This window comes from Mobula birostris, chromosome 15, assembly GCF_030028105.1.
Source record: "Mobula birostris isolate sMobBir1 chromosome 15, sMobBir1.hap1, whole genome shotgun sequence".
NCBI lineage: Eukaryota > Metazoa > Chordata > Chondrichthyes > Myliobatiformes > Myliobatidae > Mobula > Mobula birostris.
This window is the reverse complement of record NC_092384.1, coordinates 26,077,530-26,221,708: the sequence shown is the minus strand read 5'-3', so window position 1 is coordinate 26,221,708 and position 144,179 is coordinate 26,077,530. Positions and strand designations below refer to the sequence as shown.

At 43.2% G+C, this 144,179-nt stretch overlaps 2 protein-coding genes across 2 annotated transcripts; one reads left to right on the top strand and one right to left on the bottom strand.

Annotated features, from left to right (window-relative positions):
- Window positions 1-12,200: 12,200 nt before the first annotated feature.
- LOC140210266 (agouti-related protein-like) lies at window positions 12,201-14,924 on the bottom strand. Its single transcript, XM_072279141.1, has 4 exons — window positions 14,834-14,924; window positions 14,500-14,661; window positions 13,707-13,774; window positions 12,201-12,929 (listed from the first exon to the last, which is right to left on the bottom strand). Exons 2-4 carry the CDS (start codon window positions 14,654-14,656, stop codon window positions 12,741-12,743), a joined length of 414 nt encoding a protein of 137 aa, XP_072135242.1. The 5' UTR covers window positions 14,657-14,661; window positions 14,834-14,924; the 3' UTR covers window positions 12,201-12,740.
- A 64,168-nt stretch (window positions 14,925-79,092) lies between these two features.
- On the top strand, window positions 79,093-140,616 carry LOC140210493 (V-type proton ATPase subunit d 1). Its single transcript, XM_072279486.1, has 8 exons — window positions 79,093-79,308; window positions 125,291-125,462; window positions 130,115-130,293; window positions 132,336-132,415; window positions 132,861-132,938; window positions 136,252-136,428; window positions 136,834-136,911; window positions 139,384-140,616. Exons 1-8 carry the CDS (start codon window positions 79,179-79,181, stop codon window positions 139,543-139,545), a joined length of 1,056 nt encoding a protein of 351 aa, XP_072135587.1. The 5' UTR covers window positions 79,093-79,178; the 3' UTR covers window positions 139,546-140,616.
- The last annotated feature ends 3,563 nt before the right edge of the window (window positions 140,617-144,179 follow it).

The following is a 144,179-nucleotide window of genomic DNA, read 5'->3' as shown; positions in this document are numbered from 1 at the left end:
TTTAAAACGGAGTTTTACATTCCATTATAAGGTACAATAGTGCTGGTTGGCAGTTTACTCTTTTTGCCAGGTTTGTTGATGTACCTTTTCAGTAGTATTGGAGAGTGAAGACTTTATCGAAGTATAGGATTGAAGGATTAAGAGAAGTTGGTGTCGTTCAGCAGTTTAATAAAGGATCAACCTTATTGAGTCTTTGTTGAAGAAGTAGCGACCTGCATCGAGGATAACTCTTGCCAAAAGAACAAGGTAGTTCATGCAGAATTTGCTCTCTAGAAATTAAGGTCAGTTGTTTTAAGCTGTTTATTTCCTTCCTCGTGAATCCTTTGGACAGAACCAGCAGGGAAGTCGTGTCTGTGAAGAAATTCTTCTCCAGAGAAGTCTCTCCCAATTGAATGTATAAATCTGTTGGACTTTCAAATTTACCATTTTAAGAACTGTGTTTGACTTTACCGCTTTAAGAACTGTTTTCGCATTTATTGCTTTAAGAACCAGCCTTGTTTATAAAACAGAAATGCACAGAACACAAAGGAGCACAAAGGATGGGTAAGACATTGGTTAAATGGCAGAAAACAAAGATGTTGATTTTTGGGTTTAAATGATAGTGTTGTCCCCTTTGCTGTCTCTTTCTCGGTCCTTTATGCCTGCAGGCATTCTGTCAAATAGCACTAGACAGAAACTGTAGTTCCTTTCTTTTTATCCATACTTTTAACCGGAGTACCAAGTGAGATTCAGAAACTGAAGGAAACAAATTTACTTTCACAAGTTTTGTTGTGGACCAGAAATTCTATAGAACTTTCTCAGGGGAGTGACCATAAACCCATAAGACACAGGAGCAGAATTAGGCTAATTCAGCCCAAATGGTCAGCTCCACCAGTCCATCATGGCTGATTTCATATCCCTTTCAACCCAGGAATTCTGCCAGTTTTCCACAGCAGACCTAAGGAAAACTCACATATGTACTGCATCAACTAATGTACACTATGGAAGTGTAAAAATACTGTCTCATTATTTGTCTTTAAATAATCAAAATATATAAGAAAAGAAGCAGATTAGCAACCTTCTGTTCGGAAAGGAACGACACTGTTCGTTAACAGCACAAGAGATTCAGTATCGTAGGTTATCAAATAGCTGCAGAGAGAAAGCTTCCAACAGGTAACTGGATACACGTGACCTTGTCTTATGTAAATCACCAGTTTCTTGCACAACAATTCAGCGAAGTGGAAAATAGGAAACTCTATTCTATTTGCTTCAGCAGAGCCCAACTCAGGTTTTCCTCTAATTATTAGAAGTTTTAAACAGCAACTTCCCTTCAACCATTCAGTTCTGGAACCAACCCATACAACCCTAATCACTACCACAGCAGAGAAATGCTAGCTATGACCACTTTGACCTGCAATTGCATTTTTGTTGTAGTTGTGATCTTTCCTGTATCATTTACGTTTTTCTTGTGAATGTTGTGTATGTCTCGCCTTGTCCCTTTGCTACCGTTGCAACCAAGTTTTCCATTGCACCTATGTTTGGTTTTTATTGAGAGACACAGCACGGTAACAGGTCCTTCTTGCGCTGCCCAACTGCACCCATGTGACCTGTTGAGCTAATGAACTGAATGTTGGAACGTGGGAGGAAATCAGAGCACCCAGAGGAAAGCCAAGCGGTGACGGGAAGAACATGCGAACTCCTTACAGACAGTGAGAGGAACATGCCCCGTATACATGCACTTGGGCATAAACTTAACTTCGACTTAGACCCACGTTAACTTACTTCAAGCGGCACACATCAAAGTTGCTGGTGATCGCAGCAGGCCAGGCAGCATCTCTAGGAAGAGGGACAGTCTACGTTTCAGGCTGAGACCCTTCGTCAGGAACTTACTTCATGTCATGAAGTAATCTCTGGACTGAAGAAGGATTTGAATAAAAACCGAACATGCTGGAATCTTGGGAAGTCAGGCCCCTTCCATGGAAAGGGGAACAGCTCACTCTCCATGGGTTTTTCCAACATTTTCCGCAATGATTTTGCCTTTCTATCTTCTGCAGTTCTTTTGATTTTCATCAAGCATTGGAATATATGCCTGTTTAAGTGCTGATGATAAAGCTACCAATAAGTGGGGTTGCTAATTAATAATTTTAATCAAATAGTGCATGAAGTAGAAATTCTGCTCTGTCAATAGCAGAAGGCAAACTGATTCACACACCATTGTTCTGGAATTCTGCAGCCCTTTTCAGATACCCACTCCACTGTTCAGCTGTGTGACGGCTGCATATGAAATAAGATAGTGGCTTCATTTCTAGTTTGCTTTTATTGACATTAGCCCAGGATTTTAGTTGGGCCTACACTCATCACCCCCTGCATTGGGGAGATTTGCTGTTTTCGACTGCAGGAATTCCGAAGCTCTGTTGCTAATCCCATGCCCTGTAGGCAGTAGAATAAAGTAAACTTCAAATCATTCAGTTGCTCTGAACTGAAATATTGCTTCCATCCGTTGGAGATAGAAGCAGGCATGGGTACTGTATGCACTTATTTTGGGAATTGCTCATGAAGCAGTGGAGGGGAGGAGAGGTGTTACAGCCCGGATCAGAAGTGTTTGGGATTTTCCAGTGCCTCTTTCAGTGCCTCGCTTCCCCAGAGCAGGACAAACCAGTAGCCTGGGCCTCCCTCAGTTTATCAAAGTTTATTTCTTTCAATATTCAAGATTGTTTATCGCCATTCTTTGGTACAAGTGTAAAGAAGAACAAGGTGATCTGGATCCAATACAGCTTTAAAAAGTACAGGAAGCATAAAGAACACAATAAAAACAAAAATAATCGCAATGTGTTATTTATTGATTAGTAAATATAAAAGCAATCCGAAATCACAATGTGTGAGTAACTGTTTGAGTGTGACCAATATGTACAGAAGATTATCGTACTGTATACACCGCATGGATGGGGACTAGCTCACCGTATATACCATACATACAGGAGATTAGCTTACTGTATATACTGCACGGATGGGGATTAGTTTACTGTATATACCATATGTATAGATTAGTTTACCATATACACCATATGTACAGGGGATTAGCTTACTGTATATACCATATGTATAGGGGATTAGTTTATCATGTATACCGTATGGACAGGAGATTAGTTTACTGTATATACCATAGGTATAGGGGATTAATTTACTGTATATACAGAGACTGACCGTATGCACATAAAGTGTATACATTGCATTGAGTGGCTAATGGGAATGTAGTGGTGATGTGTGGGTTAGTGTGAATGTAGTGGTGATGAGTGGGTTAATGTGAATGTAGTGGTGATGAGTGGGTTAATGTGAATGTAGTGGTGATGGTGGGTTAATGTGGATGTAGTGGTGATGTGTGGGTTAATGTGAATGTAGTGGTGATGAGTGGGTTAATGTGAATGTAGTGGTGATGAGTGGGTTAACCTGGATGTAGTCTGATGGGTGATTTAATGGGCGGAGGTGTTGATCAGTCTGATGACTTTGGAAAGTAATAGCTTTTTTTAGTTTTGGACCTGGTGTAAATGCTGCATAGCCTATTCAAAAGGCATCAGAGACAGCAATTTCCTCTAGTTCTATGCTGGGCATAGTGAGTCACTGCCTTTCAATCCCAAATCATTGAGTGCAGGGGACCACTCCATCTGGCATCTGCCCTGATGCCACACGCAGACTGTCGGTTTCACAGCGCTGTTCGGACAGAGTAAAGCCGAGTGCATCCATTTTGAGAAGCAGGAATTGTGTGGGGGCTCTGATCAAACTGTATAGGAGAACATGCTCCTCCATCATAATCCACTGACTGTGTCCCCCTTCACAAAAATCACAGTGGCCACACTCTTGATCAATGAGAGGGCTGTAAAAATCCCAGAGAATTGCCTTCGCGTGTCATTTGTAGAGGTGTAGTTCATAAAACATCCAAACCACTATGAATGGGGAAAAAAGCAGAGGGATTTACAGCACAAGAAGAGACTGATGTCTCCAGTTACTTCTTTAAACATGAGGTGGCTTCAGGTAATAAGTTCCAGACCCCAACCTCACTTCTGGTTCAGAAATTTTTTCTCAACTGCCCCCAGTTGTTCTTGTTACTAAACTCTGTCAAGGGAAATAGGGTCCTCACTGTTTATTCAGCCTGGGCCCCTCAGAATTTTATACATGTCAATTAAATCTCCCCTGGTCTGGAAATATCCTTGTAAATCTCTTCCACCCACATTGAGTGCTATCACAGTGTGTCTGTAGTGTACCAACCAGAAATGCTGACAGGTTTGCCTCTGCCATCTTATTCAGCATCATCTCCCTGCTCTTGTTCTTAGAGAATCAGCAAGAATCCGAAATGCCTTTTTTAACCACTTGATCTACTTGTCTACTCACATCCAGGGATTCGTGATTCCATGCTTCTTCCACGTTCTTAGCATCAAACCATTTCTGGTGCACCAGCCTCCCCCCCGCCCATTCCTCCCCCTCCCACCTAAATGGGAGGGAGGGAGAGGGGGAGAGAGAGGGAGAGGGAGAGATTGTCTTTATTCCCTAGACTCTTAACCCTCTTAACCCTGTCAGAAAATTTCTCTTTTTTCCCAGTCTTTGTTTTCTCTTCCATCCAGTTCTTGCCCCATTCCTCCCAGGCTTCTATGTACTGGAGAGGACCGCATAAAAAGTATCGGTGTCTCCGAAAGTTGGTAAAGAAATTGAAGCAAAATACATGGTGATGAAGCAGGAGTGATAAATGTGGGACGTGTTACCTTAGAAATGCTTTGATATGCCACCTACTGGAAACTTTAATTAACTACCACAGCCTGAAATTTCTACTGCAAAATACGTTAACTTTCACCAGAACAAGCTGCATATTTGTTCTTGGTTTTCAGTGTATTTGACAGAGAAACACGCAGCGGCTTACACACACGGGTGCAATGATGACATAAATTACACAATTTTATGTATCCTCGATTGGGACTAGTTGTTAAGCCTCAGAGTCGGGTTTAATTGGAAGTTTAAGGCCAATTGGCCTTTGTTAATGAGGGTTGAGCCGTTGAGAATCAGACAGGACTGTTGAGTCAGACACAAAATGCTGGATGATCTCAGCAGGTCGGGCAGCATTCACACACAAAATGCTGGTGGAACGCAGCAGGCCAGGCAGCATCTATAGGAAGAAGTACAGTCGATGATACAGGCCAAGACCCTTCGTCAGGACTAACTGAAAGAAGAGATAGTAACAGATTTGACAGTGGGAAGGGGAGAGAGAGATCCAAAATGATAGGAGAAGACAGGAGAGAGAGGGATGAAGCTAAGAGCTGGAAAGTTGATTGGCAAAAGGGATACAGAGCTGGAGAAGGGAGAGGATCATGGGACGGGAGGCCTAGGGGGAAAGAAAGGGGGAGGGGAGCCTAGAGGAAAATGGAGAGCAGGCAAGGAGTGATTGTGAGAGGGACAGAGAGAGAAAAAAGACCCAACGCAGACTGGGAGACCGTTTTGCAGAACACCTACCCTCTGTCCGCCAAAGAGAGCAGGATCTCCCAGTGACCACATATTTTAATTCCATGTCCCATTCCCATTCTGATATGTCAATCCATGGCCTCCTGTACTGTCAAGGTGAAGCCACACTCAGGTTGGAGGAACAGCACCTTATATTCTGTTTGGGTAGCCTCCAACCTGATGGCATGAACATAGATTTCTGTAAATTCTGTTAATGCCCCTGTTCCCCTTCTTACCCCGCTCCTTATTTATTTATTTATTTATCTATCTATCTATCTATCTATCTATCTATCTATCTATCTATCTATCTATCTATCTATCTATTTATTTATCTATTTATTTATCTATCTATTTATTTATTTATTTATCTATCTGCGTATTTATTTATTTGTTTGTTTATTTATTTATTTATTTATTTATTATTTCTCTCTCTCTCTCTCTCTCTCTCTCTCTCTCTCTCTCTCCCTTCCCTTTTTCTCTCTCTGTTCTTCTCACAATCACTCCTTGCCTGCTCTCTATCTTCCTCTGGGCTCCCCTCTCCCTTTCTTTCCCCCAAGGCCTCCCGTCCCATGATCCTCTCCCTTCCCCAGCTCTGTATCCCTGTTGCCAATCAACTATCCAGCTCTTAGCTCCATCCCTTCCCCTCCTGTCTTCTCCTATTATTTCCGATCTCCCTCTCTCCCTCCCACTTTCAAATCTCTTACTATCTCTTCTTTCAGTTAGTCCTGACGAACGGTCTTGGCCCGAAACATCGACTGTACCTCTTCCTATAGATGCTGCCTGGCCTGCTGCGTTCACCAGCACTTTGTGTGTGTTGCTTGAATTTTCAGAATCTGCAGATTTCTTCGTGTTTGCGGGCAGCGTTCACGTTCACTTCCATGAATGCTGCTGAGTTTCGACTGAGTTCCTTCAGCATTTTGTCTGTGTTACTTTGGACTTTCAGTATCTAGAGAATTCGTTGAATTTGCCGCGCTGTTCCTTCTTTGGCGCTCGTTCCCTCTCTCCACATGCCGCCACTGATCGTGAGCAAAAACTCATTCACACCGCTGCAAAATGTACAATGCGATGTTAAAAATCAGCGTAATCTCGAGGCAGCAATTTTGTGTTTATATCTCGGAGTTTTAGGGCCTGCTGGGTTTTCTGATCTCCCTAAAACTTTTTTTTCCCCAGTGTAAATTCTCTGGAGCTGTTGCACTTTATTCTGCATTCTGTTATTGTTTTCCCTCACTGTATTGTGTAATGACTTGGTTGGTATGAACAGTAGGCAAGGCAGACTTTTCACTGTACCGAGGTACATAAGACGATGTTAAACTAATTCCAATTCCAGTTTATTTGCAGTGAAAATTTTATTCACTCTGTTACATAAACGACAACAATGAATATCAATCGAGACAGGTTATATAAAAACAACCAAACATTTATTAAACACGGCTAAACAATAAAAAACAAATGAACACCTTAACTGGAAGTTAACTGCTGTGCGGCCGTTCAACGAACCGTCACTCGGTACTGATTCTTAAAGCGATAAATTCGAAAACAGTTCTTAAAGCGGTAAAGTCAAACACAGTTCTTAAAATGGTAAATTCGAAAGTCCAACAGATTTACACATTCAATTGGGAGAGATTTCTCCAGAGAAGGATTTCTTCATAGACGCGACTTTTCTGCTGGTTCTGTCCAAAGGATTCACACTGAAGGAAATAAACGGCTTAAAGCAACTGACCTTAATTTCTTCTAGAGAGAAACTTGCATGAACTACCTTGCTCTTTCGGCAAGAGTTATCCTCGATGCAGGTCGCTACTTCTTCAACAAAGACTCAATAAGATTGATCCTTTATTAAACTGTCGAACATTCCCGACTTATTTTAATCCTTCATATCCTGTACTTCGATAAAGTCTTCACTCTTCAATACTGCTGGAAAAAGGTACATCAACACATCTAGCAAAAATTGCCAGTCCAGCACTATTGTACCTTGCAACAGAATGTAACACTCCATTTTAAAAATGAAACTGCTTCATAAAATAAGTACGCAACAGAAACGGAGACAGACTAACGTTCTAGCTGGAAAACTAAACACTAAAGACTAAATGTGTCATTTGAGGTCTTCCCTTATATACCTGTGGTAAGCATGTCATCACGTGACCTCACATCGGTGGGAAAATTATATCAGGTGACCTCCACCAGACCATTACATCATTCTCACAAGATATACTTGAGGAATGTAACAACACTGACACCCGTACAAAAGAAACAGGATAGACCTGAACCCGAGGGAGACCAATATATTCACTAGAAGTGTTGGGAAGGGTTTAAACTCTTTGGGTAGAGGATGGGAAACTGAGTGATAGGGCCGTTGGTATACAAGCAGAGGTAGTGCGTAGTGAAACTGTGACGAAAGACAGGCAGATGAAAGAGCAAAATAGCCGGCAGTTGGATGAGTTGCAGTGTAACAGGGGACAAGTGCAGGGCATCAGAGCATTGAGCTCTGAGGTTTCTAAGAGCAACTGAATTTGCTAATTGTTGTTTAACAACAGTTATTGATGGTTTAAGAGTTCCTTGTGTTTTTCCCGAGCGACTCGCACTTTGTAATGCAGTTTCCTGGTGCTTTCTGTTTAAGTTTGTTAAGTTTATTTTGATAGGCTGAGATTCTGTGTTAGTTTTATTCTTGAAGCAGATGCCCGATTAGCTCCAATTGGGATGTCCTAGTTTTGAGAACGATTTGTCTCACTTGGTCCAGCTACCTCTGTATAAGCTCTCATTTCTGTCTCTACATGGAAGTCTTTGCCTCCGATATTGGCAGTGCACACCACGGCATTTATCTACCAGCATCACTGAAGGACATCTTGAACAAATCCCTCATTCGGGACTTCCAGTGGACACAGATCTGTGGTGCCTAGGGAGGGGGACCTGTCACAATCACGGATTCGGCAGCGCAGCAGATACGGCAATTGAGCTCGTGAATATGCACGTCTCAGCTAATTATTATTTCACTGTAATAGTATTTAACTCCATTCGTTCTGTCGTAATATTTGTCGTGACTTGGACACAGCAACACTTCGTTGCTTGCATTCTGCCTTCCCTGAGGAAATTGGACTGTTGATCCAACTCACCCTGAAAACTATCGGTATTCATTTACTGTTTAGTTGTTCTTTTCCAGCTGCAGTGTAGGCTTTGTTTTCCATTTGAGAGTTTCAGTTAATGTCCTTGTTTGGCCTAGCATTTATTGTTCTCTTATCCCTTCAACATCATTCACATTAAAGTCTGTGAACTATTGACCTGTTTCAGTGTCCCTCACTCCACACTTGGGGCACATCTGAACTCAGTGACAACAAGACTGAAAAGGGTGATGAATACAGGACTGAAGATGTTGTATTTGGATGCACTCAGTATGCTTAATAAGGTAGATGATCGTGTAGCATGGTTAGAGTTTGGTGGGTATGACGTCGTGGGCATCACTGAGTTGTGTGTGGAAGATTATAGTTGAGAGCTTAACAACCAATGATACACATTTAATCAAAAGGACAGGCAGGTGTCCCCCCACCCCGTTTTATTAAAACAAATCAAATCCTTAGAGGTGACATGGGATTGGAAGATGTGGAATCGTTGTGGGTAGAATTATGGAATTGCAAGGGCAAGAAGTCCCATATCAGAGTTATATACAGGTCTTCAAACAGTAGCCAAGATGTGGGCTTAAAATAACAATGGGAGATAGAAAATGCATGCCAAAGGTAATGTTATGATGGTCATGAAGGATTTCAATATGCAAGTAGGTTGGGGAAAATCAAGTTGGTACTGAATTTGGATCTCAAGAGAGAATTTGTAGAATGCCTATGAGGTGGCCTTTTAGAACAGTTTGTGGTTGAACCCACTAGGGGATAAGTTATTCTGCATTTGATGTTTTGTAATGATCCGGATTGAATTATGAAGCTTAAGGTTAAGTAACCCTTAGGAGACAGTGACCATAATATGATAGAATTCACCCTGGAATGTGAGAGGGAGATTCTAAAGTCAGATGTTTCCATATTGCAGTGGAGTAAAGGCAATTACAGAGGCTTGAGAGAGAAGCTTGCCAAAATCACTTGGAGGAGAACACTAGCAGGGATGATGGAAGAGCAGCAATGACTGGAGTTTCTGGAAGCAATTCAGAAGGCAAGGATAGATACATCCCTAAGAAGTATTCTGAAGGCAGGATGACACCACCGTGGTTGACAAGGGAAGTCAAAGCCAACATAAAAGCCAAAGAGAGGACAGTGTAATAGAGTTAAAATTAGTGGGAGGTCAGAGGATTGGGAAGCTTTTAAAAACCAACAGAAGGCAACTAAAAAGCCATAAGGAGGGAAAAGATGAAATATGGCTCTGGGCCTATACTCACTGGAATTTAGAAGAATAAGAGGGGATCTCATTGAAATCCATTGGATGTTGAAAGGCCTGGATAGAATGAATATGGAAAGGATGTTTCCTATAGTGGGGGAGTTTAGGACCAGAAGACAAAACCTCATAATAGAGAGGCATTGATTTGCAATGGAGATGAGGAGGACTTTCTTCAGCCAGTGAGTGGTGAATCTGTGTAATATGTTGCCACAGGCAGCTGAGGAGGCCAAGTCATTGGGTATATTTAAAGCAAAGGTTGATAGGTTCTGATTAGTCGGGGTGTGAAAGGTTATGGGGAGAAGGCAGGACAATGGGTTTGAGAGGGAAATGGATCAGCCATGATCAAATGGTGGAGCAGACTCAATGAGCTGAATGGCCTAATTCTGTTCCTGTATCTTATGGTGTTCAAAATGACAATTTTTTCCTCCTCATTGAATAATATTCAAGATCCATTTTTCACCCTGACTGGAATATTGATCATCTTCAACCTTCAATACAACTTCATAGATTTGCCCTGACTGCTTTATCCATCCAGGGTTATCGCAACTCTGGACCATTCCAGTCTGCGGCTGCAGATCTCTGCAACTTCACACAGTGCTGTTCTCTGCTTGAACACGGAGATCACCCTAACGCCCAGCTCAGAGAAAGAGATTTCATCTGTTTTCCCTTCAGCTCCCAAGAGCAGGCAGAGTGGACACAGACATGGTCTTTCCCTCCACCCATCCTCTTTATTCCCTCACTTCCTTCACTCCTCCTGCTTTGTCTCCCTTTGCTTTGTTTTTTGCTCCCCCTGTCCTCCCTTCATCTCTCCCTTCCTTCCCTCCCCTCGTTCATTTCGGCTTAAAGCTTCAGTGTGGGCTGATAAAAATTGTTGAGTGTCAAAACATTTCCTAATTCTCATTGACAGCTGCACTAACCGGAGCACTCAGATTGAGTATTGAACATTTAGAAAACAAACATCTGCATCTTAATTGGACAACCTTAGATCTGTATTACCAGCTGCCATTGGAAATCTGAGGAGAATTATGTCATGAAGTCAGTTATAATGCTGTGTTGACCTGACCCCAACAACACAATTACTGCTGTCCAGTTGGATACGTGTTAAAGAGCCTGATTGAAGCACTCTCCACGATAACGAAAGGAATTTCTTGCAGGTTGCTTGTTTTTTCTGGTGCCTTTCGCTCTGCAGTTCACAGAGCCCTCAGCATTGTCAAGGACACCTCCCATTCGTCCCAAAACCTCCTTGACCTCCTACCATCACATAGGAGGTAGCACAGAATTAGAACAAGGAATGTTTTGCTGGATAACAGCTTCTTTCCCCTGGCTGTAAGACTTCTGAACACCCTGCTACCACCTAGGATACGTGATCTGTGACAGTGGCAGAAGCACTGTACTGTTGTACGTTTAACCATATGTCATATACGCTATCTGTTAATATCAACTTTTGTGATGTATGTGATATATGTACTGTCTTTGGCATCTTCGTTCCAGAAGGACATTGTTTCATTTAGCACTATACGTGTGTACATTTGAGCGACAATAAACTTGATATTGAACTTGAAGCTGTAACTGTTTAGTGCTTCCTGGAGTTGCTTTGAATGAAGCAGCCTGCAGAGAAAGGTGTGCAAGTTCTGAAGGGCTCTCATCGCGAGTCGCTTGTAGACCAGGCGCTGGGGGGACATTGAACGGAGGCTGAGAGAATGAGGAGGGGTGAGGGTGGGACAGGCTGCCTGAAGAATAGGGAAAAGGTGGGGCACTCCACAGAAAGACGGAGCATCTGGTGAGTGCTTACTCTACCGTCACTTGGCAAAGAATCTCAAGATACCCAGAGTTCCATGAGGACATGGAAAAATGCCCTTTGTAGGACTCCACGTGAGAATGAACTGGTAACAGAGAGATAAATGGGGGACTGCTCTGATGGGAGCATCAGGAGAGCTGCTGAAGACTTGATGAACCAAATGGCCTCCTTCAATAGTGTAAAGTTGTATGAAAATTAAATGTTAAGCTTTTGATAACTTAGGAACCTTTGAAAATTAAACGACTAATGCCACCACTTTCCCACGACCAAAGAAACTTCAGAGATCATGGAGGGGTTACACTGAACATCAGGGGAAAACTGGTAATGCCAAACCCATGAGATAATCAATCTCAGGTCCTAAATTTGTACCAGACTGAGATTCTAGAAGCAGCTTCCGCAAGCAGAAGTATATTTCAGCAACATGAGTGCCCTCTAGGTCATCGCTATCAACTAAGGATGAACAATATTTAAACTTTTAATTGGTAAGATATTGCAGAATTGAAATTACCTTTCTTTGTTCTGTTTATTTGAGTAGACATGGTTAAAGTTTCTCTTCAAAGTGCAAAGAAAGACACTTCTGTGTAATACATTTGTATTCTACAAAATGTAACAAAGCCCTCCCCCTCACCCCAAATAACTGGTAGCAAATTTAAAGAATTTTTTAATTGCCCTTATGGTAAAAACTGAGCTGTCAATTAGCCAAATAATTCACCAAATTCTCTCTGTCATTAAAAATTTTGGGGCATTTGTGACAAATTACTGGTAGATCCATTATTTCCTATCACAACAGGAGTTTAAGAAAAGTTTGGATATGTACGTGGATGAGAGGGGTATAGAGGGCTATGGTTTAGGGACTAGGCAGAAGACCAGTTTGGCATGGAGTAGATGGGCTGAAGGGCCTAGTTCTGTGCTGTAGTGCTCTATGACTCTCTCACACTAAATTAAGAGCTGAGCTGGGCTGCACTCCACTGCAAGTTTGTCCTTCACATCTAAGTAAAACGTTTATTTCAACTGCAAACTTACAAGTTGCACATGGAAAGCAACATAACATAATATAAATCTGTTTACATCTAAAACAGAAAAGTTGTCAACAGAGAGGACATGTAAAAAGCTAGTTCTTGCCCTTGTCACAGTCACTACCAATTTTCCTGCAGTAACAAATAGCATTAAAGAATCTGCAGTAACAAATGGCGCATGGATCACAGCAAGGCAGAGCATGGCCAAAGCAGGACTCTAGGTGTCGAACGCATCTCCTGGGCGAACGCTCTGATCTATCCATCTCGACTGCATCGAACATCAGCTGTAAGAGAAAATGTTAAAGTTTACAGAATATGAAATGTCACATACCATTTTCAATTTCTCCAAATTTGCAACGAGAATAACTAGTTGCATTTAACATTTAAGCATGGGCTACAGACTATATATACTGTGGGTCAAATGGTCACCTAGTTCTTTAAGGAGATATGATGCCGTAAACCTGGAACTATGTAAACCAGCATTGCCTCTTCCTTATATAAGTCAGGGAGTGGTTAAACCAACCTGGGCTAGACCGGGTAAGGAGGGTGTCTTGGCATTCAGCAGAGCTAAGCCTGTCAATAGGCAGATGCCTCCAGCTTACTCTGCTTTAAGAAACACAAGGCAACAGAATTGACCTCATACAGATTAGCTGAGGCTGAAAAATGCAGGTCTTGTTGGTGCTGGAGAGGACAGAACATAATTGCAGAAACACCTAAGGTACCCCAATATCACAGTGCCGTTGGGATTAAAAATTGTGTGAGACTATTTCCTCATTCATAATTTTCTTTTATTTTAGCTAAGAAACAATTTTATATTAAATAAGCACAATTCATATTAAAGAATCCTAAATATTAAATAGCAGATGATTGTGTACTAATGTTGGGCCAGAACAGTGAATAACAGAATTTAATTGAACTGCTGATGCCTCACCTTGAAATCGTATTATATTTTATGATTTTTGTCATAAAAAGTCAAATTTGAAATGTAATTAAAACTTAATCAGTTTACCGGAATCAGTCACTCTGCCTTTGGAATGATAATATATAAAAACTGGATTTACCTTAGGATTGAGCATCATCTTTTCTGACATTTGATGTTCTTTTTCCAATGTGGGTTTAGTCAGTGGACCTGAATTCACAACATTAACAGAATTCGTCAAATGTCTATCCTGTTGTTCATGCAAACATTAAATTTCAGTGCATGAAATGGTGACTTGGTAGATGGCAATAATATTGACCTAAAATAAAGGCTGCCGCACAAACCATTATCTACCTTTCTCAAAGGATTTGTGTTCTACTGCATTAACATTCCCCAGAAGTTTGGAGAAGAACCAAGAGAATTAAGTGAGTAGTGACAAACAAAACTGACAGAGTGAACTGTAAGAACAAAGAATAAGAGACAATAGAAAGGCACTCAATCTCCAACAGACTCTCAGCCATACAGGAGACTCACTCAATGGTAAAGTGAGGTTTAAGAGTAAATTATTTCTAAAGGTGACAGAGCACAACAAAAGTATGTTCTGGGGGTAATGTCAGGGATATCCAAAATGAGTTTTACACTGCTAATTAGAGACTACTCCAACAAACTACCTATGTACATTGAATGAGAGTATTGGCTTCACGGTTAACAAGAGCTGGTCACTCAATTTTCTTCCAGTGAAATATATTTTTGTAGGTTTCCTATGCGGAACCTGTACGACGCTCTCCCACTAGAGTCATAAATCCATTCAATATTCTTGGATAAAATGCAACAGTCAACTGTGACTGAAGCAGTAGGTAATTAGTCACGCTGAGAGCCTCAGACCAGGATTAATGCAGAGAGTGCAGAATTAAATGGAGATGGTTAATACCCACCTGCAGCAGAAAATAGGGTCTTGCCCCTGCTCAGGGATGTAAAGTCGGCATTTGTGGTCACATCTCTAATGGTGTTGGAATCCAGTTCAGCTCTGATGGCACCGAAGCAGAGAATGAGCTGTAGAGCACAGCAGTAGAGCAGCATGGCATTAACCATGATACCTGCAGGATAATGGCACAACACTCAGCAGGGCAGCAACACCCCACCACAAGAAAAATAATCTGTTTCTATTAATACACTGAGCAATAACCCTACTCTCTCTATCATCAGCGTATAACGCATCTGCTGAAGTTGGATCTCAGAAATCACTTTGATTTAATAATCTCCATTTACCTGCAAGGAACAGCTCATGAAGTGAAAGTGAACTTTTTCCTTCCCCAGTCGGTGGTTGCTGAGAGCTGCTATTCTTTTTTGAACTCCTGTGTTCACACTTCCTGGTTTATATCGACTGGATTTATTAACTTCAACGTCACACTGACGCCATCACTGAAATGGGATTTGGATCCACCTCTAGCAATGTTTCTTTAAAGTCACCTAATTTAGTTTCATGTTAGTCCTGACTGAGTGAATAGCATTCTCAGTCAGAAAGCTGTACATTTGAGTCCTACTGCAGAGATCTGAGCACAAAATCCAGCGTGCCACTTTAGTACAATGCTGAAGAGCAGTGAACTATTAGAAGTCTTTTCTTTCCATAAGGCATTGATTAAAATTCCATTTCAGGTCACAGGGCATTATCTGATGTGCCCTTCCCAGGCTCCTGGCAATTATTTATCCCTCAGCCATCAGTACTGAAACAAATCAGATAGAAATTTGTCCTCAATTGATTGTGAATTACGGCATCTGATCTGCTGAAATAGTGTTGCAGACTAAGGACAAAGCTCAGAACCAATATTATCTGGAAATTGACTTTAATTAAATTTCCATATAGATTAATGACATTTGGTATGGCCTATTTTTGACCAAAAATTCAGCAATTTGACTCTTTTTTCATTATTGTGTTATTCTGGTTTTTTGTGCTGCATTGGATCTGGAGCAGAAATTATTCTGTTCTCCTTTGCCCGTGTGTACTGGAAATGACATTAAACAATCTTGAATCTTAAATGAGGCAGAACACTAACGTGCCTTTTCAACTTTACCCTCTGGTGCAATTCAAGGACCACCCACTTAATGAGTGTATATAATAAACCAGCCTCATTTTGTTTAACAATAGCTTGGGTTTTGTCTAATTCTTGATGTCTGCATGCAAGTTATTTGACAGTTAATTTATGATTTAGGAACCATCAGGTGATCTAATACCTTCCTGTTGGCTGGACAGGTAAAGCTTCTTTGCCATTTTAGAAACTTGTTATCCAGGAGAAAATTGTCCCCTTACCGGCAGCCATTAAATCAAATGGAACACGTGTGCTCTCACCAGCACCTACCGCTGGCTGAAGTTTGTGCCATCCACTGCGGTGTCCTTGACAGCTCCTTACAATACTGCAGTTTCCACCAACTACAATGATAAGGGTTTGGGACCACCCCAGTTCCAAAGCACAGTCTATTCTCACCAAGACAGGCTGATACATGGGGGTAATTTTGTAGAACACAGTGCTCTAAGAGAGCAAGTGCATGGTTCTCAGAGAGCGGGGTCACAGGCAGGCAAAACTGTGAAGATGGCTCTTTGCATGCTGGTCTTCATCATTCAGGGCACCGAGTGAAGAATTTGGGATGTTATGTCGCATTTGTACAAGATGTTTGTGATACCACTTTTGAAATATTGTAGTCATTTGTTTTGTTGTCCTTTTATAGGAAAGATGCTGTTAAGCTAGAAAGAGTACAGGGAAGATTTACAAGCATGTTGCCAAGGGACTGAGTTATGGAGGGAGGTTGAAAAGGTTGGGACTTTATTCACTGAAGCATAGAAGGATATGGGTTGATTTTATAGAGGTGTATAAAATAAGGGGGGGGGAGCATAGACAGGGTCAATAGTCATAGTCATACTTTATTGATCCCGGGGGAAATTGGTTTTCATTACAGTTGTGCCATAAATAATAAATAGTAATAAAACCATAAATAGTCAAATAGTAATATGTAAATTCTGCCAGTAAATTATGAAATAAGTCCAGGACCAGCCTATCGGCTCAGGGTGTCTGACCCTCCAAGGGAGGAGTTGTAAAGTTTGATGGTCACAGGCAGGAATGACTTCCTATGACGCTCAGTGTTGTATCTCGGTGGAATGAGTCTCTGGCTGAATGTAGTCCTGTGCCCACCCAGTACATTATGTAGTGGATGGGAGACATTGAACAAGATGGCATGCGTCTTAGACAGCACCCTCTTTTCAGACACCACCGTGAGAGAGCCCAGTTCCATCCCCACAACATCACTGGCCTTACGAATGATCCCCACAACATCACTGGCCTTACGAATGAACAATGAACAGTTCACCCCCCCCCCCCCACCGCCAAGGTTGGAGAATCAAGAACTAAAGACACAGTTTTAGAATGACAGGTGAGAACTTTAATAGGTAAATCAATCCTGAGGGGTAACTTTTTCGCCCCGGTGGAAGTCAGCACCTGGAATGAGCTGCTGAGGAAGTGGCCGAGGCAGGTACATTACCAACGCTTGGACAGGGAGAGGGATAGGAAGCATTTAGAGAAATGGGTGCCAAATGTAGGTAAATGGGACTGGCTTTGTCATGGTGTGCTCTCGGAGGACTGGACCCAGGTGCAGAGGAGTGGCAGGATCCCCAGGAAGAGACGGTTCAAGAGGTTAGACGTCAAAATACCGGCAGAGCCTTGGAGAGCTGCACCACAAGACAGTTCATTCTCTCTGACACAATGACCCCCACCCTCCCACAAGGCACTGAGAGTCCTCTTTAAATAATCATAGAAAGTGGGAAACATGCGCCAGCTGCAATGAACTTGACAAGACTAAACCAAAATCACCCGGGCTTAACAACTCTCGTTAAGATATTGATTAGTAAATATGGGTGCTCAAAAACCCTAGAAGCTCAACGTTCTACGGCAAGCCGCAGGGCTCATAGCAAGTTTAGATGTGAATCTTGGTTGGCATGGACCAACTGGGCCAAGGGATGTGTATCCCTGTTCTACTATTCTAGGTTAAAAATTAGCTTTATTTGTCACAAGTACATCAAAACGTACAGTGAAATGCATCACTTGTGCCAACGACCATCGCAGTCTGAGGATGTGCTGGGGGTAGTCCACAAATGTCGCCATGCTTCCGGCGCCAACGTAGCATGCCCACAAGTTATTGACCCTAACCTACATGTCATTGGACTGTGGGAGGAAACCGGAGCACCCAGAGGAAACCCACACACTCATGGAGAGAAGGTACAAATGACTTGTAGACAGTGACAGGAATTGGACCACGATGGCCGACCACTGGCCCTGCAAAGGATTGCACCAACCACTATGCCACCTTGCTGCCCCGAGACTCTATTGTAACCAATTATCAAAAGGACTTAATAGGCCAGGACAGATTTATTGCTCATGCTCGGCTGCGTTGCCACGTTGAGGTGACGGGGAGAGGAGTATCGCGTTCTGTGCGGTGAATGTAATCGTAACATCATTGGAGAAGAAGTTTTGTGACTCGCAATCCAGAATGCCTAGATGACCTGGCGAGGAATCCACATCCCACCCCAGAGGTGGAGACTTAAATTTAGTTAAATAAGCAAAAATGGAACAAGAAAGACCCAATTATACCAGAAACGTTGGTGATCAGGAAACTAGTGGATGATCAATAGAGCTCATATTGGTCATGAGTATGCTTTAGACAAGCAGATCTTCCAGTAGGTCATGCTGATTTAAACAAAAAGCCACAAATTCTCAGGAGATGACGACCTGAGTTATAGGGAAAGGTTGAATAGGTTAGGATTTTATTTCCCAGAGGTAGGATAACGAGGGGAGATTTGATAGAGGCAAACAAAGTTAAGAGGGGTATAGACAGGGTAAATGGAAGCAGGCTTTTCCCACTGAGGTTGGGTGAGACCAGAACTAGAGGTCATAGGTTAAGGGAGAAAGGTGAAATATTTAAGGGGAACATAAGGCGGCACTCTTTCGCACAGAGGGCGGTGAGAGTGTGGAATGAGCTGCCAGCGGGACTGGTGGATGCCGGTTTGATTTCAACACTTGAGAGAAATTTAGATAAGTACAGTACATGGATGGGGCTATGATTCAGGTGCACATCGATGGGCCTGGGGAGAATTATAGTTCATTATGGACTAGATGGTCTGCAAGGGCTGTTTCTGTGCTCTAGTGCTCTATAACTGCCCTTTGATCACTGGTGAGATCGCTCCGCTATGGATAGGGAGAATGTTGCCCAGATTTTCTGTGTTATGGATGTGGACTTGGACTATGGACTTTTTTTTCCAGGCTTACATTTTTTTTGTATTCTGTATTCTGTACTTTTCACCCGGTTTCTCTTCATTTTTTTGTGTGGGGGAGGGGGATTTGGAGGTCGATGTGCCTGTTCCATTTTTATTCATTTGCTTTGTACGGGGAGGAGGGATTTGGGGGTTGATGCTCGTGCTGCTTTCTTGGTTTTGTGGCTATCAGGAGAAGAAAGATTTCAGAGTTGTATACTTTGATAATAAATGAACCTTTGACTCTATGTCTCTAACAAGGAAGATAATCTAGACAATTTTATAGGCTGTAGTAGTCTGGGGCCACATGGAAGCTTAAAGGCATGTAAGGTCTTTCAAGGTAGAGGTGTTAAAACAGCATTCTCAGAACAAAAATCTGATATTATCTGAGCTCAGTATGAAAAGGGAAAGTGATCTAACAGTGGATGGCATCACATTTATTCATGTTACGCTGCAGGAGTTTAGAAGCTGTAATAGGTAGCCTAGATAGAATAGAATCCCTGGATGTAGTGTTCTTGGATTTTTGGAAGTCCTTGATAAAGTCATGCTTAAGGGCATCCCGATGGGTGGCATGACAGTGCAGCAGACAGAGCTGCCTCATACCTCCAGCGGCCCGGGACGGAGCTGCCTCATACCTCCAGCGACCCGGGACGGAGCTGCCTCATACCTCCAGCGACCCGGGACGGAGCTGCCTCATACCTCCAGCGACCCGGGACGGAGCTGCCTCATACCTCCAGCGACCCGGGACGGAGCTGCCTCATACCTCCAGCGACCCGGGACGGAGCTGCCTCATACCTCCAGCGACCCGGGACGGAGCTGCCTCATACCTCCAGCGACCCGGGACGGAGCTTCCTCATACCTCCAGCGACCCGGGACGGAGCTGCCTCATACCTCCAGCGACCCGGGACGGAGCTGCCTCATACCTCCAGCGACCCGGGACGGAGCTGCCTCATACCTCCAGCGACCCGGGACGGAGCTTCCTCATACCTCCAGCGACCCGGGACGGAGCTGCCTCATACCTCCAGCGACCCGGGACGGAGCTGCCTCATACCTCCAGCGACCCGGGACGGAGCTTCCTCATACCTCCAGCGACCCGGGACGGAGCTGCCTCATACCTCCAGCGACCCGGGACGGAGCTGCCTCATACCTCCAGCGACCCGGGACGGAGCTGCCTCATACCTCCAGCGACCCGGGACGGAGCTTCCTCATACCTCCAGCGACCCGGGACGGAGCTGCCTCATACCTCCAGCGACCTGGGACGGAGCTGCCTCATACCTCCAGCGACCCGGGACGGAGCTGCCTCATACCTCCAGCGACCCGGGACGGAGCTTCCTCATACCTCCAGCGACCCGGGACGGAGCTTCCTCATACCTCCAGCGACCCGGGACGGAGCTTCCTCATACCTCCAGCGACCCGGGACGGAGCTGCCTCATACCTCCAGCGACCCGGGATGGAGCTACCTGATGCCTCCAGCGACCCGGGACGGAGCTGCCTCATACCTCCAGCGACCCGGGATGGAGCTGCCTCATACCTCCAGCGACCCGGGACGGAGCTACCTGATGCCTCCAGCGACCCGGGACGGAGCTGCCTCATACCTCCAGCGACCCGGGACGGATCTTCCTCATGCCTCCAGCGACCCGGGACGGAGCTGCCTCATACCTCCAGTGACCCGGGACGGAGCTTCCTCATACCTCCAGCGACCCGGGATGGAGCTACCTGATGCCTCCAGCGACCCGGGACGGAGCTGCCTCATACCTCCAGCGACCCGGGACGGAGCTGCCTCATACCTCCAGCGACCCGGGACGGAGCTTCCTCATACCTCCAGCGACCCGGGACGGAGCTGCCTCATACCTCCAGCGACCCGGGTTCAATCCTGACTTTGGGTGGTGTTTATATGAAATCTGTACATTCTCTGTGTGACACCTACAACTATCTGTGCAAAACACTTGCCTCGTATATCTCCTTTCAGACTTTTCCTCTCTCAGCTTGCACTCAGTGTTTGACACTTCCACGTTATCATCTCATATCCCAAGGATATATTGGCTGGTATTGTGGCGACCCACTTACTAGCACACATGAACGGGTGCGCGCCGGCAGAGGGCCGGCCTCAAAAAGGGCGCCAGGCCATCTTCACCAGCAGGGGGAAAATCCTGCGCGCGGAAAGGGTCTGGGAATATGCATTCCCCACAGCAGTCCCACTCAGGGAGGGCGGGAACGGGAAGGTTTTAAAGCAGGCCGCGAAGTTTGAATAAATCTTTTTTATCGCAACTCCAACTCCCCGACTCCGTGTCGTTATTCTAGCGCTGTGTGTAGCACACCGCTACAATTGGTGACCCCGACGGCCCAAACGATATTTGGGCCAGAGATGACCGACGCCGCATCTGTTCACGAAGTTTCGTTGCAACTGCCAAGCTTTTGGCCGCTGATACCCCGTCTGTGGTTTGAACAGGCAGAAGCACAATTCCACATTTGGCAGATAACCTCGGAGTCCACTCGCTACTACTACGTGCTGAGCTCCCTCAACCAGGAGACTGCTGCACAAGTTGAGGAGTTTATACAGTCGCCCCCGGAGGATGGCAAATACACAGCATTCAAAGCCCTGCTCATAAGGACTTTCGGACTCTCACGGTGCGAACGAGCACGCCGCTTACTGCACCTGGATGGTTTGGGAGACAGGCCGCTGTCGGCATTAATGAACGAGATGCTGGCCCTGGCTGAAGGACACAAACCCTGCCTCATGTTTGAGCAGGCGTTCCTAGAGCAACTGCCCGAGGACATATGCCTGCTGCTGTCCGACGCAGATTTCAGCGATCCCCGGGAGGTGGCAGCCCAGGCAGATGCGTTGTGGAATGCCAGGAAGGAGAGAGGGGCATCCGTCGCCCAGTTCACCAAACCGTGTGCCCAATGGCAGACCAGACCAGGCCTGGCAGCAGAGCCAACAAAACCCAGCGATGGGAGTGAGGAGCCCAACGAACAATGGTGCTTCTACCACCAGCAGTGGGGCACAGAGGCCTGCCGCTGTAGACCGCCCTGCAAATTCCCGGGAAACGCCAGGGCCAGCCGCCACTAATCGCTACGGTGGCTGGCCATCAGGACAGCCTCCTGTACGTCTGGGACAAGCAGTCAGGACGCCGATTTTTGGTCGACACCGGAGCGGAGATCAGCGTTTTACCTCCAATGAGTTACGACACCCGCAACAGAGAACCCGGACCCACCCTGAGGGCTGCAAATGGCAGCACAATACGAACCTACGGCACCCGCACGGTGCGGCTACAGTTCAGCTCCAGCCAGTTCACGTGGGACTTCACACTGGCAGCCGTGGCCCAACTACTCCTGGGGGTGGATTTTCTGCGAGCCCACAGCCTGTTGGTCGACCTGCAAGGGAAGCGATTAGTCTATGCCAAGACTCTTCAAACGTTCTCCCTGGGTGAAGCACAGTTGCCAGCCCCAGACGCTGTCCGACGATGAATTCACCAGGGTCCTAGCGGATTTCCCATCAGTACTGACACCGCAGTTCACGGCAGCCATGCCCAGACACAGAGTACAGCACCACATCCCGACCCAGGGACCACCCCTCCACGTCCGTGCTCGAAGGCTTCCCCCGGACAAACTCCGACTGGCGAAGGAGGAGTTCAAGAAGATGGAGGAATTGGGGATCATACGACGGTCTGACAGCCCATCGGCCTCCCCACTGCACATGGTGCCCAAGGCAATGGGGGGGGGGGGCTGGAGACCATGCGGTGATTACCACAGACTGAACGAAGCTACAACACCAGACCGCTACCCTGTGCCGCACATTCAAGACTTTGCAGCAAACCTACACGGCGCAAGGATCTTTTCAAAGGTAGACCTCATCCGGACGACATCCCCAAAACAGCACTCATCACTTCGTTTGGACTTTTTGAATTCCTCCGAATGCCGTTCGGTCTAAAGAATGCCACACAGACGTTCCAGCGGCTAATGGGCGCAGTGGGACGCGACCTGGATTTTGCATTCGTCTATTTGGACGACATCCTCATAGCCAGCAGAAGTCCATTTCAAGCCCTATCTTCAGAATCTTTTCCATTTCACCCAAAATATCACTCCAGTTTGGGACAAGTCCAAAAACAATGGGTGAGAGTTCCAGCATTTACTTTACATTTAGAACGCTTTGGAGAAACCCCCGTCTCAAATTTCGAGAGACGATTTGGAGTCAGCTGGGCTCTATGCAGAATTTTGAGTTGCAATGCTTTAGTTCTATTACAGACTGAAATTTTCTTTGCATTATCACAGATGTCTTCCCATGTTTCAGCTGTAATTTCTACACCCAGCTCTTCCTCCCAGACCCTTCCCAGCTGCTCAGCCTCTCCACAAGAACATTCCCTCAGGATGCTGTAAAAAGTACTGATGGAAACTTCACCCTTAGAACAAAACACCCTCATTTCTATGTCAGAACTATAGAAATCAGTTAACAATGATGTTTTTTTCCTGTACATAATCTCTTACCTGAAAGAAACGAAAAAGAGCCTTGCTGGGTATGTTGAATTTCTGTACTATTTGACTAAAAGACATCATCATTCCCTCATCAAACAAATTTCCTAGATGGAAAATACCCTTAGAAATCCAAAGTTTCAATCCAGGATCCAGTATGCCTGCTGAAAATCTGGACTGCCGGTTACTGGAGTGAAGGGTGATATTTTTGCTGCGTTGCCGTCAATTTGTCGCACCACCCTCCAAGCCCTGACTGTATTCATTGTTATTGGATTGCAACAATGTTCCTTAACTAGTTTCATCTTATTGAGGAAAAGCAAATTAATAAGAGGGCATTTTGCTTGTGAAGCTTCAATGTCTAGCTAAATTGAGGAGGGGTCCCTGCAAACCCAGTCAACCACATAAGATAAAAAGGAACTTAATTGTTATTTTTTGATGTCTGGAAAATCCAGACCCCCTAGACTACTGGGAAGCTGTAACTTAGACATTTTAATACAGGGTCTTTTTTTGTTCCAAATGAAAGAAACAAACCAGCCATTTATTTTTTTAAGTGTTTGTTGGATAAAAATGACTGGAATCATTCATATTGGATAGAGCAGATGAGGAAGAATGGTCATTTTGAGCAAGGATATTCGGCCAAGCCAAGAAATGGGAAGAGCGCTCCATCGTTCAAGATCCTGTTTGATTTTGTCAAATAACTGTGTAAAGTTGGTTTTGAACAATTGATCAAATGTAGGTGTGATAAATATGCCTAAGTAAACAAAACCTGTCTGTGACCATTTAAAGGGGAAAAACACCCTGAGTGTCAGGTACCTGCTGCAGATTCCCCAGAGGCATAGCCTCTGATTTAGTGAAGTTGATTTTATAACCTGAAAAGGCACTAAATGAATTGATGCATTGGTAAGGTAGTGTACTGATATAGCAGGGTTTGATAAGAAAATTAGAATGTCATCCGCATACAATGTAGTTTTATGTGACTTTAATCCTATGTCTGGAGCAGATACTTTGGGGTCTTGCAGAACAGCCTTAGCCAGTGGCTTGATCAATCGTGTGAAAAGTAGTGGTGATAAAGGGCTGCCCCTCAGAATACTAAAATTATCCGACCTAATCCCATTAGTGAGATTCACAGCCAAAGGGTCATTATAAAGAACCTTCACCCACTTAATAAAATTATTGCCCAAACCAAATCGTTTTAAAGTGAAAAAAAGCTACAGCCATTTGACACGGTCAAAGGCCTTTTCTGCATCTAAGGAAACCACCAAGCCATCCACTGCCTGTTGCTGACACGCCTGAATCACATTAAGTAATCTTCTGATATTGTTAGATGATCTACGGCCTTTTACAAAACCCGTTTGATCCTCTTTTATGATAAAAGGTAACACAGTTTCTAATCCCAATGCTAACGTTTTAGATAAGATTTTAAAGTCAACATTTAACAATGAAATAGGCCTGAGGAGTGAAGCACCTTCAATAACTCCAAAAGACTGAGGTTTGCTAAAATACTGAAATGCTTTTATTCGCTGTACAATACGACCTCCACGGTGAGTATCTGCCCCCGGACTGAGGGGGAGGGGCAAGGCGAACACCTTTATACAGGACTCTGTGGGAGGAGCCACAGGGGCAGTCAGCAGAGGGGCGTTTCCAGACAGTTAACTCAGTTACAACATGGTTTACCACATTCACCCCTCCCTTTTTTAAAAAGAGTCCCGCAGGTGAAGTGACTGACAATATTTAAAACAAGTATATTTAAAGGTTAAGTCTATCAGGCGGTCGAGTCCGTCGCTGTGACCTACGTAGCACCGGCGATGGCGATTGTGCTGGCTCTGGCCTGACCTCAGTTGCCAGCATGTTAGGCATTGTTAATCCCTTGTGCGTGTGCACCACACCTGGTATGGGAGAGTTGTGTGGTGTCTGTGTAGGGTTTGGAGTGCGCGGTGTCTCATGGGTACATACATCAGTGGGTACGGGGTCAATAGTCACCACGGAGTGTTCAGGGTAGGGGCCCGGTGCTCCTGCGGGCGCCAGGTCACGGATGGAGACCGTGTCCTCCCGCCCATCAGGTAAAACCACATAGGCATGCTGAGGGTTCGCATGAAGTAAGTGAACCCTCTCCACCATCGGGGAGTATTTATTGCTCAGAGCAGCACTGGCCCCGGGAACGTCAGCCAAGTTCGTAGGGTGGTCCCAGTGGTCAACTTTCTGGGAAATGAAAAGAGCCACTCATGAGGGGTGGCATTGGTGGCCGTGCATAACAGGGAGCGGATGGAGTGGAGTGCCTCGGGAAGGACCTCCTGCCAGCGGGAGACCGGCAGTCCCTTTGACCTGAGGGCTAAGAGTGTGGCTTTCCACACCGTGGCATTCTCCTTCTCTACCTGTCCATTCCCCCGGGGATTACAGCTCGTGGTCCTACTAGTTGCAATTCCCCGAGCCAGCAGGTATTGGCACAGCTCGTCACTCATAAACGAGGACCCTCTGTCACTGTGAATATAGCATGGGTATCCGAACAGAGTGAAGAGCTTGCGCAGGGCTTTTATAACTGATGTGGTAGTGGTGTCGGGGCAGGGGATGGCGAAGGGGAACCGCGAGTACTCGTCAATTACGTTGCAGTAGGTGGAGGGAAGGGGGCCCTTAAAGTCAACACTCAGTCGCTCAAAGGGGCGGGTGGCCTTGATGAGTGGTGCCTTTTCGGGTCAGTCGATGTGCGGTTTGCACTCTGCGCAGACTTGGCAGTCCCTGGTCATCGTCCTGATCTCCTCAAGGGAGTAAGGCAGGTTCCGGGCTTTCACAAAGTGGAAAGCCGGGTGACCCCCAGGTGGCAAAAGTCTACATGTAGGGCGTACAGCCGGTCGATCTGCGCGCTGGCGCACGTTCCCCGGGATAGGGCATCGGAGGACTCGTTGAGCTTCCCAGGCCTGTACATGATGTCATAGTTGTAGGTGGAGAGTTCGATTCTCCACCTCAGAATTTTATCATTTTTGATTTTGCTCCGCTGCTGATTATTAAACATGAATGCGACTGAGCGCTGGTCAGTTAGCAGGGTGAACCTTTTGCCGGCAAGATAGTGCCTCCAGTGCCTTATAGCTTCCACTATGGCCTGGGCCTCTTTCTCCACTGCGGAGTGCTGAATTTCAGGGCCTTGAAGGGTATGGGAGAAGAACGCCACTAGTCTTCCTGCCTGGTTGAGGGTAGCAGCCAGCGCAAAGTCGGAGGTGTCACTCCCTACTTGGAAGGGAATAGCCTCGTCCACCACATGCATTGCTGCTTTGGCAATGTCCCCTTTAACGCAGCTGAAGGCCATGCGGGCCTTGGCTGAGAGGGGGAATGTGGTGGACTTGACCAGGGGGCGGGCCTTGTCTGCATAGTTAGAGACCCATTGGGCATAATATGAAAAGAAGCCCAGGCACCTTTTGAGGGCTCTGAGGGTGTTGGGAAGAGGGAGTTCCAACAGGGGGCACATACGGTCGGGGTCAGGGCCAATGACTCCATTCTCCACGACACACCCAAGGATAGCAAGTCGGGTGGTCCCAAATACACACTTGTCCTTGTTATAGGTGAGGTTGAAAGATTTGGCCGCTTGGAGAAATTTTTGGAGGTTGTTGTCGTGATCCTGCTGGTCGTGACCGCAGATGGTGATGTTATCCAGATATGGGAACGTGGCCTTCAGTTGGCACTGGTCCACCATCTGGTCCATCGCCCTCTGGAAGACAGATACACCATTCGTGACAACGAAGGGGATGCGCAGGAATTGATAAAGCCTGCCGTCCGCCTCGAAGGCAGTGTAAGGGCGGTCCTCCCGGCGGATGGGGAGCTGATGGTAAGCGGATTTTAGGTCTATGGTCGAGTACACCTTGTACTGTGCTATCTGATTGACCATATCCATGATGCGGGTTAGAGAGTACGCGTCGAGCTGCGTGAACCTACTGATGGTCTGGCTATAGTCCACGACCATCCTATTCTTCTCCCCGTTCTGAACAATGACCACCTGCGCCCTCCAAGGACTTGTGCTTGCCTCAATGACCCCCTCCCTGAGCAGTCGCTGCACCTCCGACTTAATGAAGGCTCTGTCCCCCGCGCTGTACCTCCTGCTTTTAGTTGCCACAGGTTTACAGTTGGGGGTCAGGTTGGCGAACAGTGGTGGGGGAGGGATCCTGAGGGTGGAGAGGCCGCAAGTGGTGTCGGTAGTGTGGCAGTTGGCATGGTGTTGGGTGGGATGTGCGGGTCGGTGTGTGTGTGTGGTCAGTAGTGGGGTACGTGATGTATTCCTACAAAACTGGGGATTTACGACAGTAATTGGTGGGAGGGGCCCATCATACTTCAGGTGGCTCTGGAAGTCCAAACCCAACAGCACAGGGGCACACAGTTGAGGCAAGACCAGTAACGTAAAGTCCCGATATTCTGTGCCCTGCACCACTAGTGTCGCTACACAACCCCCTCCCGAATGTCTCTTGTATGCGACCCTGAAACCATGATGACCCTCTGACCTACCGGCCGTATCATGAGTCCACAATGCTGCACCGTGTCCGGGTGGATAAAACTCTCCGTGCTGCCTGTGTCAAACAGGCAGCTTGTCCTGCGCCCCTCCACCAGGATGTCCATCATTGACCTTGCGAGCTGGTGGGGAGCGTTTTAGTTGAGGGTCACGGAGGCCAGGGTTGAGTCGCTGTCTTGGTCTGGTGTGGTGGGGCGCCCCGTGAGCACCCGTTGGTCGTAGGCGGTGGGAGGTGGCTCGCACGTGGTGGTGGCGTGCAGGGAAGATGGCGGCCCCCATGTCTCGCACGTGGTGGCGGCGTGCAGGGAAGATGGCGACCCCCATGTTTTGCCCACGGTGCCGCTCGCTGTTTTGACTTACAGACCTTTGCGAAGTGGCCCTTCTTTCCGCAGCTGGAACAGGTAGCTTGTCGGGCTGGGCAGCGTTTCCGGGGATGCTTCTCCAGTCCGCAGAAGTAGCACTTCGCAGACTCACAACTGGCAGCAGCCAAGGTCGATTCGCTAGCGGGTTGTGGGGTCTTGCGACTGGCGGCAGCCAAAGTCGATTCGCCGGCGGGTTGCGGGGTCTGCGGCGCCCATGAGGTCATCGGGGGATCGTGTGCCTGGAGAGCCTCGGAGTTATGCAGAGTGGCCTCCAGCATGTCAGCCAGCTCGATCGCCGAACTTAAGGTAAGATCGGCTTTTTCCAACAGCCGCTGGTGCACGTACACTGACCTGGTCCCCGTGACGAAGGCGTCCCTCACTAGGAGCTCTGCATGCTGCGCCGCCGTCAGCTCCTGGCAATTGCAGGCCCGCACGAGCGTCCGTAGGGCCCAGACAAACTCAGCACTCGATTCCCCGGACCGTTGTTGCTGTGTCGCTAAACGGTGCCGCGCATAGACAGCGTTTATAGGCCGCAGGTATTGTCTTTTGAGGGCGCTCATCGCGCCATCGTAGCTCGGCTGGTCTCTGATCAGCGAATAGACCCGTGGACTGACCCTGGGGAGTAGAACTCTGTGCTTCGCTGTGGGGTCGGTTGCTTTAATCTCCTGTAGGTACGCTTCGAAGCAAGCCAGCCAGAGTTCGAAAATGTTTCTAGCTTCAGGTGTTTGCAGATTGTGGTCTAATTTGTCTGGTCTCAGTGCATGTTCCATGCTTTAAAATGTACAGCAAATGAAATTGAAGCACCTTCAATAACTCCAAAAGACTGAGGTTTGGTAAGATACTGAGAGGCTTTTATTCGCTGTACAATACGACCTCCACGGTGAGTGTCTGCCCCCGGACTGAGGGGGAGGGGCAAGGCGAAGCACCTTTATACAGGACTCTGTGGGAGGAGCCACAGGGACAGTCAGAGGAGCCACAGGGGCAGTCAGCAGAGGGGCGTTTCCAGACAGTTAACCCAGTTACAACATATATACATGGTTTGCCACAAGGAGGCACAATCTTCAGGGCTCTTTCCTTTCTTAAGAGTTAGGGAGATATCAGCTTCTCTCAATGATGGTGGGAGGAGACCACAATTAAGTGCATGATTGAACATGTTTAGCATAGGCTCTGATAATAATCCTGTGAACTCTTCATAGAATTCAGGACCAGGGGCCTTCCCACTTTGGAGCTGTCTCACAGCTCTCTGTATGTCATGTATAGACAACGGAGCATTAAGGAGGGACTCTTGTTCAGAAGAAATGCCTAGGAGATCTAAATTCCTGAAAAAGGACTTCATCCTAGATTGTCCATCATTACATTGCTCAGATTGATACAGTTTAGAATAAAAATTCTTAAACACAACATTAATCATTTTAGAATTACTAGTGAGGGCTCCTGTCCCATTCCTAATTGAAGCAATAGTCTGAGAGGCATTTTTCTTTCTAGCTAAATAAGCCAAATACCTATCAGGTTTCTCACCATGTTCAAAGAACCTTTGTTTAGCAAATGTCAATTTTCTTTTGGCTGCTTGAGTAAGCAAAGAGTTTAGTGTACAGCGTAAGACTGTGATATTCTGCAACTTGGCTGCAGAAGGCTTATTAATATACAGGTGTCCCCCGCTTTTCAAACGTTCGCTTTACGAAACCTCGTTGTTACGAAAGACCTACATTAATACCCTGTTTTCGCTTTCAGAAGGTGTTTTCACTGTGACGAAAAAAAAGCAGCACGCAATAAAAGGCAGCGCGCGCCCCGAGCAGCCGCTCTCCCTGGATTCGGAACGGCATTCTCGCCAGCATTGCTTAAACACGTGCCTGTGAGCAGCCGTTTGCAAGATGAGTTCTATGGTGTCAGAAAAGCCTAAAAGAGCTCATAAGGGTGTTACACTTAGCGTAAAACTACACATAATTGAGCGTTTTGATCGTGATGAACGAAGTAAGGACAACGTGAGTTTGGCTTGTGGAAGCTGACGAACATGATGTTGAAGAGGTTTTGGCATCCCATGACCAAGAACTGACAGATGAAGAGCTGATGCAATTGGAAGGAAAAAGGATAACAATCGAAACCAAATGCGTAATGATAAAGTACGACTTTAATTTTGAAAGGGTACGTTGGTTTAGGAGATATTTGCAGGATGGTTTGAGTCCTTATTAAAGAACAGTGTGATAGAAAAATGCGCGAGGCTCAGCAGTCAAGCAAGCCTTCCACATCAGCCACAGCAGACAATGAACCTCGACCTTCGACATCGAGGCGGGCAGAGATAGAAGAAGATGAGCTGCCTGCTCTAATGGAAACAGACGATAACGAGATGACACCCCAGTGTCCCACCACCCCAACCCCCAGGCCACGGACAGATACCGATTCGTGGAGAATGCAACGGTAGCCGGGAGGCACACAGCACATCTTTAAGAAAAAAGCCGAAATAAGCATGCTAATTAATTATGTGTCGGGCGGCACCTAATTAATTAGCTTGTTTATTTCGGCTTTTTTCTTAAAGGTGTGCTGTGTACGTCCCGGCTACCGCTGCATTCCTGCATGCTTCGCGGCAATGTATCGCTCGGCGGCCTGGAGGGTGGGGGCCACTGCAACACCCAACCTGTGACGACTCAGTCTAACACATCATCATAAGTGTGCTCAGCAAGCTATCTTCCCGATTCCCGTAAGTGATGCTGCACTGTACATACATTATTCCTACTTTGTATAGGCTGTGTATTTTCACGTGTTATTTGGTATGATTTGGCAGCTTCATAGCTTAAAGGTTACTGGAGAGAGTGTTTCTGCCAACAGCGCTTGCGTGAGATTTTCTGCCAACGGCGCTTGCGTGAGATTTTCGCTACGGAGAACAGTGCAGTAATGATTGTGGAAAAGTATTTCTACTTTATATAGGTTGTGTATTTATCATATCATTCCTGCTTTTACTATATGTTACTGTTATTTTAGGTTTTATGTGTTATTTGGCATGATTTGGTAGGTTATTTTTGGGACTGCGAACGCTCACGAATTTTTCCCATATAATTAAATGGTAATTGCTTCTTCGCTTTACGACATTTCGGTTTATGAACCGTTTCATAGGAGCGCTCTACCTTCGGATGGCGGGGGAAATCTGTAATCCTTTGCAGCTGCCGCAAGCCTTGCTTCCGCTAGGCGCTGCTGTTCTGCAGCTTGTCGCTTCTTACTAGCAGAGTAGGAGATAATTAATCCCCTTGCATAGGCCTTAGCGGTTTCCCAGAGCATCGATGGACTACTAGCTGATTTGGAATTAATAGATAGGAAAGTTTTGAATTCGGAAGTAAAGTAGTCTATTAATTTATTATCTTTTAGAATAAAAGGATTCAGCCTCCACTGTTTAGATCATGCTGAATTATCTTTGGGCTTAATATTTAAATATACAGCTGCATAGCCAGAATCAGCGATATTTCCAATTGTGCAGGATACAACTAAATCTAGGAGCATTTGGGGGTTAGAAAAATGTCTATTCTGGTTTAACACTTGTGTGGATTAGAAAAAAAAGTGAAGTCTTTGTCTGAGTGATATAACAACCTCCAGGCATCCACAAGTCCTGGTTCTCCACATAAGCTCATGATTTGTTTGGACTGTAAGGAGAGCAATGGGGGACCTCTAGGCACTCTGTCCATCAATGGGTCCATGAGACAATTAAAATCCCCACCTACAATAATGTTTTGTATTGAAAGGCTTGTAAGTTTGGAAAAAGCATCTGTTAGGAATTTGAGAGGATGAGCTGGAGGGCAGTAAACATTGAGAATACCATATTCCTCTCCATATATTGAAGCCTTAACAATCACAAATCTCCCATACTTATCCTTAATGCAGTCTAATAACTTAAAAGGTAAATTCTTCTGAATTAAAATAGCCAACCCCCTATTCCTGGTATTAAAAGATGAAAAATAGGCTTGATCAAATCCACTCTGTTGCAGTTTTAGATGTTCTTTATCATTTAAATGTGTCTCCTGCAATAAGGCTATGTCCACCCTTTCCTTTTTCAGGTTTAATAGGATTTTCTTTCTCTTGATTGGTGAATGACTCCCCTTAACGTTGCAAGTGCACGGTTTTCATATATTACTAGTCATAACCTTTATAACAATCATGTGACTCCGGAGAAGAAACTCGACTTAAGATCAGCTGAGCAGCAATAACTGAATAAAAAAAAACATACACAAAAAAACAAAGTGCCAACAGCATTGAACAAGAGGACTTACCCCACACTTAAAGGGGATATCTGAACCTTCTAGCACCCCATATTCTGCCCCACTGCCAATATGGCATTTAACGTAATCAAAAATGAAAACAGGGCATAATTTATCAATCCACTGATTTGTTACCGTCGTGTTTAAACTCCTTCAGGTTGGAGCTGCACCGCTAATTTAAACAAATAATGAAACTGTATTAATCAAAACAAACATGTTACCCATCCTATAAGATATCTTGCCGTCGGGTAATGAAAAGGTAAAATAAAGTGACCATCGAGCATGTTATCGTCAATAACCAAGGCTACACAATTTATGCATTCTTTAGCCCAACGTGTCCACAAAAGTTTTAGCTTTGCCAGGAGAATCAAATATCTTGGTGGTCCCATTGTAGGTGACTTTCAGCACCGCTGGGTACAGCATAAAGTACTGGATTCTGGATCCTCTCAGCCGCTTCTTCACTTGGTTGAATTCCTTGCGCTTCTGAATAATGGCTGCTGAAAAATCTTTGTAACGTTCCGTTATTTTGGCTCGTGTATGTCTAGGGGAAATCCCGCCCAGCACCTGCTTCAGCAGTCCCCTCAGGGTCAATCGTCGCCCGAATCAATCACAAACATCAATCATCAGCCAGCACACCCAGTAAATTTTAACACATACACTTTATAGATATTACTAATTCTAGGGCATTAATATACATGTGATACAGAGAGGAAAGTAATGAAAAAAAAGGCGCCAACACTTATTCAAAGTCCAAGTTCTTCGCGCGCTACCGTTGGAGCTCAAGTTCGACGTCAGACGACCACCCGAATTCCGTCGACCCACGGCTCGGGACCACCCGAAGTGATCGACCGGAGCCTCTCCGCACGTCCGCCGTCCTCCTCGTCTCTCCTCCCGACTCCCCCCCAAAACTCAGTCCACAGTCATATCATACAGCATGGCATCCGAAAACAAAACGATACATAACCACCCATTGGCTAATAGCACCCTCTTATCACCCTCTAAACCACAATAAACTGCTAGCGCAAACTCTCTGCAGCGTTAAAACACAACAAAGCCGCATTCCACAGATTAACATAACAAAAATCGCCATTTTAAATGTAACAAAAGAAAGACCCCGTACACTCTCCCCCCACCTAAAAAAAGTCATGCCCTCATGACGTTAACAGAATTCACTAGTACTCCTTGTAAAACACAAAACCCAACCCAGGTGCATAAAGCAGTGACATAACTTTGCAGGGCAGTAGAGATTACACCCTGCTCTCCCGGCGCTATATAAGTGAGTCTTTCCGGGGGATGCCTACTCCTCTGAGGCCTCAGGACTTCCTCTGTGGACTCTCCCTGTTCAGACACCCCAGGTGACCCCTCGAGCCGATCTGTCGGACCTTCCCCTTCACCGGGATCCCTCTGCCCCGGTGAGCCCTCTGGCTCGGGTTCTGCCTCCACCCTCTCCTCCCCCAATGCTGGCTGTAATACAGGCGGCTCTGCAACACCCTCCCTCGGTCCCCCTGACTCAGTGATGGAAGGGCCAAGAGTCTCTTCTCCCCGCACCGGGGAATCAGCGAACGGAAGCAGGTACCACACGTCCGAATCATCATCTTCCGATGACGTATCCCTTCTCGAGGTGGGGACCGGCCCCGTTTTCTTCGCAGCGGCCTCTTCCCGCGCCCCGCGCCCTCGCAGAGTCCTCGTACTAGGAGTAAACTCCCATTCGGACTCTAGGTCCATCTTCACCTCTCGACCCAGAGGCAACAGGTGGTTCCGATGGAGTACCTTGACAGGCCCCTGCCCGCCCTCAGGTCTCACCCGGTAAACCGGGAGATTCGGCATCTGACTCTCCACCACATATGGGGTGGCTGCCCAACGGTCCGCCAACTTGTGCTTACCCTGTAGTCCTAAATTCCGGATGAGGACTCGGTCTCCCGGCAATAGCTGGACGAACTTTACCTTCTGATCATACCTCCTTTTATTCCGCTGGTTCTGCTTGGTGGCTGCCGCCTCAGCCAACTCGTACGCCCTTTTCAACTCTCTCCTCATATCGGACACGTACTTCAGACATGGCTTCGAAGGTATTTCCCCCGCTTCAGTCCCAAAACACAGATCAATGGGCAACCTCGCTTCCCGTCCGAACATCAGATAGTAGGGCGAGTACCCCGTAGCATCATTGCGAGTACAATTGTAACAATGAACCAAATGGGCGATGTGCTGACTCCACTTACTCTTCCGTCCAATCTCCAAGGTGCCGAGCATGTCCAGCAGGGTCCGGTTAAACCTCTCGGGCTGAGGATCACCCTGAGGGTGATAGGGGGTGGTTCTGGACTTTTCAACCCCAAGCATATCCAGCAATTCATGGATAAGCCTGCTCTCGAAGTCCCGTCCCTGATCACTGTGGATCCGCCGGGGAAGGCCATAATGAACAAAGTACTTCTCCCATAACACCTTCGCCACTGTAGTCGCTTTCTGATCCTTAGTAGGAAAAGCCTGCGCATATCTAGTGTAGTGATCCGTGAGGACCAAAACATTCGCGGTATTGCTGGTGTCCGGCTCAATACACAGGAAATCCATACACACCAGGTCCATGGGTCCTGCACTCTGCAAGTGGGATAACGGAGCCGCCTGCGCAGGCAAGGTCTTCCTCCTGACGCAACGGCTACAGGTCTTACAGTATTCTTCCACCTCCCCCCTCATCCGGGGCCAGTAAAACCGGTCCTTGACTAATCCATAGGTCTTCTCTACCCCTAAGTGCCCGGAATCATCATGTAGAGCCTGAAGCACAGCCTTTCGATACTTCTCGGGCATGACCAGCTGCCAGCGCCGGGGGTGGTCCGGAGGCGAAGTGACTCGGTACAGGACGTGGTTCTTCAGCTTCAACCGGGGCCACTCCTTCAGTAGTAGAGGAACGGAGGCATGTTTCGCCTTCTCCACCTGCCCCATATCACCCTGGCTAACCGCGTACCAGATAGTGCCAAGGCTTGGGTCATCACGCTGAGCCGCCTGTACTTCCTGGTGACTCAACTCCGGCAGCTGCCGGTTCCTCAGAGCAGTCACATTACAGTAACCAGTGGGCAGCGCGTCACCGTCAGCCCCCAGTTGATCTACTGCCCGATCCGTTCCCATCTGTGCTCCTACTTCCCCGTCGCTCCCAACTTGACACATGGCCTTTACTCCCTGGGCAGGGACACTCTTCCACTCCTCGGCCGTGCCCGACTCGTCGTGCGCCCGACGAGACAGGGCATCTGCATCGATGTTCCGACTCCCCGGGCGGTACTTCAGGCTGAACTCATAGGCAGACAAGGCTGCTACCCACCGGTGCCCAGTAGCGTCCAGCTTCGCCGAAGTCAGGATATAAGTGAGGGGGTTGTTATCAGTTCTCACTTCAAACTGGGCCCCGTATAGGTAGTCACTCAACTTGTCTACCACCGCCCATTTCAATGCCAAGAACTCCAGCTTGTGAGTGGGATAGTTTCTCTCAGATGGCGACAAGCTCCGACTGACAAACGCCACTGGCCTCAATCCGTTTCCCTGTTCCTGGTACAGAACAGCCCCAAGACCCTCGTGACTGGCATCAGTGTGTAGAACATACGGCTTCCGGGGATCAGCAAAAGCCAACACTGGGGCCTGTGTCAGCGCCCTTTTTAGAGATTGGAACGCCTCCTCACATTGAGCATCCCACCTCACTCCAAAAGGCTCCCCCGGGTTCAAGTATCCTCCTACCTCCGACCCTCGGTCTCCCTTCCTCCTCCTCCCCCCCATAGGTGGATAGCCACACAACAGCTGGTTCAATGGATGACTCATTTTCGCATATCCTTTCACGAATCGCCGGTAATATCCGCAAAACCCCAAAAACGAGCGTAAGGCGCTCACCTTCTGAGGTCTCGGCCAGGTGGTGACTGCGGCTATCTTATCCGGATCGGTGGCCACTCCATTTCGCGAGATTATGTGCCCAACATAACTGACTGACGTCTTACAGAACTGGCATTTATCCAGGGAAAGTTTTAACCCTTCCTCTTTCAGCCGACTCAGCACCTTCAGCAGCCGCTCCTCATGTTCCTCCAACGTAGATCCGAACACTATCAGGTCGTCCAGGTACACCAATACCTCCAGCAGGTTCATGTCCCCCACTGTCCGCTCCATGAGCCGCTGAAAGGTGGCTGGGGCCCCCGAGATACCTTGGGGCATTCGTTCGAACTGGAAAAACCCCAGGGGACAGATAAAGGCTGTCTTCTCCTTATCAGTCTCGCTCATCGGAATCTGGTAATACCCACTCCGCAAATCCAATACACTGAACCACTGTGCACCACTTAGACAGGCCAATGCATCTTCCACCCTCGGGACCGTATATTGGTCGGGAACAGTGCGGCGGTTCAGGGTCCTATAGTCCACGCACATGCGTACCTTCCCATTTTTCTTCCTTGCCACCACTATGGGGGACGCATATGGGCTTCGGGCCTCCGCAATAATCCCGGCATCTTTCAACTGCCGCAAGTGCTGCCGCACATCCTCCACATCTGCTGGGGCCAACCGCCGCGACCTCTCCCTAAACGGGGTGTCATTTGTTACCCGAATGGTGTGCCGAGTGCTCTTGGAAAACCCTACATCAAACTCGCCCTGAGAAAAGACATCCCCTAACTTCAGCATCTTCTCCACCAGCCTGCTCTTATACGCCAGCGGTACAGGGGAGTTTTCAAAATTAAAGGCCTCCTCGGTCAGCCGCCCCCCGTCTCCCAATAGTTCTCTTCCAGTGGGCTTCACAGGGGCGCTGGACATCACCGTCACCGGGAACAAGTGCGCGAGGGGCATCCCGCGCTTAAAGGTGATCTCCCTCTCCGTTATGTTCCGTATCATCACCCCCATCCGCCGTGCCTGTACAGCTGAGGGCCTCTGCAATTCAGGTCTCACCAGCGCCCCAGCCGGGAACCAGAACTCCCTTTCCAGGTCGTCGGGGGCGTCTACTAGCAGGGCCTCTCCCGGCGGCAATCCGGGGAATCTGGGGGTTCCCATCACTAATGCCGCCTCCCCTGGCTGTATCACCTTAGGCCTCGCCTGAGTGCACCACACCGTCCCTCGTTTGCACTCCGGGTCCAGCCCCTGGGGGTCACTCACTCCTTCGTACACTCCTCGGAACACGGGGTGTACCGAGAGGGTCTCCAAAAAGTTCTCCCCCCCCTTCTTCTTACAGGCTCCCAAGAGCCGTCGCACCAGAGGGGAGTTAGTCCCCACCAACAGGGCAGCACCACCGGTCTCCACCGGATCCGGACAAACCAACACCAGCGTCTCAAAGGCTTCCGATACTCCCACATCTCCCTCTGAAAATTCCACTCTCACTGACAAGTATCCATCGTACGGGTAATCACCATCACTTATGCCCCAAATCTCCAATGCGTTAAACGGAGTTACTGCCAAATGCTTCAGATATTGGTTGTAGAACGACCGGTACAGTAAGGTAACCTGCGACCCGGTGTCAAGGATGGCTTTCGCAAAGATCCCCTCTATCCGTAGGGACACGCTGGAACGGGGTCCCACCAGCCCATCAGGAATTTGGGCTTGTTTGTTCCGGGGTTCCATAGGGGTTTTCTGGGAACGTGTTCCTCCCGAGACTCCAGTCCGTTCCCTCACTGAGCCTCTCTTAAGTTTCCCGACACCTCTCCCTTCTTGGTGGCCTGGGGGCCCTCCCCCCTCGGCGCATTTCGTCTCTCACAATCCTTCCGTAAGTGGCCAGCTTCCCCACAGTGGTAGCACGCCCCCGGCCACTCACATTCCCGGCGGAAATGCCCCTCTCTCCCACAGTTATAGCACCCACTACTCGCCGCCTCTCTCCTCCCGATACGGGCCCCCGAGGACCCCTTGGATTTCTCTGGTCTCATCCCGGCTACCACCTCCTGAACCGCTGAAAACCGTCCCTGAGGGTCCGAGCCCCCTGGTCGGCCCAAAGCACACTCCTCGGCCCGTACCTCTCGGATCAGCCGTCCGAATGATGGAGGGGAGCTCTGCTTAAATGACTGCCGTACACTCCAAGCCACCCTGTCATCCTCCCGGGAACCGCTACATATCTGGCTCATCCTTAACTCCGCCACATCGTCCTCCCTCACTATACCTCGTCGCAGCAACCCCGTAAGCTTTCCTTCCAGCCTGAAAGCATAGTCGGAGAGCTTTTCCCCTCTTCTCTGCCCCATCCGTTGAAACTCTGCTAAATGCCGCCAGGGATCCCCTGACAGTCCAAACACTTCCTCCAAAGCGTCTAAACACTCCGATAGGGAAGCCAAGGGGCGTGCCGCTCTCAGATCGCGGACCACCCGGGCTGCCCCGCCCCTTAAGCTTTCCACCAATCGCTGTCTCTTTTCCTCATCCGAAACTGGCCACACCTCTAACAATTGGGATGTATCTTCAACCCAGGTCTCATAGTCATCCTCCCCTTCCGGGGTGGGCTTGGCTCCCGAGAAAATTCTCAGCTTCGGGCGGTGCACCTCAACCCTTCTCGCCAGGGAGATAATGGCAGCCGTTAACTCGGCAGTCTCCTCAAGCCCATGGGGGCGAGGCCTGGCCAAACCTTCCCACTCCGCACCTCTACCTCTTGCTACGGGCACCCGGCCGGGGGCCTCAACTAGCTCCTCCGGCACCTCCTCACTTGCGTCCTCGGGGAGGGTATGGAGACCCCACGGCCCCGCCTCCCCCTGGACATGGACTGTCGCTGGTAATTCTAAAGCCATGACGTCGGCACTCGCCCACACCAACATCCAGCAAGCCTCCAGTTCTTTCCCACCCCTTCTAGCTACAAGTTCTACCTGCCCGATACCTTTAATCAAACTCAACCCTCGCACCAGTACCTCTGCCGGAATGCGATAATCGACCCCGCTTACCACACACGCATGATTCACCGGTACCTCCTCCATTTCACACCAACTTACAATCTTATCTCGCTCCATCTTCACACCACTTACCGCAACCACAAGTACAACTTTCCCGAAAAAAAAATCCAAATCCCTGACGGTAGCCCCCACTTGTAACGTTCCGTTATTTTGGCTCGTGTATGTCTAGGGGAAATCCCGCCCAGCACCTGCTTCAGCAGTCCCCTCAGGGTCAATCGTCGCCCGAATCAATCACAAACATCAATCATCAGCCAGCACACCCAGTAAATTTTAACACATACACTTTATAGATATTACTAATTCTAGGGCATTAATATACATGTGATACAGAGAGGAAAGTAATGAAAAAAAAGGCGCCAACACTTATTCAAAGTCCAAGTTCTTCGCGCGCTACCGTTGGAGCTCAAGTTCGACGTCAGACGACCACCCGAATTCCGTCGACCCACGGCTCGGGACCACCCGAAGTGATCGACCGGAGCCTCTCCGCACGTCCGCCGTCCTCCTCGTCTCTCCTCCCGACTCCCCCCCAAAACTCAGTCCACAGTCATATCATACAGCATGGCATCCGAAAACAAAACGATACATAACCACCCATTGGCTAATAGCACCCTCTTATCACCCTCTAAACCACAATAAACTGCTAGCGCAAACTCTCTGCAGCGTTAAAACACAACAAAGCCGCATTCCACAGATTAACATAACAAAAATCGCCATTTTAAATGTAACAAAAGAAAGACCCCGTACATCTTGAAGAAACATAAGCCTGGATCCCTCATATATTAAAGCCTGGGCATCAGTCCCGTGGCGCCTGGAAGCTTCCATCACTCTTTGCTTATCACCGAAATTATGGAACCGCACGAGGATGGGTCGAAGGCGTTGGCCTGGGCCTGGTTTTGGCACTAGCGTACGGTGAGCTCTTTCCACTTTAATCCGTCCAGCCTTGGTTTCCAAATCAAGGGAATTGGGCAGCCAGCCCTCAAAAAACTTCGCCGGTTGGCTGTCTTCTGTATCTTCAGGTAGACCAATGATTCGCATATTCTTTCTCCTACCTCTATTCTCAAGATCATCGATATGGTCAGACAGGCTTTGAACTTGCTTTTCTAGCGCCCAGATGCGGCTCTGGGCCTAATCACTTACAGTCTCTACCGTGGAGACTTGGCCCTCGGCTTCATTTGTTCTTGTATCAAGATTTTTAAGTTCCAATGTGTGGTTTAGGAGTGTTAGAGAGAGTGGAGCCAGCTTCTTGTCCATCATTTTGGATATGTTCTCCATAATTTCCTGAATTACTTGATGAAAAGCAGGGTCCAACGTGCTAGCATAGCTAGCAGTAGCTAGCTCCTCAGCCCCGGGCGAGCACTCTGTGCAGCCCATCCTGGCCGCTTTTCTAGTACCTTTCGATGGCATGGTGTTGAAGCAGCTCAAAAATATACTCATCAATGTTCATGCCATTAAATCTGACACTTGGGCATTTAAAAAAAGTTGAAACGGATAGGTTTATATGCAAAATTATCAGTGTTGCGGTGCTGAGCTCAGCAAAGCAGGCTTTTCACTGCGCTGCTACCTTGAAAAACCCACCCCTCCACTAATCTTGATGTCATCCACATATTTATTAACCTACCCATCTATCTACATTTTCATCCTGGTCATTTATATATATCACAAACAGCAGAGGTCCCAGCACAGATCCTTGTGAAACTCCACTAATTACAGGTCTCCAGTTCGAATAAGTCCCTTCGACCACTACCCTTTGTCTTCTTTGCGCAAGCCAATTGTGAATCCAAACAGCCAATTTGCCCACAGACTTAATCTTCTGGATTAGCCTCCCATGAGGGACTTTGTCAAACATCTTGCGAAAATCCATGTAGACAATATCCACTGTCCTGCCCTCATCAATCTCTCTCGTCACCTTGTCAAAAAACTCAGTCATGTTGGTAAGATTCAACCTGCCACTCACACAACCATTCTGGCTCGCCCTAATTGGGCCATGGGTTTCCAAATGCTCATATCCCGAAAAATTTTCTCCAGCAATTTCCCTACAGCTGAACTGAGACTCATTGGTCTATAGTTCGCAGGATTTTCCCTGGTTCCCTTGTTAAATAGAGGTACGATATTAGCCATTTGCCAGTCCTCCAGGACCTTGGCTGTGGCTAGAGAGAACACAAAAATACTAGTAAAGGGCCCAACAATCTCATCTCCTGCCTCCTTCAATAGCCTGGGGTAAATCCCATCAGGCCCTGGGGACATATCCACCTTTATACTCATTATGAGACCCAACACTTTCTCCTCGATCTTTAAGCACCCTAATGTATTTATAGACTCAGCACTGATCTCTTGGTCCTCCATGTCCCTTTCCTTAGTAAACACTGAAGCAAAGTACTCATTAAGTCTCTCACTCACATTCTCTGCATCCAAGGAAATGTTGCCCCCTTTATCCCTGAGTAGGTTAACCCTCTTGCTCTTGCTCTTGAGGTATGTATAGAATGCCTTGGGATTCATCTTAATCCTACTGTTACATGCTCAAGGAGATCTGTTTTTTTTTGTGAGAATGCTGTGATGGTCTTTTGGAGGTCACCTGATGTGATTTTCCCGCCGATGTGAGGTCACGTGATGACATGTGCCCCGTGACTATATAAGGGTTGACTCAGGTGACGCAGTGGGTTTTTGGGTTTGTAGATTTCCAGGTAGAACGTGTTGTGCCTCCGTTTCTGTTGAGTGTTTGTTTTTGTGACGCAGTTTCATTTTTAAAATGGAAGATGCATTCTTTACAAGATATTGCATTTGGACTGGAAATTTGTGGCTGGAAGTGCCAATTTACTCAATTGCGACAGTTTTGAAGGGAGAGTGAAGAATTCATTGAAGTGAAGGATTGAGAGAAGTCGGCATCGGTTGGCAGTTTAATAAAGGATCGACCTTATTGAGTCTTTGTTGGAGAGAAGCTGCATTGAGATAACTTTTGCAATAGCGCAATGAGTTCATGTACAAAGGCTCTCTCTCTCTAAAAGGAATTTTAAGGTCAGTTGATTTAAACTGTTTATTTTCGGCATCGGGAATCCCGTGGACAGAACCGGCAGTAAAGGTGCATCGGTGAAGAAATCCTTCTCCAGAGAAGTCTCTCCCAATTGAATGTGTAAAACTGTTGGACTTTCGAAGTTATTGCTTTAAGAACTATATCTGACTGTATCACTTCAAGAACTGTTTTCGCATTTAATGCTATAAGAACCAGAGCCGAGTGGAGTTGATGAACGGCTGCTTGCTGAGCAAGCACTGGATTATGATATTGTTAAAGAGAATATATTAAAAGTTTTCCTTTTTGTTTTTTTTTCCTTATCGCTTATGTGTGTTTAATAAATGTTTGGTTGTTTTTTCATAAAACCTGTCTCGATTAATATTCATTGTTGCCGGTTACGTAACATAATTTTGTGGGGGCTCGTCCGGGATATGTTCCAATTTTGAGTTTAAGTGCTGGTAATTGCCATTTTGATTTGGTAAAAGGGAATACCCGATTTTTTTTTTTTTTTGGTTTGATTGGTGTGTGTGTTGTATTCAGCAACAATGGATATTGATGAGTTTTTGAAGATGCCTGACTCGGGATTTTTAGAGAATGCGAGAAAACCTGTAGTATTGGAGATTGCTAAGAAGTTGGATATTAAAGGAATTGTGAGAAATTCTACCAAGGCTTTCATACAAAGGAAAATTGCTGAACATTGTATTAATTTGGAAGGTTTTGAGGAGGAGGTGTTAGAGAAGTTTCCAATGAGTAATCTGGAAATGCAGTTGCATCTTGAACAGTTAAAGTTTGAAAGATTTAAAGTGGAAATGAGAGAAAGAGAAGCTGAAAACCAGAGGAAATTTGAGCTAGGGATGGAGAAAATAAGGTCTGGGAATCAGACTTCTGGTTCTACAAGACAATTTATTGCTAGTCATGAGGTTGTTTTGGCTCCTCCATTTAATGAAGCTGATGTGGATGCATATTTTCAGCATTTCGAAACAATTGCTCTGAGTTTAAAGTGGCCGAAGGACCAATGGCCAGTGATGTTACAAAGTGTAATTAAAGGCAAGGCACAACAAGTTTATACAGCTTTAAATGCTGAGCAAGCACTGGATTATGATATTGTTAAAGAGAATATATTAAAAGCATACGAGATGGTTCCGGAAGCATATAGAGAAAGATTTAGAAGTTTAAAGAAATCGGTGGAAAAACCTTATGTGGAATTTGCCTATGAGAAATCTGTGTGTTTTGAGAGATGGGTTTCCTCTAAAAATGTGAATGAGGAGTATAATAAATTGAAAGAGCTGATTTTGCAGGAGGAATTTAAAAGAAGCATTCCTGTTGAAGTGAGAACATACTTATATGAACGGAACACTGCTACATTGCAGGAGATTGCTAAATTGGCTGATGAGTATGTTTTAATTCACAAGAATAAATTTTTTCCAGGTAAATTTTTTAAAAGGAAAACTAGCACTGAGAGTCAAGGTAAATCAGACATTAAATCTGAAGTTAGTGAGAAAAGTAAGGATGAAGGGAGACATGTGAAGGAAAGACATTTTGGTATTATTTGTAATTATTGTAAGAAACCTGGACATGTAGTGGCTAACTGCTTCCGATTGAACCAGAAAGAGAAAGAAGTGGCCCCAGATGCTTGTGTGCAGCATATTGGAAAACCTGTAAAACCAGAGGGTTTAGAAAATACTAATGAAGATGTGTCAGAGTCTGACCAAGTTAAGAAGGGATATGAGCCTTTTATAACAGGAGGGTTTGTATCCTTGAAAGAAGGATCCAATGCAGTACTGATAAGGATACTTAGAGATACTGGAGCTTCTCAGTCACTAATATTAGACAGTGTGCTAAAGTTTAGTGATGAGTCTGACAGTGCTGAGGTATAAGAGGAGTTGGGAATGTCCTTATTCCAGTACATTTATATAGAGTAAATTTAAGGTCAGGATTAGTTACAGGGGTTGTTAAGGTAGGACTACAATCCAGTTTACCTGTGAATGATGTTTCTCTTTTGTTAGGGAATGATTTAGCAGGTGGACAAGTTTTTCCTGAAGTGCATTTGACAATAAATTCAAATTCTGAGGAACCACAGAGGGATTCTAACACAGATTCTTCCTGTGTTGTAACAAGAGGTATGGCTAAAAAGACTGATGTAAAGGATGTGGTTGTTACGCATGACAGTTCAAATCTGACAGTTCAAATCAAGATTTGAATTTTGACGATGTATCAGAAACTTTCTTACCTACCTTATTTGATCAGGATTTTGGTGGTAAGTCTGATCAGGAAGATTTGTCTTTATCTCAGAAGGAGATGATAGCAGAGCACGGTAGGTATCCTGAGATAGTTAAATTAAAAGAACAAGCTCTTCCAGATAGTGAAATTGGAAAAGTACCAGTTGGATATTATTTTGAAAAGGGGGTATTAATGAGAAAGTGGAGATCGCCTACAATTCTTGCTAGTGAGGAATGGGAAGTTAATCATCAGGTTGTTGTTCCTAAAATTTACCGAAATGAGATTTTGACTATGGCTCGTAGTATTCCTTTGGGTGGTCATTTAGGAGTAAAGAAAACTATGAACGAAGTTTCTAAACATCTTTATTGACCTAGTTTAAGACAAGATGTGGCAACATTTTGTAGAACATGTCATACATGTCAAATTGTTGGTAAACCTAATCAGGTTACTCCAGTGGCTCCACTGCAACCAATTCCTGTGTTTGGTGAGCCATTTTCAAAAATCATTGTAGACTGTGTAGGTCCTTTGCCAGAAACTGAAACTGGACATCAATATTTATTAACTATTATGTGCACAGCATCTAGGTTTCCAGAGGCAGTACCTCTTAGGAATATAACAGCCAAAACTGTGACAAAAGCTCTTATAAAATTCTTCACTTAATTTGGGTTGCCTAAGGAAATACGATCAGATCAAGGAAGTAATCTTATGTCTGGGTTGTTTCAGCAGATAGTTTATAAACTGGGAGCAAAGCAGATTATTTCCTCAGCCTGTCATCCAGAATCACAAGGAGCCTTGGAGAGATTTCACTCTACGCTAAAAACTATGATTAGGACATATTGTGTAGAAAATGAAAAGGATTGGGATGAAGGTATACATTTACTACTTTTTGCAGTAAGGGAGGCAGTACAGGAATCATTAGATTTTAGTCCTTTTGAAATTGTGTTTGGACACAGAGTTCGAGGACCTTTGGCTTTGTTGAAGGAACAGTGGATTAATAAAGAAGTACACACTAGTTTGTTAGATTATGTTTTGAAACTTAAAGACAGATTGTACAAAGCTTGTAGTTTGGCCAAGGAAAATTTAAAGTTAGCTCAAGAGAAGATGAAGATGTGGTATGAGAAGGAAGCTAGGATGAGGTCATTTAAGCCTGGAGATAAGGTGTTGGTTCTTTCCCCAGTGCAAACAAACCCATTACAAGCAAAATTCCATGGTCCTTATGAGATTAAATCTAAAGTAAATGAGGTGGATTATGTGGTAAAAACCCCAGATAGGAGAAAGACAACACAGTTATGTCATATAAATATGATAGAACCATATTATGAGAGAGAAGTTACCACTGTGACTGTTAAGGAAAAGGGTTAAGGAAATTAAACTCCAATTTAATAATCCAGTTTAATGTTACAGGAGTACAATATTTTGATTACTCATATCAAGGGTAAAGATAATGTGATCACTGACTGTTTGTCTAGATGTTAAATGTACAATGAAAATTTGTTTTTTTTTGGAGTGATATTTTATCATTTGTAAAGGGCTGAAAGATAAGATTGTATATATTGTGTATTTTGTAAATTTTATACCTTTGTGTTTTTTTTGTATAAATTGTTAAATTTTTGTTCTTCAAGAGACCAAACATTTTTTTTGTGGAGGGAGGTGTTACATGCTCAAGGAGATCTGTTTTTTTTTTGTGAGAATGCTGTGATGGTCTTTTGGAGGTCACCTGATGTGATTTTCCCACCGATGTGAGGTCACGTGAAGACATGTGCCCCCCCCCCCCCCCGTGACTGTATAAGGGTCGACTCAGGTGACGCAGTGGGTTTTTGAGTTTGTTGATTTCCAGGTAGAACGTGTTGTGCCTCCGTTTCTATTGCGTGTTTGTTTTTGTGACGCAGTTTCATTTTTAAAATGGAAGGTGCATTCTCTTACAGGATACTGCATTTGGACTGGAAATTTGTGGCTGGAAGTGCCAATTTACTCAATTGCGACAGTTTTGAAGGGAGAGTGAAGAATTCATCGAAGTGAAGGATCGAGAGAAGTCGGCATCGGTTGGCAGTTTAATAAAGGATCGACCTTATTGAGTCTTCGTTGAAGAGAAGCTGCATTGAGATAACTTTTGCAATAGCGCAATGAGTTCATGCACAAAGGCTCTCTCTCTCTAAAAGGAATTTTAAGGTCAGTTTATTTAAACTGTTTATTTTCGGCATCGGGAATCTTGTGGACAGAACCGGCAATAAAGGTGCGTCGGTGAAGAAATCCTTCTCCAGAGAAGTCTCTCCCAATTGAATGTGTAAAACTGTTGGACTTTCGAAGTTATCGCTTTAAGAACTATATCTGACTGTATCGCTTTAAGAACTGTTTTCGCATTTAACGCTTTAAGAACCAGAGCCGAGTGGAGTTGATGAATGGCTGCGTACCTGTTTAACCTCCGGTTAAAGTTTTCCTTTTTGTTTTTTTTTTCCTTCTCACTTATATGTGTTTAATAAATGTTTGGTCGTTTTCATAAAATCTGTCTCGATTAATATTCATTGTTGCCGGTTACGTAACACTACATGCCGATGACTTTTCATGGCCATTCCTGGCTTTCCTAATTCCCTTTAGTTCTTTATAATCCTCATGTGCTTCATTTGGTCCTAACTTCCAAAGCTTTATATGCTTTTCCTTTTTTCTTCTTGACTAAATTCATTACCTCGCTGGACATCCAAGGTTCTCTTATCTTTCCATCCCTGTCCTTCCTTCTAACAGGAACATAGCTTTCCTGTACTCTGTGCAATTGATCTTTAAACACCTCCCACATGTCTGGTATGGGCTTGCCAGAAAAAACTTTTTTCCCAATTAACCCTCCTTAGTTCCTGCCTAATGCCCTCGTAATTTGCCCTAGTCCAATTTAAAACTCTCCCACAAGGACCATACTTATCCTTACCTATGGCTATCCTGAAGGTTAAGGAGTTGTGGTCACTGTTCCCTAACTGTTCACCCACTGAAAGGTCAGTCGTTGGGCAGTTTACATATTGATTTCAGAAACCTTCCTGGATGCACTTAACAAATTCTGCCCCATCTAAACCCTTTGCACTAAGAAGGGTTATATTAGGGAAGTTGATTTATATTAGGGAAGTTGAAATCCATCATGACAACAACTCTATTATTTATACACCTTTCTTTAATTTGATTACATATCTGATTACAAATTTAATCAAATTTAATTTGATTACATATCTGTTCCTCAATGATTCCTGGTGGCTATTGGGTGGTCTGTAGTACAAACCCACAGAGTGATTCCATCCTTCCTTTTCCTGAGTCCTACCCAAATGGACTCAGTGTCTGATCCTGCTGTCTGTCTCCCCTGAGTGAAGCTGTGATATTGTCCCTGATTAGGAGTGCAACTGCTCCTCCCCATTTATTTCCTTCTCCATCTTTTCTGAAACTTTGAGAACCTAGTACATTAATCACTCATTCTTGCTCTTCTCTCAACCAAGTTTCAGTAATGGCTATAACATTGCAGTTCCATGCTCTGACCCATGCCCTACATTCATCATCCTTACCCATATTCCTCTAGCATTAAAATATTATCATTGTTGTTCCTCTCCACGCCTTGTGATGCGTTGGGCAACAACCCTACCGTTTCTTTAGCATTTGTCTGGGATTTTTTAATGAGGCCAAGTTGCCAGCTTGATGCTCAACCCAGCACTGGTGTGAAGTGTGCAAGGAGCCGGCCAGATTCGAACCAGGGACCACTCGCCTTGACGTCTGGCACAGATGCCACTACATCACTGGCCAGCCAGCATTAAAATATAGACACTTCAAACTGCCCAACTCTGTTCGTTCAATTTTGCCTTTCAATATTTTCCCTGACATTAACCTTCTGGTCTGACCCTTCCCTTACTGACCTTGCAAAACTAATTTAAACTCTCTCGAGTAGCATCAGCAAACCTCCCGGCCAGGATATTGGTTCCCCTGCAGTTCAGGTGTAATCCGTCCCTCTAGTACAGGTCGCCCAGAAAAGGTTCCAATGATCCAAGAACTTGAAACCCTGCTTCCTGCACATCTCAGCCACTTGTTCATCCATGCTATCACCCCATTCCTACCTGCACAAGCCCATGGCACTGGGAGTAATCTGTAGTTTACAACCTTCGAGGTCCTTCTCTCCAGCCTCTTTCCTAACCCTAGATACTCACTGCGTAGGACATCTGCTTTTCTGCCTATGTCATGATTGCTAATATGCACTACGACCTCTGGCTGTTCCTCCTCCCCCTTGAGAATATCCTGCAGTCGTTCTGATACATCCCTCTCCTTGATGATCCCGAGTCATCAGGGAAACCGTCAGGTATCCTGAATTCCCACATCTGACAGGAGGAGCATTCCATCCTGACCTCTCTATACTAAAAAAGAAAAAAGCTTACCTCTTCTGAACTATGCCTTTGCCCGTTTATGTCTAAGCCTGTTAAGCCAAAGCCTTCCCACTCTATCACTGACACACTCCAACAATGGCTGCTCCACTTGAGCCTATCCTCCTTGTCATAGTCATACTTTATTAATCCCCGGGGAAATTGGTTTTCATTACAGTTGCTCCACAAATAATAAATAGAAATAGAACCATAAATAGTTAAATAGTAATATGTAAATTATGCCAGGAAATAAGTCCAGGACCAGCCTATTGGCTCATGGTGTCTGACTCCAAGGGAGGAGTTGTAAAGTTTGATGGCCATAGGCAGGAATGACTTCCTATGACGCTCTGTGTTGCATCTCGGTGGAATGAGTCTCTGGCTGAATGTACTCCTGTGCCCACCCAGTACATTATGTAGTGGATGGGAGACATTGACCAAGATGGCATGCAACTTAGACAGCATCCTCTTTTCAGACACCACCGTGAGAGAGTCCAGTTCCATCCCCACAACATCACTGGCCTTACGAATGAGTTTGTTGATTCTGTTGGTGTCTGCCACCCTCAGCCTGCTGCTCCAGCAAGCAACAGCAAACATGATAGTACTGGCCACCACAGACTCGTAGAACATCCTCAGCATCGTCTGGCAGATTTTAAAGGACCTCACTCTCCTCAGGAAATAGAGTCGGCTCTGACCCTTCTTGTAGACAGCCTCAGTGTTCTTTGACCAGTCCAGTTTATTGTCAATTTGTATCCCCAGGTATCTGTAATCCTCCACCATGTCCACACTGACCCCCGGATGGAAACAGGGGTCAGCGGTACCTTAGCTCTCCTCAGGTCTACCACCAGCTCCTTAGTCTTTTTCACATTAAGCTGCAGATAATTCTGCTCACACCATGTGACATGTAAACTCAGCTTTTATTTGCAGCTGAGTTTGTCTATGATGCCAACACATTCTGTCCCTAAGCATCCTCAAAAGATTAGCCTTGGCCAAATCTGCTTATTTTGTCCTCCCTCTCCCAACTTCTGCAGGGCTCTGACACCAACAGTCACACTCCTCCCGCCTGAGCCGCTGAAAAAAGGTGCATTTATGAGAAGTTAGAAAGCAAACAGTATAACTGTATGCTGACACTTCATACATGATGAGACCTGGGTGGTAACAGGAAGTTCAGTAGTCTTATGGTATGAGGGAAGAAGATGTTTCCTATCTGAACAGTTCTTGTCTCCAATAACCTCAGACGCCTCCAAAGTGCCAATTGCGCAACCTCCAACTCAGACTCCAGCCTTGACTTCCAGGCCGGGTCATCATGCACTGCTGCTGAAACCCGTCTCCTCTTCCCCCACCACCACTCTGCAGTCCCGTCTCTCTCAGGTCCCATCGGCCAGCTCTTGGATCCTCAGAGACTCCATCTTCCTCTCACACCACTATTCCTGAACACCCTAAACCTCCCTCTCTTCCCCCCTCCCCCCCCACCGATCTCAGCTCTCATCCATGTCGGGTCTTCACCAACCCCTCCAGCCTTCCCCTCTCTGGGGCAGAACCTTTTGTCCATAAGCCCATAAGACATAGGAGCAGAAGTAGGCCATTCAGCCCATCGAATCTGCTCTGCCATTCAATTATGGGCTGATCCAATTCTTCCAGTCATCCCCACTCCCCTGCCTTCTCCCCATACCTTTTGCTGCCCTGACTAATCAAGAACCTATCTATCTCTGCTTTTAATGCACCCAATGACTTGGCCTCCACAGCCACTCGTGACAACAAATTCCATAGATTTACCACCCTCTTGACTAAAGTAATTTCTCCGCATCTCTGTTCTAAATGGATATCCTTCAATCCTGAAGTCGTGCCCTCTTGTCCTAGATTCCCCTACCATGAGAAATAACTTCGCCATATCTAATCTGTTCAGGCCTTTTAACATTCGGAATGTTACTATGAGATCCCCCCTCATTCCCCTGAACTCCAGGGAATACAGCCCAAGAACTGTCAGACATTCCTCATACAGTAACCCTTTCATTCCTGGAATCATTCTCGTGAATCTTCTCTGAACTGTCTCCAATATCAGTATATCCTTTCTAAAATAAGGAGCTCAAAACTGCACACAATACTCCAAGTGTGGTCTCATGAGTGCCTTATAGAGCCTCAACATCACATCCCTGCTCTTATATTCTATACCTCTAGAAATGAAGGCCAACCTTGCATTCGCCTTCTTCACCACCAATTCGACTTAGAGGTTAACCTTTAGGGTATCTTGCACAAGGACTCCCAAAACATTTTGCATCTCTGTATTTTGAATTCTCTCCCCATCTAAATAATAGCCTGCCTGTTTATTTCTTCCACCAAAGTGCATGACCATACATTTGCCAACATTGTATTTTATTTGCCACTTCTTTGCCCATTCCCCTAAACTATCTAAGTCTCCCTGCAGGCTCTCTGTTTCCTCAACAGTACCCGCTCCTCCACCTATCTTTGTATCATTGGCAAATTTAGCCACAAATCCATTAATCCCATAGTCCAAATCATTGACATTCATCATAAAAAGCACTGACCCCTGTGGAACTCCACTGGTAACTGGCAGCCAGCCAGAATAGGATCCCTTTATTCCCACTCTCTGTTTTCTGCCAATCAGCCAATGCTCTACCCACGCTAGTAACTTCCCTGTAATTCCATGGGCTCTTATCTTGCTAAGCAGCCTCATGTTTGGCACCTTGTCAAAGGCCTCACCTTTGTCTCCCCGTGCCCACACCTCAGTGAGTTCATTTCTGGCCATGACACTGTGAGCTCTTCTTCCACTGCCTCCATCTCCGGGCGTACTTCTTTGGCAAGGACTCTCCACCCAACACCACTGACCATTTCTCCCGTTTTCAACCTCCTACTCTTACTGGACACCCCACCATTGTCTTCTGCCTGCTCTGGACCTTTTCATTGCCAACTGCTGATGGGACATTAACCACCCAGACTCTCTCTCCTATTATAACCTCACTCTTTCTGAACGCTCTGCTCTCCACTCCCTCCGCGCCAATCCTAACCTCACCATCAAACCCACAGATAAGGGAGGTGCTGTAGTAGTCTGGCGTACTGACCTCTACCTTGCTGAGGCCCAGCGACAACTCTCAGACACCTCCTCTTACTTGTCCCTCGAACAGGACCCCACTAAGAAACACCAGGCCATTGTCTCCCACACCATCACTGACCTTATTAGCTCTGGGGATCTCCCATCTACTGCCACCATTCTCATAGTTCCCACACCCCGCACCTCCTGTTTCTACCTCCTACACAGGATCCACAAACCTGCTTGTCCAGGAAGACCCATTGTTTCAGCTTGTTCCTGCCCCACTGAACTCATATCGGCATACCTCGACTCTGTTTTATCCCCCGCCAGTTCAGACTCTTCCCACCTACATCTGTGACACTTCACACACTCCTAACCTTTTCAATGATTTCAGGTTCCCTGGCCCCCATCATCTTATTTTTACTAAGGATGTCCAGTCCCTATACACCTCCATCACCAACCAGGAAGGCCTCAAAGCTTTCCGTTTCTTTCTGGACACCAGACTTAACCAGTTCCTCTCCTCCACCTAGCAGAACTTGTCCTCACTCTCAATAATTTCTCCTTTGGCTCCTCTCACTTTCTTCAAACAAAAGGTGAGTAATGGGTACTTGCATGGGTCCCAGCTATGCCTGCCTGTTTGTAGGCTACGTGGAACAGTCTATGTTCCAAGCCTACACTGGTGACTGTCCCGCACTCTTCCTATGCTACATCGAAGACTGCATTGGTGCTGTTTCCTGCACCCATGTGGAACTCATCGACTTCATCCACTTGTTTCCAACTTCCACCCTGCCCTGTTGGGGTGATATATTGGTCCATTTCCTTGTCTCCTGGCTCCCTTGTCCATTCGTCCCTCCTCACTAATCACCCTCCTGGCACTTATCCTTGCAAGCGGAACAAGTGCTACACCTGCCCCTAAACCTCCTCCCTCACTACCATTCAGGGCCTCATACAGTCCTTCCAGGTGAGGCAACACTTCACCTGTGAGTCTGTTGGGGTCATATACCATGTTCGGTGCTCCCAGTGTGGCCTCCCATATATCAGTGAGACCCAATGTAGGTTGGGAGACCACTTTGCTGAACACCTATTCTCCATCCCCCAGAACAAACAGGATCTCCCAGTGGCCACCCATTTTAATTCCACTTCCCATTCCCATATGTCTATACACGGCCTCCACAACTTTTGTGATGAGGCCACATTTAGGTTGGAGGAACAACACCTTATATTCATTCTGGGTAGCCTCCAACCTGAAGGCATGAACATCAATTTCTCAAACTATTGGAAATGGCCCACCCCCACCTTCACCGTTCCCCATCCCTTTTTCCCTCTCTTACCTTATCACCTTTTCTGCCCTTCACCTCCCTCTGGTGCTCCTCCCCCTTTTTCTTTCTTCCATGGCCTTCTGTTCTCTCCTATCAGATTCTCTGCTTCTCCAGCCCTGTATCTCTTTCATCAATGAACTTCCCAGCTCGGTACTTCACCCCCTCCCCCTCCTGGTTTCATCTATCACCTTGTGTTTCTCCATCCCCTCCTCCCACCTTTTTAACTCTACTCCTCAGTTTTCTTTCTCCAGTCCTGCTGAAGGGTCTCAGCCTGAAACGTCGACTGTACTCTTTTCCATAGGTGCTGCCTGGCCTGCTGAGTTCCTCCAGAGTTTTATGTGAGCTCTCGTCCCAGTGCTATGGTACCTCCTGCCTGATGGTAGATGAATAATTATGAAGTTATCCACTTTAGCAGGAGAAACAGAAAAGTATTTTTACGTAAAGATATATTGGAAGATACTGATGTATAGATGGATCTGGGTGTCTTTTACACTGGGTATTGACAGTAAACAAGGTGTGGCAAGGAATTAAGAAAGCAAGTGGGGTGTTGGCAAGTATCGCAGTGAACATTGAATACTGGACAGAGTGTAACAGTCTTACTGCAATTATGTAGAGGCTGATCGAGACTGCAATTGGAGTATTGCATACAGTTTTGGTCTCATGTGAGAGAAGGTATATTTGCCATTGAGGTTCATTACACTGATTCTTTTGATGCAGGGGTGCACTCACACAATCCATTCTGTAGCAATACCGGTGACAAGCAGGTTCTGTAGTTCAGTGACCAGCTTGGCACTGCAGCACAATCTAAGGGTTGGTCCACTCGCTCAGAGGGAAGTGGGCTTGGTGTGAGGCAAAATGTACGGCAGATTCTGTGTCCTCCATTTTATTTGTGGAGAGGAATTACCAGGTTAAATTGTCATATTGCCTGTGTTGTGTCTTCACTAGGACAGCTTGTAGCTGATTATGGAGTATGGATCTTTGGCTAGTACGTTGTCAGAACGTGAAGACTTTGTGTATCGAGTGCTCTTGCATATTTCCTGATGTGATGCTGAGTGAATCAAATTGGCTGAAGATTAATCTCCCTGCTGCTGGAGACCTCCAGAGGGCAGCAAAGAAGGATCATTCGCCCAGCTCTGTTGGTGAAGATGATTGAAAATGTGTCACTATTGACCTTTGCATTCCTTAGGTGGGTTCCACTATCACTGGGAAGAGACTTATGCTTCTTGTGAATAGTTCTGTTTTAACAAGCACAATACAGTACCTGCTTATTCACAGAATATATTTTATTTATTTGCCTTGATAACAGCATATCAATGGAGAAATTGTGTTCCAACATTAAAAAAGTTTAAGTCCAAACATCCAACTTCATGCTTAGGGTTTTACATGTCTGCACAACACAGGTTAGGAAGGTGCTCGTAAACAAGCTGTCATGGCTTGCTGTAGTGTATTTTGTAAATTGTATGCAACACAGCCAATACGGAGTTTACTGAATTAATACTTCATGTTATTCTAGTCAGTGTAGTCATACGCTTGCTGAGTGTATGTTTTTGGTCTTCTGCTGCTGTAGCCATCCATTTTAAGGTTCGACATGTGCATTCAGAGATGGTCTTCTGCCCACTACTGTTGTAACATATGGTTATTTGAGTTACTGTAGCCTTCCTGTCAGCTTGAACCAGTCTGGCCATTCTCCTCTGACCTCTCTCATTCAGAAGATGGTTTCACTGCCACTCACTGGATGTTTTCTTGTTTCTCGCTCCACTCTCTGTCACCTCTAGAGACTGTTGTGCACGAAAATCTCAGGAGATACTCAAATCACCTTATCTGGCACCAACAATCATTCCATGGTCAAAGTCACTTAGATCACATTTCTTCCCCATTCTGATGTTTCGTTTGAACAATAACTGAACCTCTTGACTATGTTTTCATGCTTTTATCCATTGAATTGCTGCCGCACGATTGGCTGATTAGATATTTGCATTAATGAGCAGGTGTACAGGTGTACCTAATAAAATGGGAACTAAGTGACATTTCATTTACCACTGCCACATAATTTTTAGTATAAAGTGTCATCAATTACCGAGGTGACTATATTTTGAGCAGACTAAAGTGCACTTTATAAATTCAAGGGAAGTATATCTATAAAAAATTAGCTGTATGAAAGAAATAAGAGATCCCGCTACTCCTGCTTTTTGAACAGTTCAACAAGATCAAATTGAAATGATCAGAAATCCATTTGAAATTAAAAAAGGGGTTTGTTTTCTTTGGCATGTGACTGAGGTAATTATTTTTCCTTGCAAGATATGGATTTGCAAGTGAGTGTTTAATAACAGAAAAGCTTAAAAGTACTTATAGCTCCCATACCATCTAATTCAAAATCCATTAATGGAAATGCTGTATGTCTGATTCACCCTTTCAAATATTATGTCTTGTACACAGGAAGTGACCACCACTAGCAAAGACAGGGTTTATTGCTTATTCCTGACTGTTTCTGAGAAGATAGCGGTGAGCTGTTTTTTTTAACCCGTATTCCATATGGAAATGATGCATTCACACTATTACTTGGTGGAGAGTTCCAGGAGTTTGGCAATTTGCCAATAAAGGAAAAGCAATATATTCCCAAGCCTGTATGGAGTGAAGGGGTTAGAGGTCACAAATTTAGGGTTGGGTTGGGGTGGGGAAGCTGTTAAGGAAGACTTCTCAAGCTGCTGCAAGACATCCTGTACATCCGATTGGATTTTTAAGATGTGGACTGATGAAAATAAAGCAGGCTATTGTGATTGGCTTTGAACTTCTTGAATGCCTTTGGAGTAGTACTCACTCAGGCAAGTCCATATTCCTATTTGTAACTTTGAAAAGCTTTGTCACAACAGGGCACTCAGATTAAATGTGTTCTGGTAGTCACCATATTTATATAGTTGGTATTGTTATGTATGTGTCACTTGCGGGTGCTGGGAACGGACCCAAATGCAAGTCACAGACACTGAAGTACAAGGAACAGGACTTGACTAGAGTAGAGACGTGACAGGATTCAGACCAGGAGCAGGGACAAGAACGCAGACTAGGGCTAGGGAAAATGGGACCAGGACTAGAAACCATAGACCAGGAGACAAAGCTTGGACTCCGAGCCCGAGACTGGACAAGGACCCAGAACCTGGGTCTTGCCTTGGGCTCGGACCCCAGAACCAGGCAAGGACATGACTTGGCTGCTGGCTGGGGTCTGGGGTCTAGAGCTTGGCTGCAGGATCGGCGAGGCTAGGGTTCTTGGAGCTTGGCTGTGGGATCCTCGAGGCTTGAGTTCTTGGAGCTTGACTGTGGGATCCTCGTCTTGAAATGCGGAGGCTGATAACTCAGAGGCTGGAGCTGAGAGACAGACTGGGAACTGAACATCAACATAGAGCCGGGACTTATCCTTTGACAAGCCAGGACTCAACTTCATCTCCACACCAAGGTGGGACAGGTCCACCTGTTGGGTAATGGCAGGACGGCCAGACTTACCCAACGGAGGCAAAGACAAGACAAGATCCCCCGCAGGGCAACAGCAAGACAGCCTGACTTACCCCACGGAGGCGAGGACAAGACAAGATCCCCCGCAGGGCAACAGCAAAACAGCCTGACTTACCCCACGGAGGCGAGGACAAGACAAGACATGATCCCCCACGGGGCAACGGCAAGACAGCCTGACTTACCCCACAGAGGCAAGGACAAGACATGACCTCCCACGGGGCAACAGCAAGACAGCCTGACTTACCCCACAGAGGCAAGGACAAGAGGAGACAAACACCAAAGAACAATAGACAGTTCCATCTCTGCCCAGGGTAGCTCCAAGTCTCAGTTCAGCCAGCAACTTCAGCTGGCCCAGGAAACAGCCAAATCCATACCACAAAGACTACTCCTACAAGTGGCAACAAGGCTTCATGAAGCAGTGGTCCTCCAACCAGGCCTAGAGATCACAAATGGTTTCATCAGCAGGTTGCTCCAAAGGGGACTGACAAGACAAACCAGCAGCCCACACTCAATCCCAAGCCCAAAGATGGGAATCAGGTGCCTTTGATTTAGTCAAACAAGGGACAGCTGGAAGACCTGGAGTCCTGAGTCCATGGACCGGACTGTGAACCGGAATGCGGACTTTACGGACTGGACCATGACAGTATGTGATTCATGGTTTCCACTGAGAATGAAGATCAGTCAATAGATTGAAAGGTAGAGGATTTGAAGATGTTAATCCCATGTATCCTGCCAACACTCTGGACCCTCAACTCACATTCCAGATAAATGAGTAAGGCAGGTGCCTGACCATCTGACTTCCAAGTATCAGATGTAGGATGGTCAGAATTTATATTGTACTTGGAAACAGACCCACCACGGCCATAACCTGAAGATCTCCCAGTGTAACACCAACCTCTCCTACCAACTCTAAAACTTGCTGCAAAATCCGTCTCCACTAAGAGGAGCTCCACACGCACAATGTTTCACTCCTGCTGCACACCAAGGAGCCTTATATTTATCCTCCACAAATCGTACCTCTTGATCCACAATGAAGATCAGTCAATAGATCAAAAGATTGATAAGAATAAAGAGTAATCTGCCGAAAGAGGGTATTATGATGCCACAGCAGTAAATAGCGCTGACTCAGCTCCAGGGATGTGTCTTTGGTCCAGACTTTGCACATTAGAATGTGTAGAGTTACATCTCTTCACTGTGACTACATGGGTTGTGTGCAGAGAACCCCTAGAGTTCCCTGGGTGCTGGCATGGAGCTGGTTTGCTGAATGGCTTCTTTCTGTTTCATTGAAGTGAAAGAAATTAAGAAAAATCACAGATCATTATTAATTCTAGTTTCCTGGGGGGCGTCACGTGATGACGTGGGATTGAGATGTGTAAATCCAGCTCTCCCGTAAAAAATTAACAAAGTACCATTTAACCAAAACAAAGTTAATAAATACTTTCCGAAAACTATTTATAATTTTGCAAGACTACTTTACGATATGCCTCCTAAACCGCAACAGAAGAAGTCTGTTGTTGCGAAGCTGCCGCGAGATGGGAAGAAAAAAGGGCCTACTGCAGCGATGGAGCCTCGGACTCAAGTTGGATCTCTTTTGGAGGAGATGCATTCTATCTCCGGCGAAGAACAGGGAGCAATGGTGGCGGTAGCAGTCTCTCGGAAGAAGGTGCCAGAAATGTGCATGCGCAAAGAAGAGCGCATGCGCAAATTGATACAACTCAAACTACAAGAACCGACAGCCACTGCAACTGAAAGTGACTCAGAGTCAGAATCGGATACCGCAGAGAATACAGATGAAGAAGAGGAGGAAGAACTGGAAGAGATTGGAACTAAAGGAGATGATGGAGACATAAGAGAGGCTTTATTGCAATTAACGACTGAAGTAAGAAAAGTAAGAGCAGAGCTTAGAGACATGAAGATGTGCTATAATAAAGCTATGAAAAGACAGGATAAAATGGATAAGAAGCTTCAGAAGATGGAAAGAAAAATGGAGCATATTAATGATAGAGTGGAAAAAACAGAAAATGATCTGCTTGTCTGGAACACGGAAAGAAATCGACTCTTGGAGAAAGTGGACATGTTGGAAAATTTTAGTAGACGTAATAATATTAAAATTGTTGGTCTTAAAGAAGGTATGGAGGGAGGAAATCCAATAAAATTTTTTCAAAGATGGATCACGAAAGTTTTGCAAATGAAAGAGGAGGACCGTTTAATTGAAATTGAGCAGGCACATAGAGCTCTAAGACCAAAACCACAAGATGACCAATATCCACGAGCAATTTTAATAAAATTCTTAAGATTTCAAGACAAGGAAAGGATTCTACAGGCAGCTGCCCAAGCTGCCAAGAATAGAAAAGGGCCATTGATGATTCAAGGGAACAAAATTTTTTTCTACCCTGACATAAGTTATGAACTTTTGAAGAGAAGGAAGAAATTTAATCCAGTGAAAAAAATCCTATGGGATCATGGTTGTCATTTTATATTGTGTTACCCTGCAACCTTGAAGATTTTTTTGACTGGTGGAGAAAAAAGATTTTTTGATGATTACCGGAAAGCGCAGCAGTTTGTGCAAGACTCTCTGAATATTCACCAGGTAAAAGAACAAAACCAGGGGAGCGAGATGGATTGAAGAAGAAGACTGGGTCAAAGAATGGACTTGTTGGATTTTTGAAGGCGGATGAATATATAAATATATTACTAATTATATGAGGGAGGGGAAGTAAGGTTAAAATTTGAGGAATACTAGTTGGGAATAGTAACATTAATTTTTTTATATATATATAATTTTTTTTGTTACGGGGGAGCTGGAAGAAGCACTGATCAATTGCTATGCTAATCATGTGTGCAACCGTGGCTCTAGCCACGACCCGCAAAATGGAGGGGGGTAGTGTTGTGTATCCTTTCATTCACAACATTAGTGGGGGGGTATTTTGTTTTTTTCTTTTTTTTATATCTCATCTATCTTTTTTTTTCTTTTTGCCTGGATGATTTGGGGGGGGGGAACGCATAGCAACATGGTGAAGTTCAAAGAGATTCCCCAAGGAACTATGAGAGTTGAGCAGTTAAGTAATGTTTTAGATTGGAGTAACTTTGTTAAAAATAATGACTAATTTATTGAATTTTTTGAGTTTTAATGTTAATGGGCTTAATGGACCAGTGAAAAGAAAAAGAATCTTAACACATATTAAAATGAAGATAGATTCAGCCTTTTTACAGGAAACGCATTTAACAGAAACAGAACATCAGAAATTAAAGAGAGATTGGGTGGGTAGTGTTGTTGTAGCGGGGAGCAGCAATTTTTAAGTCAAAACAAGAATGGGAAACAGATCTGAATATTGATATTGATGAAACAAATTGGTCAAGACTGTGCCTTGACAGTATGACAAATACAATAAATGTTCGACTTAGATTAGTATAATATAACTTTTTACACCAATTATATATTACACCACAAAAAGTAAATAGATTAAATTCAAACCTATCTGATAAATGCTTTCAGTGTAATCAAGAAATTGGTACTTTTTTACATTCTACTTGATCTTGTTTTAAAATTCAACCCTTTTGGATAAATTTAAGAATCTTATTGGGACAAATTACTGGAATTCAACTTCCACATAACCCTGTATTATTTCTACTAGGTGATATTGAAGGGATAAAGCCAAAACTTAAATGGAATAAGTATCAGAAAGAATTTATAAAAATTGCATTGGCAGTAGCTAAGAAGACTATAGTTGTTACTTGGAAATCTGATTCGTATTTAAGTATGAATCGTTGGAACAATGAAATGGCTAGTTCTATTCCACTCGAAAAAATTACTTATAATTTAAGAGATAAATATGGAACATTTTTGAATATCTGGCGCCCTTATTTACAAAAGTTAGGATGGCATATTTAATTGCTCTGATAAAGATCTTGGTCCCTTGGGGAAACTAACGAATAAGTATATTAAATTTATTTTGAATCCCATGGAGCATGTGGAAACCTTCCAACACCCAGGCAGTTCTTTTTTTTTTCTTTCTTTTCTTTTTAGGTAGGACTATATATGGGGGGGGGCGAGGGAGGGTTAAGGGAAGGGGAAAGGGTAGATTTTATTTTCTATGTATTCATTTTGAAAATTTAATAAAAATTATATTAAAAAAAATACTAGTTTCCTGTGTAATGCCCTGGTTCATGTTTTTACTGTTATGCTGTATGCATTTCATTTAGCAGTTCTGTAAGAGCAGTCTGTTCTGCTTTCAGCATGTTTGGGTTATTGTTGAAGATAAGAGACGGAGGAATATGTGCCATCAAATTAGGATGGCCGGATTAAGGGGAGGTTTCTCTGATGAGAGACACCAAGGCTGGAGTTGGGGCTTTTGTTCAAGGGGAGATGAAGAGGGAAGATGCAGGAGAGCAGAGGTTGTAGGATTTGACCCGGAGTGCAACCATGGTTCGACGAAACCAGGGGCGAGATCAATTGAGGATCGGTGACTATGGAGAACCTTTGAGCTTCAACTTGTGCACATTTGACTGTTTCATTAAAATGGGTCCTTTTCTTTTTTTTTGGTTCTTTTCTTTACTCACCCTTTTGTTAAATTAAGATTCATAAATATAATCTTTTAATCGTATGCGGTGTACTGTATGTTATTTTGTGGCACTGATTTGTTACAGGTTTGCAAATTACTCAGCATCCACACAAACCGGGGTTTGGGGTGGGAGAGCACCTCAACCTCACGAGTTTGGCGGGGCCGGAGATTGTTTTCCCTAGACTAATGTAACCGAGGAAACCAAGGGGTTTCACCTGTTAATGAAGCAAATTTACTCCCTACACAAAATCAGACATCCCACCCTGCAAAAGCTCATTTCAGGGAGGTAGCACCATCAATTTGCGGGAGACTCCCGGAACTTCCGGGAGGGGTGGGATGTCTGCAATAGAGTAGCTCCTTAGCAGCTCGCCAGCTAGTTTAAATAACGTTAGCTATGCTAATGAATGAATGACACCTGTTAAACTCACCTCAACGTGTCTTTTACAGTCTTAACCCACCATGGGCAATAGAAAAGTCACTGTTGCAAACAGTGCAGCGAGCGACACTGTCATTATTTTTGAACCCTATTAGGCAGGGGTACACTTTAGTGTAGTCTGGGGTGACATACATTTTATATTTTCTTTTTTTGGAGCACTCTGACTTTTTTTGGAACTCTCTCACTTGTGGTTGCTCTCACTCATGCTTGCTTTCTTGCTCTCTCTCTCACGCGCGTGCTCTCTCGCTCTCTCTCTCTCTCTCGTGGTCACTCTCACTCGCGCTCACTTTCTTGCTCTTGTGCTCTCTCTCTCTCTCGCGCATTCTCTCATGCTCACTCTGAAAAAAAAAATTTCCGGGACATTGTATATAATTTGTGGGCATCAGGGAGCCACTATTAATTTGCGGGAGACTCCCGGAACTTCCAGGAGAGGTGGGATGTCTGCAAAATGCTGGAGGAACTCAGCAGGGCAGGAATCTATGGAAAGGAAAAAAAAACAGTCAACATTTTGGATTGGGACACTTCATCAGGAACTAATTGCTGAGTTTTTTTTTCGCAACATAGCTACTTGCAAGACTCAAACATGTGGCACTTTATTCAATATCTATTAAAACATGAATCATGTTGACAGACTAACTACATTTAAACCACAGCAGTGTTTTTTACTTAATTCATGTAGTTGATCTTATTGGTAACAGATCATGATGTTCTTTTTTGTGCATCTTTGCATCACAGATTGCCTGTATATTAACAATAATCTCATAGTTCCAGAACATTGCTAATCATTATGGACAGTTGGCATGTCAACACTAAATGAATATTTCATTCAACATTTGATGACATTTTATGTAACAAATGTGCTAATGCACAGTGAACACCGAGTCCTTGGTGCAATTAATTATCTTGGACCTTTTACTACAGTATCTGGCCGTAGATGGGAAACCTTAATTTATAAATGTAACAGAAAAGAACTACAAACAACGAGTGTTTTCATGCTTTTATTTATTGCAAAATACTGTATGTTGCTAAATTAGGGCTTTTTTTTAGTTTTAAATTTACGCAGGAAATGAAAGTAATCCGCTTTCATTTGTGTGTTGATCTGGGATGTCAGCTGAGAATTGCACAATTAGCAGGATTTGGGGATAATTTGCACAATAGATGATCATAGAAGTCTAGCTTGGTCTTAAATCCACAAATCATCTGCTGAAGTTACAGAAACTGGTCAAGATAATCCTTTAAGAAACATCAGCCCTGCTTGATATAGTTGACCAGGAGAATGTTCAAAGATGCAGGTGACTAAATGTACTTGATTTATGGGAGGCAGCTATTGAAGAAATTGTGAGAATGGACAACAGTGTAAGTGTACTTTTTGTCAATACCCCAGAGTGAATTTTAGTGTGAAAAGGAATGAGTTATTTGAGGTGAGGTGGAACAGTAAGTTGTTACACCAGATGGAATATCAACAATGAGATTGTTTTACCAAACAGAGGCAAAGTACTGCATACCATTAAAAATGGAAACTTCAGAATCTTTAAAAATAAAATAAAATAAAATAAATTGAATGCTATGGAATAATTCAGGAACTTCTCCCCAGGAAGGAGCTTAAGGATGAAATTAGGAGAGCCAGAAGGGGCCATGAGAAGGCCTTGGCAGACAGGAATAAGGAAAACCCCAAGGCATTCTACAAGTATGTGAAGAGCAAGAGGATAAGATGTGAGAAAATATGACCAATCAAGTGTGACAGTGGAAAAATGTGTATGGAACCGGAGGAGATTGCAGAGGTACTTAATGAATACTTTGCTTCAGTATTCGCTACGGAAAAGGATTTTGGTGATTGTAGGGATGATTTGCAGCGGACTGAAAAGTTTGAGCATGTAGATATTAAGGAAGAGGATGTGCTGGAGCTTTTGGAAAGGATCAGGTTGGATAAGTCACTGGGACTGGACGGGATGTACCCCAGGCTACTGTGGGAGGCGAGGGAGGAGATTGCTGAGCCTCTGGCAATTATCTTTGCATCATCAATGACAATAGGAGAGGTTCTGGAGGATTGGAGGCTGGCAGATGTTGTTCCCTTATTTAAGAACGGGAGTAGAGATAGCCCAGGAAATTATAGACCAGTGAGTCTTACTTCAGTGGTTGGCAAGTTGATGAAGAAGATCCTGAGAGGCAGGATTTATGAACATTTGGAGAGGCATCATATGATTAGAAATAGTCAGCATGGCTTTATCAAGGGCAGGTAGTGCCTTACAAGCCTGAATGAACTTTTTGAGGATGTGACTAAACACATTGATGAAGGTAGAGCTGTAGATGTAGTATATATGGATTTTAGCAAGGCATTTGATAAGGTACGCCATGGAAGGCTTATTGAGAAAGTAAGGAGGCATGGGATCCAAGGGGACATTGCTTTGTGGATCCAGAACCGGCTTGCCCACAGAAGGCAGAGTGGTTGTAGATGGGTCATATTCTGCATGGAGGTCAGTAACCAGTGGTGTGCCTCAGGGATCTGTTCTGGGACCCCTACTCTTTGTGAATTTTATAAATGATCTAGATGAGGAAGTGTAGGGATGGGTTCGTAGATTTGCTGATGACACAAAGGTTTGGGGTGTTGTGGAGGGCTGTCAGAGGTTACAGCAGGACATTGATAGGATGCAAAACTGGGCTGAGAAGTGGCAGATGGAGTTCATCCCAGATAAATGTGAGGTGGTTCATTTTGGTAGGTCAAATATGATGGCAGAATATAGTATTAACGGCAAGACTCTTGCCAGTGTGGAAGGTCAGAGGGATCTTGGGGTCTGAGTCCATAGGACACTCAAAGCTGCTACGCAGGTTGACTCTGTCATTCAGAAGGCATACAGTGCATTGGCCTTCATCAACCATGGGATTGAGTTTAAGAGCCAAGAGGTAATGTTGCAGCTATGTAGGACCTTGGTCAGACCCCACTTGGAGTACTGTACTCAGATCTGGTTATCTCACTACAGGAAGGATATGGAAACCATAGAAAGGGTGCAGAGGAGAGTTACAAGGACGTTGCCTGGATTGGGATGCATGCTTTATGAGAATAGATTGAGTGAACTTGGCCTTTTCTCCTTGGAGCGTCAGAGGATGCGAGGTGACCTGACAGAGGTGTACAAGATAATGAGAGGCATTGATCGTGTGGATATTAGGAGACTTTTTCCCAGGGCTGAAATGGTTAGCACGAGAGGGCATATTTCTAAGGTGCTTGGATGTAGGTACAGAGGAGATGTCAGGGGTAAGTTTTTTTTACACAGAGAGTGGTGAGTGCGTGGAATGGGCTGCCGGTGGTGGCGGTGGAGGTGGAAAAAATAGGGTCTTTTAAGAGACTCCTGGATGCATACGTGGAGCTTAGAAAAATAGAGGGCTATGGGTAAGTCTAGGTAGTTCTAAGGTAAGGACGTGTTCGGCACAGCTCTGTGGGCCAAAGGGCTTGTATTGTGCTGTAGGTTTTCTATGTTTCTAAAACTCTGATTTCCTCAAAATTCCAGCAAACTGGAAGATAGCACATTCAACACCACCTTTTATGAAAGGAAGGAGAGATAAAAATGAATATCAACTATGAGCACATTAATTTCATACCAATTACCAGAAAAAAATGGTCCAATCAGGAGCAAGGTAACAAGAAAGTAGAAACTTTTTGGTTAGAATTAATGTGGCTCCTTTGTTAAAGCACAGATGATTACTAACAATCTTTTTTCTTTTTTTTCTATCAATCAGCTTTGGTTTTGGTAGTATGTTAGATTTTTTTATATAAAATATAGTATTTTTCAATGTTACAACCTAATTGACTTGTACGAACATAGGGTAAGGAGTTCTTAGGTTTTTTTCCTGTACACTGTATTCTTATATATAAATTAATAAAAATATTGGAAAGAATTAATGTGGCTCCTTGAGAGAAAATTATGTTTGACAAATCTAATTGAGTTTATTGCAGTTGTACTGAAAGGAAGGGAACTCTAGAATTTAGACTCAGTAGTAATGAAAGAGTCATTCTAATTTCCTTCAGTTCCTTGATCTCACCTTATCCTTGATTCTCAAATACGCCTGATAGTTTCTCAAGCCTTTTTCTGAGAAGATACACATAAAGTATCTGTTTGATGTTTCTTCCAGCTTCTCACAGCCAGTTCAGTGCTATTTAGGAAGGTACACACTATTTGACTGGTGCCCCACCAACCACCCTAAGCATTCATTTCCTCCATTATCAGGTACAGAACCTTCAGTGTGTATGGAAATGATCATTCAATGAATTGCAATGCACTTTTTTAAAATTCCAACCGTGTTATTTATTGTATTATTTATGTTAATTTATGGTTCTCTTGTGAACGCTGTATTTCTGATACCATGCGCCTGTGGTGCTACTGCAAGCAGGTTTTGCATTGCAGGTGTGCATACATGCACTTGTGCATATGACAATAGGCTTGACTCTGAGCAGGATGGTTGCAGCTTGAAGGGGAACATACTGGTAGAGCTGGTTCCAAGCTGCACTTGTCCGTCTTGGTAGCAGAGGTCATAAACGTGCTCGGAGCTTTCAGCGTATTCTAAGTGAGTATCTGCAGTGCATTTTATAGACACTGAAGGTTTTGCACCCTGAGGGATGGTCAGAATCAGGTTCATTCTCACTGGCATGTGATGTGAAATTTGTTAACTTAGCAGCAGCAGTTCAATGCAGTACATAATCTAGCAGAGAGAGAAAAATAAAAATAATAATAAACAAACAAGTAAATCAATTACATATTGAATAGGTTAAACATATGCAAAAACAAAAATACTGTATATTAAAAAAAAGTGAGGTAGTGTCCAAAGGTTCAATGTCCATTTAGGAATCGGATGGCAGCAGAGAAGAAGCTGTTCCTGAATCACTGAGTGTGTGCCTTCAGGCTTCTGTACCTCCTACTTGATGGTAAAAGTGAGAAAAGGGCATGCCCTGGGTGCTGGAGGTCCTTAATAATGGACGCTGCCTTTCTGAGGCACTGCTCCCTAAAGGTGTGCTGGGTACTTTGTAGGCTAGTAGCCAAGATGGAGCTGACTAGATTTACAACCTTCTGCAGCTTCTTTCGGTCCTGTGCAGTAGCCCCTCCATACCAGACAGTGATGCAGCCTGTCAGAATGCTCTCCACGGTGCAACTATAATAGTTTTTGAATGTATTTGTTGACATGCCAAAGTTCTTCAAACTCTTAATAATGTATAGCCGCTGTCTTGCCTTCTTTATAACTGCATTGATATGTTGGGATCAGGTTAGATCCTCAGAGATCTTGATACCCAGGGGTTTGAAGCTGCTCACTCTCTCCACTTCTGATCTCTCTATGAAGATTGGTATGTCTTCCTTCGTCTTACCCTTCCTGAAGTCCACAATCAGCTCTTTCGTCTTACTGATGTTGAGTGCCAGGTTGTTGCTGCGACACCACTCCACTAGTTGCCATATCTCACTCCTGTGCGCCCTCTCGTCACCACCTGAGATTCTACCAACAATGGTTGTATCATCAGCAAATTTATAGATGGTATTTGAGCTATGCCTAGCGACACAGTCATGTATATATAGAGAGTAGACAAGTGGGCTAAGCACACACCCCTGAGGTGCACCAGTGTTGATTGTCAGTGAGGAGGAGATGTTATCACTAATCCGCACAGGTTGTGGTCACCGGTTAGGAAGTCAAGGATCCAATTGCAGAGGGACATACAGAGGCCCAGGTTCTGCAACTTCTCAATCAGGATTGAGGGAATGATGGTATTAAATGCTGAGCTATAGTCAATGAACAGCATCCTGACATAGGTGTTTGTGTTGTCCAGGTGGTCTAAAGCCGCGTGAAGAGCCTTTGAGATTGCGCTTGCCATTGACCTATTGTGGAGAAAGGCAAATTGCAATGGGTCCAGGTCCTTGCTGAGGCAGGAGTTCAGTCTAGTCATGACCAACCTCTCAAAGCATTTCATCACTGTTGATGCGAGTGCTTCTGGGCGATAGTCATTAAAGCAGCCCACATTATTCTTCTTAGGCATTGATATAATTGTTGCCTTTTGAAGCAAGTGGGAAGTTCCGCCCATTACAGTGAGAGGTTGAAAATGTCCTTGAATACGGGTTGGTACAGGTTTTCAGAGCCTTACCAGGTACTCCATTGGGACCTTCCGCCTTGCAAGGGATCACTCTCTTTAAAGATGGTCTAACATTGGCCTCTGATACGGAGATCACAGGGTCATCAGGTGCAGCAGAGATTTTCACAGCTGTAGTTGTGTTCTCCCTTTCAAAGAATGCATAGAAGGCATTGAGTTCATCTGGTAGTGAAGCATCGCTGCTATTCATGCTGTTGGGTTTCGCTTTGTAGGAAGTAATGTCTTGCAGACCCTGCCAGAGTTGCCGTGCATCCTGATGTCACCTCCAACCCTGTTCGCAATTGTCTCTTTGCTCTTGAAATAGCTCTCCACAAATCATACCTGGTTTTCTGATACAGGCCTGGATCGCCAGACTTGACTGCCACAAAGCTAGCCTTCAGCGGACGACATACCCTCTGGTTCATCCACGACTTATGGTTTGGGAATGTACAGTAAGTCTTTGTGGGCGCACACTCATCCACACAGGTTTTAATGAAGTTGGTAACAACTGCAGCGTACTCATCCAAGCTCGAAGATGAATCCCTGAATACAGTCCAATCCACCGATTCAAAGCAGTCCTGTAGGTGCTCCTGTGCTTCCCTTGTCCATACCTTCTTGGTCCTCACTACTGGTGCTGCAGTCTTCAGTCTCTGCCTGTACTCAGGGAGTAGAAGTACAGCCAGGTGATCAGATTTCCCGAAGTGAGGGCGTGGAATAGTGCGGTAGACATTCTTGATGGTGGTGTAGCAATGGTCCAGTATGTTGTTTCCTCTGGTATTGCAAGTGATCTGTTTTTGGTAATTGTTTAGTGATTTTTTTTCAGACTGGCCTGATTAAAATCTCCCAAAACTATGGTGAAGGTGCTAGGGTGTGCTGTTCCATGCATGTTGATCCTATTACTCAGATCATGCTTGACATTGGCCTGAGGTAGAATGTAAACTGCTACCAAAATGACCCCAGAGAACTCCCGTGGTAGTTAAAAAGGACGGCACTTTATTGCTAGATAGTCCAGGTCTGGTGGGCAGAATTGGGACAGCACCAAGAAGAGTTGATCATGAGGCGTACTCCTCCACCTCTGCTTTTGAGAGACTCTATAGATCTATCCTGATGGTGTGTAGTAAACCCATTGATCTGGATCGCTGCATCCAGTACAGAAGGAGTTAACCAGGATTCCATGAAACAAAGGACACACGTGGTCCTAATGTCCCTCTTATTCAGCATTGTAGCTCTGAGATCATTGATTTTATTCACCAGAGACTGTACGTTCGCCAGCAAGATGATCGGTATAGGGAGTTTAAAACCCCGTTTCCTTAAACGCATTTGTAACCCAGATCTACACTCGTGCTTCTTCCGAGGTGTCCTCCGTGGGCACTTCTGACCACAATCGGTGTTGTTTCCGTCGGTTTTAAGCAGCAATAGTTCATTCAAATGCATTAATACATCTTTGTTGACTGTACTGACTTTGGAAGCAGTTGTGCTTTTCAGCTGCATCGGGCTGAAATGGGAATATTTAATCGTATCCATTGAGAGTACTGCTGCTACTTGAGTTGCGCCTAGGTTGGTTGATGGGGAGCTAATCCACTGGCATGTTCCTTCCTGCATGGTGAGGCTCCTGGAGAAGCTGGCAGATACATTAAACAAATACTTCACGGTTATCTTCTTGGAGGAAGGCTCAAAAACCTACCTAATATATTAAAGAACCAAAGTTGAGGTGAGATTGGAGAAATGAAAAAAATCGGAACGCGTAAAGTTATAGAACCAAACTATCTGATAAAATAGAAAACCAATAATCACCAAGAATATGATAATTTACATCCCAGAATTTTGAAAGAGTTGGCAATACATATGTATTGGACATCATCTTTCAAACTTCTTTATCGATTCTGGAATGATTCTTGTAGATTGGATGCCAGCAAGTGTGACCTCACTAGTTAAGAAAGGAGGGAGGGAAAACAGGGAATATAACATGTAAGCCTAACACCAGTCATAAATACTGGAATCTTAGATGAAGGATGCAATGACAAAATAATAATAGGACTGGGCAGAGTCAGCGTGGACTTATCAAAGGAAAATCATGTTTAAATAATCTAGCAAAGCTCGCGGAGGATGTGACCCATAGAATGGATAAAGACAACTCAGTTGATATGGCATATTTGAACTTCCAGAAACCGTTTGATAAGATCCCACACAGGAAGTTGGACAGTGTGCAGGCTTGACTGAGAAATGGGTTAGAAGAGAAGAAAAAAAACAGAGCATTCCAGCTGTAATTAGTGAAGATGCATTGGGAACAGTACTTAGGCTGTAGCCATTGACAGTCATTATCAATATCCTATCCTTATTAGTCCTAAAATGCATCACCACACACTTATCAGGGTTAGTCGGATATTCTTATTATTGGGTCAGGGTAATGGGTTGTCACGAGGATCTGAGGCTCTGTCATTCACAATCAATGCCTTAGGCTTAAGGTTATGCAGGTATCTTTGAACATCAACATTTCACAATCTATATCAATGACCTAGATGAGAGGATCAGGTACAATATAGCTATGTTTGTTGGCACAACAATATGGTCAGTGAAGAGGATGCAGAGGAGTCTCAGGAGGACATGGACAAACTGTCAGAAAAGTGAAGGGCATGGCAGATGGAATACAATACAATATCTACTATGTTAGAAAAAATCAGAAGTGTGTAACCTTCTAAAAAATGGCTAGAGAATGGTATTAAGGGGGTCCTGTTTGAACTTTTTTTTTTAAATGTTATGAATGAAAAGGGAAGTTTCAGGTTTCTTTTTCAAACAAAGACTAGAAATCACTATGTGATGTATTGTACCTGGTGGTGGAGGGAATAAATGTTTAGGGTAATTGATGTGGTGCCAACCAAGCGGGATGTTCCTTCCTGATAGCACTGAGCTTCTTGGGAGAAGAGTGGAAATACAGGGTGGTGAAAGCAGATACCCCAGCAAATTTTAAATAAAGTACTTGTAAAATCTGTTAGGAATTCCAATAATTACCAGTTGAGAGTTGTGCTGTGAGAAAAGCTCCAAAGTTCAAAGCAAAGTTTTAACAATGTCATCATTAATAACAACCCTCAGATTCGTCTTCTTGCAGGCAAGACCACACCCAACAGGATAGACAAACAGCCAAGGTGCAAAAAAAAACAAAAAGCTGTACAAATACAAAAAAAGAGAAAAAAAGGAATAATGCTAATAAGAAATAAACAATTTATTAATAAATAAGCAATAAATATCGGGAACATGAGATGAAGGGTCCTTGAAAGCGAGTCCATGGGCTAAGTGAAGTTATCTCCTCTGGTTCAAGAGCCTGAGGGTTGAGGGGTAATAGCTGTTCCTGAACCTGGTGGTTCAAGTCCTGAGAGTATCCTGATGTATGCATCTTCACTGTCCAGGTGTTCCAGGATTGAGCGAAGAGCCGATGAAATGGCCGTTGCTGTGGACCTGTTTGCCAGGAGGCAAATTGGAGAGGATCCAAGTCATTTCTCAGGCAGAAAATGATATGTTTTATCACCAACTTCTCAAAGCACCTCAGCACAGTGGATGTAGGTGCTACTGGATGATAGTCATCGAGGCAGGTTGCCACCTTCTTCGTAGACACCAGTAGAATTGAAGCCTGCTTGAAGCAGGTGGGTACCTCGGACTGCCGAAGCTAGAGGTTAAAGATATCGGTGAACACTCCAGCCAACTGACCAGCACAGGCACTTAGTACTCGGCCAGGTACACCATCTGGGCCGGATGCTTTCCGTGGGTTCACCTTCCTGAAAGATGCTCTCACATTGGCCTCAGAGATTGAAATCACAGGATCATTGGTGGCTCCGGCAGTTTGTAAAAGTGCCTCCATGTTATGATGATCAAGGCAAGCATAAAAGGCATTGAGCTCATCTGCCAGCGAAGTCTTGTTGTTGGCTTCATGTTGTAGGAGGTGATAGCATCAAGCCCTGCCACTGCTTCGAGCATCCTTCAGTGATTAGAGTTTGCAGTCTGGAATTGCCATGAGAGATGGCTTTGCGGAGATCATACCTGTCCCTCTTGTATTTAACTTGGTTGCCAGACCTGAAAGCTTGGCTTTTTTGGGAGAGACTTTTTTGGCTATCCAGCAGGTCAGGCAGCAGCTGTGGAGAAAGAAACAGAGCTTTTGTATAAATATTTCCCTCTTCACATAGGTTGTGTAACTTGCTAAATATTTCAGTCCTTTATGGATCAAGTACTCCCCTGTGTTATGGTAAATGGTTTTCAAATAAATTAATACCCGCTTTAGAACACAGAATAGTACAGCACAGTAGCTCACAATGTTGTGTCAACCTTTAAACCTATTCCAACCTTTCACTCCCACATAGCCCTCCATTTTTCTTTTATTCATGTACCGAAGAGTCTCTTAAATCCCAAAATAAGATAAATAAGTCCTTAATGTATCTGCCTCTTCCTCTGTCCCCGACAGTGTTTCCCATATACTTACCACTCTATGTATATAAAACCAGCCGCTGACATTCCTCCAGTCACCATGAATGTACGCCCTCTCCTATTACCCATTGCCTCCCTGGACAGAAGGCACTGGCTGCCCACTCCAGCTCTGCCTCTTATCGTGTTATATACTTATATCAGAGTGCCTCTCATTCTTCTTCACTTCAAAGAGAAAAGCTTGCTCAATCCAGGCTGCATCCTAGTAAATCTTGTCCGTATCATAAGACATGGGAGCAGAATCAGGCCATTTGGCCCATCGTCTGCTCTGCCATTCAATCATGCCTGATCCTTTTTTTTCTCCTCCTCAACCCCAGTTCCCGGCCTTCTCCCCGTAACCTTTGATGCTGTGTCCAATCAAGAACCTATCAATTTCTGCCTTAAATACACCCAAAGACCTGGCCTCCACAGCTGCATGTGGCAACAAATTCCACAAACTCATTACCCTTTGACTGAATAAATTTCTTCTCATCTCTGTTTTGAAAGGGTGCCCTCTATCCCGAGGCTGTGCCCTCTTGTCCTGGACTCTCCCACCATGGGAAACATCCATTCCACATCTACTCTGTCTAGGGCTTTCAACATGCGAAAGGTTTCAATGAGATCCCCCTCATCCTTCTGAATTCCTGCAAGTACAGACCCAGAGCCATCAAGCGTTCCTCGTATGGTAACCCTTTCATTCCTGGAATCATCCTTGTGAACATCCTCTGAACCCTCTCCAATGCCAGCACATCTTTTCTAAGATGAGAGGCCCAAAACTATTCACAATACTCAAGGTGAGGTCTCACCAGTGCCTAATAAAGCCTCAGGATCACACCTTTGCTCTTGTATTCTAGACCTTTTGAAGTGAATACTAACATGGCATTTGCCTTCCTCACCACCGACTCAACCTGCAAGTTAACCTTTAAGGTGTTCTGCACAAGGACTCTCAAGTCCCTCCGCATCTCAGAGTTTTGGATTTTCTCCCCGTTTAGAAAATAGCCCGCACATTTATTTCTACTACTAAAGTGCATGGCCATGCATTTTCTAACATTGTGTATTTCATTTACCACTTTCTTGCCCATTCTCCTAATCTAAGCCCTTCTGCATCTTACCTGTTTCCTCAACACTACCTGCCCCTCCACCAATCTTTGTATCATCTGCAAACTTGGCAACAGAGCCATCTATTCCATCATCTAAATCATTTATATACAGCATAAAAAGAAGTGGTCCCAACACCGACTCCCACGGAACACCACTAGTCACTGGCAGCTGACCAGAAAAGGATACTTTTATTCCCACTCACTGCCTCCTACCAATCAGCCAATGCTCTAACCATGTTAGTAACTTTCCTGTAATACCATGGGCTCTTAACTTGGTAAGCAGCCTCATGTGTGGCACCTTGTTAAAGGCCTTCTGAAAGTCCAAATATACAACATCCACTACATCTCCTTTATCTATCCTACTTGTAATCTCCTCAAAGAATTCCAGCAGGTTCGTCAGGCAGGATTTTCGCCGAAGGAAACCATGCTAACTTTGTACTATTTTGTCCTGTGTCACCAAGTACTCCATCACCTCATCCTTAACAATTGACTCTAACATCTTCCCAACCACTGAGGTCAGGCTAACTGGTCTATGATTTCCTTTCTGCTCCCTTCCTCCTTTCTTAAAGGGTGGAGTGCCATTTGCAATTTTTAGTCCTCTGGCACCATGCCAGAATCCAATGATTTTTGAAAGATCATTTCTAATGCCAGCACAATCTCTAATGCTACCTCTTTCAGAACCCTAGGGTGCAGTTTATCTGGTCTGGGTGACTTATTGTATGTACCTTTTGGACTTTCATCTTTTTAAGCAACTTCTCTCTTGTAACAGTAACTGAACCCACTTCTCTTCCTTCACACACTGCAACATCAGGCATACTGCTAGTGTCCTCCACAGTGAAGACTGACGCAAACTGAAAATTGAAGACTATGAAGTACATCACTTCATACTTTTCTCAACTGAACTCCATCTGCCACTTCCCAGTCCAGCTCTACACCCTATTAGTGTCCTGTTGTAATCTATGATGACTCACACTACCCACAATACCACCAAACTTTGTGTCAACTGCACACTTAATAACCCACCCTTCTACTTCCTCATCCAATTAACTTACTTTTAAAAAATCACAAAAAGCAGGGCTCCCAGAACAGATCCCTGTAGAACACCACTAGTCATGGACTTCCAGCCAAAATACACTCCATCTGCTACCGTCACCAGAGCCTATCTGGCCCATTAAATACTATATTTCAGATTTTCAACACTTGCTTTTCACAAAAAAAAATTCATTTTAACTGATGATGGGCAAGTCAAGTTGAGTGAAGTTATCCCCTCTTGTTCAAGAGCCTGATGGTTGAGGGATAATAACTGTTCCTGAACCTGGTGGTGTGAGTCCATCAGGAAGGTGGTACAGGAGCCTCAGGACTCACACCACCAGGTTCAGGAACAGTTATCAGGCTCTTGAACCAAAGAGAATAAATTCACTCAACTACACTTGCCCCATCACTGAATTGTTCCCACAGCCTATGGCCTCACTTTGAAGGACTCTTAACCTCATGTTTTCAACATTTATTTCTTATCGTTATTTCTTTTTTTTCTTTCTTTTTGCATTTGCACAGTTGTTGTCTTTTGCACACTGGCTGTCCGCCCTGTTGGTGTGGTCTTTCATTGATTCTATTATGGTTATTGGATTTATTGAGTATACCCGTGTATCTCAGGGTTGTATATGGTGACATATGTACTTCGATAATAAATTTACTTTGAACTTTGATTTGCTTTATTTTTACTGAAACAAAACTTTCATTTCTAACATTACAAGCTAGTGATATTTCTAAGGATTCACTCTGTGGGCAGATTCTGTCCCAACTCATCTCTAGAGCATCTAGACATAAATAAAAACACCCACGTTAGACTATTGTTTATAAACTGCATCTCTCCTTCCATAATATCATTCCAAGCAAACATCGCCAAACTCTTAGAATTGGGACTTCCCTTTGCAACTGGATCCTTGACTTCCCAACGAACAGACCACAATCAGTAAAGATAGTGTGACGAGAATACACATAGATTAAGATGTAGCTGTCCTGTGCTGGCACCAGTGGGATCAGCAGTTGGTCTGCCACCTGTCTTCAGGAGAGAGAGATAAGGAAAACAATGGAGCAGCATTTGGAGATGTTAATGAAGGGACAGGAGAGTTTAACGGAAGGAGAGCTGTCAAGATCGGCTCCCCCTTTGAACCCTGAACTGTTTGAAGTGATGGACAGGTGATACCCCAGCAGGGGGATAAAAAGGGACAGGTTCGCTAGGGCAACACACACGACACCACGAGGTAACGAGACCCTGGAAGCGGTGCGCCTCCCATAAGGCGGTGGGAAGTTTTGGAGGGCTGGTCGCGGGACCAAGCCATAGACGCACAGGGTGGAAAGGCACGATCGGCGGGAACCTGGTGTGTGTCTGCCTTTGCCTGGGTGCCAGGTTCACCGCAGAGAAATGATCGTATCTGGAAACGGAGGGGTTACGGTCAGTGACCTCAGGAGACATCACAAAGGGCTCGCCCGAAAGCTGACTGCGAAGAATATCGAAGGTCTGTGTGGAAGCCGTTTGAATATACATTCGTTTTTGCTCTCTCTCTCCTTCCCCCCACTGTCCATCTCCCACGGCAGTGATTACTGTGAACTGAACTGAATTCAATTGAACTGAACTTTGCGTCACTTTGAAACTGGTCATTTACCCCTAGACAACGATAGAGCTTGATTGATCCTGTTATCCTAATTCTGTGTGCCTGTGTGTTTATCATTGCTGAACTGTTGCATTTATTATCCTTTTGATTAGAGTACTGTGTTGCTTGTTTCTTTAATAAAACTTTCTTAGTTCTAGTAATCCAGACTCCAACTGAGTGATCCATTTCTGCTGGTTTGGCAACCCAGTTACGGGGTACGTAACAATAGGCAGCAACACCTCTGCCACTACTATGCTCAACACTAGTGCTGCACGAGCTGCATCATCAGCCCCCTACTCCATTCTGTATACCCTCAGGACCGCACGGCCAGGTCCTGCTCGAACTCCATCTACAAATTTGTGAATTACACTATCACAGCGGCCAAATCTCAAATAATGATGAGCTGTAATATGAGAAAGAGATAGAGAACCAGGTGACATAGTTGTATAACAGCAACCTTTCACTCAATGTCAGCAGATGAAAGAGCTGGTTGTTGACTTCAGCAAGAGGCAGTACACATTGGCCGGTTTACATCAGTGGTGCTGAGGTTCAAAGGGTTGAAAATTTCAAACTTTTAGGAGTGAATATCACAAACATCCTGTTCTGGTCCAACCACGTACATACCACAGTGAAGAAAATGGACTTGCACCTCTATTTCCTCAGGAGGCTAAAAAAAACTTACCAATTTTTTTGATGTGCCATAGAGAGACATCCCCCCCCCCGCCCCCCCCCCCCCCCCCGGGTCGACCTCCAAGGGGGTATGTATACAGGACATTTGATAATGAAAGAACACAATTTATTTGATTACATATTGAAACTATTTACACACAGACATATATATTCCTTGTTGAGTATTTTGTTGGCAGTCTCAATGCCAATAGCTAAATGCTAATGCAAATGGCTTTTCTATTTCTTTTGCAAACTTTCCTTGTACTGTGACATGACTTGCTTGGCAGATTTGAGCATTTTGCCGGAAGTCTCAACCTCATAGCAGTCTGTGTCAATGAATTTGTTAACTTTGCAAGACATCAGATTCACGAGTGTTTTATGAGACAGCTGACTTCTGAATTCTGTCTTAATGTGACGCACCATGCTGAATGCCCTTTCTACATCACAATTATGCTAATGAACAAATGACACCTGTTAAATTCACCTCAACATGTCTTTTACAGTCATTTAACCCACCACGGGCAATAGAAAAGTCACTGTTGCAAACAGTGCAGCAAGAAACACTGTCATTATTTTTGACCCCTGTTAGGCAGGGGTACACTTTAATGTAGTCTGGGGTGAAGTACGTTTTATATTTTCTTTTTTTGGAACACTCTGCCGTGGTGTTGCAGGACACAAAACTGAACTGATGGACAATGAAAGAAAGAGAGGGGTCGAACATAAAGCCCGCCCACAGAGAAAACTGATAGGTCTACTTAGCACAAAGAGAGACCAATCAGGATGCTCCCTCTGTAACCCTCTTGCCACATCTGTCACTTGCTCTGTCTCTCTCTCACTCTCAAAAAAATCAATTTCCGGGATATCGTATATAATTTACAGGCATCAGGGAGCTGCTATCAATATGAGGGAGACTCCCGGAACTTCCGGGAGAGGTGGGATGTCTGCATAGAAGTGTCAATTCTATTTTGTTTCTATAGATGCCGCCTGGCCTGCTGAGTTCCTGCGGCATTTTGTGTGCATTGCTTGGATTTCCAGCATCTGTAGATTTTCTCTTGTTAGTGAAAGAATCCTATTAGGGTGTGTCACTGCTTGGCCTGCCAACCACTTTCCCAGAAGATTGTCAAAAAGTGCAGTTGTGGACATGGTTCAGTGCCCTTCATCGACTCTATCCATACTTCTCGCTGCCTTGTTAAAGCAGCTGATCAGTCAGAGCCCCACCCACCTCAGACGCTGCCTGGCCTGCCGAGTTCCTCCAGCATTTTGTGTATGTTGCTTACTTTCTTCCCTGCCTTTCTGTCAGGACGAAGACATAAAAGGCTTGAAACCAAGGCCAGCTTCTATCCTGATGTTGTAAGACTAATGAACTGACCTCTTGCGTGATAATGTGGACACTTTACCTCTCAACCTACCTCCTTACAGCCATGCACCATACTGTCAAGCTGCACTGCACTTTCTCAGTGCTACCTCAATGTGTTGGAATCAAGCAGCTTTTCAATAAATCAGTTCATTAATTTAAGGTAACTGTCTCCAATCACAAAATGGTCACACATAAATTAAATAGATACTTTGTTGCAACAGCAGACCAATCACCATGGACATAAACTGCCGTAAGGAAATGAAGGAGCGTCTGATTCAGGACGACATGGGGCGCAGAGCTGGATGATGAGGGTGAGGAAGGATAATAGGGGGCACAGAGAGTTGGATGAGGAGTGGGGAAGGATAATAGGGGGCACAGAGAGTTGGATGAGGAGTGGGGAAGGATAATGGGGGCACAGGGAGTTGGATGAGGAGTGGGGAAGGATAATGGGGGCACAGAGTGTTGAATGTGGAGTGGGGAAGGATAATGGGGGGATGAGGAGTGAGGAAGGATAATGGGGAGCACAGAGAGTTGGATGAGGAGTGGGGAAGGATAATAGGGGGGCACAGAGTGTTGGATAAGGAGTGAGGAAGGATAATGGGGGCACAGAGTGTTGAATGTGGAGTGGGGAAGGATAATACGGGGGCACAGGGTGTTGGATGAGGAGGGAGGAAGGATAATGGGGAGCACAGAGAGTTGGATGAGGAGTGGGGAAAGATAATGGGGGGCACAGAGAGTTGGATGAGGAGTAAGGAAGGATAATGGGGGGCACAGAGAGTTGGATGAGGAGTGGGGAAGGATAATGGAGGGCACAGAGAGTTGGACGAGGAGTGGGAAAGGATAATGGGAAGCACAGAGAGTTGGATGAGGAATGGGGAAGGATAATCGGGGACGGCGCCGCGCACGCTCAGTGTACGCTGGTCCGACCAAACGCGAATCTTACCACTGCGCATGCTCTGCCTGCCGGGTGTCTCCGAGCGGCTTAGCGCCACGGCGCATGCCCGCGGTGGTGGGGATCAGCTGACTGATCAGGTGGTGTTCGGAGTGGTTGTGTCACCGATTCCCGGCACGGTACCTTTTGGTCCGGAGACATGGGCTCGTTCAACGAACTCTACTTTAATGTGGATGACGGTTACCTGGAGGGGTTGGTGAGAGGTTTCAAGGCTGGCATATTGTCGCAGGGCGACTACCTGAACCTGGTGCAGTGTGAGACCTTGGAAGGTGAGAGAGTCAGACTGTCTCCCGGGCCTGCCACTCTGTTGGAGAATGGGGGCTGCCCGCACGCCGTCTCTGTGATATTGCGGCGAGAACGATTGCCACATCTCTCCTTTCCTCTGTCCAGTTCGCGTAAAGCCCTACGTATTTCCCCCGTGTGCGTCGGTTATGTGTTGGACTGTACCTCGTTCCTCGGCCTCTTTGAGAAGGCCTGGCTATCTGTCAACTCCAGGAACTGGGAATGGTGTTTGTAGTCTGATGAAAAGGCCGAATAATTTACGCGTAGTTTCCAGTTTGGCGTATGACTGTGTTAAAGCTCAAAATACGGTCATCTAGAGTCTATTCTGTTGTTAACATTTTCATTTTAGTGGTATTCTCAGTGGTAGAGCAACGTTGCTTATTGTGCATTGTACCCGGGAATGGCTTGAAGAAAAATGTTAATTTTCAAATAGTACTGATTTAGGAAGCGATAGGCAGAGGGAAATGAGGTAAGGAAAGAAGTTGATTCAACGATTAGAAATGCAGGAGACATGAAAGTGAAAATAGCCTTCTATTTTGCTTATATAATCAAGGTTTGTTCTTAAAAAATGATTCACAATAATAAAAGCAGAATGACATGAGTAGTCACTGTTTCAGGATTTATTAGCGATTTGTAATGAGGTGAGAGAAGAGATGGAAAAAATGCTTTAAGATGGCATGTTGTCACGGTGTGACTAACTGAACCTGGTTCAGATTGTGACCAAGGAAAGTGAGACAGTCATTTCTGCTTTTGGGCTTTGCATTTTGTTGGGGAATGAGGAGAGGGTGTAACATTCTATCCCTAAATCCGTCTGCCCCATAATATGCTAATTTAATTGTACTGCTTATTGAAACTGAAATAGACAATCCTTTTTCTGGCTGTGTAAGTTGTATGTTAAATCCTGATCTTTAATGGCAGTAATGTTTTCCCCTCTTTACAGTTAAATGCTAATGTGTCCTTCTCCATGTGAAACTTGCTCTCTCTTCCTTTTCTGAAAATGGCAACTGAATTTGTAAATTGTATGTCGTGCTTAAGTGCATTTTATTATGTTTAAGCACAATTAATTTTATTTGAAGGATTTTGTCAATATAAATTCTCATTAGTTTTGAATCTGAAATGTTAACTAATGGAGTTTGAAAGGAAATCTGTGGCCACTGTTGTTATATACAAACGTAGATTAGACTATATGGTTCCTTTGCGAGTGATGAGAAACTAACTGTTTTGTCACCTTGTCCTCTTCATTTGCCATATAGCACCCTACTTTTGGTAAATAGTTGGGACTTGAGTTGATGCAATTGTGGGAGGAAGTGAGATTGTGTGTTTGGGCCTTTACCAATCTCAGTAGAAACTTGAGTCAGATTGAATCTCCTATATTGTTATGAATGTGGAGTAAAGTTTCGAAATTGAAGGCAGACTATACTGTAGTGGATCGGAATTGGGTTTAATATCACTGTCCTGTGTGTGGAATTTGTTTTGTGCAAGCAGCACAGTGAAAAGGCATAAATTTACTATAAATTACAAAATAAATAATGCAAAAAAGGAATAATGAGGTGTTTGTGTACTGTTCAGGAATCTAATGGTGGAGAGGATGAATCATTGAGTGTGTTTACTCAGGCTCCTGTCCTTCCTCCCTGGTGGTGCTAATACGAAGTAATATTTCTGGATGTTCAGAGTCCTTGATGATGGATGCCATTGCCTTGAGGCACTGCTTCTTGAAGATGTCGATGGTGGGGAGGGTTGTGTCCATGATGGTTCTTGTGTTCCCTGTACTGGAGCCTCCAGACCAGATGTGATGCAACCATTCAGAATGCTCTGCACTGTATGTCTATAGAAATCTGCAAGAGTCTTTAACATGCCAGATCTCATCACTCCAAATGATGTAGTGCCACTGACAGGACAGTGATATTAAACCCAATTCTGATCCACTACAGTATAGTCTGCCTTCAATTTCTAAACTTTACTCCACGTTCATAATAATAGAGGAGATTCAATCTGACTCAAGTTTCTACCGAGATTGGTAAAGGCCCAAACACACACAATCTCACTTATCACGCTCTTAAACTTTTCGATGATTTTAAGTTCCCTGGCCCCCACCACTTTATTTTCACCATGGATGTCCAGTCCCCATATACTTCCATCCCCCATCAGGAAGGTCTCAAAGCTCTCCACTTCTTTTTGGGTTCCAGACCTAACCAGTTTCCCTCTACCACCACTCTGCTCCGTCTAGCGGAATTAGTCCTTACTCTTAATAATTTCTCCTTTGGCTCCTCACACTTCCTCTGAACTAAAGGTGTAGCTATGGGCACCCGTATGGGTCCTAGCTATGCCTGCCTTTTTGTTGGCTTTGTGGAACAATCTATGTTCCGTACCTATTCTGGTATCTGTCCCCCACTTTTCCTTCGCTACATCAATGACTGCGTTGGCGCTGCTTCCTGCACGCATGCTGAGCTCGTTGACTTCATTAACTTTGCCTCCAACTTTCACCCTGCCCTCAAGTTTACCTGGTCCATTTCTGACACCTCCCTCGCCTTTCTAGATCTTTCTGTCTCTATCTCTGGAGACAGCTTATCTACTGATGTCTACTATAAGCCTACTGACTCTCACAGCTATCTGAACTATACCTCTTCTCACCCTGTCTCTTGCAAAAATGCCATCCCCTTCTCGCAATTTCTCCACCTCCACCGCATCTGCTCTCAGGATGAGACTTTTCATTCCAGGACAAGGGAGATGTCCTTTTTTTTTAAAGAAAGGGGCTTCCCTTCCTCCACTATCAACTCTGCTCTCAAACGCATCTCCCCCATTTCATGCACGTCTGCTCTCACTCCATCCTCCTGCCACCCCACTAGGAATAGGGTTCCCCTGGTCCTCACCTACCACCCCACCAGCCCCCGGGTCCAACGTATTATTCTCCGTAACTTCCGCCACCTCCAATGGGATCCCACCACTGAGCACATCTTTCCCTCCCCCCCCCCCCCCCCGCTTTCCGCAGGGATCACTCCCTACGCGACTCCCTTGTCCATTCGTTCCCCCCCCTCCATCCCTCCCCACCGATTTCCCTTCTGGCACTTATCCTTGTAAGCGGAACAAGTGCTACACATGCCCTTACACTTCCTCCCTCACCACCATTCAGGGCCCCAGACAGTCCTTCCAGGTGAGGCAACACTTCACCTGTGATTCGGCTGGGGTGATATACTGCGTCCGGTGGTCCCGATGTGGCCTTCTATATATTGGCGAGACCCGACGCAGACTGGGAGATGGTTTCGCTGAGCACCTACGCTCTGTCCGCCAGAGAAAGCAGGATCTCCCAGTGGCCACACATTTCAATTCCACGTCCCATTCCCATTCTGATATGTCTATCCACGGCCTCCTCTACTGTAAAGATGAAGCCACACTCAGGTTGGAGGAACAACACCTTATATTCCGTCTGGGTAGCCTCCAACCTGATGGCATGAACATTGACTTCTCTAACTTCTGCTAATGCCCCACCTCCCCCTCGTACCCCATCCGTTATTTATTTATATACACACATTCTTTTTCTTTTTCTCTCTTTCCTTTTTCTCCCTCTGACTATACCCCTTGCCCATCCTCTGGGTTTCCCCCCTCCCCTTTTCTTTCTCCCTGGGCTCCTGTCCCATTATCCTCTCATATCCCTTTTGCCAATCAACTGTCCAGCTCTTGGCTCCATCCCTCCCCCTCCTGTCTTCTCCTATCATTTTGGATCTCCCCCTCCCCCTCCCCCTCCCACGTTCAAATCTCTTACTAGCTCTTCTTTCAGTTAGTCCTGACGAAGGGTCTCGGCCCGAAACGTCAACTGTACCTCTTCCTAGAGATGCTGCCTGGCCTGCTGCGTTCAGCAGCAACTTTGATGTGTGTTGCTAGTGCCACTGACCTGTCGTCTTTGAGGTTGCATCATTGTGTTGGGACTAGGACAGATCCTCTGCAATATTGACAGCTAGGAACTTGAAACACTCTTTCTACTGTCCACCCCTGAATGAGGATGGGTGCCTGCTCTTCCAACTTCCCCTTCTAAAGTCTCTAATTAATTCCTTCGTCTTGCTGATGTTGAGTGCGAGGTTATTGTTGCAACACTGCTCAATCAGCTGATCTGCCTTACCAGCTGCAATTTTTACCTGCAGCAGAGATGTCATTTGCAAATTTATAAATGATTTTTGAGCTGTGCTTTGCCACTCAGTCGTGTGTAGAGCAGTGGGCTAAGCATGCATCCTTGTGGTGCCAGGGTCAAGGATGTCTCTGATCGCTTGCATGACATTCTGAAGTGGGAGGGTGATCAGCCAGATGTCGTGGTGCACATCGGTACCAATGGCATAGCAAGGAAGAGTAAGGAGGTCCTGGAGAGTGAGTGTAGAGAGCTTGGTAGGAAGTTGAAAAGCAGGACCTTGAGGGTGGTAATCTCAGGATTGCTACCTGTGCTACGTGCCAGTGGGGGTAAGAATAGGATGCTCTGGAGGACGAACTGGTGTAAGGGGCAGGGTTTCGGATTTCAGGATCATTGGGACCTCTTCTGGGGCAGGTGGGACCTGTACAAGAGAGATGGGTTACACTTGAACTACAAGAGGACCAATATCCTTTCAGGGAGGTTTGTTAGTGCTATTGGAGAGGCTTTAAACTAGATTTGCAGGGGGATGGGAACCAGAGTGCCAGAGCTGACAGTGAGGCTGGGGTGAAAATAAATGATGTTAAAAGTTCAAGCAAAGCCGCAAATAGAAAGGTTGTGAGTGGTGGTAAAAATCTTCTGAGGTGTATATATTTCAATGCTAGGAGTATTACAGGGAAGGCGGATGAGTTGAGGGCGTGGATTGACACGTGGAATTATGACGTGTTATTAGTGAAACTTGGCTACAGGAGGGGCAGGACTGGCAGCTTAATATTCCAGGGTTCCGATGTTTCAGATGTGATAGAGGCAGAGGAATGAAAGGTGGGGGAGTAGCATTGCTTGTTAGGGAAAATATTACAGTAGTGCTCAGGCAGGACAGATTAGAGGGCTTGTCTACTGAGTCCTTATGGGTGGAGCTGAGAAACAGGAAAGGTATGGCCACATTAGTGGGATTGTATTATAGACCACCCAACAGTCAGCGAGAATTGGAAGAGCAAATCTGCAGAGAGATAGCAGGCAACTGCAGGAAATAAAGTTGTGGTGGTAGGGGATTTTAATTTTCCATATATTGATTGGGACTCCCATACTGTTAGGGGTCTAGATGGGTTAGAGTTTGTAAAATGTGTTCAGGAAAGTTTTCTAAATCAATATATAGAGGTACCAACTAGAGGGGATGCAATATTGGATCTCCTATTAGGAAATGAGTTAGGACAAGTGACGGAAGTGTGTGTAGGGGAGCACTTTGGTTCCAGTGATCATAACACCATTGGTTTCAACTTAATCATGGATAAAGATAGATCTGGTCCTAGGGTTGAGGTTCTAAACTGGAAGAAGGCCAAATTTGAAGAAATGAGAAAGGATCTAAAAAACGTGGATTGGGACAGGTTGTTCTCTGGCAAGGATGTGATCGGTAAGTGGGAAGCCTTCAAAGGAGAAATTTTGAGAGTGCAGAGCTTGTATGTTCCTGTCAGGATCAAAGGAAAAGTGAATAGGAATAAGGAACCTTGGTTCTCAAGGGATATTGCAACTCTGATAAAGAAGAGAGAGTTGTATGACATGTATAGGAAACAGGGAGTAAATAAGGTGCTTGAGGAGTATAAAAAGTGCAAGAAAATACTTAAGGAAATCAGGAGGGCTAAAAGAAGACATGAGGTTGCCTTGGCAGTCAAAGTGAAGGATAATCCAAAGAGCTTTTACAGGTATATTAAGAGTAAAAGGATTGTAAGGGATAAAATTGGTCCTCTTGATGATGAGAGTGGTCGGCTATGTGCGGAACCAAAAGAAATGGGGGAGATCTTAAATGGGTGTTTTGCGTCTGTATTTACTAAGGAAACTGGCATGAAGTCTATGGAATTAAGGGAAACAAGTAATGGGATCATGGAAACTGTACAGATTGAAAAGGAGGAGGTGCTTGCTATCTTGAGGCAAGTTAAAGTGGATAAATCCCCAGGACCTGACAGGGTATTCCCTCAGACCTTGAGACTGGTGTTGAAATTGCAGGGGCCCTGGCAGATATATTTAAAATGTCGGTGTCTACGGGTGAGGTGCTGGAGGATTGGAGAATGGCTCATGTTGTTCCATTGTTTAAAAAAGGATCGAAAAGTAATTCGGGAAATTATAGGTCGGTAAGTTTGAAGTCAGTAGTGGGTAAGTTATTGGAGGGAGTACTAAGAGACAGAATCTACAAGCATTTGGATAGACTGGGACTTATTAGGGAGAGTCAACATGGCTTTGTGTGTGGTCAGTAGTGGGTAAGTTATTGGAGGGAGTACTAAGAGACAGAATCTACAAGCATTTGGATAGACTGGGACTTATTAGGGAGAGTCAACATGGCTTTGTGTGTGGTAGGTCATGTTTGACCAATCTATTGGAGTTTTTCGAAGAGGTTACCAGGAAAGCGGATGAAGGGAAGGCAGTGGATGTTGTCTACATGGACTTCAGTAAGGCCTTTGACAAGGTCCTGCATGGGAGGTTAGTTAGGAAAATTCAGTCGCTAGGTATACATGGAGAAGTGGTAAATTGGATTAGACGTTGGCTCAATGGAAGAAGCCAAAGAGTGGTAGTAGAGGATTGCTTCTCAGAGTGGAGGCCTGTGATTAGTGGTGTGCCACAGGGATCAGTGCTGGGTTCATTGTTATTTGTCATCTATGTCAATGATCTGGATGATAATGTGGTAAATTGGATCAGCAAATATTTTGATGATACAAAGATTGGAGGTGTAGTGGACAGTGAGGAAGGTTTTCAAAGCTTGCAAAGGGATTTGGACCAGCTAAAAAATGGGTTGAAAAATGGCAGATGGAGTTTAATACAGACAAGTGTGAGGTATTGCACTTTGGAAGGACAAACCAAGGTAGAACATACAGGATAAATGGTAAGGCACTGAAGAGTGCAGTAGAACAGAGGAATCTGGGAATACAGACACAAAATTCCCTAAAAGTGGCGTCACAGGTAGATAGGGTCGTAAAGAGAGCTTTTGGTACATTGGCCTTTATTAATCGAAGTATTGAGTATAAGAGCTGGAATGTTATGATGAGGTTGTATACGGCATTGATGAGGCCGAATCTCGAGTATTGTGTTCAGTTTTGGTCACCAAAGTACAGCAAGGATATTAATAAGGTTGAAAGAGTGCAGAGAAGGTTTACAAGGATATTGCCGGGACTTGAGAAACTCAGTTACAGAGAAAGGTTGAATAGGTTTGGACTTTATTCCCTGGAGCGTAGAAGAATGAGGGGAGATTTGATCGAGGTATATAAAATTATGATGGGTATAGATAGAGTGAATGCAAGCAGGCTTTTTCCACTGAGGCAAAGGGAGAAAAAAACCAGAGGACATGGGTTAAGGGAGAGGGGGGAAAAGTTTAAAGGGAACATTAGGGGGGACTTCTTCACACAGAGAGTGGTGGGAGTGTGGAATGAGCTGCCAGATGAGGTGGTAAATGCGGGTTCTTTTTTAACATTTAAGAATAAATTGGACAGATACATGGATGGGAGGTGTATGGAGGGATATGGTCTGTGTGCAGGTCAGTGGGACTAGGCAGAAAATGGTTCAGCACAGCCAAGAAGGGCCAAAAGGCCTGTTTCTGTGCTGTAGTTTTTCTATGGTTTCTATGGTTGATTCAGTGCAGAGGAAAATCTTTCTGGATTTTCTACAATTCATGGACGATCAAGGAATGATTGGCGGTTCAGTGTACAATGATTTGGTGTTTTCATATGGCAGGATTAACACATAGCCTGTGGTACATCATTATCCAATATCACCTCAATATTTAACTTCAAGAGTGCAGTAAATCCTTTTTATTGCTTAACAGGACATTTGAATTGTCTAAAGATTTCCATGTTCAGAAGTTATCAGTTGGCAAATCAATGAAAGTTTTACACTCAATTTATGATATTTGGATAAGAATTGATTTTTTTTTTCAAATTTGGCAATTACTCTTCCTCCTCCCCCCCCATCTTCATTCTCCATTTTGTTTGCCCTCTGACCCCTTCTCACCTGCTTGTCACCGCCACCTGGTTCCCCTCCTCTTTCCCTTTCTTCCATGGTTATTAGATTTACTCTTTAGCCCTTTTCCTCTTCCACCCATCACCTCCCAGCTTCCTAATTCTTCCCCTCTCCCTATCTTATTCTGGCTTCTGTCTTGATGAAGGATCTCAGCCCAAAATGTTGTCTGTTTATTCCCTCCGTAGATGCTGCCTGACCTACTGAGTTCGTCCAGCATCTGCCAAACTGTGTGTGGTGAATTTATTGTTTTGTTTGGCAGGTCAAACATTGGTTTTGACAGTTTAGAATGTTGAACATTTAGTCTTGAATATGATATAAAGGAGTTGCTGATTAATCCAGTGTTAGGAGATTGTGTTAAAAGAAAACTGAAGCTGAAGTGCAAGTGCTTCCGGTTAATTATTATAAGCCATAGAGCATTTGAAATTGCTGAATTGTGAGTAAGTAACTCCTTGAAATGTAGAATAAACAAGTCAATTTTAATGGGCTTTAACTTTTGGCTTTAAGTGTTTCGGAGAGCATTCAATATTTGATTTTGATAGATTTTTTTTACTAGAGATGCAGCATGAAATAAGCCCTTCTTGCTCTTTGAGCTGCACCATCCAACAACTCCCGATTAAACCTGTTTTAACCCTAACCCAGCACTTCCCATCCTTTTTTATGCCATGGACCCTTACCATTAACGGAAACCCCTGCCCGTATCTAATCCCTGAACAATTTTGCAATATCCAGTTAACCTACCTGGTATGTATTTGGAGTGTGGGAGGATCTGGAGAAAGTCTCTGCATTCCACGGGGAGGGGGAGGACGTACAGAGTCTCCTTGTAGAGGATGCCAGAATTGAACCCCCCCCCCCCCCCACCAAGCATTAAGGGCATCTGTCTGGGCAACTTTTAAATATCCTAAAAATAAAATTAATATCTTGTATGTTTCCATTTGATTTTTTTAAACAGTGCATTGATTCTTAAATTCTTTACCTTAATGCAGAACTTAAGAGGATTTGTGTGTTTCATTGCTGTGTTTTTTTATATAGCATAAAAGATTATTGGGAGTGAGGGGTATATAGCACTGTTTGAATGTAAAATTGGTGTACTTGTTTTTTTAAAAAAAATCTTCTCGATAAATGGGAGGAATATCCAGTCACAAGATGGAAGCAAAATGTAGTAAGTACAATGATGTCTATATGGCAATGAAACCGGTCTTTAATGTATTTATCAGTGGTTGGCATCCAAAGGATCAACTTTTGCTGTGATCTTAAATTTATTTTGTTTTGTCAGTTACATTTTCAGACATTAGTTAAGATACTTAACAACTGAAAATGCCATTCTTGAAAGGTCAAGAATTCCATACAAACCCAAGTTAAAGCAATGTGGATCCTTTTTATAAACATTACTTCAAACTTTGTGATGCAGTGTTTTCATTGTGCAAGTGAAATTGTGCAGAGAGGTTATACTGACTTAATTAAAATACCAGAACCTCTGTTTGAATGGTGGTACAGTGGATTCCAGTTAATTGGTTCAGTTGCTTATTTGGGCCAAATCTTACTAATCCAGAAAGTAGCTGGGTTCATTTATGTGGGACATGTTGCCTGTTAACTGGGGCAGGAGACTGTTGCTGAACAGTTTCTAACTAGCATTAGACGTGTGCACATCGTGTGGCCATTAGACACTATACTGTGTTTGGATCAAACAGTTTTAAATAGAATCAGTTGCATGTGCTTGTATTCAAAAACAAGTGATTTTGTTGTCACTGATAGTTGGCAACAAATAAGCAGTAGGACAATTCTGAACTGCTTTGCTCTCTGCGGTTTCAAGCATTACGGCTGGGAGATGCTAGAAACGGCTGAGTGGTAATGAGACGATTTCATTGCAAGTGAGGAACTACGAAGAATTTGAAGGTATTGTAATATTCATGATGATTGTCAATGAAAATTAAGATTTGGAAGATGCAATCATTGAAAACATTAAATGAAGGCAGTCCGTTATCTGCACTAGATGTCTGCTGATTTTGTTTATTTAGTCAGTCAAAAGAACACTGAATTCCTCCAATAACTATTGAGAACTAATAAAATTTCATTGTACTGTAGTAGTATTGAGTTGTTTCCACTGGTAGGTGAGACTAAAACTAGGAGGCATAGCCTCAAGGTTCGGGGGAGTAGATTTAGGACGGAGATGAGGAGGAACTGCTTTTCCCAGAGAGTGGTGAACCTGTGGAATTCTCTGCCCAATGAAGCAGTAGAGGCTACCTCAGTAAATATGTTTAAGACAAGGTTGGATAGATTTTTGCACAGTAGGGGAATTAAAGGTTATGGGGAAAAGGCAAGTAGGTGGAGATGAGTCCATGACCAGATCAGCTAACATCTTATTGAAGGGCGGAGCAAGCTCGACGGCCCAGATGCCCGACTCCTGCTCCTATTTCTTAATGTTTTGTGCTCCTGTTCACCTGACAGGAAGAGGTGTAGATAATAGCAATGTTGAGAAACAGTGAGAACTGCAGTAGCACTTACAATTACATCAAGTTTAAGCTGAGAGCACTGAAAGCCCTTTAAAACTGATGTTGGTAATATTCTAAATGAAAATCAGCAAGTGACATTCATGTTGATTATTACTTTGCCCTAAAGGCAGAGACATGAATGTCAGTGCACCCAGTGACACCAATGTTAGGAGCAGACACTTGAAAAATAAATTACTGTGACTGATAATGGGGAAAATAGTTGTGTACTCTTTAACACAAATCCACAAGACAAACTAGATTTCATCTGAGTTTTAAAGGGAGTAACTGAGTACCTTGACCTAACTATGATCTCTTGAATCAGAAGCTTGGAAATGGCGCAATTTCTGACAACGATCTTTTGAGATGTCTAATGCATCATCAACTAAAGTCCATTCCATTTTCTATATTTCTGCAAGTGAATAGTTTCTGTACCTGGAAGCAGTGTTTGGGTCCTCGGGTGATGGGGAAAAAAAGATTTTTAGGATAGGTGGATCCACAAGAGACCGTCGATGCTGCTTGATCCATTCAGTTCCTCCAGCACACTGTCTGTTTGTTGCTGCAAATAGGATAGGTTTTGCCTCTCCAATTACATGGAAAGTTATTGTGAGAAGGAGGGTCAGTGTTCTTGGAAATTGGAGAGTAAACCAGGAAGTTGCAGTGCTCGCATCCCTTTGTAATGCCAACAAGGAAGGAGGAGGTGGCTGGAAATGTCATCTTGTTGAAAGTGGTAGAGGTTGTGGAGGATAATCCATTTTGTGGAGGCCTGTGGCAAGTAAGGGGCAAAGGGAGCCATATCCTTGCTTTGGTGATGAAATACAGAATATAGACCAGAAGCATTTGAGAGCGCTGCCAGCAATGGTGGAAGGGAAGCTGATTTAAGGAAAATTAAATTGTCTGCACAGATGGGATAGCAGACATCCCACCCCTCCCAGAAGTTCCGGTAGTCTCCCACATATTGATAGCGGCTCCCTGACGCCCGGAAATAATGTACAATATCCTGGAAATCGGTTTTTTTTGAGAGGGAGAGTGAGAGCGAGCATCCTGATAGGTCTACTTAGCATGAAGAGAGACCAATCAGTTTTCTCTTGGGCGGGCTTTACAGTTGACCTCAAAAATAATGATAGTGTTGCTCGCTGCACCGTTTGCAACGGTGACTTTTCTATTGCCCATGTTGGGTTAAAATGTAAAAGACATGTTGAGGTGAGTTTAACAGGTGTCATTTGTTCATTAGCATAGCTAACGTTATTTAAACTAGCTGGCTGGCTGCTAAGGAGCTACTCTATTGATGTCCTACGTGATGAGGCCAAACTCCCTGTAGACTTGCTTAAAGTTGCAGTAGAATAAACATGATAATATAATATAAGTACATATTTTAATGCCACATTTTCTGCATATGCCCAACTTGGCTTACAGATTAGACAAAATCACTAAACAAATTATTACATACACCCTTGGAGGTCGAATGGGGGGCGGGGGTGTGATATGGGGTTGCAGGGGTCGGGGTGCTACCTCTCTGAAATGAGTTTTTGCAGGGTGGGATGTCTGGGATAGCTGGCAAGCTGCCAACGGATTGGGGTCTTTGCAGGAAGCTGCATAGGTGCAAGTGTAATCAAGGTAGGTTTGGGAGTCTGAGCACAAACGGATATTGGCCACTAACTCTTCCCTGCGTTGAGGGAGAGAAATTTAAAAGGGTAAGGAATCACAACTGATCATGTGTGAGTGTGTCCAGTGTGCAAAGGGTAAAGAAATTTTCAAGTTCTTTGAGAGCAGGGTGAAGTGCCAATGTAGCCATTAATGTAGTCCATTCTTAGATTAATGAAAGGGATACTTTTCTAGAAACATTTTATTAGATGAAATTTTGCAAATCAAAAAGCCTGAGATGAGTTAGTACCTTAGTGATTTTAGTATATTCGTGTGGTTGTGGAGTGCTGCCCTATTTATTCAAATTAAAATTTGCTCTCTGTTAACCGAAGATTTTGCATAATACCTCATCATGTCAGACTAGCCTGTTAAAGTGAAACCCAACTCAATGTCGGTGGTTCTGAATTATGTACATTTCCACTGATTACATTACCCTACAATGCTCTCCTCCCTCCTCCCCCCCACACCCCAAGAATCAAAACCGGCATTGGGAGCCTGTCCAGATCTCGGGCGAGCCAGCTGGCTCTCGTCCTCTGTTCCACAGCTGGAGTAACGGCTCGGCAAGAGGAGAGTTTGACTCGCTCATGGTCACGTCGTGATGCCGGGGGCAGGGTCGTGCAATGCTCCAACACTTGGTGGGCCGGTATAAAACTATCTACTGAAATACGTTCAGGTTTACCTCTCTTATCAATGATAAGTGTTTTCACCCCGTTACAAAACATGGACTGGACTGTCGTAAGGGTGACTAAGGGGATATTAGTGTGCATCATGGTGGCGGAAAACAAACAAGGCGGAATGTAGGTCAACAGGAATCCAAGGGTGCTATACGCCATGATGGGAGGTAGGAATACCTGAAAGGGAATTCAATTTACTGAGGGTAGAACACTATTGAGAGGATGACCATGTGGTCTTGGTGCCAGGAATGAAATCACCTGGCATTCGTAAAGCTGACTGTATACCAATTCAGCTGTGGACTTTCTTCATTCGAACAATTGTCAACTAAATGTAGTTTACCAAAATCCCATTTTTTTTTGGTACTTACAAATTTGAGATTTTCTGCGATCCCAATTATATACATCTAATAGTCCTGATAAGAATGTATTAGATGAAATTCTTAATATGAAATCATTCTATAATGGTTCAGTATCCAATATTTATGATATGTTGTTGGGAATGAGAAATGATTCTTTAGACAAAATTAAAAATCTTGGGGAACAAGATTTACAGACCTCAATTTCTGAAGAAACTTGGGGTGAAATTTTTAAATTGGTTAATACTTCATCGTTATGTGCTCGTCATTCCCTCCTACAATTGAGTGGTTCATGGGGCTTTTATTATGACCAAGGATAAGTTATCTCATTTTTATGTGGATATATCTCCCTACTGTGATAGGTGTAACAATACACTAGGTTTATTTATTCATTTATTCATATGTTTTGGACATGCCCAAGTCTTGGAAAATATTGGAAGGAAGTATTCCAAACTTTTTCTGTACTCTTTAAAGTAAATTTTAAGCCTAATCCTTTGACCGCCCTATTTGGTATTGTTGGAAGGAAAGATATCATTTTGAAGACATCTGATCTGCACATTCTGGCTTTTATCTCTCTTATGGCTAGGAGAGCGCTTTTGTTTGAATGGAAGGATGCTGTTCTGCCTAATCATGCTCAGTGGTTACGGGATGTTATGGCATGCCTAAATTTAGAAAAGATTTGTTGTTCAATTTCTGAATCTAACCAAGATTTTCAAACTTTGTGGGGCTATTTTAAAATTATTTTCATAATCTTTGACTTCTTGTTAAAAGTACAGAAGTTGCTTAATAGTATATTTTATTATCTGGTAAGTTTTTTTCCCCCCAAACAGCTTCAACTTTGGTAGTGGGTGTAGATCTTTTTTTTAATTGTTTATATTCTAATACAAGAATTAATCTAATCTATATGAACATAGAGTAAGGAGTTTGTTAATGTGATTCAATATACTGTATCTGGTAATATATTTTTTCTTTTGTTTTATAATATGTATTCTCTTAGACTCTGTATTCTTCTATATAGAAATCAATAAAAAATATTGGAAAAAGAAAAGCTGTGGACGACCGCATGTCCTCTTTTGGAGCTGTTCTGAGCCCCAGCAGGACCCATGGGAGACAATCATGCCAACACTCATCCATCAGGGAAGCCTTTAAGGAGTGGTGAAGTCGCTTGTTTGGGCCGTTGGACTGTGGGTGATGTGATGTGGCCTAACATCAAGGTTCTGGGCCATTGCAGCCCAGAGGTCTGATATAAATTGGGAACCACAGTCAGAAGAAGTAATAGATGGGGTGCCAAGCTGCACAACCCAGATGCTGATGAACACCTGAGCCAGGTCTGTAGCCATCGTCAATGCGAGAGGGACAATCTCTGGCCACCTGGTGGTATGGTCCACCATGGTAAGAAGGTGTGTGGAACTGAGGGAAGGGGGAAGAGGACCAATAAGGTCTACATTGATATGGTTAAACCATCACTCAGGGGACCTCAAAAGGTCCCAAACATGTTTAATTTTTGCCTGCTGGCACTCCACACAGGCTGCAGTCTGATCACATTCATCCTTTCTAAGGCCATGTCACACAAGCTTTAGTGCAACCAGTTTCTGTGAGGCCTTCTGGCCTGGATGCAAGAGGCTATGTATGGAGTTAAAAACTCCATTTTGCAGGCACTATGGGGCAAGGGCAACCGGTTGAGACATCACACAGGAGGGAACCCCTACCTTCCCCAAATATTAGCCAACTGCAAGCTCATGACCTGGGTCAGTAGCTTGGTCAGCTGCTATGCTGGCATTGTTGGCCCCGATCTGTACAGCCTCAATGGCTGGCCGTGGGAAGCAGTTGGCCACGGCATTATTTTTCCCTTTGATATGTTGTATATCCATTGTGAACTCGGATATGTAGGCCAGGTGGCATTGCTGCCGTGTAGACCAAGGGTCTGGTATTTTGGTCATTGTGTGGACAAGGGTTTTGTGGTCAATGAATGCTGTGAAATGGCGACCTGCTAGAAGAAACTGAAAATGGCGGAAGGCTAGATAGACTGAGAAGTTCATGGGCAAATGTACTGTACTTCCTTTCAGTGAGATGGAGCTGCTGGCTGAAGACGGCGAGCAGCTGCCACTTGCCTCCAACTAACTGTTGTGCACAGCATAGTCTGAAGCGTCAGTAGTAATGGCTATGGGTGCATTGGGGACTGGGGTTGAGTTGGAAAGCACTCATTTGGTATCATCAAATGCCCTGGTCATGTCGGCAGACCAGTCTAGCATATGATTAGGGGTATTGCCTTTAAGTGCACTATTTGGGGGCGGGGGGGTGGTGGGAGCATAAATTCAGCAGCTCGCAGAATGAAGCAGTGATAGAAATTTGCCATGCTTAAAAACTCCTGTAATTTTTTTTAGTAGTGTGGGGCAGTGGGAAATCCATAATAGCTTCTACCTTTGGTGGGAGGAGTTTTGCATCCTCTGTGGAGATGTGATGGCTGAGAAAGTCAGTGGTTGACAACCCAAACTGGCATTTAGCTGGGTTAATAATTGGCGTTTGCTTAAGTGCTCAAGGCGTGTGGAGATGAGATGCGTGTTCGGATTTGGACCCTGGGCAGCAAGTACGTCATCCAGGTGAACTAAAACAAAATCTAGGTCTTTTAGTACAATATCCATCAGTGTTGGAAAAGTCTGTGCTGCCTTTTTTTTTTCCAGCCCAGATGGCATGTGCGAAAACTCCAAGGCCAAACAAGAGTTATCACAGCTATTTTTGGGAATGGCCCCCAAGCGCAGGCTCCTGATGGTAGCCCTTAACTAGATCGACTTTGGAAAAAATTAACTTTCTGGCTAAACGTGCCAAAAAGTCTTGTATGTGTGCGACTGGGTAATGAGAGGGGGTGTTGTCCTTGTTTAAGTGTCATCACTTGCTCCATGGGTGGAATTTGGGGACCATAGGGCGGGGCGAAGCCCAGGGGCTATTTGACCAGCATACAATTCAGTGTCTTTCCACGTTGGCAAACTCAACCTTCATGGCTGCCAGCTTTCCTGGGTCCAGTCCACACACGTGGACGTGGACTGGTTGGTCATTTGTGGAAATGTGGTTCTCGATCCCATGTATTGTTACTGTAGTGGAGAACGTGGGCTTGGTGAGATTTGGGAATTCGCCCTGCAGTCAAATAAACTCATGGTGGTGCATTGGCTTGACAGAGTTGTTGTGGGGAACTTAACTGGGGGAGCAGGGTAATGACCCAAAGTCTTTGACATCCACAAGCCGGCAGTTCTTAAGATCGACTTAACATCCTTGGGCACACAGGAAATCTGCACTGAGCATATGTCTAGCCACTTTAGCCAGGACAAAGTCACGTGTTACATTACTAACTGAAGCCACGAGCGTCCTTGTGTTGGGAGCCTTGCTGACTGGGTTTATTGAGGTAGATAAAGGAGGAGGACTGATATTCTACTGCCTAGCTAAGAGTAGACGCTCAGCCATTTTAGTAAGCTCCGTATAGTCCTTCACAGGTGGATTAGTGAGGGCTCTGTGAACTTGATCAGGTATTTACAGCATGAAGGGTTCTTCTTTATATATAAAAAAACAAGGATGGTGATTTCCCAGGAGAGATAGTATGTGGTCCATTAGCTCTGACGGCTTAGCACCACCAAGACTGGGCAAGGAGAGCAACTGTTTTGCCAGCTCAGACACCGATAGTCCAAGAGTCTATAAAAGGTGAGTTTTCAGTGATTGGTATTTATCGTGTTCACGTGGGTGTTCTAGTAGACTCACCACTCTTGTAGCCATAGAGCTGCTGAGTGATGCTACAACGTAGTAGAATTTGGTGTTGTCGGTGATGATCTCTTGCAGTGTGAATTGGGCCTCTGCCTGTGTGAACCAAGCAACAGCATTTTCCTTCCAAAACTCCAGCGGTTTCAAAGTGACTACGTTGGCCAACAAGTTCAATAACTCTGCATTGGTGCGTCTACATTGGTGATCCTGATGCTCTAGAACAATCCCAGAGGCATTTTCTGTTTAAGAAAAGCTGTAACAACTCGTGTATTGTACTCCAAACACTGAACACAAAGTGCGGTAAAAACACTTTACATAATTAAAGCATCACGTCAGACCAGCCTCTTAAGAGTGAAACTCTGCTCAGTGTTGGCAATTGTGAATTATGTACACGTCCACCAGTTATGTTACCCTGCACCTGGATGGTTTTGCTTGTGCTTTTCACACACTAGTTAGAACTGGGTGGTCCATTGTTAGACTCTGAGTCTGGAGTGACTATCTCCTGACCTCAATGAGGTCAGATTGGGAGACGAAGGCTTAATACTCAGTGGTGGGATCATGAGGGAGATGTGAAGAAGTGTCCAGAATGTTGATATTCAGGCTTTGAGGTAGTAGGTTCCTCATGTGTTTGAGGCTAATCCTTAGTGGTTGCAGATAAAGTGGGGAGCATCAGTAGGGGCAGTGGAAATTGTTAGGTGCTCCACGTCGCTCCAGCATATAGCAGTGAGGGTGAGGGGCATGAGTGAATCAGAATTCTGAAGATGGAATGAAGGGTCTGAAGAAATGGTACCAGATGAGGGATTCAGTGGCATGCTGGGCTTAGATTTCATTGAGATATGGGTCAAGCGTGGGGGTGATCATGAAAGCTGAATGTTCTGCTGAAGGTAGATTCTTTGAAGATCGGAGCGACTATTGGAAGGAATAGTGAGTAAGAAAGAAGACTGTGGATGATGGGATCTGTAGTAACAGCATACTTCTGGATGATTGCAACAGGCCAAGCATTGGGGCGGTAGAGTAGATCTGCCTCAGCTCCAGTGATGCAGGTTTGATCCTGGGCTTGGCTGCTATCCGTGTGAAGTTTGCATGTTTTCTTTGACTGCGTTTCACCTGGATGCTCTTGATTCCTCCCACATTCTAAATGTGCTGGTAGGTTAATTGGCTACAGTAATTTGCCCCATAATGTAGGTAAATGCTGAAAGAATCAATGGGAAGTTGGTGGGTATATGGGAGAAAATGTTACAGTGAAATAAGAGGAAGAATATTTCTGCTGACAGCCTGTATGGGACTTCTGTTGCAAACAGGAAGAAAAACGGAGCCAAGAACATGAAGGGAAACTGTGAGAATTCTTGAATTGCAGAACTGTTGAAGTTTGCCAACATAGATAACTGGAAAGAAGGAAGTACATACCAGCAAAGTAGAAAAGGAGTCTGTGACAGCTTCAAGATAATGGATCAGTGCATTTAGGGAGAGGAATCAAGTGAATGCATGTATTTATGTGTGGCATTAAGTTTTGGTTTCTTAAGGTTATTTTAGCCGGGTGTAGTTGGAATAAGCTCCCACCACCTATTTAAATGCCTGCAATGGCTTGTCTCTCAAATAGCCTCTGACAACCACATTCGGCTCCTGGCCTTCATATGTGGCTTAGCTACTAAGCCCAGCGGAGCAGTTTCTACTGACAGGAGAAGGAACAAAGGCGGGTTACTGTAGCCTTAAAAACCAGTTGCTTCGGACAGATGGGGCTCATCAGCTATGGCTGGCAGCTCGTCTAGGAGAAGGAATACTCTGATCTTAAACCTCTGCTGCCTTGCAGCTATACCCATGCATGGGGAAAGCTTCAGGAGTAAATCTGAAGCTTGGAGACCCTATGGCAGTCCTACATTGATTTCAACGCTGACTGGCAACTCCTGTGATGCTGCTGGTACCAAACTGTGTCGGTCTCTGCCATTCCTTTGGTTTCATCAAATGCATGGAGAAGGGAAGCCTGGGCAACAGCTTGCTCACCATATTGTACTGCTCTGGCTTGCGTATCACATAGACACGTAGGATGCAATGTGCATGGTTGACCCTGACTAGTGGAGGGCCTCACTATTGTTTTGCCCTTCAACAGGTTTATTAACCTTCTAGAACAAGGGTTTCCAACCTTTTTTTATGTCATGGACCTCTACCATTAACTGAGGAGTCTGGATCCCAGGTCAGGAACCCCTGTTCTAGAATTACACCTATCTAATACTAAAGATTTCATCTGAAGCATGCTCTCCTTTTTACTTCACAGTCTGCGCATTATAAATTATAAACCAATCATGGCTAGGGCTTCTTCTGAACCACTCACGAGATGACATTCTGTTACCCAATGGTTGGAACACCTTCAGGGAGCAAGTCCCCCCATCCAGTGGACCTGCAGAAACCTTAGCAGCAGGCAAAGCCATGCTTTGGGCTTAACTGACTGTTTTAACAAGTCATGGATTTTGATGCTTCTGAGTAGCTCAAGAATGTTGAGAAACCATTAACAATCTAGGAAATAATTAAATTTGCAAGATTATTACATTCTAAGTAATAATTTTGTTTACCTGTGTTCCTATTTTTTAAATATTTAAAATTTGTTCCCAGACTTTCCAGCAGGGGGCTTATGGAGTGAGCTGTATTTTGGTGTTGCTCCCTAACCTTTATTTTGCATGTAACCACTCTTATTTACTTTACCTATACCTACACTAAACGATTTATACTACAAATACATCATTGAACTTTGACTTTTACTTACTGAAAATGCTCACCAGAGGACGAGAAGTTAAAAACAGAAAGGGCTGTGGCGGGAACGGAAAAGAAATTGGTGATCCTGAAACATCAAACGAAGCTCACTAACTGCTGAAGCAATGGAGAAACTTCTAGAGGATACAGTTAATCAAAGACTCGTCGTAATTAAAGGAGTGGTGGAGATGAGTCAAGGTGATCTTAAACTGTTCAGACGTGAAATCGATCAACAACAAATTAGAATCGCGGAACTAGATGAAGATGGCCGCAAAAGGGATCGAAAAATTGAAGCTGTTGAAAAAAGTTTAACTTCGGTAACTCAACAGCTGGAACATTATCAAGTTAAGACTATTGATCTTGAAAATCACTCTCGACGACAGAATTTGGGAATAATTGGTTTTCCTGAAGATGTTGAGACGGGAGATCCTACTAAATATTTTTCTAAATTGTTAGTGGATGTGTTTGGTCCAGGTATATTGGAGGAACCCCCTCTGTTAGACTGCGCACACCGTTCTTTTCATTTTAAACCGGAGAAACTGGCTAGACCGAGGCCAGGCATCATTCGGTTTCATTATGTTCATGATAAGGAACGAGTGATTCGGGCTGGCTCGGCAGAAAGGCATGATTGAGTTTCAAAATTTTAAATTTCAAATTGTCGAAGATTACAGCCAAGATGTATTGAAAAAACAGATGGCTTTTAAACCACAGATGTCAGAATTTTATCGCCGGGGCTATAAAATAGCGTTGCTGTTCCCACAACACACATAAAAGTTGCTGGTGAACGCAGCAGGCCAGGCAGCATCTCTAGGAAGAGGTGCAGTCGACGTTTCAGGCCGAGATCCTTCGTCAGGACTAACTGAAGGAAGAGTGAGTAAGGGATTTGAGAGGGGGAGGGGGAGATCCAAAATGATAGGAGAAGACAGGAGGGGGAGGGATGGAGCCAAGAGCTGGACAGGTGATTGGCAAAAGGGATACGAGAGGATCATGGGACAGGAGGTCCGGGAAGAAAGACAAGGGGGGGCGGGGTCCCAGAGGATGGGCAAGGGGTATATTCAGAGGGACAGAGGGAGAAAAAGGAGAGTGAGAGAAAGAATGTGTGTATAAAAATAAGTAACAGATGGGGTATGAGGGGGAGGTGGGGCCTTAACGGAAGTTAGAGAAGTCGATGTTCATGCCATCAGGTTGGAGGCTACCCAGACGGAATATAAGGTGTTGTTCCTCCAACCTGAGTGTGGCTTCATCTTTACATTAGAGGAGGCCGTGGATAGACATGTCAGAACGGGAATGGGATGTGGAATTAAAATGTGTGGCCACTGGGAGATCCTGCTTTCTCTGGCGGACAGAGCATAGATGTTCAGCAAAACGGTCTCCCAGTCTGCGTCGGGTCTCGCCAATATATAAAAGGTCACATCGGGAGCACCGGACGCAGTATATCACCCCAGCTGACTCACAGGTGAAGTGTTGCCTCACCTGGAAGGACTGTCTGGGGCCCTGATTGGTAGTGAGGGAGGAAGTGTAAGGGCATGTGTAGCACTTGTTCCGCTTACACGGATAAGTGCCAGGAGGGAGATCAGTGGGGAGGGATGGGGGGGACGAATGGACAAGGGAGTTGCGTAGGGAGCGATCCCTGCGGAATGCAGAGGGGGGGGAGGGAAAGATGTGCTTAGTGGTGGGATTACTGTTCTCAGCCTGTTTGAGAGTTGTTATGCTGGACAATTCTTGTAGCTTGTTCAAAACTCCGACCGAAGCTCAAAGCTTTCTTGACAATCTGTCTACCTCTGCTGAGGACTAATTAATGCATCGTTTTTTTTTCTTCCTTGCCTTTGATTTGTTTTTCATTTCCTTTTTAAAAAAAAAGTTAATATTTAGTTTGTAAAAGTAGAACTTTATATTTTGAGGGGTTTTGCCTTGATCTCGTAGTGTAGGTACGCTCTGTATTGTTAAATGATAGTATGCTTTTCTGTTAGTGATTTTGTATATCTCACTTTTAAATATTTTTTCTTCTTGAGTTATTTAGTTACAATTTTAATGCTTGTTTTCCTTTTTTTTGAAATGTTACTGGAGAAGTATTATATTTTAAGATGGTGGATTGTTTTCTTCCTGGAATTCTCTTTTTTTTTTGCTTCACTTCTGATCATTTATATATGAAAAATCAGTAACATGAACTGGTGCTTGATTTTTTTTTTGAAATATGAGTAAGAAGTAACTATTTTATGTTTGTAATTGCTGTAAGCTTTTCCTTACTTTTATAGTAACTTTTTTTTACTTCTTTGAATATGGGTGGTATTTCTTTTGATAAACGTCTTTCTTTTGGGTTGCCTTCTAGAAAGATGGGGTTAGAATTAGCTGTAGATTTAGCACTGGCCACTTTCTGGCTTTTTTCCGGGTTTTTGCGGGAGGAGGGAGGTATTTTTGTTCTTATTTTGAATTTACTTTTTCTTTTTAAACGGGCTGACCTGAAACTACCAAAATGTCCGAAATGTCGTAACTTCCAGTTCCTCTTTGGACCTTTTTTCCTCTTCCGGGGTCATGAGTTTGTACTCTGGTTAACCCTTTACATACTTTATGCTTGAGTTCAGTATGATGGATAAGATTATTAATTTGGTTTCTTGGAATACAAATGGTTTAAACCACCCGATTAAACCGAAGAAGATTTTTTAAGTATTCTATAGGATGAATGCTCACATTATCATTGTACAAGAACTCATGTCCGGAAAGAGGATAATCAGAATTTTTTTTTTTAGGTTCTGGAAGGAAGAACAGTACCATTCGAATTCACAGGCCAAAGTAAAAGGCGTTTCTATTTTTATAGATTCGTCAATTTCATTTTTGCATCATGAGACGGTTTCAGACCCGAATGGCAGATTTTTGTTTTGTTAATTACTGGTTTTTAAGAATCTCTTTACATCTCTTCCTAATTTAAATGATTATATGTTGATTATGGGTGGAGATTTCAATTGTTGTTTAAATCCTTTGATGGATAGATCCATGTCCAATCAAGTACTTCCGAATAAATCGGCTACCCTTATTAACTCTTTTATGACTGACACTGGAATCTCAGAAATTTGGAGATTCTTTGCATCCGAATGAGAAAGAGTTCTCATTTTTTTCACATGTATATCATCACTATTCAAGAATTGATTATTTTCTTATCGATTCTCGATTAATTCCACTTGTTACTGGTTGTGAATCTGATTGCATTGCTGGTTCTGATCATGCGCCATTGAAACTATCTATTAAGTCAAGGGATACATCTACTAGTTCTAGACAATGGCGATTTAATGCCACTTAGCTTCAAGACTCAGATTTTGTTAGGTTTATTGAGGAACAGATTAATTTTTTTCTTCACAACGAATTCTACAGACGATATTTCCAGTGGGACACTATGGGATACTTTTAAAGCATATACTCGTGGGCAAATTATTTCATATACTGCTGGATTAAAAAAAGCAAACTAATAATGAAATACTTAAACTGGTTGACAAGATTAAAGAAACTGACAAGAAATATTCTATAGCCTCTAATCAGGAGCTTTACAAACAGACTTGAACTTCAAATGGAACATAATTTATTATTATCATCTTCAATTGAAAGTCAATTAACCAAAACTAAGAGTCAATTCTATATACGTGGTGATAAAACTTGGAAACGATTGGCTAATCAATTGAAATCAGCCTCAGTTAAGCGACAAGTTGTTAAGATTTGTAAACAAGATAGCACTTTGATGGTTGACCATGACGAGATAAATAAATCCTTTCAAGAATGTTATACCTCCTTATATCAATCAGAATTTCCTGGTGACTCCACTATAATGCATGAATTTTTAAAGAAATTGAATATTCCAAAATTATCATCTAATGAACGTTTAAAACTAGATGTACCTATCACGGTAGAGGAAATAAAAAAAAAAGCTATTCTTTTGATGAACTCAGGTAAAGCACCTGGCCCAGACAGATATACAGTAGAATTTTTAAATTTTTTCTCTATTACACGGACTCCTTAGAGTTTTTAGGGATGCAGTATCTATAGGTAAATTACCACAATCTTTTTAAACCATAGAAAATCCATAGAAACTACAGCACAGAAACAGGCCTTTTGGCCCTTCTTGACTGTGCCGAACCATTTTCTGCCTAGTCCCACTGACCTGCACACGGACTATATCCCTCCATACACCTCCCATCCATGTATCTGTCCAATTTATTCTTAAATGTTAAAAAAGAACCCGCATTTACCACCTCGTCTGGCAGCTCATTCCAAACTCCCACCACTCTCTGTGTAAAGAAGCCTCCCCTAATGTTCCCTTTAAACTTTTCCCCCCTCACCCTTAACCCATGTCCTCTGGTTTTTTTTCTCCCCTTTATCGAGCTTCTATTTCCCTAATTCTCAAAAAAGATAAGGATCCTACTGAATGTGCATCTTACAGGCCTATATCTTTGCTGAATGTGGATTCTAAGATTTTCTTTAAAATATTGGCAGTGAGATTGGTGAATGTATTACCTCAAATTATTTCTGCTGATCAGACTGGATTTATTAAAAATCTTTACTTTTTTTTAATATTAGGAGATTAATGAACATTGTTTATACTCCTTCACCCAGAATTCCAGAATGTGTTATTTTATTGGACGCTGAGAAAGCCTTTGACAGAGTTGAATGGACATATTTATTTAACACCCTTGAGAAATTTAATTTTAGTTCAATATTTATATCTTGGATTAAACTGATATATCTTACTCCTTTGGCTTCAGTATTTACTAATAATCAAAGATCTCCCCTTTTTCATCTATTTCATGGTACTAGGCAGGGCTGCCCTCTTAGTCCACTACTATTGGATATTGCCTTGGAACCGCTAGCTATTGCTATTCATGATTCCCCTAATATATTTGGCATCACCCGTGGAAATGCGACTCATAAATTATCACTATATGCAGATGATTTACTATTATATATTTATAACCCGGGAAAATCTAATCTGACAGTATCAACTTTGCTTGCTCAGTTTAGTAGTTTTTCTGGTTATAAACTGAATCTAGGTAAGAGCGAACTTTTTCCATTCAATATGCAGGTGCCCATTTATAGATGTTCTCCGTTCAGAGTGACTACTGACTATTTTACTTATTTGGGAGTTAAAATTACTAAGAGACATAAGGATCTATTCAACTTCAACCTTTTACCACTAATTAGGTTAAACAACTGATTACTAAGTGGTCCCCACTGTCCCTATCACTGATTGGCTGAATTAACGCTATTAAAATGATTATTTTACCTAAATTTTTATATTTATTTCAAACGATACCAATTTTTATTTCTAAATCCTTTTTTGATACTATTGATTCTAAAATTTCCTCTTGTATATGGCAGAACAAAAATTCCGGATTGAGTAAAACATATTTACAGAAGTCCAAAAAAGATGGTGGTTTAGCACTGCCTAACCTAAGATTTTATTATTGAGCAATTAATATTGGATACTTAATATTTTGGACATGAGATTGGAATGTAACTCCAAGCCCATATTGAGTAAACCTTGAAGGCTACTCTGTACAAGGGTTCTCTTTAGTTTCCATTTTAGGAACTTCACTTCCTTTTGTACTATCTAAATTGAATAAACAAATGGTCAATCCAATAGTTAAGCATACATTGTGAATATGGTTTCAATCTCGTAAATTTTTTGGTTTGAACAAATTTATATTATCAAGCCCTATTATATCTAATTTTTTTTCAACGGTTATGGACCAAGCCTTTTTGATAGGGAAAACGAAAGGTATAACATGTTTTCGTGACTTATTTCTGGATAACTGTTTCATGGCTTTTGAACTGTTATCTAAGAAATTTGGTTTGTCTAGATACCATTTTTTTAGATATTTACAAATAAGAAATTTTTTAAATACTATGTTGCCTACCTTTCCAACCTTATACCCTACTGATATCATTGATTAAAATGTTAGGTTTAAATCCTCTTCAGAAGGGATTAATAGCATCTATCTATGATATAATTATGAAATTACAACCTGGTATAGCTGATAAAATTAAAAATGAATGGGAAAGGGAACTTCAACTTTGCCTACCTATAGAGAAATGGGATAAAATTTTTCAATTAGTCAGTGCTTCCTCTATATGTGCTAAACATACATTAATACAATTTAAAGTAGTGCATAGGGCCCATATGTCTAAAGATAAACTAGCCTGTTTTTATTCCCATATAAACCCTATTTGTGACAGATGTCACTCTGAAGGGGCTTCATATGTTTTGGTCCTGTCCTCTTTTGGAAAAATATTGGAAAGATATTTTTGATATTATTGCAACAGTTCTATGTTTTGACTTACAACCCCATCCTATTACGGCAATTTTTGGATTGCCAACGGTAGAACATAGATCTTTGTCTTCTTTAGCCTGTCGGATGATCGCATTTGTTACTTTAAAGGCCAGAAGATCTATTTTATTGAACTGGAAGGAGACCAATCCTCCTACTACATTCCAATGGTTTTCCCAAACTATATTATGTTTAAATTTAGAAAAAATTAGAAGTGATATTTTTGATCCTGTGGTTAAATTAGAAGAAACTTGGAAACCATTTATTCAACATTTTCATATGATGTAATTTGACCTTTCCCAATCCTTATTAACTTAAAATATATGAATAGAGGAGCGGAGTTGACGACATTACTGAACGTGTTTGATTTAATATTTTGGTCTAGCCTTGTTTTGTTCTGTTGGCTGTAGGTTTAGTATTTACTTCTCTTTTTTTTCTTTTTTTTGGGATTTTTCTTTGTATTTTTTTCTTTTACTTTTTTTTCTTCATGATTAGTTACACCATGAGTTTGGAAGTCTATTATACCTGTGTTATCTGAAATCTTTTTTGTATATGTTTATTAACAATAAGATTATTCCAATCTCTTTGTATCAACGTTGTTATTTTGTTTATAATTTTGGAAAAATTAATAAGATTTAAAAAGAAAAATTGTTCCCAAAATGATCTAAATTACCCTATGATTACGGTAATTCTTCACATTCCTGTACATCCAAATCAATAAAGGCATCCTCCCTTTATCAGCTAGCTTTTGAGGGGCATTGCAGAGTTCACATTTCAACATTGGACTTAAGTAGAGGAGTTTTCAGCAAGAGGGGACCAGCAAGTGGTAGGCCTAGGTAGAATGGATGTGGAGAGAGGATGTTTCCAATAGTAGGAGAGCCAAGTGTTGTGGCGTGGATGAAATCAGCGGAGAGACAGAGTTACTGGTAGGTACAAAGTGGCTTCTTTATTCGACACAACAAGGTATAGCAGGCATCATACAGACGGAGACACTTTTGGTGGAAAGGTCTGATAGCCCAATGTGGGCTCGATATTTATATGCTACACGCAAAGGGCAATCACGATTTACCAAGTTATAGACAATGCATAGGCAATGCTTCCTTTTGAAGCTACATACAAAATATCACACCTTCTGACTTCATCCTTTCCTCTCGACGCCAACATGTCTGGGTTGGTACTCACAGCCTTTAGGAGTGCAAGTCAAATCCACAATACATTTATTTGGTATTTTACGTGCTAACATAGAGGACAATTAATATTTATAAAGTATGGATAAGGCTGTCTTTGAAACTAACTGTAAACTTCACACTTCCATCCACAGCGTCTGGCTAGTATTCCGATATTCACAGCTTTTAGCATTGTTTTGAACTCAATGCACAGTACTTTGTCAAACAGAAGACAAGTGTAAGTAAATCATCTACCCAAAAACTCATTCTTAACATCAAGGACCAGAGCCTCAGAGTAGAAGGACATTGCTTTAGAGCAGAGATGAGGTGGAATCTTTAGCTGGTGGTGTATCTGTGGAATTCATTGCCACAGATGGTTGTGGAGGCCAAGATATTGGGTTATTTAAAGCAGAGGTTGCTAGATTCTTGATTGGTACGGGGAGAAGGCAGGAGAATGGGGTTGAGCATAAGTCAGACATGATCAAATGGTGGAACAGACTAAATGGATTGAATGGCCTAATTATAGTTATGGTCTTGGTAATCTTCTCTAAAGGTATTTGAGTTGTCTTGTAGAGATAACTCTGGTTAATTCTCCCTCTCTGATTCTTTGCAGGGTTAGTGCCAGAATAGATTCCTATGGACAAACTCAATTCAGTGTGTATAAGTATCTACTCCCATCAAGTTGTGAATGATGATTACTACAGACTAAGATGAGATGCTGAAATTTTAATCTCTGCTAGGTCTATCTAACATTATAACATCAGGGGAATTCAAGGGAACACATACCGGTCCTCACTAAGAGATCAGCAGTAGAATTTTTAAGTTCCTGGATCCCAGAGGATGTCAGGACACCCCAGAGGATCTGTCCTGGGCCCAACATATTGATACAGTTACAAAGATGGCATGACAATGGCTATATTTTATTAGGAGTTTGAGGAGATTTGGTATGTCACCAAAAACACTCACAAATTTCTACAACTGTACCATGGAGAGCATTCTTACTGGTTGCATTATTATCTGGTATGGAGGGGTCACTGCACAGGATCAGAAAAAGCTGTAGAAAGTTGCATACGCAGCCAGCTCCATCATGGGCACTAGCCTCCCCCACAAAGAGGACATCTTCCAAAGGTGATGCTTCAGTAAGGACGCCCATCACCCAGGACATGTCGCGGGAGAACACAGAACATCAGGGGCAGCAGGTTAGCTGCCGGAGGTTGCATATCCGGAGAGCTGCGCCTTTTTGGTGCAAACTTTCTGGGCGCAGAGCTCAGAAAAAGCAACGCATAGACTTTTAACATCATAAGTCAGTGGGTTAGTTGTTATGTCTCCCCTCTCACTGAAACGAGGACACCTCTTTTTCCCTTATTAGAGAACCAGTGGTATGCCAACTTACCGGGTGAACAAGTAGTTTTTGGGGTACTGTAAGTCTGTGTCTTTACTGAGGCTTTGCTGCACACTTGAGAGCTTGGTATAGGGTGCTGATGCTTTTTTGCTGGTGGGGTTGAGGGGCGAGGTCATTGCCTTACTGCTGCTTGTGTGAGAAGGGGAGCTGGGGAGGCCTTTGTGGTTCTAACGTTTTAATTGTCATTCATTTTTTGGAGCACTCCTGTTTTCATGGATGTTTGCGAAGAAAAAGAATTTCAGGATGTATATTGTATACATTTCCCTGACATTAAATGTACCTATTGAACCTTCCAATTCTCATTGCGGTTGTAGCCCCTGATAAGCCTCAGGCTCGCTCAGCTCACTTCCATCTGGGGGAGCAGCCTTCGGCCCTGCCAAACTGGGTAATCAAGTTTGTGGATGCTGTGTGATGTGCCCCACCCCGCCAAATAACAGACAATACACCGTATGCGATTAAATGACTACACTTTATAGATCTTACTGGAACTATGTAATTAATAGAGATAAAATATAGAAGGAAAGTAAAAGGCGCCAAACTTATCAAAGTTCAACCACTTCGTGCACAACAGTTGGAGCTCAATTAACAGAGTCTTCTTTCCACCATTTGATCCCCTCCGACCACCTCAACCCCCTCAACCCGCTGCCTGGGACAACCACAGTGGTTGACCAGATGCTCCACACAAGTCTGTCTTTGTCTCCTCTCCTCGCCGAAGACCCTGGGCCTCGGACTCCCACTCGGGGTCCGTCCCGCTGCCCAGCTTACAGCATCGCGTCTCCTGTCTCTGTCCCCATCGCCTTCTGCTCCAAAGCCCGCAAAACAATAGCTTACAGACACACAAGAAAGAATAACATCTATCCCAATTGTTAGCAAATGAATACAATGCTCTTATCAGTAATATAACCCAAACAAGCTGCTAGAGAGAGAACTTTCAAAGAAGCCATTTTAATTAGCCTCAGCAGTAAGATCAAAGAAGAAACCCCTTACACTATTATCAAGGAGGAGGTACAGGAGTCTGAAAACACACTCAATGGTTTAGGAACAGCTTCTTCCACTCCACCATCAGATTTCTGAATGGACAATGAACCCATGTACACTTCCTCACTTTTTTTCTCTTTTTGCACTAATTTTAATTTTTCTATATAGCAATTTAGTTTTTTATTTATTGCACTGTACCGTCACAAAACCAATTTCACAACAATGACCAGTGATATTAAAACTGATTCTGATTCAGTACCTTTAATCTCAAATCATTATCAATAACTATTTTAATGTTGTACACAGGCTGAGATTTTAAGACTAAACAAAATTTTCAGATTGTATCAGACTCTGCTTTATAGATCAGGTTTCCCATTGCATTTTCCACAGAGGGCAAAGACAAAGTGACTGTCCCTTTCTGAAGATTTATGGAGCATAATGAAGCTCCTTATAGTAAATGGGAACCGGCACAGAAATGCTTTGATGGAATAGTGATGCAGAACTCTGTAGGCAATGTTAATAAAATAGCACAAAGTCTGGTGGAAAAGAAATGGGCTGACTATTATGCTCTGTGATATCCATTGAAAAGGAGTGACTGTCTCCAGACGAACACCTTCAGCACTTAGGAACTCCTTGTGCTCAACTAGGTATGGGCATGACACATCTACACACCACCAAAAGAAAAACACTTTGAAGTCCATTGCAATAGTCTCCTTGAAGGAAGCCCTCCAATCAAAAGGGAGATGGAGCATCCAGAAAGGCACTGAGTACCTCATGCCTTTCTGAAGAAGCATTTGGAAGGAATGACCTGCTTCTCTAGTGGCCCTCAGCTATCCTACATGAGACTCTTGGAATCATTAAGGCACCCTGAAGAGGATGAAGTGTGCAGCACAAATAAACTAGCAGGCACATATTGGAAATCATTGACTGACTGCAGTCATCAATAAACTAGCATTTTTATGATCATCCAGATTCTCCCAAATCTGTGTTTGATTTGTGATTTGCCAAGTAAGAGGGAAATCAATTGAAGTGGAAGTGCCCTGGATGTACAGTTATTATCATTAATCTTTATAAACTTGGAGGAGAAATGTGATTCTGAGAATTATGTATGGCTTTATTATTGCGGGCAGGACAAGTGGACGCTTAAGTTCACATCACAGTTTCAAATAGTGGAAAATTGCATATTTCAAGTTCAAGTTATTGTCATCTGATTGTACGTATATATAGCCAAACAAAACAATGTTCTTCTGGACCACAGTGCACCCATACAACATGTATCACACAGCACCAAAACCAAAATGATGTACTACAAACAAGTTCATAAAATATAATTTAAAATGCATGCAGTAAAGTGTAGCACACGTAAACAGCTGGCTGCCCTAGTGATGGGGCATCAGCGGTGGCCAGGTATTCATTAGCCTCACTACCTGAGGGAAGAGGCTGTTATCCAATCTGGGAGTCCTAGTCCTGATGCTTCTGTACCTCCTTCCTGACAGTATTGGGTCAAAGAGATTGTGGGGTGGGTGGTAGGGATTCTCAACAATGCTTTGGGGCCTTTGTCTGCAACGCTCCCAGTAAATGTCACAATGAGAACTTTGATCCTTTCAGTGGTTTTTACTGCCCTCTGATGCCTTGCAGCTTCCGTACCCCACAATGCTGCAGGCAGACAGGACATTCTCGATGGTGCTGCTGTAGAAAGTTGTTGGAATGGGGATGGGGAGCCTTGCACGACTCAACCTCCTCAAAGTGTAGAAACTGCTGTGTCACCTTGACTAGTGAGCAGGTGCTGTGGGTCTACGTTAATGTCAACCAAGTTAGATTTCTTACTTGGTTGACACTGTATTTATCCAAGACAGTTCAGGTAAACAGATGTCTGTTCCTGGGAAAAACACCCAAAAGATGCTGGAATCGGGTTCCATCAGCAGCATCTATGGATGGAAATCAACAGGTGATGTTTCAGGCTGAGAACTTCCATCAGGAGTCCATCTGAATAACATTGTGGTGCCAGAAAAGTAGGGTTTTTTGATGCACTGAAAGTTAACTATGACCTTATGGATGAAATAGATGTGCAGTAGATCATTTTGGTAATTTGAGGAAGCATTTTATTATTCAAAGATAGGCATTCTGCCACTAAAATGCAGGGAGTTCCAATGTAAATTGCAGATACACTATCCTACCTCTAGAGGTCAGGAGTAGTGCAGCTCAGTATCAAAGTCAAACGGCAATAATTATTTTATGCACTATAATTGCTTGTATGTCTTGCAGTAAAAGTGATTAGTATTTCTTTATAAATGAATATCATTTTATTAATGCTGCTTGATCTTTGTTAGCTGTATGGCTTTGGTAGCATTTTTATCTCTGCATTTTAATTTTAGTCCCCACTCCAAAAACTTAAGCACCAAATTGAGACTGACACCCCTATACATTTTGGAGTGACTGTTTCAATGTTGAAAGCACTGCCTTACAAATTAAAAGTTAAAGTAGATGGAATGTTTATAGGATCCACTGGCATCAATTCAAAAAGTAGAGAGGTCCCTCCTGTCATGTAGCCACACATTATCAAACTTATTTGGACCTTGTAAACTTCTGCTTTGTATTGTAATAGTGACTATTTAAAAATGTGTTATTTTAGAATTAGTTTGTGATGCTATGAGCAGCTGTGCAAAATGAAGATCTTTTTGTTTCATGCCTTTTTACCTTAAATCCTGAAATGTGGATGAGTTGAATCATGATTTCTCCACATCTGAAGAAAATCAGGTGTAGAGTGAAAATGCTGGAGCTAGATAACAGTTTTGTAGCAAAAGTGGAGAAAAAAAACAAGTTGATGTTTGGGTCAGTGACACTTCATCAAGACTGGGAAAAGCTTGAGGGGTAAATGAATTTTAATACGTGGGAAGGCTGGAAAGAGGGAATTCGTTTGACCTCTTCATCTTGTTGGATGATTGCATTTGTTACATTAATGGCTAGAAGATCCATACTATTAAATTGGAAAGAGATTAATCCTCCCACTATATTTCAATGGTTCTCTCAAACTATGTCATGTTTAAACTTAGAAAAAATTAGAAGTGTCATTTATGATTCTTCTACTAAATTTGAAGAGACTTGGAGGCCATTTATTCAATACTTTCATATGATGTAGTTTGACCCTCTCCAATTCTATTCTGCTTTTAAATATATGGAGAGGGGAGCGGAGTTAATGACACTATTGGTTTTATCTGATGTAATATAAAAGCCCATTTCTATTTCTTTTTCTTTTTCTTTTTTTAGCTTAGTTGATTAGTTTGATTTAAATTAGGGTTTTTTTCTCATTGGGGAATTTTTTTTCTTTTTTTCTTTTCCATAATATTTTTGTATTCAATACAAAAGCATTGATACAGAAGCATCAATAGATGTATGTACACAGTATATACTGTTTGTACTCTGTAAGATTTTGGGAGGTTAATATCTGTGTATTAACTGTGTTTGTATCTATATGTACTAATTATTAACAATGTAATCCCAATAGCTTTGTATCAATTCTTTGTAATGTTTAAGAATTTGATATTAATAAAAAGATTGAAAAGAAAGAAAGGAAGGAGGGATAAGCAAATGGGATGTCTACGAATGTTTAGATGATAGGCTCACTGGCTATGTTCCCTCTAAGCCAGGGATCCCCAACCTTTTTTGCACTGTGGACTGGTTTAATATTGACAATATTCTTGTGGACTGGCCAACCTTGGAGGGGGGCGGTGGTGGAGGATGTTAATCACGACTGGAATATAGGTGATAAGTCAACTATAAGTCACTTAAAAGTGGCTAATGCACTCAATTTCGTTTCTAAAGGGGTTTATCTAACAAATTTAACATTAAACACACAGCACATATTTTCCTCGCATGAATATAGTGATAAGTCAATTATAACAGTGGTCCCAAACCTCCGGGCCGCGGATTGATACTGGGCCATAAAGAATGCAGGGGTGCAGCGGTGGCCGGAACACACCCAGCATACCTTTAAGAAAAAAACCGAAATAAACAAGCTAATTGATTAGGTACTGCCCGGCATGCAAATGTCGGCCCAGATCAGAGGTGACGCAATCGGCAATCACCTCTGATCTGGGCCAACATTTACGTGCCGGGTGGCACCTAATTAATTAGTTTGTTTATTTTGGCTTTTTTCTTAAACATGTGCTGGGTGCGTTCTGGCTACTGCTGTAGTCTTCGCAGTCCGGAGCTTGGGGACCACTGAATTATAAGTCACTTATAAGTCAATAGCATCATAACATTTTAAGTAATGTTTGGATGTTAAACACAGCGCGTACAGGTGTCCCCCGCTTTTCGAACGTTCCCTTAACGAAACCTCACTGTTACAAAAGACCTACATTAGTTCCCTGTTTTCGCTTTCAGAAGGTGTTTTCACTATTATGAAAAAAAAATCAGCGCACGATAAAAAATCAGCACGTACCCCAAGCAGCTGCTCTCCCCGGGAACTGCATTCTAGCCAGCATTGCTTAAACACATGCCTGTGAGCAGCTGTTTGCAAGATGAGTTCGATGGTATCGGAAAAGCCTAAAAGAGCTCGTAAGGGTGTTACACTTAGCGTAAAACTAGATATAATTAAGCGTTTCGATCGTGGTGAACGAAGTAAGGACAAAGTGAGTTTGGCTTGTGGAAGCTGACGAAGATGATGTTGAAGAGGTTTTGGCATCCCATGACCAAGAACTGATAGATGAAGATAGATGATGCAATTGGAAGAAAAAAGGATAACAATCGAAACTGAATGCAATAGCAAACTGAGCGTGAAGCAACTGCGTGAGATTTTCGCTACAATGATAAAGTACAACATTAATTTTGAAAGGGTACGTAGGTTTAGGTGATATTTGCAAGATGGTTTGAGCCCTTACAAAGAACTGTATGATAGAAAAATGCGCGAGGCTCAGCAGTCAAGCAAGCCTTCCACATCAGCCACAGCAGATGACGAACAGCGACCTTCGATATCGAGGCGGGCAGTCATAGGAGAAGATGAGCTGCCTGCTGTAATGGAAACAGATGACGAGATGACACCCCAGTGTCCCACCACCCCAACACCCAGGCCACGGACAGATACCGATTCGCGGAGAATGCAGCGGTAGCCGGGAGGCACACAGCACATCTTTAAGAAAAGAACCGAAATAAACATGCTAATTAATTAGGTGCCGCCCAACACGTAATTGTCGGCCCAGATCAGAGGCGATGCAATGGGAAATTGGTGCTGATCTGGGCCAACAATTATGTGCTGGGCGGCACCCAATTAATTAGCATGTTTATTTCGGCTTTTTTCCTAAAGATGTGTTGGGTGCCTCCCGGCTACCACTGCATGCTTCGCGGCAAAGTATTGGTCGGTGGCCTGGAGGGTGGGGGGCCACTGCACCACCTAAACTCCGACGACTCAGTCTATCACACCATCATCAGTGTGCTCGGCGCTGAACCAATTCTGGTAAGTGATACTACACTGTTACATACATTATTTCTCCTTTATATAGGCTGTGTATTTTTACGTGTTATTTGGTATGATTTGGCAGCTTCATAGCTTAAAGGTTACTGGAGAGCGCTTGCGCCGTGTTTTTGCCAACAGCGCTTGCGTGAGATTTTCTGCCGACGGTGCTTGCGTGAGATTTTTGCTACGGAGAACAGTGCAGTAATGATTGTGGGAAAGTATTTCTACTTTATATAGGCTGTGTATTTATCATATCATTCCTGCTTTTACTGTATGTTACTGTTATTTTAGGTTTTATGTATTATTTGGCATGATTTGGTAGGTTATTTTTGGGTCTGCGAACGCTCACAAAATTTTCCCGTATAAATAAATGGTAATTGCTTCTTCGCTTTGTGACATTTCGGCTTACGGACCATTCCATAGGAACACTCTACCTTCGGATGGCGGGGGAAACCTGTATTTTCCTCGTATGAACATGTAAAATCATCGCAACACACCAATATTGCTGAATCAGTGGGAGCCCTGGGCTTGTTTCCCTGCAACAAGATGGTGCCATAGAGGGATGATGGGAGACAGCGATACTCGAAGGGGGTTCCTTGTGTCCAGTCTATTCCGCAATTTAGTTTTCGTTGCATTTATTGCAGAAAACTCCGCTTCACAGAGATATGGAAGCAACGTTTTCAGTGCTTTCGTGGCTTTCTCAGGATATTCAACCTTGACTTTGATCCAGAATGCTGGCAGAGATGTTCTGTCAAACATACTTTTCAGCCCGTCGTCATTGCAAGCTCGAGGAGTTGATCTTTTTCCCGCGCTAACATGGATGATTCACCGGGGACATTCACAAGTGGGTCACGGACCCATTCCTTTGCACGTCTTGGGTCACTGATGACCTCGTGTGCATTAAAGTTCAACAGTGCGTGACAGGGAACGAGGAAAGGTGCTGCTGACTCATATCGTTTCATATTGTCAAACCATATTGTTTCCTCACAGCCCGGTAGCACATGCTTTGGGGACCACTGCTCTAAGCTGTGCTCGCGTACATGTTTTTCAACCAGCGCACAAAAGGTTAGTTACCTAAAATAATGTAGTAATTAATAATTATACTTGGGGCGGCTGGTGGCGCAATGACATCAGCGCCGGACTCTGGAACGGAGGTTCCTGGGTTCGAACTCAGATCCGCTCCTGAGCACGCTTCCCATCTGTGTCGAGATCGCAACTCCACCTTGTAAAATAAAAAGGGAAAAATACTGAGAAATGTCTGTGTGAGGAATGGCATTATACTTAATTAAAATAATATTTTTAGCTAACTGTTTCTGTTAACTAGTGAGTCAGTTTTTCAAATACCACAATGCACATCACTAATTTACGTCACCTCACCTTTCCTGTTCTGGTTTGTAGAGCTGCATCACGGTGGCAGCCATGTTTGGCGGACAGTGTTCATATCGTAAAGTTTACAAAGAGCTGTTTCAAATCCTGTAGATAGCTTACTAAGTTTTTATTGAAAAAATATTGATTCACTATGTCAAATTCAAAAGAAGTGAAGGGCGTGAAGAACTGCAAATTTGTTTAGAGTTGAATAGCTTAACAAAATAGTAGAAACTGCTACACCGAAAGGTCATGAACGTTCAGCTAAGAGAAATATATATGTATGATTTGGAAACTGGAGTTATCTGTTTGTATTGTTGTGACACAAAAAGTTGATGGAGGATTTGCTTTTGGAAAGAAGTGGGATGGTATTTGGAAACTTGACTTTTTGAAGTGTCATTTGGCAAGTAAATCGCATTTGAATGGTGTATAAAAGCTCAGGCAACAGAACCCGTCCCTACCCATTACAGGAGTGTTACACATGTTAAGGTTGAGTGCAGATGAGCAAGAGCGAACACGATCAAACCCAGAGGAGATCAAGTGTGTTGTTAGCTGTTAAAATGAATAACTCTTTACATTCAGTTCAACACATTAATGAACATATGGAAAAGTATGTTCAACTCCCAGACAGCTGGCGAAGCAAAAATTATGCCTTCGAATTTCTTCAGAAAGACATATTTGAAGAAATAGCATCAGCAGATTTTCACATGTTAGCAGTTGATGAAACCACAGACATGTCTGTCAACAAATGTCTCATGTCAAGACTTAAACAGGACATTCCACACTTAATTCAGCAACATCGTGTAGCACACCGAGAAGATCTGGGGATTTGCGATGCATGGAAAGAAGTCAAGTTAATCAAGGACATTGAAACTTTGATGAGAACAATCTATACAATGTTTTCTCGATCTGCAGTTAAAAGATGCAAATTTTGCGTGAGGCAAAATTAACAAGATAAGAAAGCAGTATCTGGGAGACAACACAAACACGAGGAAATCTGCAGATGCTGGAATTTCGAGCAACACACATCAAAGTTGCTGGTGAACGCAGCAGGCAAGGCAGCATCTCTAGGAAGAGGTACAGTCGATGTTTCGGGCCGAGACCCTTCATCAGGACATTTCAGGCTGAGTCCTGACGAAGGGTCTCGGCCGGAAACGTCGACTGTACCTCTTCCTAGAGATGCTGCCTTGCCTGCTGCGTTCACCAGCAACTTTTTTGTGTGTTGTCTGGGGGACAATGTTTCGTGGAGTGACAAAGTTAAAGTTTTGCTAAGCCAACAATGTGAAGAAAACGTCACAGTAGATACAAGTTCACAGTTGACTTTTATAAATAGTCTTTGTGTTGATTTAGAAGAAAGGTTTCCTGAAGATGAGGTACAAGACTGGTCAGCTTTTGATTTCTCCGCAATTGCAGATTGTGACTTCACATTTGGCGATGAACAAGTTAATGCCTTATGTCTAAAATATCATGACTTTCTAGCTGAAAGTACTGTAATAGTTAGACAGTTTAATGACTTCAGATCTTCCATGCGGGAAAAAATTAAATCCAAACTGATCTCAAACTTTGCTCAAGAGGTGGCATTTGTACTTCAAAATGAACAGTTTTGCGACCTTGCACAGTTGATGGACATTGGGGGAGCCTTTCTTGCATCTAGTGCGGACTGTGACCGAGGTTTTAGCCTATTAAATCAACTCAAAAACAAGCTGAGAAACTGTTCAGGTGAATGTCATTTCGATATGTTAATGAGAATCAAAAGCTATCAATTGGATGGAAGTTCTATTGGTCTAGATAGAGTTTACAAAGAATGGGTAAATGGGACAGGAGAGAGAAAATATAACTGAGTGACTTAAATACGTATGTTATTTTGTTATTCTGTGCAGTTTTATGTCAAATATTTTATAAACCTACATAAACTGTCCCATGTGTGCATTCAGTGTGCACATACTTTTGTCACAGGAAAAAAATTTTCACATTAGATTTTTGCGCACACTGACTACTAAAAATTAGAGGGAATATTGCTCACTGGGTGTATTTCTTGGCCAGAAAGCTGCTTTAAATGGCAGACATTTACACTGACTCTTGGCAAACAAGGCAGAATTATGGAATGCAAAAAGCCAGGCAGTGCCACTGCTTAAACACAATGGCACAGTAGCACAGAGCATACTGGCATGGGAAGGTAGAGCACAATGACACAGTCGTGTAGTGGCTAGCGCAATGCTTGACAGCACCAGTGTTCAGAGTTCAATTCCTTCCACTATCTGTAAGGATAGTATGTTTTCCCCGTGACTGTGTGGGTTTCCTCCGGGTGCTCTGGTTTCTTCCCACATTCCAAAGACTAATGGGTCAGTAAGGTTTAGTAAATTGTGGGCATTCTATATTGGCATTAGAGCATGGAGACACTTGCAGCCTGCCTCCAGCACATCCTCGGACTGGTGGTTGTTGATGCAAATGTCACATTTCACTTTATGATTTGATGTTTCAATGTACATGACAAATAAACCTAATCTTTAAAAAAGCAATCACTTTAAACTTATGCAGAGCTGAATAGTGATAAGTCCAACTAAAGCCATACACATGAGAAAATGGTCTGCTCCACTGGTTTGCTGCATCATCACAAAATATTTTAATTGTTTTAACAGTTAATCTCTCAAACAAATCCACACAGCCAAGTTTCACTGGATCCAATGCCGCTTGATTTTCTGAATGAACTTGCTATGTAGAACCTTGTCGAATGCCTTAATAAATTTTCTATACACTACATCCTCTGCTGTACTTTAATCAATTTGCTTCCTCACTTCCTCCAAAATCTAACTCAGGCTCATGAGGTGTGACCTGCCCTTCATAAAGCCATGCTGATTATCTCTAATCAGCCTGTACTTTGCCAAATGCCTGTAACCTGTCTCTTAAGAATCCTCTCTCATAGTTTGCCTACCACTTAATGAGGACTCACAGGTTTATAATTCCCCACGGGTATCCCTACTCCCTTTCTTGAACAGAGGAATAACATTTGCCATCGTCCAATCTTCTGGTACTACTTGTGGCCTGTGAGGGTGCCAGTGGCTCAGCAATTTCTTCTTTTTTCCTGTAGTAACCTGGGTTATATCGCCTGGAGGGGTGTACCATGATGTACTCTAGAAGGTCGAACTTGAGGGCAGAGTACAAGGTTAATGATGGGATTTTTAGCAGTGTTGAGGAACAGATGGATCTTTGGGTCCTGTCCATAGATCCCTTAAGGTTGCCACTCAAGTTAATTGAGTGGTTAAGAAGGTATATGGTATGGAGCTTCATTAATGAGGGATTAGTTAGAGAGCCACAACATAATGTTGTGCACTATGAAACTCTGATTAGACCACATTTAGGGTATTGTGTTCAGTTCTGAATGCCTCATTTATAGGAAAGATGTGGATTAGAGAGGATGCAGAGGAGATGTAGCAAGCTGCTGGCTGGATTAGAGAGTTCAATATTTTTGGGATAGCTTGCATGAACAGCCCTCTTCAGGTCATGCCGCAGCATCTCAATTGGGTCTAGGCTCTGACTTGGCCATTCCAAAACATGTATTTTCTTCTTTTAAACCATTATATTGTCGATTTACTCTTATGTTTCGGATCTTTGTCTTGTTGCGTCATCCAACTTCTATTAAGCTTCAGGTGATGGACCGCTACCCTAATATCATTTGTAAAATATCTTGATACAATTTTGAAATCATTGTTCCCTCAATGATTACAGCTGTCTAGGCCCTGAGGCAGCAAAACAGTCCCAAACTCCTTCCACAATGCTTCACAGTTGGGATGAGGTTTTGGTGTTGGTGTACAGTGCCCTTTTCCTTCCAAACATAGTGTACATTTCTGCCAAAAAGTTCAACTTTTGTCTCATCTGTCCACAGAACATTGTCCCAGAAGCCTTGTGGAACATACAGGTCTTTTGCAAACTTGACATGTGCAGCAATGTTTTTTCTTTTTGGAGAACAGTGGTTTCCTCTGTGGTGTCCTTGGATGAATACCATTCTTGTTTAGTGTTTTTCTGATAATGGAACAAAAACTTTAGCAAATTCTGGAGATTTCTGCAGGTCTTTTGCTGTTATCTTTGGGTCCTTTTTCACCTTCAGCATTGCATGATTGTGCTCTTTGTGTGATCTTTGCAGGATGCCCACTCCTAGGGAGTGTAGCAACAGTACTGAGTTTCCTCCATTTGTAGACAGTTTCCGTTACTGTGGACTAATGTACGCTCAGATGTTTAGAAATGCTAAGTAGCCTTTTCCAGCTTCATGTAGTTTCTAAGGTCCTATGGAAGTTGTTTTGATTGAGGCATGGTACACACAAACAGATCTTTCTTGAGAAGAGCAGGTTCTGTCAGTAATCTGACTTTTTTTTAATAGGGCAAGGCACCTCTGCAACCCACACCTCCAATCTCATTGGAACACCCGACTCCAAATAGCTTTTGTAGAAGGCATTACCCCAGAGGTTCACTTAAACTCTTTTTTAAACCTAGGCTGTGATTTGATTAAATGGTGTAAGCTTTATTGATAAGAAGTACAATTGTGTGTGTGTCCTTAACCTTGCCCTCAACCATTCTGCATTCTCGTGAGACAGTAAAAGTGACATTGCTCAGTCAGCCCATAAACACATTATCAAATTGTAAATTGCAGGCTCTGATTACACACAGATTAATACTAGAATTCTATTTGAAAGGGGAAGTAGTAGTTTTGTGAACTGGTTGCTATTAGTTGCGTTGGCTGCTGGCACCATGTTGATGCATTGATTAAGACTGGTAAATAGAATTCTATTTCTCCAATACTGATCCAGACTTTCCTGTGATAATGTCGCACAGACTTTTAAGATTCCAAACGTACATATTAAATAAACTGACTTTATGCCTGAACTTGTAAATCTGTGGAAGTGAGGCAGTACATCACCTTGGCAACTAACCTAGGAAATGTGCTCAAGCTAAACTCAATCTGCACCTTTTGGTTTGACCATGTTAAAATTACTATTGAGGGAAAGTTCATGTGAACTGGTGTTGTGATTTGTTTTGTGTTAAGCACCAATGCACCTAATCTGATCTTAAATATGTTACTGGGTGAGAGTTCCAGATGTGCTGGCGTAAGCACAAAGTAGCTGCCTTACAGACTTTGATTTCCTGGAATCTACCTAAAAATAATTATTACTTAACTGTCGTGGTAGGATTTCTTTGTTTCTCTGTTTCATTGTATGGTTTATGGTATATGGGTGCATGGATGAAAGAAGGAAAGAGGGCTCTGTGGGAGGGAAGCACTAGATTGATCTTGGAGTAGGTTAAAAGGTCAGCACAACAACATGGGCCAAAGGACCTCTGCTGTACTGTTCTGTGTTCTATATCAGCAATGAATGTATAAAATAAAGGAGAAAAGCATGGGGCTGGGGACATGAGATCCTCTTGCAATTTCCAGCTCCATAACAACAACTATTGCTGCATTGGTCTTGGCGTATGAAGCTCAGTGCAATGGTGAATGATATTTTTACTACATGATATTTACTGTAACATTTTCTTTAAATGATTTGTAATAGTAATGTATTAAAATTGCCATATCCATACAAAGGTAGTTTTTAGTAATAGAGAAAGACAAAATTTCTTATTGGTGATGCAGAACAGTACACATTATCAATTTGTGCAGCTTGGATCACAGTGGGAACTTGGTTAAGCTGCTCAAACTCTAGTTTCAGTAGGAAAGCAAAACAATGGAAAAAAAAAACAAATTGATAAACCTAGAGGTTTGCATGAGGGTGGTTAGTTATTTATTGAGATACAGTGCAGAATGGGCCCTTCTGGCGAGGCCCACAGTTTCAATCCTAGCCAGTTTATAATGACTAATGAACGTACTGATCAGTACGTCTTTGGAATGTGGGAGAAAACCGGAGCATCCCGAGAGAACGTGCAAACTCCTTCCAGGCAGCGCCGGGAATTGAACCCTGGACTGTAAAGCGTTGTGCTAACCACTATGCTACTATGCTGCCCCTTTGAAACTAAAGGAAATCATAAATACTTAATTTCTGCAACTTCTGCCAGTAATAAAACCTATGTAGAAATCAAAATGTCTACGTAGAGAGAGGGAACTAAGCAAATAATGAAAATTGAACTCCATGATCAGGAAAATCAGTTTTTGAGGAATCCCCAGTATCAATGCCTTGTGAAATTCTTTAGTTGTAGGCTTTAATTGAAGCTCTGTTTCACAATCCACCAGCCTGATGATATACTCACCTGGGTCTCGGTCTGAATTGTTGACTGTTCATTTTCTCTACAGATGCTGCCCGACCCTGCTGAACTCCTGCAGCATTTTGTGTGTGTGTCGCTCTGCATCTGTAGAATCTTTTGTGTTTATAATATACTCATCTTCCCTTGAACTGAATTCGTAATTCAACTAAAGAAAATCCAAATTTAAATGTTAATTTTGTCTTGATACACTATTTTAACATATCTGTGCCAAAAAGATCTTTTTGCTCTGCACACACAATGCAAAATGGCCTTTCAAATATTGAACAGTACAGATGGCAACTTGTACTGCTGGTACCTAGTGAGAATTGTTCATATACTGGACGCAGTTCTCAGTAGGGTAGAGGTTTGACCTGGAAATTCAGTTTTATGTGCTACATGACTGAACAGTAGTGCAAAATCAATTGCTTAAAGCAATTGGCATTTTCCAGTGCAAATGATGCACAATGTGAATTCCAGATGCGTATGTGTGCGTGCACTTGTAGAAAGCCTGTGCATGGAAGCTGCTTGCAACAGCAATCTGTTAGCGTGCAATGCATGTTTGACAATTGGTGCAGACAGTTTAGGCCTGAATACACAAAGAACAAGCTCCAATGAATGAAGGCTTATTGAGGATGAGCAAAGTGGTCAGTTCTTGAGCCTGGATTTGGGGCAGCATAGCGGGACAGCTGATTAAATCCTGGCCTCCAATGCTGTCTCTGGAGTTTGTGTCTTCTTGCAATTGTGTGGGTTCGCTCCAGTTTCCTCACATATCCCAAAGATGTGGGTTGTAGGGTAACTGGCATCTAAGCTGCCCCAGCATGTGGGGGAGTGGTACTGTCTGGGGGGAGTGGGTAAGAATGTGCGGAGAGTAAGTCAAATTACTGCAAATGAGCGTTTGATGGTCGGCAGGAGTGGTGGCTGGGGGGGGGGCGCAGGGTGACCTGTTTCCATGCTTATGACTCAATATCTGTAAAATATTTTAAAAAATGATATTGAACCATGAAAGAGGGAAAAGAGCTGTTGGAAATGGTCAAAATAAAATTGAGGGCAGGATATTAGCAAAATATTGGGAATAAATTATTAGCCCTGTGCAACATTAAATGCATTTTCCTTTTCAAAACACGCCCACCCCCCAACTTAACAGAAAAACAATGTTTTTCGAGTGTCCTAGTTACAGTAGTAAATTGCTCAGACTGAATGAATGATACTAAAGGTACACAAAATGTACACTCTGCATGTTGCCAGCTGTGACAGATCCTTTGACTCAAACTATTAATTGTTTTTCCATAGATGCTGCCTGAGCTGCTGAATATCTTCAACATTTTTTATTTCAGATTTTCAGTATCTGTCATTAATTTTTTTTTTCTGGTGCGTGCATGTAACCATTCTAAATGTTGAATGATTCCACTTAGTATCAGAGAATGTACACAGTATACAACCTGAAATTCTTAACGCTTCGCAGACATTCACGAAACAGAAAAAAGCCCCAATAACAGAATAACAGAAAAACGTTAGAATCCCAAAGCCCACCACCCACTTTCCCCATACACACAGATTATCTTGAAGTTATTGTCTAGTGCCATCTCCTATTCATGAGGTTGCTGTGTGAAATTCTCTCTGCTAGTGTAGGTCAATGGCTGAATGGCTTGATCCAAGTTATAAATCTCTGGTGAGTTTCTGACATTTCATATTTCATGAGTGGAGCCGTCCAATACACAAAGAAATCTGCAGATGCTGGAATTTCAAGCAACGCACATAAAAATTGCTGGTGAACACAGCAGGCCAGGCAGCATCTATAGGAAGAGGTACAGTCGACGTTTCGGGCCAAGACCCTTCGTCAGGACTAACTGGGTCTTTCAGTTAGTTCTGACGCAGGGTCTCGGCCCGAAACATCAACTGTACCTCTTCCTGCAGATGCTGCCTGGCCTGCTGTGTTCACCAGCAATTTTTATGTGTGTTGCCCATTCCAATAAGTTGGTTAGTGCCCTCTGTGCAAGTATGAAATTTCCTGAACAGCTTGAGGACATGCAAGTAGTTTTGGATGCATTTTTGGACATTTGAGTTTGGTGTGCTCTACAATCCAATGGTTAAAGCTTAGACCATCAATTTGTATAATGTAGAGGGCTTTTTTCCCTTGAAATGTTGCATAAACCGTCTGTCAGTTTGGGTGGATTTTTAAAAAAGGAAGCTTCAGCACTGGGAACCTTTGGTTCCTTGTACTTAAATCACTGGAAAGTCGGCGGGTTTGACAAGCTGAGGGAAGGTAAATGGTATATTTGCCTTTTATTGCAAGGAGATTTAACTAGAAGGGTGAGGATGACTTTGCATTATCATAGTGCCAGTGAGATTGTATCTATAGTGTGAATCTCTCTGTCTAAGGAAGGATGTATTTCCAACAGAGGAAGTGCTAAAAGGTTCACCTGATTAATTCTTGAGGTGCCAGTTCTGACATGAGGTGAGATCAAACAGCGTAGATCTGTACTGCCTTGGATTTAAAATAATGAAGTATTTTCATTGAAACATATAAAGTTTTTAAAAAGGTGTTTATAGTACACAGTAGGTACCTGTGTTTCCCTGTAGCTGGGTATATAGGTTCTAGGGTCCCAGTCTGAAACATAAGGTATCAGCACAATCGAGACAATGGAGAAGAAATAGAGCACAGGTTCCCTTGGGCCAATACCATTCAACAAAGGATCCATGGATCCCGGGTTGGGAGCCCCTGAACTAGAGGATAGTGAATATTCTTTTGTGCCTACATTCTGAAACTACTTTGGAATCTGTTTATTTTTTAAATCCAGTGCCCTACATAATTCATTAAAAATTACTCTTTCAAATGCTTTCATTGGTTAGATAAAGGAATGAGTCATTTGTGGTTAAAGAATGATGTGAAGTATGAAAGGTTGCATTGGCAAGAATAATGTACATTGCAGGGACTTGTTTTACAACTGTTTTCACTAACTTAACACTGGCTCCAAGAGCAGAGGCACTATGTGAAAAGTACCGTCTCTACATGGTTTCAAGTCAAAAACACAAGTTTCTGCAGCTGCTAGATATCCAGAGCAACACACACAATGCTGGAGGGACTTGGCAGGTTGGGCAGCATTTATGGAGAGAAATATACAGTCAAAACTTCACGCCGAATCAGGATGAAGGCTCTTGACCTGAAATGTCGACTATTCGTTCTTCTCCACGGATGTTGCCTGATTGCTGAGTTTCTCCAGCCCAGAGCTTTGCTTTCAGGGTAGAAAAACTTGTCGCATACTTGCCATTATCTTTGTACCTCAAATTGTATCTTGCAGATCTGAAACTCCATCTCCAGAGCACCGACTATGGCAACTTCCTGGCAAATGAGGCCTCCCCACTCACTGTGTCCGTAATTGATGACAAATTGAAGGAGAAGATGGTGGTTGAATTCAGGCACATGAGGAACCATGCTTACGAGCCACTGGCCAGCTTTCTTGACTTTATTACGTGAGTAACTAATTGTAAGTGTGGAACAAGTGAACTAGGGAACAATGTATTAGGTATACTTTTGATTTACAGGATATTATTTGTACCATATTTTGATCTGACCAGCATTCCTTTTAACCGTCACCAAAAATGTGCATTTGCTACTGAGGTCCTGCAGGGTTAGCCATTGCTGCTAATAATAAATAGTGAATTTTACACATTCAATTATTTCTGAAATGTTTTGGGGATATCCTGTAAAATGCTCAGTTGTTCTTTAATTTCAAATCTTTTATGGTACATCAGAGTACAGAAAGTCCTTTGGCAATATTTTGCAATACAATCTTGGCAGGAGTAGTATGAACATGAAATGCACCTGTTTCTCTTATTAAAAACATTCTTTTCAATCCAAGTTTCCTATTTTGCTGATATTCCAACTGAATCTGAAAACACACGTTGTAAATTATGAACAGACCCATTCAAAGAATATTTTTGTTGAAATATAAGATGCAGAAATGCTGGAAATACTCAGCCGTTCAGGCAGCATGCCTGGAGAGAGACAGTTAATGTTTCAGGTCAGTGACCTTTCATCAAAAATGAAGAGTGGTTGACATAAATTGACGAGTGTCCTTTCATCAGTTCTGATGGATCGTCGCTGACCTGAACTGTTAAGTTTTTCCCCCAAAGATGTGAGCAGCTCCAGATTTCAGATTTCCAATGCCTCTGTTTACATATGAGTAACATTGCATTTAATTAATAATGTGTTAAAAAGGATGTTATTTGCTGTACCAAATGTTGGAGGATCTCAACAGGTCAGGCAGCATCTATGGAGAGGAATATACAGTTGATGTTTCAGGCTGATACCCTTCATCTGCTCTGCTGAGGAGTCTTTGCTGAAAATATTCACTGTTTATTCCTCTCCATGGATACTGCCTGACCTTCTGAGTTCCTCCAGCATTTAGTGTGTATTACTCTGGATTTCCAGAATCTCTTGTTTGCACTATGTGCTCTTGCAGTTGTTGAAGCTACTGAAGTTTTGAAGTCAGAGCATTCTTAATTGAAGGCTAGTAATATTTCTATTACTGTACAACATTGTGTTTCTTTCAATATGTGCTCTTAAAAACAACTAATGGGCAAGGAGCATCTTGGTCATGGGTGAAACTAGACCAAATCGGATTAACAGAATTGGAGGAAGCTGCAGTCAACTGTTTTTATAGTCTTGAACACTGCACTGTTTATAAACTTAGTTTTAGCAAAAAGCTGCAGATGCCAGAAATGTGAAATATGAACAGGGAAAACTGGAAATACCCAGCATCTGTGGAGAGTGAAATGTCAAATTTGCATTTTAGTTTAGTAATCTTCAAACTTGAGAAATATTTCAAAAATATTCAGAAGGGGCCATGAGAAGGCCTTGGCAAGCAGGATTAAGGAAAACCCCAAGGCATCCTACAAGTGTGTGAAGAGCAAGAGAATAACATGTGAGAGAATAGGACCAATCAAGTGTGACAGTGGAAAGGCGTATGGAACCGGAGGAGATAGTGGAGATACTTAATGAATACTTTCCTTCAGTATTCACTACAGAAAAGGATCTTGGCGATTGTAGGGATGACTTACAGTGGACTGAAAAGCTTCAGCATATAGACATTAAGAAAGAGGATGTGCTGGAGCTTTTGGAAAGAATCCAGTTGGATAAGTTACCGGGACTGGACGAGATGTACCCCAGGCTACTGTGGGAGGCGAGGGAGGAGATTGCTGATGCTCTGGCAATGATATTTACGGGAGAGGTTCCAGAGGATTGGAGGGTTGCAGATATTGTTCCCTTATTCAAGAAAGGGAAGTAGAGATAACCCAGGAAGTTATAGACCAGTGAGTCTTTCTTCAGTGGTTGGTAAGTTGATGGAGAAGATCCTGAGAGGCAGGATTTATGAACATTTGCAGAGGCATAATATGCTTAGTAATGGTCAGCATGGCCTTGCAAAGGCTGGTCATTCCTTAGGAACCTGATTGAATTTTTTGAGGATATGACTAAACACATTGATGAAGGAAGAGCGGTAGATGTAGTGTATATGGGTTTCAGCAAGGCATTTGATAAGGTACCCCATGCAAGGTTTATTGAGAAAGTAAGGAAGCATGAGATCCAAGGGACTTTGCTTTGTGGAGCCAGAACTGGCTTGCCCACAGATGGCATAGAGTGGTTGTATATAGGTCGTATTCTGCATGGAGGTTGGTGACCAGTGGTGTGCCTCAGGGATTTGTTCTAGGACTCTTACTCTTCATGATTTTTACAAGTGACCTGGATGAAGAAGTGGAGGGATGGGTTAGTAAATTTGCTGATGACACAAAGGTTGAGGGTGTTGTGGATAGTGTGGAGGGCTGTCAGAGGTTACAGCGGGACATTGACAGGGCAACACTGGGTTGAGACGTGGCAGATGGCGTTCAACCCAGATAAGTGTGAGGTGGTTCATTTTGGTAGGTCAAATATGATGGCAGAATATAGTATTAATGGTAAGACTCTTGGCAGTGTGGAGGATCAGAGGGATCTTGGAGTCAGAGCCCATAGGACACTGAAAGCTACTGCGCAGGTTGATTCTGTGGTTAAGAAGGCATACGGTGCGTTGGCCTTCATCAACTGTGGGATTGAGTTTAAGAGCTGAGAGGTAATGTTACAGCTTTATAGGACCCTGGTTAGACCCCACTTGGAGTACTGTGGCCAGTTCTGGTCACCTCACTGCAGGAAGGATGTAGAAACCTTAAAGAGGGTGCAGAGGAGATTTACAAGGATGTTGCCTGGATTGGGGAGCATGCCTTATGAGCATAGGTTGAGTGAACTTGGCCTTTTCTTCTTGGAGCGACGGAGGATGAGAGGTAACCTGATAGAGGTGTATAAGATGAGAGGCATTGATCATGTGGATAGTCAGAGGCTTTCTCCCAGGGCTGAAATGGCTAACATGAGGGGGCACAGTTTTAAGGTGCTTGGAAGCAGGTACAGAGGAGATGTCAGGGGTAAGTTTTTTATGCAGAGGGTGGTGATGGCATGGAATGGGCTGCCGGCGACGGTGGTGCAGGCGGATGCAATAGGGTCTTTTAAGAGACTCCTGGATAGGTACATGGAGCTTAGAAAAAATAGAGGGCTGTGGGTAATCCTAGGTAATTTCTAAAATAAGTACATGTTTGGCACAGTATCGTGGGCTGATGGGCCTGTATTGTGCTGTACGTTTTCTACATTTCTAAAATGGACACATTTAAACTTGCAGAAAAGGGAAAAGGATGGATAGAGCAAAGAAAGTGTTTGGCGTGAAGATGAAGGGATGTTGGATGATATGGATTGGTACTGATGAGGAAAAGGTGCTGAAGACTTGTTAGCTATAAGAGGAGAGAAATATTGATGGTGTAACTTCTGGTACTGAACTAAAGGAGAATGCTGAGGAATCCTCTATAGTTTTTGTCAGAATTGGCTAGGTTGTGTTGTGTATTTAATATTTCAGTAATATTTGAATAATATTGTAAATATATTGTTTAAGCATTTGTTTACATAATTCATTTGGGTTTGTATGTAAAAGTACATGAATGGCATACGTTATCACGTCACCACGTCATGAGTGTGATCCTCGCTAAGTAAAAAGGAATTAAGACATGCATCTCCCAGTTTTGTGTTTTTTTTTCAATTAGATTGGGAGCAAGACCAGGGAATGTTGGGGAACGTCAGGTTGCATATATGAAGATGGTGTGGGGGCCGGGTTGATGTCTTAAGTCAATGACTTCTCACAGTAGAGGTCTGAGGAGATATTTGACAATTGAATCAGTCTGGAGTACTATTTCTACTGTCAAGCTTGCTGGGTGTTAGCAACATTTTTTGTTTTTGTTTCAGATTTCCATCATCATCTGCTTGTCTTTTGATTCTTGGCTAGTTCTTGTGTAATTGTTTTTCTCTCTCCTTTATTTTGGATTTTAGCAATCCTGTGCCATAATCAGTTAGCATGAAGTGGAATCTTTCAGACTGAGTCCACACTGATCATCAGCCAGCTATTTCCATGAATATTACAATAATCCTATTTGTACTCTCCACAGTCTCTTCAGCACACTTCCAGATTCTATCCATCACCTACACTAGAGACAATTGACAGTGCCCGATTTATTTACCAAACCAATGCACTTAGAAGAAACCAACTCGGTCAAATGGAGAATGTGGAAACTTCACATAGCGCCCAAGGTCTGGATTAAGTGTACTTGTCCAGTGCTGAGAGGCCACAGTTCTTCTAGCTGCAGCACTGTGTTGCCTCTGTTCTGCTCATTGCACAGCTCCAGACAGAATAGTAGCCATGAACTAGTATTTAGTACCCTCTCCCAGACAATACTGATCTGCATCATTTTGTAGTGTCCACTCCGTTTCTGCCATTCCCTTTGTTCTCACAGCCTCTCCCTTTTTTCTTCAAGTTTCCTAGCAGTTTCGCAGTTCTGAATGAAGGTCATCAACCAGAGACGCACACTTCTCTCTGTAATTGCTGCCTAACCTGTTGGTATTTCCAGCATTTTCTGTGTTTGTGTCAGGGTATTGCTGTTCAAAGGTGCTTTGAGTGTGAGATGATGCATTCAGATTTTAAGTTATAATGTATGTGATTGCGATACAGAGCTGAACAGTAACTTTAGCACTTAATGTGCAATTTTATTTTGTATAGGTACAGCTACATGATCGACAACGTAATTCTCCTGATTACTGGAACATTACACCAGCGATCCATTTCTGAACTGGTTCCAAAGTGCCATCCCTTAGGCAGCTTTGAACAAATGGAAGCTGTAAATATTGCTCAGACACCAGCAGAACTCTATAATGCCATCTTGGTTGACACTCCTTTGGGTAAGAAACATGTCAGTGAGTTTAATCTCAGAGAAGATGTTTAGCATTTCTAACATGATCAATCTAAGCATCTTTAGTTATTGAGATTTTGCTCATGATTCTGACTTATTCCACCACATTAAATATATTATTATTCTTCTAGGATTGATCACACAACAAATTTTTGTTTGCTACGTACAATTTCTAGTTACTCTTAAGAGACTGGGGAAAGAGCTGATGATTACAGACCAGAATAAGATGATTGCTTATAATAATAGAACTGTGTTTGTAAGCCACCCAATTTCAAAGTTCAAAGTAAATTTATTATTAAATAACATGAACATCACCATATACAACCCTGAGATTCTTGTGGGCATTCAAAGTAAATATAAAAAATAAAATGGAATCAATGAAAGACCGCGCCCAACACACCGGATGAACACACAGTGTACAAAAGACAACAAATTGTGCAAATAAAAAAAAAGACAAAATTTAAAAAAAATAAGCAATAAATATCAAGAACATGAGATGAAGAGTCCTTGAAAGTGGGAACAGTTCAGTAATGGGGTGAGTGAAGTTATACCCTTTAAAGAGGAAAGATGAGCCTTTTTTTTCGTATTTCCCAAATGCTTAATAAGCTTTGCTGGAATTAAATCTTGATTTTTGTAATGAGTTGAGAAGCAATCTTCAATGCAGCTTCACACGAAAACAAGCTTGCCTTTCCTGTTCAAAGAAACTGCATTAATTAGAAGACTACACAAAGGCTGGCAACTATTCTCTCCAGTTATTCTTTTTCAGCCCTGCAAAAGCTAGACACATTCAGCCATTCAGGAACTACTTCTTCCTCTCTGCCATCTGATTTCTGAATATGTACACATGTGTATGTGCATTATTATTATTATTATATATTGTATATTGCATTGTACTGCTGCTGCAAAGACAAGTTTCATGACATATGCCGGTGAAATAAACCTGATTCTGATTAATTTAAGTATACTTTTTAAAAGAAGGAAAAGTGCTGGAAATATTTACCAGGTCAAGCAACATTTTGGAGAGAAACAGCTATGTTTCAATTGATGACACACTTACTTTGAAGGATTAGGTATATAGGTAGCCAGCACAGATTGGAAATGAGTTTACTATTGTATTACAGTTGTTTACGTGCACTATGTCAGTACAACAAAAGTTGAGTATCCAGAATGCTGTACAAAGAAATTATGTAGGTTTCATTGTTCTCTGGAATGGTTCAGCCTTTGTCCCTCAAGAATAAAACTGAGATCCAGGTTTAGGTGTCCAAAAATTTAATGCTTAATAACCAAAAGGATAGCTCCTACAAGAAATTCTGATGTGTTTTATTAAAATATTCTTAGAAGCCTTTGAACACTAATGACAAAGTGAGAGTATTTAAGTGTCCCCTTTGTGTGAATTAGAATATATTAAAATGGTGCTGCACGAGATCTTTACTGAGTTCTTGAGCATGTTCATCTTTTTAATTCATTAAATCTTTATGATCACATGGTGACAGCCCAGATGTGTAGAGTTTTCTTTCCCCAGATCTGTGCACCGCGACATGAGGCACCTCAGTTTTCTCTTGGCAAATTGCTGAGAGCTTTTGGAGCATGCTCTGTTAATGCTGTGAGGGTCCACATAAACGTGGACTTTGAGTTGATTTCCATTCTGTTGCCAAAGGGGTGACGTTAGCCAGAATAGAAGCTAGATTGCTTAGAATATCTTTTTTTAAGAAGCCTTTTGTTCCCTGAATACTTTAGAAATGTAATTAATCATTAACCTGTTTCTGAAGATGTTCTCCCTTTTTGGGACAGCTCTGCAGTTACTTCCATCCTCTGGTCTTTTCTAAATAAATCTTCCAGTGAGGCAAGGGACAGGAACACAGGATACAAGCAACATGCTGCAGAGTTAAAATGCTTGTGTGATTGGAAGCATATGCAGCATATAGCTTTTTGATAGTTCAATATTTTTAAAGTAAATGCATTTGTTTGAGAACTGCTAGCTTAGAATATACAAGGATAAGTGCAATAAGGGGGTCTTTATCTTTATTTCAGCTGCATTTTTCCAGGATTGTATATCTGAACAGGACCTTGATGAAATGAATATCGAAATTATTCGTAATACACTATACAAGGTAACTACAAACTAACCCTTCCTGAAATTTTTAAACTTCTATGCACAACAGTAAATAATGTCTGTGCTAAGAAATGGCAGACATTCTCATCTTGGGCAGCCAGTGGTAGCATGGCTGTAATAAAACCAGTAAAATCCCTCTCAATGTGTATTGTTCAAGAACTCCCAAAACCACTAACAATATTCTATAAATATCAAACCAAGGCTCAGTTGGCATTCAGTTATACACTAAACCACCCAAGATTTAATATTATTGGCACTAAAATTGCTGGTATAGACTCTGATGTGAGACTTGCATTTTGTTGGAATGTCATCTGATTATAACGGTATTATTAACCAGCCTTGTAGCCTTGTTATAATTTAATGGTGAACTTTGCTGAGCTGTTCCTTATAATTTTAGATGCACCTTGATGTGTAATTGACTTAATTGGTTTTCTTGTCTTCAGGCATATCTTGAATCATTTTATAAGTTCTGCAAGACTTTGGGAGGTACAACTGCTGATGCAATGTGTCCTATTCTGGAGGTGAGAATTTTGAATTCATTGCACAAGATTCTGAAATATTGTTTTAGTTTCATTGTGCACTTGTGCATCTAGCTTTTTCAATAAATTGTCCTCTCACAAAGTGTCGTTTTCTGGTCAATAAAAAATCAACATATTACCTTGCATACAGGTCTGCTTAAATTGTGTAATATTGTAGTTTTAGGTCATAAAACCTAGGAGTAGAGTTAGGCCACTCAGCTCATCCAGTCTTCTCTGCCTGATATATTATCCCCCTCAACGCCATTCTTCTGCCTTCTTCCCGTATCCTTTGACACCTTTAATAATCAGGAACCTATCAACCTTCACTTTAACTATAGCCAATGACTTGGCCTCTGTGACAATGAATTCCATAGATTGGGTAAAGAAATACTTCATCTCTGTTCTAAGGGAAATTGTCCTTTGCAGCTGTTCCTTCTGGCCCTAGACTCCCACACTATAGGATATATCATCTCCATATCCATTCTGTCTAGGCCTTTCAATATTCAATAGGTTTCAATGAGATTATCCCCACATTCTTCTAACCTCCAGCGAGTGTAGGCCAGAGCCATCAAATACTCCTCATACATGAACCCTTTCATACCTGGGACCTATTTCATTTTTGGAATCATTCTTGTGACTATCCTCTGGACCCTGTCTAATGGCAGCACATCCTTGCTTAGATAAGGGGACCCAAAACTCCTCAAAAGTGTGTGTCTAACCAATGTCTTATTTAAAAAAAGCATTACATCCTTACCTTTATATTCTAGTCTTCTGGATGAATGCTAACCTTGCATTTGCCTTCCTTACCTCTGACACAACCTGCAAGTTTTCCATTAGGGAATCCTATATGAGGACTCTCAAGTCACTTTGCACCTCTAATTTCTGAGTTTTGTGCCCCATTTAGAAAATGGTCTATGCCTGTATTCCTTCTACCAAAGTGCACAACCATACATTTCCCTACACTGTATTCTATTTGCCACTTTGCCAATTTTCTTGATCTGCCTAACTCCTTCTGCAGGCTCCCTGCTTTGCCCTCATCTGTTCTACAGGGATGTCCTCCTAATCCGAATGCTCCTCTTTCATTCTCCCAAACTGCAGTGAGTACAGGCACAGGGCCATCAGATGCTCCTCATACGTTAACCCTTTCATTCCTGAGATTATTCTTATAAACTTCCTCTGGATCCTCTCTAATACCAGCACATCCTTTCTTAGACATGGGGCCCAAAACCAGTGTCTTATAAAACCTTATCATTACATCCTTGCTTTTGTATTTTAGTCCTCTGGAAATGAATGCTAATCTTGCATTTGCATTCCTTACCACTGACTCAACCTGCAAGTTAACCTATAGGGAATTTTGCACTGGGACTCTCAAGTTCCTTTGTACCTCCATTTCTAAATTTGCATCCCATTTAGTCTTTATTCCTGCTATCAAAGTGCATGACCACACACTTCTTTGCACTGTATTCCATCTGCCACTTTGCCCATTCTTCCAATTTGTTCAAGTCCTTCTGCAGACTTCGTGCTTCCTCATCACTACATGCCCCTCCACTTATTTTTATATCATTTGTAAAACCTGGCCACAAAGCCATCAATTCCACTATCCAGATCATTAACATTTAGCATGAAAAGTTGTGAACCCAACACAATCCATGGAGCACACCGCTAGTCACCAGCAGCCAACCAGCAAAGCTACCCTTTATTCCTACTCTTTGCCTTCAATCAGTCAGCCAATCTTCTGTCCATGCTAGTGTATTTTCTGTAATACTATGGGCTCTTACCTTGTTTAGCAGCCTTGTCAAAGGCCTTCTGAAAATCCAAGCCGTGCAGAATTTTGCAAGTCAAGGCATTTGATAAAGTACCCCATGCAAGGCTTATTGAGAAAGTAAGGAGGCATGGGATCCAAGGGACATTGCTTTGTGGATCCAGAATTGGCTTGCCCACAGAAGGCAAAGAATGGTTGTAGACGGGTCATATTCTGCATGGAGGTTGGTGACTAGTGGTGTGCCTCAGGGATCTGTTCTGGGACTGTCTCTCTTTGTGATTTTTATAAATAACCTGCATGAGGAAGTGGAGGGATGGGTTAGTAAATTTGCTGAAGACACAAAGGTTGAGGGTGTTGTGGATAGTGTGGAGGGTTGTCAGAGGTTACAGCGGGATGCAAAACTGGGCTGAGAAGTGGCAGATGGAGTTCAACCCAGATAAGTGTGAGGTGGTTCATTTTGTTAGGTCAAATATGACAGCGGAATATAGTATTAATGGTAAGACTCTTGGCAGTGTGGAGGATCAGAGGGATCTTGGGATCCGAGTCCATAGGACACTCAAAGCTGCTGCGCAGGTTGACTCTGTGGTTAAGAAGGCGTACGGTGTATTGGCTTTCATCAACCATGGGATTGAGTTTAGGAGCCGAGAGGTAATGTTACAGGTATATAGGACCCTGGTCAGACCCCACTTGGAGTACTGTGCTCACTTCTGGTCACCTCACTACAGGAAGGATGTGGAGACTATAGAATGGGTGCAGAGGAGATTTGCAAGTATGTTGCCTGGATTGGGTAGCATGCCTTATGAGAATAGGTGAGTGAACTTGGCCTTTTCTCCTTGGGGCGATGGAGGATGAAAGGTGACCTGGTAGAGCTGCATAAGGTGATGAGAGGCATTGATTGTGTGGATAGTCAGGCATTTTTCCAAGGCTGAAATGGCTAGCACGAGAGGGCACAGTTTTAAGGTGCTTGGAAGCAGGTACAGAGGAGATGTCGGGGGTAAGTTTTTTTACGCAGAGAGTGACGAGTGCGTGGAATGGGCTGCCAGTGACGGTGGTGGAGGCGGATAGAATAGGGTCTTTTAAGAGACTCTTGGATAGGTACATGGAGCTTAGAAGACTAGAGGGCTATGGGTAACCCTAGGTAATTTCTAAGGTAAGTACATGCTCGGCACAGCATTGTGGGCAGAAGGACCTGTATTGTGCAGTTGGTTTTCTATGTTTCTAAGTAAAAAAAAAACACTTGCTGCCTCTCCTTTGTCTATCCTGCCCTGTTTTTCCTCAAACCATTTCAATAGATTGGTCAGGCAAGATTTCCCGTTAAGGATACTATGATGAATTTGACCTATTATATTGTGTACCCCCAAGTACCCTGAAAGCTCAAGTGTTTTATTGTAATTTAAAATGTTGATTACTCACATTTGCAGCTTGGTCAATGGTAGGACTCTATTAGTGTAACTGTATTAATGTGGGTCATATACATTACAAAAATGTGCAGAATTTTGCAAGTCACTTTGTGAGATAAAACTTGATTGGTGAATTATTTTATGCATTGTGTAGTTTGAAGCAGACAGGCGAGCTTTCATCATCACCATAAACTCGTTTGGGACGGAACTGTCTAAAGAAGATCGAGCTAAACTGTTCCCTCATTGTGGAAAACTATATCCTGAAGGACTTGCTCAGTTAGCGAGAGCTGATGACTATGAGCAGGTGAAGACAGTGGCAGACTATTACCCAGTAAGTATTGGGAAGGTTCTGTTGTGAAGAATTCTAGAATAATGCACATGGAAATTGCCAAATTGCAAATAACTCTATACAATTTGTGAACCCTGTTTAAAGTAATTTTGATTTCTACATTCTCTAGTACAATGAAATTCATGCTTGTTAAGTCTTAAAAGTGTGTGTGTGTGTGTACTTCAGTTTCAAAACAATATATTGGAGTTGCTCATCTTTAAATTTTCTTCTGATATTACAAACTTAAGTGTAAATCAGTGATTGTGTGTAGAATATAGTATTGGATATAAAATTATTATTTAGCAAATGCTGTTGGTGCACTGTTTAAAAACAACTGTGTTAACAAATTATTTGGCTGTATTTGGAGAAAAGTATCTGATTCTTACTGCACTGCTGTCTCTTCCTCAGGAATACAAGCTACTTTTTGAAGGAGCTGGCAGCAATCCAGGAGACAAAACCCTTGAGGATAGATTTTTTGAACATGAGGTACTTTATTTTAATAAGTGCTAGAGACAGAAGTGGGGTCAGCATGAAGTTCCCTCATGTTCTTCACCCAAAGTGTGGACGTTGGCATGGAGCCAAAAATTTACTTCATGCACATTTGTTTTCAGTGTTGATATAATCTCAAACAAAGGTTGGAGTAATGAGATTAGTTAGTACCAATTAAGTAAAACATTGATGCATTTAGATGAAATATCTGTTTTTAATTGATGAGTAGATTGGCAACCATTTGATAAATTCATCTACTTTGTATAAAAAATCCTAAAGAGTTTTGATTGTATGAGATTTTTTTAAATGGCTATGGTAGATGTCACTGTAGGAATGAGAAGTTCTTGGATGTTTTTGGGTTGTTTATACCTCTTATGTTGATGTCTTTGAGGGGCTGTAAAGAAAGTTTTCATTAGAATTAAGAAAATGATGTCGGGTACATAGAGCACGAACATAGGTGGGGGAATGTACAATGGCCCATGCTTAGCGTCTCCTTGTGTTGTAGCAGCTGCTGTTTTCACTTTGCAAGATGCGCATGAAGCGTTTTGTATATTTGGCAGATACTGTGTGGTGTCACTGGCAAAGAAATGTAGGGGACAGGAATTAAATGAATAGTTCCACTATACTTCGGATTTTGTACATGACTATTGTTGAATCTGCTCTCACCTGCTTTGGGAAAGCACACAGCTACATGTAGAGGGCAATTCTGGAATGCCCTCCACACCCTCCCTGCGCCCCTGATCCATGCTGTCGGGTGCTTCTAGCTGTATAAAATATTCAGCACTATAGTGCTGTTGAGATGTGTGATTCTGGGAAATATGGTATTTGTGATGAGACTCGTCCTTTGACCCACAATGAACTGCACATCAAGAGAATAGAAACAGGCATGGACACTGAGATCAGAGGGCATGCTTCCATGCTGAATGGCTGTGCCTGAAATTCAAAACTGATGCCAGCTATATCTTCCTGCATGTGCTTTGTAACCTGGGGTTTGACATCAAAATTGTGTACGTGGGCCTCTTGCAGCCCGAGTTGAGGGTTGGAACAGGACTTCCTCTTAATGCTACAGGCAATCAGAATTTGGAAAGGAGAAAATAATGTAGATATTTCCAAGTTTATGGCTGTATATTTAAAAAAAACTATTTGTAGCCACTAGCATTGCTCTTAATGTTATTGCTATAATTTCTGCCATTTTCAATGTTTGAAAATGTTGTTGCTTTTCTATGTTGGTGTTATTTAATTGCAGTTTGTTCTTGCTAATAACTTCAATGTAATCTTGCTGAATTAGTGAATAGCCTCTTAAAATAATTTTCTAATTAGCTTCAGTAAATCCAGTAACCTTGCGATGGGATTTTCCACAGGCACACAAGATAGTGTCAGTAACCTACAGGCGACTGATAGATAGATATACTTTATTGATCCCGAGGGAAATTAGGTTTCATTACAGCTGCACTAACCAAGAATAGAGCATAAATATAGCAATACAAAAACCACAAACAATCAAACAACAATATGCAAACTATGCCAGATGGAAATAAGTCCAGGACCAGCCTATTGGCTCAGGGTGTCTGACCCTCCACGGGAGGAGCTGCAAAGTTTGATGGCCACAGGCAGGAACAACCTCCCATGACGCCCAGTGTTGTATCTCGGTGGAATATGGCCGGAGTTCAACAGCAAAAAGTTCAATTTCCGGTCTACAAACACGTTCCTCGATCGTAATATGATCAGGATTGCACCATCCGTTGTTAACCAGAACAGCAAATCCCCAACTCCTTTACGCTTACCGCTCTCAGTGCACTTCCGGTCAGCCCGAACGGTCTGGGAGCCGTCCAAGGAAAAGTTTTGGTCGGTTATGTCCTCGTGCAGCCACGTTCCAGTAAAACACATAACACTGCTCTCCCGAAATGTTCTCTGACTCCTGGCAAGCGCCGTCAACTCATCCATTTTATTACCCACTGAACTCCTCTTCTCCATAAGTCTCTGTTGTCTCGACCTGGCCCTCTTTCCTCGACTGTGTGATCCCCCTCTGCATCCTCTGTGTGTTTCCCTCCAGATTTCAGCAGGGGTGTCCGCCGCTCTGTTCGCTAAACCGGCCGGCATAAGCGCAATCAGCTGGCCCCTGGACTGCTCGGAGCTTGGTAGAGTGGATGCTTTTAGAGGCAACCTGCTGTTTTACATTGATGTTATTCGCAACAACTAAAATGTGTGATTTGTGATTGTGAGTTTAATAACAGAAAATTCCTGTTTAAATATAGAGCAGTAATAGAACGTCTCAAGGTTTATGAAACCTCAAACTCACACTACTTCTTATATGAGCTTATTGAAGTGGGATGTCAGGAAAGGATAAAGCATTTACCTTATGCGGCCTATCTATAGTTCTGCGAAAGTATTATAAATATTCAGAATCAATTTACGGAATCTAACCCCTGACAGCAAGACTGACATCAATTTCTCACATGTATGTTTCAGGTTAAACTGAACAAGTTGGCATTCCTGAATCAATTCCACTTTGGTGTCTTCTATGCATACGTGAAACTTAAAGAACAGGAATGCAGGAATATTGTATGGATTGCAGAATGTATCGCACAGAGGCACAGGGCCAAGATTGATAATTACATTCCGATCTTCTGAAGTCCTGATTGACTGCTGATATATGATTAATTGCATTGATCTCCCTGCACTGTTTCTAATTAAGAATGTTTTCATGTGTAAAACGTGTATTGAGTTTCCTGGATGTATTCCACATATTTCAGTTTTATTTAAAAGGCATTATTGACAATCTAACGTGTAATCTTTCTTGAAATTACATTAAGACCTTGAAACTCCAAATCCTTGTGAATACTTCAGAAGAATTCTAATTATGGTAATCTCAGTGGGATTTGCAAGTGGTTTTGCTATATTCAAAACCATTGCTATTTTCTCTATTTAATTGTAGTGATTGTTTTTTAAACCTGATGTTTCAATTGTGTGGCAAACTAGCTTATGGCAATGTTACTATTCTGAGTGCATAAAAGATATCTTTATTGAAGTTTTGTTTGTGTCCTAACTGCAGCACAGTCAAGGTGAATAGCTGGATCAGGAGGTCAGTGTTACCTTTTCAAATATTTCAATGTGCTATATTTCCAGCAAAATACACCAAGTAGCATTGGGGAGATGAAAGTTGGCTTTTATATTGAAGCCAATTGTCAGATCTTTTTCTTTCAGAATTGATTTTGGAGCATTTATTTCTGCATGTGGCATTTTAGCATTACCCCAGCATTCACGCTAAACTGTTTACATTGAGAAAAAGATTGCTTGCTTGACCCGTGTTCACTGTAGCAATTTTGCTTGAAATGTTGAAATATAAAATGGGAATTTTCAGAATGGTAGATACATGAATATACACCTGTAATTTCTGTGCTGTTGGGTAATTCATGTGCTAACTGTATTGTGTAATAAATTTGTGTAATAATTAGGATATATTCTGATTAATCTGAAACTAAAAGCTAATCTTGTGATTTGTTGACAACTGTATATTGTATATCTGATCAGGTTCTTTAACAACAGATGTATTTAGTTAAATATTTTATTGTGAAACCAATTTTGGTCCAGATGTTCGAAAATGCATTGAACAGTTCCAGATTTAGTTTTTCATTTCTTTTTGTTTATTCTAAATGTGCTTCTTTGAAGACAGGTCAATAAATCTTTCCTAATTATCGTAAATGTTCTGGATTTGAATTTCTGAGCCCTTCAGTTAAACATTAGGTTTGTCTACAGGTGTTCATCATTTAGGAATTAAAGTTCTAATTTGTTTCTTTGCCTTCTGTAAACTTCACTGCAAGAATATTGTGAAGAATTTTCCTTGCATGTGTATATCAAAACAAACAGGGGTAAGCCAAACTCATTGTCACGGCTGCCGTGTCTGGCTGATTTTTGACCTCTATTTTCCTGCCAATTGGCTTATTCCTTTATTCACAGAGTCATAGAAAACTGCAGCACAGAAACAGGCCCTTCAGCCCATCTAGTACATGCCAAACCATTAGCCTCTTGGCGTACACCCAGCCCATAGCCTTGCATATCTGACCCTTCCATGTACCTACCCAAATTTCTCTTAAATGGTAATCAAACCTGCATTCAACGCTAGTGCTGGCAGCTTGCTCCACACTGTCACCACTCTCTGAAAAAATTCCCCCTCATGTTCACCTTTGACATTTCTTCTTTCACCCTTAACCCGTGACCTCTAGTTGTAGTCTCACGCAACCTCAATGGAAAAAACCTGCATTTACCCCATCTATACCACTCAATTTTGTATAACCCCTATCAAATCTTCTCTCAGTTTCCAAGTTCTAGGAAATAAAGTCCTAACCTACTCAACCTTTCCCTATAACTCAGATCCTCAAGTCCTGGCAACATCTTTGTAAATTTTCTCTATGCTTTCAATCTTATTCCAAATTAGTTATCACCATCATCTTGTGCAATTTCAACATAACATCCCAACTCCTGTATTCAGTACATTGATTTATGAAGGCCAATGTGCCAAAAGTTTTCTTTGTAACCCTATCTACCCGTGACACCACTCCAAGGAATTATGGATCTGTATACACAGATCCCTGTGTTCTACCACACTGTGCAGTGCCCTGCCACTCACCATATAAGACCTACCATATTGTCATCCAGATAGTTGATCTAGATGACAAACAATAGTGGACGTGGCACACCACCAGTCACAGGCCTCCAGTCAGTGAGGCAACCATCTACTATCACACTCTGGCTTCAACGAATCTAATGTCTAATCCAATTTACTACCTTATCTTGAATACCAAGTGACTGAACCTTGACCAAAATCTCATGTGGGATATTTTCAAAGGCTTTGCATTTCGGAAACATCCACTGCCTTGCCTTAATCAACTCTTCTGGTCACATCAAAAAACTCTTAAAGATTGGTTAAACATGAGCTACCACACAAAGCCATGTTAATTATCCCCAGTCAGTCCCTGTCTGTTCAAATAATTGTACAGCTGGTCCCTTAGAATACCTTCCAATAACTTTCCCACTTCTGATGTCAGGCTCACCAGCCTACAATTTCCTGGCTTATTCTTAGCCTTAAACAACAGAACAATATTATCTATCCTGCAATCCTCTGGCATATCACTTGTGGCTAAGAATGTTTTAAATATCTCTGCTACAGTTCCTGCAAGTTCTGCACCAGCCTCTCACTGGGTCTGAGGAAACACATTGTTAGGCGTGGGGATTTATCCACCCTAATTTGCCTCAAGACAGTAAACACCTCCTCCTCTGTAATCTGTATAGGGTCCATGACCCCACCCCCCGCTACATTGCCTCACTTCTATAAGACTCTCTGTCCATCTTCCAAGTAAATACAGATGCAAAAAAAAATCAATTCAAGATCTCCCCCCATCTCTTTTGGTTCCACACACAGATTTCCACTCTGATTTTCCAAAGGACCAATTTTGTCCTATGCTTTCCTTTTGCACTTAATATATCTGTCAAAGCCCTTAGGATTCTTCTTCACTTTGTCTGCTAGAGCAACCTCATGACTTCCTTCAGCCATCCTGATTTCCTCGTTAGGTGTTCCCTAGCATGTCGTTTATTCCTCAAGTACCTTCATTTGCTCCTGCCTGTCTGTACCTAGTATGCACCTCCTTTTTCTTAACTGGGGCCTCAATATCTCTTGAAAACCAAAGTTCCCTAAACCTACTATCCTTGCCTTTTATTCTAATAGGAACATAGAAACTCTACTCTCAAATTTTCACTTTTGAAGGCCTCACTACATATTCCTTTGCCAGAAAACAAACTGTCTCAATTCCACATTTGCCAGATTCTTTCTGATAACATCATAACTGGCCTTTCTTCAATTTAGAATCTCAACCCGAGTACCAGACCTATCCTTTTCCATAATTACCTTGAAACTAATGGCATTAAGATCACTAGATGCAAAGTGTTCCCCTACGCAAACTTCTGTCACCTGCCCTGTCTCAGTTCCTGAGAGACTATATAGTATTGCGCACTCTCGAGCTGGGACTTCTATATATTAATTAAGGAAACTTTCCTGAACACACTTGACAAATTATTTCCCATTCAACCATTTAACAGTCAATATATGGAAGGTTAAAAATCATCTACTATCACAATCTTATGTTTCTTGCAGGAGTATGTTATCTCTTTACAAATTTGCTTCTCTAAATCCTGTGGACAGTTGGGTGATCTGTACTATAGTCTCATTAATGTGGTCATACATGTTTTATTCCTCAATTCTACCTATAAAGCCTCACTATACGTGCTTTCCAGTCTGTCTTGCCTGAACACTGCCATAACATTTTACCTGGCTAGTAATGTCACCCATCCCTCTTTAATCAATCTCACTCTATCACATATAAGACAATGGATCCACAGCAAATTAAGCTACCAGTCCTGCCCCTCCTGTAACCAATTCTCACTAATGGCACAATGTCAGAATTCTATGTGCCCTAAGCTCATCTACCTTTCCTACACTACTTCTTGCATTGAGATGTACGCAGTTCAGAACACTGGTCCCACTGTTTTGATTGTTGATTTTGTCTGTGGGCTTTCTTTCTCCACAACCATTCCACTATCTGTTCTGGCATTCTTGCTTCCATCCCCCTGCAACTCGAGTTTAAACCGTGACCCTCTCCTTCCCCCCCCCCCCCCCCACTCCTGTGCTGGAATAGCAAACCTTCCCGCTAGGATATTATTCCCCCTCCAGTTCAGGTGCAAGTGGTGCCTTCTGCACAGGTCCTACTTTCCTTGGAAGAGAGCCCAATGATCCAAAGATTTGAAGTCCTCCCTCCTTAGCCACGTGTTAAACTGTGTGATCTTCCTTTTTCTGGCCTTGCATTGTACGGGTGGCAATCCTGAGATCACAGCCCCGGAGGTCCTGTCCTTTAACTTAGCACCTAACTCCCTGAACTCAGTTTGCAGGATCCCATCACTCCTCCTACCCATATCTCTGCTACCGACGTGGACCACAACCTTTGGCTCCTTACCCCCCCTAATTAAGAATACTGTAGACTAGATCCGAGATGTCCCCGACCCTGGCATCTGGGAGGCAACATATCTGGGAATCTTGTTCTCTATCACAGAACCTCCTTTCTGTTCCCCTAACCAACAAATTCCCTATGACTACAGCTTGCTTTTTCTCCCCTTTATGAGCTGCAGAGAGATACTTGTTGCCAGAGACCCCACTGCTGTGGCTTTCTTCTGCTATGTCATTCCCACCTAACAATATCCAAAATGGTATACTTGTT

Excerpts from the sequence above, each read along its gene's own strand:
- LOC140210266 (XM_072279141.1), bottom strand. The coding sequence starts at position 14,656 with ATGGTTAATGCCATGCTGCTCTACTGCTGTGCTCTACAGCTCATTCTC. Across the intron at positions 13,775-14,499 it reads GACCCTATTTTCTGCTGCAG|GTCCACTGACTAAACCCACA; the intron begins GTGGGTATTAAC and ends TTGTGAATTCAG. Across the intron at positions 12,930-13,706 it reads AGATGATGCTCAATCCTAAG|CTGATGTTCGATGCAGTCGA; the intron begins GTAAATCCAGTT and ends TTTCTCTTACAG.
- LOC140210493 (XM_072279486.1), top strand. The coding sequence starts at position 79,179 with ATGGGCTCGTTCAACGAACTCTACTTTAATGTGGATGACGGTTACCTG. Across the intron at positions 136,429-136,833 it reads CAGTGGCAGACTATTACCCA|GAATACAAGCTACTTTTTGA; the intron begins GTAAGTATTGGG and ends TCTCTTCCTCAG. Across the intron at positions 136,912-139,383 it reads ATAGATTTTTTGAACATGAG|GTTAAACTGAACAAGTTGGC; the intron begins GTACTTTATTTT and ends TGTATGTTTCAG.